This window comes from Leuresthes tenuis, unplaced genomic scaffold (genome assembly GCF_036924035.1).
Source record: "Leuresthes tenuis unplaced genomic scaffold, fLeuTen1.0.hap1 SCAF_1, whole genome shotgun sequence".
Taxonomy (NCBI): Eukaryota; Metazoa; Chordata; class Actinopteri; order Atheriniformes; family Atherinopsidae; genus Leuresthes; species Leuresthes tenuis.
In genome coordinates, this window is record NW_027325355.1 from 29,320,854 (window position 1) to 29,465,032 (window position 144,179).

Here is a 144,179-nt window from a genome sequence, read left to right on the forward strand (position 1 = left end):
GTTTCCCCTGTTTCCCCCTGTGTTTCCCCTGTGTTTCCCCCTGTGTTTCCCCCTGTGTTTCCCCCCGTGTTTCCCCCCGTGTTTCCCCCTGTGTTTCCCCCTGTGTTTCCCCCCTGTGTTTCCCCCCTGTTTCCCCCTGTGTTTCCCCTGTGTTTCCCCTGTGTTTCCCCCCGTGTTTCCCCCCGTGTTTCCCCCCGTGTTTCCCCCTGTGTTTCCCCTGTGTTTCCCCCTGTTTCCCCCTGTTTCCCCTGTGTTTCCCCCTGTTTCCCCTGTGTTTCCCCCTGTGTTTCCCCTGTGTTTCCCCCTGTGTTTCCCCTGTGTTTCCCCCTGTGTTTCCCCCCGTGTTTCCCCCTGTGTTTCCCCCTGTGTTTCCCCCCTGTGTTTCCCCCTGTGTTTCCCCCTGTGTTTCCCCCTGTGTTTCCCCTGTGTTTCCCCCCGTGTTTCCCCCCGTGTTTCCCCCTGTGTTTCCCCCCTGTGTTTCCCCCTGTGTTTCCCCCTGTGTTTCCCCCTGTGTTTCCCCCCGTGTTTCCCCCCGTGTTTCCCCCTGTGTTTCCCCCTGTGTTTCCCCCCTGTGTTTCCCCCCTGTTTCCCCCTGTGTTTCCCCTGTTTCCCCTGTTTCCCCCCGTGTTTCCCCCCGTGTTTCCCCCCGTGTTTCCCCCCGTGTTTCCCCCCGTGTTTCCCCCTGTGTTTCCCCTGTGTTTCCCCCTGTTTCCCCTGTGTTTCCCCCTGTTTCCCCTGTGTTTCCCCCTGTGTTTCCCCTGTGTTTCCCCCTGTGTTTCCCCTGTGTTTCCCCCTGTGTTTCCCCCCGTGTTCCCCCCCGTGTTCCCCCCCGTGTTTCCCCCCTGTGTTTCCCCCTGTGTTTCCCCTGTGTTTCCCCCTGTGTTTCCCCTGTGTTTCCCCCTGTGTTTCCCCCCGTGTTCCCCCCCGTGTTCCCCCCCGTGTTTCCCCCCTGTGTTTCCCCCTGTGTTTCCCCCTGTGTTTCCCCCTGTGTTTCCCCCTGTGTTTCCCCTGTGTTTCCCCCTGTGTTTCCCCCCGTGTTCCCCCCCGTGTTCCCCCCCGTGTTTCCCCCCTGTGTTTCCCCCTGTGTTTCCCCCTGTGTTTCCCCCTGTGTTTCCCCCTGCGTTTCCCCCTGCGTTTCCCCCGCGTTTCCCCCCTGTTTCCCCCTGTGTTTCCCCCTGTGTTTCCCCCTGTGTTTCCCCCCTGTTTCCCCCTGTGTTTCCCCCCCTGTTTCCCCCCGTGTTTCCCCCTGTGTTTCCCCTGTGTTTCCCCTGTGTTTCCCCCCTGTTTCCCCCTGTTTCCCCTGTGTTTCCCCCTGTGTTTCCCCTGTGTTTCCCCTGTTTCCCCCTGTGTTTCCCCTGTGTTTCCCCCTGTGTTTCCCCCCGTGTTTCCCCCTGTGTTTCCCCTGTGTTTCCCCCTGTTCCCCCTGTTTCCCCCTGTGTTTCCCCTGTGTTTCCCCCTGTGTTTCCCCCCGTGTTTCCCCTGTGTTTCCCCCCGTGTTCCCCCCCGTGTTTCCCCCTGTGTTTCCCCCTGTGTTTCCCCCTGTGTTTCCCCTGTGTTTCCCCTTGTGTTTCCCCCTGTGTTTCCCCTGTGTTTCCCCCGCGTTTCCCCCCTGTTTCCCCCTGTGTTTCCCCCTGTGTTTCCCCCTGTGTTTCCCCCTGTGTTTCCCCCTGTGTTTCCCCCTGTGTTTCCCCCCTGTTTCCCCCTGTGTTTCCCCCCCTGTTTCCCCCTGCGTTTCCCCCTGCGTTTCCCCCGCGTTTCCCCCCTGTTTCCCCCCTGTTTCCCCCCTGTGTTTCCCCCTGTGTTTCCCCCTGCGTTTCCCCCCTGTTTCCCCCCTGTTTCCCCCTGTGTTTCCCCCTGCGTTTCCCCCCTGTTTCCCCCCTGTTTCCCCCTGTGTTTCCCCCTGTGTTTCCCCCCGTGTTTCCCCCCTGTGTTTCCCCCTGTGTTTCCCCCTGTGTTTCCCCCTGTGTTTCCCCCCTGTTTCCCCCTGTGTTTCCCCCCCTGTTTCCCCCTGCGTTTCCCCCTGCGTTTCCCCCGCGTTTCCCCCCTGTTTCCCCCCTGTTTCCCCCCTGTGTTTCCCCCTGTGTTTCCCCCTGCGTTTCCCCCCTGTTTCCCCCCTGTTTCCCCCTGTGTTTCCCCCTGCGTTTCCCCCCTGTTTCCCCCCTGTTTCCCCCTGTGTTTCCCCCTGTGTTTCCCCCCGTGTTTCCCCCCTGTGTTCCCCCTGTGTTTCCCCCTGTGTTTCCCCCTGTGTTTCCCCCTGCGTTTCCCCCGCGTTTCCCCCTGTGTTTCCCCCTGTGTTTCCCCCCGTGTTTCCCCCCTGTGTTCCCCCCTGTTTCCCCCCTGTTTCCCCCTGTGTTTCCCCCTGTGTTTCCCCCTGTGTTTCCCCCTGTGTTTCCCCCTGTGTTTCCCCCCGTGTTTCCCCCCTGTGTTTCCCCCCTGTGTTTCCCCCTGTGTTTCCCCCTGTGTTTCCCCCTGTGTTTCCCCCCTGCGTTTCCCCCTGCGTTTCCCCCGCGTTTCCCCCCTGTTTCCCCCCTGTTTCCCCCCTGTGTTTCCCCTGTGTTTCCCCCTGTGTTTCCCCCTGCGTTTCCCCCCTGTTTCCCCCCTGTTTCCCCCTGTGTTTCCCCCCGTGTTTCCCCCTGTGTTTCCCCCTGCGTTTCCCCCTGCGTTTCCCCCCTGTTTCCCCCCTGTTTCCCCCTGTGTTTCCCCCCTGTGTTTCCCCCCTGTGTTTCCCCCCGTGTTTCCCCCCGTGTTTCCCCCCGTGTTTCCCCCCGTGTTTCCCCCTGCGTTTCCCCCTGCGTTTCCCCCGCGTTTCCCCCCTGTTTCCCCCCTGTTTCCCCCCTGTGTTTCCCCCTGCGTTTCCCCCCTGTTTCCCCCCTGTGTTTCCCCCCTGTGTTCCCCCCGTGTTTCCCCCTGTGTTTCCCCCCGTGTTTCCCCCTGTGTTTCCCCCCTGTTTCCCCCTGTGTTTCCCCCCCTGTTTCCCCCTGTGTTTCCCCCCGTGTTTCCCCCCTGTGTTTCCCCCCTGTGTTTCCCCCTGTGTTTCCCCCTGCGTTTCCCCCGCGTTTCCCCCCTGTTTCCCCCCTGTTTCCCCCCTGTGTTTCCCCCTGTGTTTCCCCCTGTGTTTCCCCCTGTGTTTCCCCCTGCGTTTCCCCCCTGTTTCCCCCCTGTTTCCCCCCTGTGTTTCCCCCCTGTGTTCCCCCCGTGTTTCCCCCCGTGTTTCCCCCTGTGTTTCCCCCTGTTTTTCCCCCCCTGTTTCCCCCTGTGTTTCCCCCTGTGTTTCCCCCTGTGTTTCCCCCTGCGTTTCCCCCCTGTTTCCCCCCTGTGTTCCCCCTGTGTTTCCCCCTGTGTTTCCCCCCTGTGTTCCCCCTGTGTTCCCCCTGTGTTCCCCCTGTGTTTCCCCCCCTGTTTCCCCCTGTGTTTCCCCCTGTGTTTCCCCCCTGTGTTCCCCCTGTGTTTCCCCCCTGTGTTCCCCCTGTGTTTCCCCCCCGCGTTTCCCCCTGTGTTTCCCCCTGTGTTTCCCCCCTGTGTTCCCCCTGTGTTTCCCCCCTGTGTTCCCCCTGTGTTTCCCCCCCGCGTTTCCCCCTGTGTTCCCCCTGTGTTTCCCCCCCGCGTTTCCCCCTGCGTTTCCCCCGCGTTTCCCCCCTGTTTCCCCCCTGTTTCCCCCCTGTGTTTCCCCCTGTGTTTCCCCCTGCGTTTCCCCCCTGTTTCCCCCCTGTTTCCCCCCTGTGTTTCCCCCCTGTGTTCCCCCCGTGTTTCCCCCCGTGTTTCCCCCTGTGTTTCCCCCCTGTTTCCCCCTGTGTTTCCCCCCCTGTTTCCCCCCTGTTTCCCCCCTGTGTTCCCCCCGTGTTTCCCCCCGTGTTTCCCCCTGTGTTTCCCCCCTGTTTCCCCCCTGTTTCCCCCCTGTGTTTCCCCCCTGTGTTCCCCCCGTGTTTCCCCCCGTGTTTCCCCCTGTGTTTCCCCCTGTGTTTCCCCCTGCGTTTCCCCCTGCGTTTCCCCCTGCGTTTCCCCCCTGTTTCCCCCCGTGTTTCCCCCCGTGTTTCCCCCCTGTGTTTCCCCCCCTGTTTCCCCCCTGTTTCCCCCCTGTGTTCCCCCCGTGTTTCCCCCCGTGTTTCCCCCTGTGTTCCCCCTGTGTTTCCCCCTGCGTTTCCCCCCTGTTTCCCCCCTGTTTCCCCCCTGTGTTTCCCCCCTGTGTTCCCCCCGTGTTTCCCCCCGTGTTTCCCCCTGTGTTTCCCCCCTGTTTCCCCCTGCGTTTCCCCCCTGTTTCCCCCCTGTTTCCCCCCTGTGTTTCCCCCCTGTGTTCCCCCCGTGTTTCCCCCCGTGTTTCCCCCCGTGTTTCCCCCTGTGTTTCCCCCTGTGTTTCCCCCTGCGTTTCCCCCCGTGTTTCCCCCTGTGTTTCCCCCTGTGTTTCCCCCTGCGTTTCCCCCCTGTTTCCCCCTGTGTTTCCCCCCGTGTTTCCCCCTGTGTTTCCCCCTGCGTTTCCCCCTGTGTTTCCCCCTGCGTTTCCCCCCTGTTTCCCCCCTGTTTCCCCCCTGTGTTCCCCCCGTGTTTCCCCCCGTGTTTCCCCCTGTGTTCCCCCTGTGTTTCCCCCTGCGTTTCCCCCCTGTTTCCCCCCTGTTTCCCCCCTGTGTTTCCCCCCTGTGTTCCCCCCGTGTTTCCCCCCGTGTTTCCCCCTGTGTTTCCCCCCTGTTTCCCCCCTGTTTCCCCCCTGTTTCCCCCCTGTGTTTCCCCCCTGTGTTCCCCCCGTGTTTCCCCCCGTGTTTCCCCCCCGTGTTTCCCCCTGTGTTTCCCCCTGTGTTTCCCCCTGCGTTTCCCCCCTGTTTCCCCCTGTGTTTCCCCCTGCGTTTCCCCCCTGTTTCCCCCCTGTGTTCCCCCTGTGTTTCCCCCTGTGTTTCCCCCCTGTGTTCCCCCTGTGTTTCCCCCTGTGTTTCCCCCTGTGTTTCCCCCCTGTGTTCCCCCTGTGTTTCCCCCCTGTGTTCCCCCTGTGTTTCCCCCCCGCGTTTCCCCCTGCGTTTCCCCCTGTGTTTCCCCCCTGTTTCCCCCCTGTGTTCCCCCTGTGTTTCCCCCCTGTTTCCCCCTGCGTTTCCCCCTGTGTTTCCCCCCCTGTTTCCCCCTGTGTTTCCCCCCTGTGTTCCCCCTGTGTTTCCCCCCTGTGTTCCCCCTGCGTTTCCCCCTGTGTTTCCCCCTGTGTTTCCCCCTGCGTTTCCCCCTGCGTTTCCCCTGTGTTTCCCCCTTGTTTCCCCCTTGTTTCCCCCTGTGTTTCCCCCTGTTTTTCCCCCTGTGTTTCCCCCCTGTGTTCCCCCCGTGTTTCCCCCCCTGTTTCCCCCCCTGTTTCCCCCTGTTTTTCCCCCTGTGTTTCCCCTGTTTTTCCCGCTGTGTCTTTAAACGTCTTCATTTTCCCAAAATGGGAACAAATCCACTGCAATCAGAGACATATTCTTGTAGATAACAGAAAGTCTGTCCCTGAAATATTTTCTGTGAGGAATTTTTCCTGGAATATGCTGCTGCAGGAGGATTTCTTTGTTTGATTTGGCTCTTTTAGGATCAGGTTTGACACATTTTCTTCCTCCTTTAGTCTTCTCACTCATTCCCTTCCCATTATTCCCTGCTGTAGTCTGGAGAATCTCAGCTCATTTACCTTTTTCCCTTTTTTTTGTGCTTTTCCTATCCGAGTTAAAGTGTCCCGCTGCCCTTTACCAAACTTTAATTCACCCAAAACCTTCCCAATCCTTGTAAAGTGACACTGAATAGCTTTTCGTGTCTTTTATGGATGTCAGGACATGGTGGAGACATGGAGGAAAGATGATGAAGAGGGAAAAGAGGAGGAGAACAGAATCGACGACGATGTAGAAGAAGAGAATGACACATCGGCGTCTTCGACAGAGAGAGCAGAAGAGGAAGCTCCTGAAAATGTGCTGAGTTAAATATCTTTGTTCTTTCACTGGTCTGTAAAAGGGAACGTTGTGTTGGCACTAACGTGGAACATGTGGTCTCCCCTGTAGCCAGAAGAGCTGACAGAAGAGTCCGTACCTGATGGAGAGCAGAAAGGTGAGATGAGTTTGAATCAAACACCTCTGAGGCACAGAAACTAGAAACAGTGGCGTCCAAAGACTGGACTAACAGGGAATCCTCCTGTCAGCAGCAGCTGAGCTCAGGGAGCAGTCTGACACCACAGGTGGAGAAAAGGGCGAGGAGGACACTAAACCGGCCAATGGGGAAGCAGACGGCAACTCCACAAGCCAATCAGGCTCCAGCAAGAAGGTACGGCGACTTTTAAAACACCGACGATCCTTTTTTAGATCTATAGATTGTTGCTGTTCTGTGCATTTACACGTCAAGGCTTTTCAGACCTCAGTCAGTTTTCCACAGACACATCATGGCACTAAAAGGTTATTCATCAGCATCAGTATCAGATACCAAACCAACCATGTGGGCGGTGTTTATGTCATCCACACATAGCACCAGTCTGATGAAGATGGGACAAGATTTGTGTTGATTTCCAGAACTGAACACAGTGCTCAGGAGCCATAAATGGGCCCCCTTCAGTGCAGGGAAACAGTATGAGGTTCCAGGTGTCGTTTCCCACGGGCCACGATGACGTCATTAACGAGATCGACTCCTGCTGATGAGCCTTCGGCTGGTTTCTCTGAAACTGAGCCAATAATTCAGACGAGAATTCTGTTTTTAAAGGAGAATTTTGTGGCTTTGAGCTTGAAACATTGTCACCACAAGGGGGCAGAGTTTTATTATTATTTATCTTTCTTTTTGCATCTGAATACATCGGAAAGAAAAGGGGCGTCTTTGCAGGTGATTATCATGAAAAATCAGTTGGTTCCTGGAGTGTTTTCTGGGGTTATCATGAGGTCACACTGAAAGAAAAGAAGAATGTTTTACTGTGAGATTTAGGGGCACTGTGTGCTGGGGGGGGGGGGCTCCTCCTGTCCTGTTAGCTTAACCTTGGATGCTGAAGAAGGCCTCCTATCCTGTTCTGTGAACTCTTACATGATGTGATATTAACATGACCAGTGGGCTTTAAAAGCCTTCACAACAAGGGCCACATACCACAAAATATAAAGATGGGATTTAGATTTTAAAGGAATGAATGAAAAAGCTCAGGTTTGGTCTTCATGAGCAGGAATCAGTCATGAAAATGTCTCCTCAGCTCTCCCTCTTCAGACGACTGTCCTCCTCCAGGTCGAAGCAGACCAGCGACCCCCCGGCGGAGGATGGAGCCGTCCAGGGAGAGCCTGCCTCCCTGGGTGCTGGGAGTCAGCCGCAGGCTGGGTCCAGGGGGCCCCGCTCCGGTGCCTGCAGCGTGCTGTAGTCCCAGGAGCCAAAGGTGGGCTGACTTTGTGGAAAGGTCACAGCTTACTGTGATCCTCTCCGGAGCGCAGAACCAGCGCTGCTCCTCATGTCGGCTGAACTCGCAGCAGATTTACACTAAACAGCTGGACCGCCGTTAGCTTTACAGCGGCGGAGCACCGGGTGAGTCCCTTTCTGAAGGACTCCTCGGCCCGATGGTGGCTCTGAGAAGCTTTTATTTTCCTGTTATCTGTTCACTTTATGCTGAGACGTCACCATCTGCAAGGCCTGGCAGCAGGAAACGCTTTTAGAGATCATATATGAGTGAAAAACAAGCAGTTTGACTTAAATTACAACCATTCCTAGATTATCAGTCATTTATTAACCAGACCTGAGCTGCAGGGCGACTGTTCAAAGGCTCAGAAGAAGTAAAAATGGTGATAAAGTTCTAACATTTAGTATAAAGTCAGTACAGCCGGTGACCAAAAACTGGTAAAAAGCAAAAAGTGTAAATATTCTGATCCACTGACCAATGTTTCAGTGACAAAGTGGACATGATCTGACCCAGTTATACGTTTAATCCACAAAAGCATCATTTAATTAAAAAATGGACAGACTGCTGCATTAAAAGTAGCTGCTCATACTCTCTGTTACAGCTCCACTTTAAGTGTTTCCTTTCAGGAGACCAAGCTCCAGCATTTACTGCAATCAGCTGAAGATCAGCTCAGTTTAATGTTGGAAACCATCCCACATGCTCACCAGTTCAGTTCAGCTTTACTTATATACCACCATATCATTTATATGATGTCCAATCTGAGCCAAATATGATGCCAGTTAGAATAAAGAGAGGAGGAAACAAATATAACCCTCCTTTAAGACACGCTACATTTCATAAAAGCTGCTTCTGACTTTGGCTTCATTCACATGTCCCAGTACTGCTGCATCTAGCTTTTCCAGATCTGTGGATTAAAGACAAAAAGGCAAACGACTCCAGCTGATGAGGTGTGACCTCAAACTGTTTTAATTACACCAGATGGCAGAGATGGCAGGAACCAGTGAGCATCGACGGCTCCAGAGACACCGAAATCAAGCAGATAATCTGTTCAGTTTGGGGTCAAAAAACAGCTAAACTAAAACATGCATCCATGAGCAGAAAGTCGGCTGATGTGGAGGCGGTTTTACAACAAGGAGCGGTTGCATCTTAGATCTTTATATGTAAAGTAATTAAAAGTGAAGAGTGATCCCAAAGCCACAAGTCGGCTTTAACCTGCAAATTCACCACAGAACTTTAGTCATTTTAGCTAAAAATAGACGGATCTGTTAATCATAACTGCATGTGTGAACTGAAGAGAAGATTCTCTGTAAATCATGTGGAATATCCCTTTAAGATGCCTGTTTTTTATCTGTTATCTTGAGTGTGGAGCCAGCAGGGAGCTTTAAATCCACCACGAGCAGCCGAGCTTCCTCCTTCAGCTGGTTTTTACTTTAAATGTTGTTGTTCTGTGTCACGTTTCCCTCTCCAGCAGCTGAGCCTCAGCGTGTGTGTGTGTGTGTGTGTAACTGTGTGGATGGTTATTTATTGTGACCTGGTCCCGGAGCACATTTGCACTTTTAGTTTTATAGTTTTATATCCTGACATGATAAACCCTGTTAAAACTGACATTTTTGTGAGAAAAATAAAGAGTTTTGATATGAACCTGAATGTGAATCAATGTTTTTTTACTCCTCAGAAGAGCATTAAAAGGCAGGATGTCCCTTCTGATGATAACTGCTGCTTTACTATAAAACAATGCTGCTGTTTTCTCTTCATCACTTCAACAAAAGAATAGAAGAAGAAAAAATGATTAACAGCAATTCAAACGTTCCATAAAACTTCAGCAGAATAAAGTTTAAATCCAGGCAGAATAAGGATAATTTCTATGTTCTACAACCCCTTTCCTAAAAAGATTAAGACTATAATTCACTCTGATGCATTTAAAGGCAGCAGGAAAACCTCCCGTTTAACAGAAAACCGTCAGGTTCAGTGTTCAGGAGACGTTCCTTTCATTTTTAACTCTTCCCCTCTCTGTGGACCTGCAGTCTGAGCGGTCAGGAAATGTTCCCCAAACATCTGTTGATCCAATGTTTTTGGATGAAAAAAATATTTTTACCAGGAGCAAATGCCTGGACAACTCAAAGGTGTTTCCGGGATGATGGCTGGACGCTGCTGTCTGCGACCGCCTGCAGGATGTTTCCTGAAAGGTTCCGTGTTCGCTGGTGAAATACTGCATGTTCTGCAAAGGAAACACGCTAAAAACACATACAAAGTAGGAAATGTTTCAGTTTAAATCAGTACATTTTCTTCTTTAAAAAAAAAAAGACGTATAACGGTGTCAAAATGAACCGGAGCAGCCTGTTTCTTCTCCGTTTCCACCCTCAGGTGTGGTTCCACGGGGCGCCCAGCAGGTGGCAGCCGTTAGCCGTTAGCCGTTAGCCGTTAGCCGGCTCCGGTCGCTATTTCCGGGCGTCGTTGGCTCTGTTGACAGCTCACGGGAAGCCCTGACCAGACCCTGTTCGCTCCTCTGAGCAAACAGGTTTTCTGCTTCGACTTTTCTCCCGTAAACGAAGACATTAAACAGCGTGAAGCAGCCGCAGATGCCCGGGATGGAGGAATTTCAGAACGGCAGCGAGGTTCGTCCTGAACCGACTTCCGGTTGGATTCTGCGGTAGATGTTAGCTAGCTGAAAGCTAACCAGCTAAAACCACTGATGCTAAAGCTGGGTTCTCTGTGTCAAGTCTTTGGGCGATGCCACTTGCAGCAGCTCATGTTATTGATGTGCTCAGTGATATTAAACTCTCTGCTATACGTTCAAATTGTTTAAAGGTTCAGATTTTCTGCACATTTTCTGTAGCTGTGGTACAAACATCTGCTTTCCCGGTGTTATGAGGACCTGTTTCCATTTCAGGGCTCATTCAACTCAGAAGAAGCTGACAGCGTCGTCAAAGAGGTACTAATAACAGTGTGTTTCACCTTTACTTTTATATTCACTGAGGTACTATTAACAGTGTGTTTCACCTTTACTTTTATATTCACTGAGGTACTATTAACAGTGTGTTTCACCTTTATTTGTAGCTCTAAGATCGTTAAAATCATCTTATTGAACATTAGTTTGCGTTGTTTGAAAGCTATAAAAGGTTGTTTCCATGCGTTATTTCTTTTTAATGCAGTCATTACAAGGTGTTAAAAGGGTTAAAAGAAAGAAAAAGATTGCTTGTAATGTCATTTCAGGCTGCAGGTTACATCATTATAACTGCCTTCTTTGGCTCATAGTTGGATGCAAAGTAAAATGGATGCTTTTAAGGATTTAAAGTTAGTTTTAGGGACTTTGGAACAGTAAATGAAAGGGTCTGATGTAAAACACGAGCAGACAGCTGCTCTTTGATGGAGATTGTTGTGTGTTTCCTGTGATTCTGTGATTGGCCTGGATGAGCTTTTAAACTGTAGCCTCCTTTAATCGCTGTGTTTTTCACACTGACGCTCAGCTTTGTGCAGGTTTGTATCAGAGCAGCGTTGCTTTTGGTGTCAGTCCCCTGTGGTGAAACCGCTGACTCCCACATGACTGTGTGTGTGTGTGTGTGTGTGTGTGTGTGTCCCAGTGCATTGAAAGTGTGGTCGGCGGTGACGACTACAGCCAGAATCAGGTGAACAAATGGACCGCCAGCATTGTGGAGCGCTGCCTCATGCAGCTGGTCAAACTGGGAAAAGCTTACAAGTACATCGGTGCGTTCGCTGTCCGTCAAAAGAAGCTCAGATTCACATTCATTCACCCTTCACTCTGTTGAGCGTGCGCTTGTGTCTGCACAGTGACGTGCGCTGTGATGCAGAAGACAGGAGCCGGACTGCACACTGCCAACTCCTGCTACTGGGACACCAGCTTGGACGGTGAGTTTCTGTCTGGTGTTACCTTCAGGCCTTCAGGCCTTCACAGACGCAGAGTTTCTCACTTACTGAATACATTTTCCACCCTCCATGACCTGTTTTGCTCCTCGAGGATCAGAAATCCAACAGATTGTCTATCAGGCATCGATGCACTCACCTGTTAATGTGCTGCAGAATCTAAATTATATAGTTATACTATGAGAAAAGCTGCAAGAATAAGAGTTTCTGTGATGGGGGGGGGGGGCTCCTCCTGTCTTTTGGTTCTCATGTAGCAGGCAAAAGTGTTCTGACTGTCTGAACTCGTCTTCCCATAACATTAAATGGTTAGTAATGTCTTTTCCCATAACATTGAACGTCCCTTTCCCATAACATTAAATGGCTAGTAATGTCTTTTCCTATAACATTGAACGTCCTTTTCCCATAACATTAAATGGATAGTAATGTCTTTTCCCATAACATTGAATGTCCCTGAACGTCCCTTTCCCATAACATTAAATGGCTAGTAATGTCTATTCCCATAACATTGAACGTCCCTTTCCCATAACATTAAATGGATAGTAATGTCTTTTCCCATAACATTGAATGTCCCTGAACGTCCCTTTCCCATAACATTAAATGGATAGTAATGTCTTTTCCCATAACATTGAATGTCCCTGAACGTCCCTTTTCCCATAACATTGAATGGATAGTAATGTCTTTTCCCATAACATTGAACGTCCCTTTTCCCATAACATTAAATGGATAGTAATGTCTTTTCCCATAACATTGAATGTCCCTGAACGTCCCTTTCCCATAACATTAAATGGATAGTAATGTCTTTTCCCATAACATTGAATGTCCCTGAACGTCCCTTTTCCCATAACATTGAATGGATAGTAATGTCTTTTCCCATAACATTGAACGTCCCTTTTCCCATAACATTGAATGGATAGTAATGTCTTTTCCCATAACATTGAACGTCCCTTTTCCCATAACATTAAATGGATAGTAATGTCTTTTCCCATAACATTGAATGTCCCTGAACGTCCCTTTCCCATAACATTAAATGGATAGTAATGTCTTTTCCCATAACATTGAATGTCCCTGAACGTCCCTTTTCCCATAACATTAAATGGATAGTAATGTCTTTTCCCATAACATTGAATGTCCCTGAACGTCCCTTTCCCATAACATTAAATGGATAGTAATGTCTTTTCCCATAACATTGAATGTCCCTGAACGTCCCTTTTCCCATAACATTGAATGGATAGTAATGTCTTTTCCCATAACATTGAACGTCCCTTTTCCCATAACATTGAATGGATAGTAATGTCTTTTCCCATAACATTGAACGTCCCTTTTCCCATAACATTAAATGGATAGTAATGTCTTTTCCCATAACATTGAACGTCCCTTTTCCCATAACATTAAATGGATAGTAATGTCTTTTCCCATAACATTGAATGTCCCTGAACGTCCCTTTCCCATAACGTTGTGTGATCAGCAAACATAAACAACATAAATAGCTGGAGCACCATTTTGTTAGCAGACAGCTCTGAGCAGCTTCCTGACAGGTTTTGCCGACTCGTCTCTTTCTTGCAAGAAATAAATGTTTTGTGTTAATCGTCTCCAGCGACTCGGAGCCTAATTTTGAGAGACTGCTCCCAGACACAGTCATCAATGTCTGGACTGATTACTGCAGTTGAGCAGCCTGTTTTCACTTTGGATCAGTTGCTGTTGGACGCCCCCAGACCCAGGAGGTGGAGGCCATGGGACCTTTTCAGCTGTGGCTCCGTATCTTTGGAACAAGCTTCCTTTTCCCATCACAGCAGCTCAGATCCTGAATCATTTTTAAATGTTCTCACTGACTTTTAGTCATATTTCGTCTTTTTTTATTTATTCCACCGAGTTATTTGATGCTTTACTGTTTTATTTTGAACTCATGTTTGTTGCTGTTGTAGAGTTTGTTCATCTGATGTATATTTGTACAGCACTTTGGTCAGCTGTGGCTGCTTTAAAGGTGCTTTAAATGTGCTTTAAATGTTCTTTAAAGGTGCTTTAAATGTGCTTTAAAGGTGCTTTAAAGGTGCTTTAAAGGTGCTTTAAAGGTGCTTTAAAGGTGCTTTAAAGGTGCTTTAAAGGTGCTTTAAATGTGCTTTAAATGTTCTTTAAAGGTGCTTTAAAGGTGCTTTAAATGTGCTTTAAAGGTGCTTTAAAGGTGCTTTAAAGGTGCTTTAAAGGTGCTTTAAAGGTGCTTTAAAGGTGCTTTAAAGGTGCTTTAAAGGTGCTTTAAAGGTGCTTTAAAGGTGCTTTAAAGGTGCTTTAAAGGTGCTTTAAATGTGCTTTAAAGGTGCTTTAAAGGTGCTTTAAAGGTGCTTTAAAGGTGCTTTAAAGGTGCTTTAAATGTTCTTTAAAGGTGCTTTAAATGTGCTTTAAAGGTGCTTTAAAGGTGCTTTAAATGTGCTTTAAAGGTGCTTTAAATGTGCTTTAAAGGTGCTTTAAATGTGCTTTAAAGGTACACATACCTTCACAAACGATCCATCAGCTGTTTCTGTGGGTTTTGAGCCTCCATGCGAGAGGCTTCAGTCAGTAAATGTGATTTCAGTTGGATAAAAGCTGAGTTGCGTCCACTCTGGAGTGCAACAGACTCGCTGAGAAGTGTGTGCTGTCGTCACTGCTGATTGGAGCAGATGGATACCCACAACCCTGAGCCCAGTGATGAAATGAGTCCTCTTCGGCCCGTCGCTCTCACACTGCTTTGTTTGGTCCTCAGGTAGCTGCACTGTGAGGTGGGAGAACCGCACCATGTACTGCGTGGTCAGCGTGTTTGCTGTGGCCATGGCGTAGGAGACGCACGCCACCAGGGGAGCGCAGTGTGCTCCTCTGACCAGCAGGGGGCACCGAGTGCCGCAGAGTCCTCATCCCACGGCTCAGCAGCAGCCTTTATGTGCTTGTAACGCCGTCGTCTTAATGTTGTCGAGCTTCAGCTGCCTCACCTACAGCTGCATGCCACATATGTAATCTGATTACCTTTGTTCAGCACATGTACCGAGTCAGTGAGAGACTTTTTGTATCGGAGCTTCAGGATAATAAACGAGAAGATTTATGAACAAACAGTCTCCTGTTTCCTTTTTGAATCGATGAAGCAGTCTGTGAGCTTTAGGTTTTAATTGGCCATGAATTGTGAGTGAAGACTCGGCTAAATGTGTCGGTCCCTGATGCATCAGTAGCATAAACTCTGTAGAAGGAGCTGCTCAGTTCCATGTTGGACTGAACTTCAGCTTGTGCAGGATCACATGCTTAATGAAAGCGGGCTGAATTAGCATCTCCTGTCCTTCATGTTTAGTCTTTTATTGCATGCTGAGATTTTGCATATTGGAGACGCTGATTGAGCTTCGAGAAGCACAAATAATGCCTGGAATAAGACCCTAATTCAGATGAGATGAAGAGCAGATCTCTGAAAACACAAAACCGTCCTGCCTGTAAGTTCTATTCTGCTGTAGTTTTGTACGTTTGTTACACGAAAATTGGACATTTTCATCCATCTCTGTTGAAGTTACCTTGAAATTACAAAGATGCATTCAGGTCTCATTGAAAATAGGAAAAAAGAGCGTCCTTAACGTGAAGCTCGAGTGGAGAGAAGCAGCTTTTGTCCACAGAACGTCATTGTTGTGTTGTTGGTGAGGAAATGTGCAGTTTCAGAGGAAGAGAAATGAAGGTTGTGGCCAATAAAGAGTTTTAATTTAGCTTTACTTTTTTACAACACATCAGCAGATACAACATGTTTAAAAAAGGGAAAGTGGTCTGAAAAGGAACTGAGAGCTTGAAAAGAAAAGAAACATTTCAGAAAGTTGGATTTTCTAAATGTTCAGAGAAACTTCAGCCTATTTGTGCTTTTATAACAGTGATCTGACAAAAAACTCACAGCTTTCGGCCACATCCCATCAGTCGTCATCAGTGAACAGTGTTGTGCCGGTTGTCAGGGAGACGGGGGCCTCACAGTGGAACCATCTCCATGACAACTGGACAAACGATCAGCTGATGAAGGGATTTGAATCTTTGACCAGCTGATTTCCGTCCTACTGATGAAGTTCTTCTCATGATCTGGAAAAGTTAGAAGAGTTTATATAAAACTGAAAGAAGGAAATGACTCTTTTATTAATTATAATGACTGAACAATCATTTCTGTTTTTTTTTTTATACATGTGCAGAAAGATCTCCAAACTATTCCATCAGTTTAGCACCGGGACATTAATCTGCATTACACCCACTTCAAATTTAAGATGCAGACCTCGTGTCACTTTCAATGTCAGGTGTGTGTGAATGTTTCAGCCCGATTATTTCCAGATGAGTCGGAAATTAAACCTCACTTATCCTGATGAGACTAAAGACCTTGTTTTGATTGGAATCTTTCTGGGAAGATGCTTCTTATTTATTTTTTGTTGCTAGTAACACAATAGAATTATTCGCTCGCGGTTTATCTTCACCATCTGATGTCCACGAGCGCAACAAGCAACCGACATGTTTTAAAAAAAGGGAGAAGTTTTGAAATCGGCTGGTGCAACAGAAAAAGAGAAGAAGTGAAAAACTGGGGTTTTCACCACACTTTTTGAGTAAGAGTATCGGTGGTGAGAAGCTGGGCCGTCCGTGGGGTCAAATGCTGCTTGGACAGTCTTTAGAAATTCTCTTTGTTGAAGATGAACTTGACGTCAGCCTCGGAGTGAGACAGGCACTGCTTCTCCAGAGATTTCCCCAGCTGAGGAGGACCGCACAGGAACACTCCGACTTTGGTCCTGCAGGCACAGAAACACTCATTTACGGCTCATAGCTGCACTGAAGGAGCCATTCAGTGAAGAATCGACTCCCTTATTTCAACGGTGGTCATCTGACCCTCGCTTCGATAACTGCGCTGGTGGAAGAAGCCTTACGCAGAGACTTCATACAACAGTAAAAACACTGAAAATGTAGGTCTGGTATATCAGACATACATAACGGTATCTGGCTGTAATGGTATCGGGCTGTAAAGGTGTCGGGCTGTAAAGGTGTCGGGCTGTAAAGGTATTGGGCTGTAAAGGTATCGGACTGTAAAGGTATCAAGCTGTAAAGGTGACGGGCTGTAAAGGTATCTGGCTGTAAAGGTATCGGGCTGTAAAGTTATCGGGCTGTAGCTATCGGGCTGTAAAGGTATCGGGCTGTAAAGGTATCAGGCTGTAAAGGTATCGGGCTGTAAAGGTATCGGGCTGTAAAGGTATCGGACTGTAAAGGTATCTGGCTGTAAAGGTGACGGGCTGTAAAGGTATCTGGCTGTAAAGGTATCGGGCTGTAAAGTTATCGGGCTGTAGCTATCGGGCTGTAAAGGTATCGGGCTGTAAAGGTATCAAGCTGTAAAGGTATCGGGCTGTAAATGTATCGGGCTGTAAAGGTATCGGGCTGTAAAGTTATCGGGCTGTAAAGGTATCGGGCTGTAAAGTTATCGGGCTGTAACTATCGGGCTGTAAAGGTATCGGGCTGTAAAGTTATCGGGCTGTAAAGTTATCGGGCTGTAAAGGTATCGGGCTGTAAAGGTATCGGGCTGTAAAGTTATCGGGCTGTAAAGGTATCGGGCTGTAAAGGTATCAGGCTGTAAAGGTGTCGGGCTGTAGCTGTAAAGGTATCGGGCTTAAAGGTATCGGGCTGTAAAGTTATCGGGCTGTAAAGGTATCGGGCTGTAACGGTATCGGGCTGTAAAGGTATCTGGCTGTAAAGGTATCTGGCTGTAAAGGTATCTGGCTGTAAAGGTATCGGGCTGTAAAGGTATCGGGCTGTAACGGTATCGGGCTGTAACTATCGGGCTGTAAAGGTATCGGGCTGTAACGGTATCGGGCTGTAACGGTATCGGGCTGTAACTATCGGGCTGTAAAGGTATCGGGCTGTAACGGTATCTGGCTGTAAAGGTATCTGGCTGTAAAGGTATCAAGCTGTAAAGGTGTCGGGCTGTAAAGATATCGGGCTGTAACGGTATCGGGCTGTAACGGTATCGGGCTGTAACGGTATCGGGCTGTAACTATCGGGCTGTAAAGGTATCGGGCTGTAAAGTTATCGGGCTGTAATGGTATCGGGCTGTAAAGGTATCGGGCTGTAAAGGTATCGGGCTGTAAAGGTATCGGGCTGTAATGGTATCGGGCTGTAAAGGTGTCGGGCTGTAAAGGTATCGGGCTGTAAAGGTATCGGGCTGTAAAGGTGTCGGGCTGTAAAGGTATCGGGCTGTAAAGGTGTCGGGCTGTAAAGGTATCGGACTGTAAAGGTATCAAGCTGTAAAGGTATCGGACTGTAAAGGTATCTGGCTGTAAAGGTGTCGGGCTGTAAAGGTATCGGGCTGTAAAGGTGACGGGCTGTAAAGGTATCTGGCTGTAAAGGTATCTGGCTGTAAAGGTGTCGGGCTGTAAAGGTATCGGGCTGTAAAGGTGACGGGCTGTAAAGGTATCTGGCTGTAAAGGTATCGGGCTGTAAAGTTATCGGGCTGTAACTATCGGGCTGTAAAGGTATCGGGCTGTAAAGGTATCAGGCTGTAAAGGTATCGGGCTGTAAATGTATCGGGCTGTAAAGGTATCGGGCTGTAAAGTTATCGGGCTGTAAAGGTATCAGGCTGTAAAGTTATCGGGCTGTAACTATCGGGCTGTAAAGGTATCGGGCTGTAAAGGTATCGGGCTGTAAAGTTATCGGGCTGTAAAGGTATCGGGCTGTAAAGGTATCGGGCTGTAAAGTTATCGGGCTGTAAAGGTATCGGGCTGTAAAGGTATCAGGCTGTAAAGGTGTCGGGCTGTAGCTGTAAAGGTATCGGGCTTAAAGGTATCGGGCTGTAAAGATATCGGGCTGTAAAGTTATCGGGCTGTAAAGGTATCGGGCTGTAGCTGTAAAGGTATCGGGCTGTAAAGTTATCGGGCTGTAAAGATATCGGGCTGTAAAGGTATCGGGCTGTAAAGGTATCGGGCTGTTAAGGTATCGGGCTGTAAAGTTATCGGGCTGTAAAGGTATCGGGCTGTAAAGGTATCGGGCTGTAAAGGTATCGGGCTGTAAAGTTATCGGGCTGTAAAGGTATCGGGCTGTAAAGGTATCGGGCTGTAAAGGTATCGGGCTGTAAAGATATCGGGCTGTAAAGGTATCGGGCTGTAAAGGTATCGGGCTGTAAAGATATCGGACTGTAAAGGTATCGGGCTGTAAAGGTATCGGGCTGTAGCTGTAAAGGTATCGGGCTGTAAAGGTATCGGGCTGTAAAGGTATCGGGCTGTAAAGGTATCGGGCTGTAAAGGTGTCGGGCTGTAAAGGTATCGGGCTGTAAAGGTATCGGGCTGTAAAGGTATCAAGCTGTAAAGGTATCGGGCTGTAAAGGTATCGGGCTGTAAAGGTATCGGGCTGTAAAGGTATCGGGCTGTAAAGGTGTCGGGCTGTAAAGGTGTCGGGCTGTAAAGGTGTCGGGCTGTAAAGTTATCGGGCTGTAAAGGTATCGGGCTGTAGCTGTAAAGGTATCGGGCTGTAAAGTTATCGGGCTGTAAAGATATCGGGCTGTAAAGGTATCGGGCTGTAAAGGTATCGGGCTGTTAAGGTATCGGGCTGTAAAGTTATCGGGCTGTAAAGGTATCGGGCTGTAAAGGTATCGGGCTGTAAAGGTATCGGGCTGTAAAGTTATCGGGCTGTAAAGGTATCGGGCTGTAAAGGTATCGGGCTGTAAAGGTATCGGGCTGTAAAGATATCGGGCTGTAAAGGTATCGGGCTGTAAAGGTATCGGGCTGTAAAGATATCGGACTGTAAAGGTATCGGGCTGTAAAGGTATCGGGCTGTAGCTGTAAAGGTATCGGGCTGTAAAGGTATCGGGCTGTAAAGGTATCGGGCTGTAAAGGTATCGGGCTGTAAAGGTGTCGGGCTGTAAAGGTATCGGGCTGTAAAGGTATCAAGCTGTAAAGGTATCGGGCTGTAAAGGTATCGGGCTGTAAAGGTATCGGGCTGTAAAGGTATCGGGCTGTAAAGGTATCAAGCTGTAAAGGTATCGGGCTGTAAAGGTATCGGGCTGTAAAGGTATCGGGCTGTAAAGGTATCGGGCTGTAAAGGTGTCGGGCTGTAAAGGTGTCGGGCTGTAAAGGTGTCGGGCTGTAAAGGTGTCGGGCTGTAAAGGTATGTTAAATTTTAAGATAAATGTGGCATGTTTTAAGAGTAAATCCAAGTCTGGTTTCTTTTTTCTTCCAGTCCTGACTGACCGACTCCACTCTGCCACAGAGGCCACAGCAGCGCGGATCACCGACTTGTGTTTTTCTGTAGAGCCGTAAAAGTTTAAAACAGAGCTGCCTATGATTTACAAAGCTCTGGCTTTTCCTCTCCTGCCTGAAAGAAGTGTTCACTGGAAGTTCTCCTGCCTCATCGGAGCCGATTCCCAGATCCAAGAATCTTTCATGAGGTTAAAATGTTAGAAATGCTTCAAGTGTGTCATTTTGAACAGTTTTTAGGAGCTTTGAAAGACTTGAAGTAAAGGAAAACCGTCATGATATTTGAGCTTTTGCTCTGATATAATCTGTGGTTTCTGTGTTAGCTTCTCCTGGTTTGTGAAGTTTACTTTGTAAAGGCTGATACTACTTAGAGAATCCTTTCCGCTCTAATAACCTAAGTTGGTGGTTTCATCGTGCTTTCCTGGCCTGCTCTTCCTGGGTTATTGATGAGCTGAAGGCAGAGACTGACCCTGGGTGCGTCGCTGCAATGTTGGTGAACTCGTTATCCCAGTTTGGTTTCCCGTAAAGAGTCTTCTGTTTGAGGCCGGTGATCGGATCGTTCTCTGCTTCGTGGTGGACGCGGAAATGAGCCGCCTGATGGAGGAAGAGACAGAAGAGTTGGATGTTTGTATAAAGTTTAACCACAGATGAGGCATTGGTTGATGTTTTGGCTCATAATATCTGAGCACATGGTCTCATACCTCAGTCTCCTTCCAGCGGGTGAGGTAGATGTTGTAGCTGAGGAAGTCGGCCATGTCCTTCTCTGTCATCTGACGCTCCAGAGTCTGCAGCAGGTCTGCAAACCACTCGAAGGCTTGCGTCTCGGGACACAGCCAGTAGAAGTAGATCTGTAATGGAGACACTTTTAGACTGAAGTTTAGACTCTGTGGGCTAAAGAGAATATTTCCACTTGGACAGTGACTAAAAGAACTTAAAAATGCAGCAGATCCTGCTAAATCTTCAGGTTAACTTTGTCAATCTCTTGAAACTTGTTCTTAACTGCACACTTTTAAAATCAAAGAATGAAGTTTGATGTTAATTCTCCGAAGCTTTCAAATGTTCCTTTGACGAATGAAAACGATACAACAGGAAAAGCTCATAAACAAGCCTTAAGTTGGGATTTCACTGGCAAAGCAGAGCTCTCCCTCACCTTCTTGGTAAACACGTTCTGGTTGTTCTGGATGTGTTTGTACCACACAGACTTGAGGATGGAAGCGAAAGGAGTCACTCCAATTCCTGCCCCCACCAACATGACCACCTCATAACGAAACACGTCCTCGCTGGCGGTCCCAAATGGGCCATCTATGGCCACCCTGAGAACAAGGTAAACCGAGATTTTAAAGCTGTTACTGAGGTATTTCACTGCTTCATGTCATCAGCTTTTAAAAAGGGTTCATTCGTACATTTCTCAGCTTTCTAAATTGTTTAAAAAATACTAGTTCTACCTTAGAAAACATCTGTTCTGCCCCCCCCTCCTCCCAAAAGGCCCATTTCGCCTGATTGGCCAGCTTCTGGAAGCCTGCCGAGGGGCAGCCTCCAGTGCGTGTGAACTGTAGCCTCTTTCACATGTGTTGCCCCTCGTTGGTAACCCTTTGTTCCACCTTTTAAGTCCAACGAATGCAATCAGCTGAGTGATGACAGGACCGTGGTTAGAGTGGCGAGTTCTGCAATGCAGGCTTAACCTGTGAAAGCCTCTGTTGCTGTTTCCCTCGCCGGCACAGTGGCGTAACAGCGGTGGATTGGCTTCCACCCGCTGTTCCGCTTCTTTTCTTTCACATTTGACACGATAAGCAACAGCTCCAAAAGTCATATGTGGACTTTGGCCACGAAATCTAGCACTTGAAATGTTATTTTTCAAAAAAGAACTTCATGTTCAAAGATAATATCTTGTTATTATATGTGCTGGTTCCTCCTAACCCCGAGGAGCGAGAAAAAAATCTAAAACGGCAGCCAAACCAAAGCTTTGATACTCTGGGCTGCATGAAAGATGTGCTGCAACCCTGCAGTTTTTAAAAACAACTTGTTTGTTACTGATAGTTCAAATCGTTTTCTTGCTTTGGCTTCAATCAGTAAAAAAAAGACAATTTTTGCAGCATCTTTTGGAGCATGTTTGAGGATTTGATCAGTGTCTGATCTGCTCAAAGCAGGGAGAAACTGTCCGGGAGGCAGTTTCATCACAGCTGAAGAACAGGCTCTGGTCTTTCATCGTCTGCGTTCAGGAGAAGAAAAGAAGGAACGCTATAATTCAATGTCCTGGCGATCGTGTAATAGCTCTTTTTATGATTCCTACGGTTTCCGTGCCTCCCTGCTTCCTCCTGAAATGAGGGAGAGGTGGCTGACACACAATAACCCTCCGCTGCTCTGAATCAGATCCTGCTGCCAGGTTTTCAAAGAAGCACTAAATCAGTGGGGAGGCACTCAAATCTTTTTTTTATCAACCCCTTTTCTCAGTGTCATACTTGGGCAGTTTCCAGGCCTCCTGGGGTTCAGATTTGTCTCCCACGCAGGCCTCGTACAGCGCCTGAGTCCAGTCCCCAACAATGCGGATGTGGGCGCTGAAGTAGTCCTCCTCAGGAGCAGAAGTCAGGGTGAACGGGTGCCACTCCAGCCTGGAAACAGACGGACACTGGATGGAGACGTACTGCCCCACCTCCATGTGGAAGCCTTTTCTCTTCATCTGCAGCTCCAGGGTCTTGGATGGGTGCATCACCACCTGGGGACCAGGCACAGGGATAGAGGAGTGAAACTGGGGTGCAGATTGGAGTTTTTTTCACCATTTGAGTCAAAAGTGACGAATATAAAAGGCTTGTTTGTTAAAAAAGGCTTCAGTTTACACACCTTGGTGATGACCACTTTTTGATGAGACCGATAGATGCGAACGAGCCTCTCACACAGGTAGAGGATCATGGGGGCCACCACCCACTTCCACGTCTGAGGAGAAACGGCGAATGTTGGAAAGCGCCCAATGAAAATAACACCAGCAGCTTAACAGACGAGATTGGAAGCTCACCATTGGTGGGTTTCCAGCGAACACGGGCACGGCACAGTCCGACTCGTTTTTTCCCCAGTCTGCAAACCTGTCAGCACAGACGTCGGGTTTGTTTGTTTCCAGGCTGGCGGCCGTCTGTCCTCGCACAATACGCCTGCAGGTGGGAGCACAGATCTGCGGTTTCATACTGGCAAAAGCTCTGATTATGTGTGAAACCTTCAAAAATAAGTTAACATCGTGTCAGCTTCATTTTTTTCTTCACATTTAATGTCAAATTATAGATAATCAGCACTAGACTTTCAACAAAGATCTGAAAAAGCTACTTTTGGACATCCTGCTCTTTGAGATAAGACCACATGTAGTCAAATTTAAGCCTTGATCAAAGGTCTCCACTGGATCTTCATCGTAGTTTTCAGAACTATTCGAGGAAGCGCCCTCTCTTTTCTGGCTGCTCTCTGAGAACTTTGGGTCATTGAACCTTGTTTGTTGGCACTTTCCAAGCACAAAGGAAACATCGTATGATTGGGTAACACTTCAGCCTTTAAATGAAGCAAAACTGAGAGTAATGAACAGACAGTGAAGCCCAGGATTTACTGAGCTCATATGGCACATTTTCACTGGCTTTTACATGACTTCAGACTTCCTGTAACCAAGGAAAAAGGTCACCAGGCTATGCTGTCCTTCAGAGACCTCACCTGTCAGCAAGGCCTTTGAATTTAGAGCTGATCAAAGCTGACTCCAGACGGTGTGGTGGTCTGTTTTCTGTGTAAATATACTAACCCACCAGTCTTTGTGGCTCAATTTAAGACCACAACTCTTTGAAGGATGCTCAAAAACTAGGGACAGGCTGAAGGATGGTGGATGGGGGGTGGAGATTAGACCCAAACTCATGCAATAATGACTCTAAATGGAGAGACGGCGAGGTTCAGTCTATGTAAATCCAGCTGGAGTCATGGCTGAGCCAGGGTTAGGTTCCATGTGAAGTGAACTCAGGTGGGACAAGTGTGCAACAAAAAGAGGAAAAGTCAAGCCAAGACTGTTCCTGAGACCAATAAAAGTCCAGGCAGCTCTGGTCCGAAGCCTCAGATGCTCCAGCAGTAAGTGAGCAGGTGTGTAGTTTCACAGAAAGAAGCTGCTTTTGTGCCTGAACTCTTACCCGAAGCCATGGAACACCAGGCCAACGAAGAAGATGACGAACAGATGATGCGTGTACCAGAACACCTCGAAATACGACCTGCGGATGACCTCCATGGATGACGTGATGATGAGGATGAGGGCCAGCGTGATGGCCACGCCTGTCAGGCCGGCGATGGTGGTGAACATGACGATGGTGGGGTTCTGCACCAAAACACAGGCAGTGGAGTTTAGTACCTTTAAGTCTCACATCTTCTCTTCAGAGAGGCCACAGAGGCTCAGTTTGTGGGTTCTGTGTTTAGTTCCTCATGTTTCTCCTTTAATCACACTCTGCTGGCAGTTGGCTAACTTCCCTCATGAACCAAATTAAAGTTTCGTCTCACACTAGTTCCCCTCATTGCTGAAGCTAAGTTTAGGCCGAGACTGCTGGCTGTAAGGTTTGGATCGGTTCTACATCAAGGAGATAGTTTGGATGTTAGAAAGACTTCTGCTGCATTCAAAGGGAGCAGAAGAAATACTCTGTGCAAGCAGTAAAATAAGGAAAAGTGTCAGGTTAACAGGAAGCTTTCAGTCAGATGAGTTCTTCAATAGGAGCACAACCAGCAGCCTTTTATTCAAGGAAAATGAAGGAGAAAGGTGACATTTTGCAGTTGAACCCATTAAACTACAAGTGTTCAGTTAGAAGTTATCCAGTGTTTAGGTTTTGAGTTTGATTGCAGCTAAAGGTTTGAGAGAAGCTGAAACAGCAAGAAAAATACGGTGGTGACCTGACGGTGGGTTAGCATCATGATTGGATTTAAAAAGCATCCCGGAGAGACGATGGGACAGATTGTGAGGGGGAGAAGCTCAACAAATTAAAATGTACAAGATTTTTGGATCTCACGGTCTACATAACCTACATTAAACAATTCAGAGAATCTGAGAAATCTCTGAACACAAGAGACGAGGCTAAAAAACTAATATTAGATGTTGATCCTCAGGCCAAGAACACTTCTGAAAACCACGTAAAGTCCAAGTAAAACTCACCCATGTGAGTTAGCACCGGATGCTGGTGTCTGGGCCTGAGCTCGCTCAAGATGGGCTGAGCTGGAATATGAGGTGACTAAAGGAGGCTGCGTCCTCTGGGCTGAAGAGGCGAGGGACATCAGACCTTTTATTACGTGGCATGGCTGATAGTGTTTTATGGTTTTATGGTTTGTCTTTCTGTCCTATTTTTTTGGAAATGTGGTTGGTGGGAAAAAAACAGTAATTTTTAGATGAAAGCAGCTTTGGTATTTGAAGAATGAGGCACATTGAAACATAAAAAAGATGTCATGAGGAAGTTTTTTGGCTTTAAATTCAGAGTTATGGCTCAAAACGTCAGTTTCACCTTAAAGCTGCTGCTCAGAGTTATTGAATATTAAAGTTCTGCGTGTTTCATGGTCTTATGGCAGAAAAGATCCAATTCCTCTCATTCATGTGCTGCTGCTTTCAAAGAAAGGCATGTGGAAGTTACGTTATAGTCTGCAAAGAAGTTTCTCAAAAGAAAAAAACACTGAATAAAGACAAAAGGGGAAGTATTACTTCACAGTACTTCAGTATTACTTCTCATTGAAGCCACATTTAGCAATAAACAGTTGGGATTTTACAAAGTTTAGCAACACAAGAAGTGTCCAACTGCACATATGACCAAAAATACAAAGACGCAGCGCTTGAACGCACCGTCTCGTTGCTCCTTATGGGGTTCAGGAAGGAGGCGTTGTCCCCGGTGCCGATTACAGACAGAATGAAGGGCAGATGGCTGCTGGTGCGATTCAGCTGTGCGTCCATGAAATACTCAAAGTTGAACAAGTGGGCAACGATGTGCACGGCTGCAGGAGGGAGGGAAAATGAAGGAAGATGGTTAAGAATCTCAACCTGATGGTGTCCATTACATCACGTTTTAACTCACTGGGGACTGATTATATCAATAATGGAGCCATTAACAAACAGAATCTCAGAGCAGAACATAGATGAAGAGAAACGCAGCAACTGGTAAGATTGTGATCCAAGTTTCTTGGAACCAAACAACAAAACCCACAGTCAGGACCGTCAGGAATACGAAGACACAGTTAAAGTCGCTGAAAAAGCTCCTCTGAAGGGACCAGCTGCCATTTGGGTTAAACCCGGGCCACGCGGTTACCATGGAGACAGTTTCCACAACAGACAGTGTTTCGTGGAGAACATTTGGCTTCCCTCGCATGCCGGCTTTTTGTCATGTTCAGGAAGTTCTGCACATCTGTATATAAGTGTCCGTGTTTAACGAGTTCTGAGTGACTTTAAAGTCCAGATGTGATAAACTGGACATGCTTTAAAATTCTGTTTGTTTAAATAAAGGTTGGGCTTCATGAAAGTAAAATGTACTAATACTGGCATTTTTAAATATATGCAAGCCTTAAATAACTTGTTTTAAAAGATTAATTTCTGTTTGTGTGAACAATAAAAGGATTTGTTGTGGTCATTTTCTAAATATCCTTGATATGAGTCACCCTATTTGAGAGAACATCTTTAAATGTTAAGAACATTAAAGGTGATATTTGTAAGAGGAGAAGTAGCCCCAAGGTTCTGTTGATGCCTTTATGCTCCCACTAATCCAGCAACACATCGCTTTATGTGTCCAATCAGAAACTCAAGAATCTCACAGGACAGCCTCACTGACATCAAAAGCTGCAAATCAAGGCAGGGAACAATGCAACAGCCTCATCTCGTCAAAGTTTGGTACCTGTATGGAAGGCGATCATGTAAGCCACCAATTTGTGAAAAGTGATGTTTCGATCGAGTTGTCGAGCCGCCGTCCTGCTGCAGTACTAAATATAAAAAAGGATTCATTCTCAGATCAGCTGTGAGGAACAAAAGCAGCCAACTGGCAAAGTTAGGAAAAGCAGCAGGTGAATTGGGTTCTCTGAGAGCTGCAAAACCCCACGGATACCTGGATGGAGCCTCGGAGGAAGGAGAGCAGGTTGCGGCACACCGGCAGGAGGATGAGCATACAGTTGAAGTTGAGGCAGGCAGCAGGAGCTCTGGCCCAGGACAGAGCGTGCTGTGGGGGTCAAGAAATGTAGTCAGACCTGTTGTTAATACATTTCCTCACTGGTTTCTATAAAATGGAAGCGCAACCATCAGCAGAATTCAACAGAGAGGCAAAGAGGTCAAATATAGCCTGTAGATTAAGATGATTTCAGTCTAATCAGTGAGCAGTTAGATTTATCAGCTACGTGTAAAACACAAAGTGCACTAAACTGCTCTTTTTGTGTGAGAGTGTAACTGTAAAGGTGGCTTTTTATTGTTTATTTCAGGCCAGTTAAAGCTTCTTTAACCGTGTAAATGATCAAACTGTTTGTTTGAATCCGTGTTTTCCCCACAGACGTCTGTGGGTTCTGACCCACTCTTTAAACCTGTGCCTCATCATCTGCAAAGGAAACACATTAACGCTGCCACAAGCTTGTTTGGGATGCTGTTTCTTTACTTTACTTTAAGGCGAATGTAACCCAGACTCTTATCAATTAACTTAGCGCGAGGTTGACATCATCTTTAACCTCGAAGCTAAACCCCGAATCGTCTTTAACCTAAAAGCTAAACCCTGAATCATCTTTAACCTCAAAGCTAAACCCCGAATCGTCTTTAACCTCAAAGCTAAACCCTGAATCGTCTTTAACCTAAAAGCTAAACCCCGAATCGTCTTTAACCTAAAAGCTAAACCCTGAATCGTCTTTAACCTAAAAGCTAAACCCCGAATCGTCTTTAACCTAAAAGCTAAACCCTGAATCGTCTTTAACCTAAAAGCTGAACCCTGAATCATCTTTAACCTAAAAGCTAAACCCTGAATCGTCTTTAACCTCAGAGCTAAACCCTGAATCGTCTTTAACCTCAAAGCTAAACCCTGAATCGTCTTTAACCTCAAAGCTAAACCCTGAATCGTCTTTAACCTAAAAGCTAAACCCTGAATCGTCTTTAACCTCGAAGCTAAACCCTGAATCGTCTTTAACCTAAAAGCTAAACCCCGAATCGTCTTTAACCTAAAAGCTGAACCCTGAATCATCTTTAACCTCGAAGCTAAACCCTGAATCATCTTTAACCTAAAAGCTAAACCCCGAATCGTCTTTAACCTAAAAGCTAAACCCGAATCGTCTTTAACCTAAAAGCTAAACCCTGAATCGTCTTTAACCTAAAAGCTGAACCCTGAATCATCTTTAACCTCGAAGCTAAACCCTGAATCGTCTTTAACCTAAAAGCTAAACCCCGAATCGTCTTTAACCTAAAAGCTAAACCCTGAATCGTCTTTAACCTCGAAGCTAAACCCTGAATCGTCTTTAACCTAAAAGCTAAACCCCGAATCGTCTTTAACCTAAAAGCTAAACCCTGAATCGTCTTTAACCTAAAAGCTAAACCCTGAATCGTCTTTAACCTAAAAGCTAAACCCTGAATCGTCTTTAACCTCGAAGCTAAACCCTGAATCGTCTTTAACCTAAAAGCTAAACCCTGAATCGTCTTTAACCTAAAAGCTAAACCCCGAATCGTCTCCAAACGAGGAGCTCCGGGTTTCCCACTGACTGCAGCAGCAGCTCTGAATACTGTTCCTGTCCTCTCTACACTGAATCTAATCACATCTAAAATAACAAAAAGCAAAGCAGCTGAAACGTTTCACTTCTGCTAAACTGAGGCCAGCTGTGCAGAGCCGGTGCAGCCAGCTGTGGCCGCAGCTTCAACCTTTCACATCAGGCCGACTTGCCCTTGATTTGTGAAAACCTCACAGACACAGGATCTGAGTGGGATGAAGATCTCTGTTTGAAACTAAAAGAATATTTAATAGATTATGATAATCATCTGGATCTGTGACGATAACCCGTTTCATACCAGAATCTGTCTTTACAGTTCAGTTCAGTCGGTTTTCAGGATTATAATTATCATTTAATTATAAAGACACGTAAAATAAACCTTAATGTAGCCGTAGTTAATCATCCTGCAGGTATTCATGCAGCTTTTTAACATCTGGAGTCCCAGAGATAAACAACAGCAGGTGAATTAGTGATAATAATTTTGAAGAAAAGTATTAAATCTCTCATTTAGTTCAGCATAATCAAACTCCCTTAGTTAACAAAGTGCTACGAAACCCTGAAATGCCCTCATACTGGGCTCAGAACTGGTCTCTGCTTTACGGTATTTCACCTAAGACTCAGTAAAAGAGGAAGGAGGTGAAGAAGTGGATGGGCTGCAGCTGTCGACAGATTTGTTCTGTTAATGCGTCGCACTCAGAGCTGATTTTGAGGAAATGAGAAAGTCCACTGTTTCACGTTTCATGTTTTTCTCCTGAGCAAAGATTTCTCCTGCCTGTAGAAACTTAGATGCAGGTTGGACTCACCCCGAGCAGCACCCGGGTGTAAAACCACTTCTCCACCAGGAAGGCCATGTAGAAATGAACAAACAGGAATGCGTTGATTCCCAGCCACACCAGCTGTGGAAAACACCCAAACACAAGCAGGTTAAAGTCTTCTTTGACTCAGGACACAGCGTCAGCTCAGAGTGGACCAATTACATCTTAATGTGAAGTAATTCCTGATCAGGAATGCACCAAAATAGCAGCTAGACAGTGAATATGAGGACCAAACCTAAACCTAAATCAGTGAGTGTTTTCGCCACCTTAAACTTAAGGTTTCTGGTTCCTGGCCCCTCAAAGTGAGCTATCTGCTGAGCGCAGTATGCACAAGTATAACTAAATAAATACATATATAACAGTGGGGAAAAGATGAAATCAGTAAAATAATATTTCTTTTTGAAAACCCTAAAAATGAGCCGGTCATTCAAGACAAAGTGTATAAAAGTGAAACAGACGTAAAGCAGATAAAACCTCAATAATGTCCCAATAAAACAATAAGCAGGGTGTAAAGAAGTGACTGAGAGCCACTGGAAAGCATTTGAGTTAGATCCATAGAATAAAGTTGGATCTTATCAAATAAAAAGAAAACCTTCAGCCACATTTCATTCAGTGATAAAGAAACAAAGCCTTCCTACAAAGAAAAGAGCAGAACTAAAGCAGGAGTTTACTCACTATGACAAAGATGGAGAGCCCCTCGTTGGCAACAAAGTTCCCCATGATGAGAAGTGCGCCTGAAAGCAGAGAGGAGAGCAAAGAGTTCAGGCACAGAGGCAGCACTTATTTTATAACCTTTGTTAGGAGCCGACAAGGAAGTGGTTTTTCATGCTTCATTCAAGGCAGGGTCAATGGTTTCCACCTCGATGATTCAGTAGGTTGTACAAATGTCAAGTTTTAATCAAGATAATCAGACTTCAGAGCTGGTCAGACGTGCTTTAGTGTTTAATCTATGCTCTGGTTTGATGCTTCTTAATCTGTCTTTACTGTGACACAATCTTGTTGTAGTTTGTCTAATTTTACTGATAAAACCACGTTTAACCACAGGTTAAGATTCTGCAACGAAAGTAACGTCAATAAAATCAGTGAAACCTTGAAAATTATCCATATTTAGCTTCTGAATTATTGATGTAAAATTAAGCTGCTTTGAGAAAAGTTTACAAAAACTATTTCAATCCAAAAAAAAACTCTTTAACTTTAAAGTTAATGAGTATCAAAATTTAAATTCAGGATTTATTTGAGTTTTCCATCTGTGGGACAGAAATTTAATGTTGATGTGCTGAAAACTGAAGAATTCCCTAATTAATGAGCACCGAATCTGCTGCTCCCAGTTTGATGGGATCATGCTGGAGTCTGCAGAGCTTCTGTGGAATAACTGAAGTAAATCATTCATCCCGCTGCTCTGAGCTGTGTTTCCTTCAGCTGCAGCAGTGGAGTTTGAACACGACCTTCAGCCGGGCTGCAGCACAGCAGCGTGTGCTTAATGATCACACCTGCCTCAGGGCCTGAAGGCCAAGCAAACGCTCATATGGGTGCAACAAAAGGCCCTCCTGGGATTCTTCCCTCCTAATCTGAGGGATTAGATCTGCTGCTGTGACATCACGGCCCATTTCACCCAATCACAAAGTGAGGAGGGTCGATGGTTTCCACCTCGATGATTCGGTAGGTTGTACAAATCAAGTCTGAAAACTTCTTTTTGAGTCGATAATCAGACTTCAGAGCTGGTGCAAAACATGCTTTAGTGTTTCTATCTATCCATCCATCCATCTATCCAACCATCCATCCATCCATCCATCTATCAATCCATCCATCCATCCATCCATCCATCCATCTATCTATCTATCTATCCATCCATCCATCCATCCATCCATCCATCCATCTATCTATCTATCTATCTATCTATCTATCTATCTATCTATCTATCTATCTATCTATCTATCTATCTATCTATCTATCTATCTATATATCTATCTATCTATCTATCTATCTATCTATCTATCTATCTATCTATCTATCTATCTATCTATCTATCTATCTATCTATCTATCAATCCATCCATCCATCTATCTATCTATCCATCCATCCATCCATCCATCCATCCATCTATCAATCCATCTATCTATCAATCCATCTATCCATCTATCTATCTATCTATCTATCTATCTATCTATCTATCTATCTATCTATCTATCTATCTATCTATCTATCTATCTATCTATCTATCTATCTATCTATCTATCTATCTATCTATCTATCTATCTATCTATCTATCTATCTATCTATCTATCCATCTATCCATCCATCAATCCATCTATCTATCTATCAATCCATCCATCCATCCATCTATCCATCTATCTATCTATCTATCTATCTATCTATCTATCTATCTATCTATCTATCTATCTATCTATCTATCTATCTATCTATCTATCCATCCATCCATCCATCCGTATAACTAAGTAAATACATATATAACAGTGGGGAAAAGATGAAATCAGTAAAATAATCTATATTTAGCACTATACTTTATAGATAGCACTTTGATGCTGTTTTTAAGACTTTTTATTTGTCATTTCTACATATTTTAAGCTTTAATCATGATATTTTACAATGTCAGCAGGCCACATGTTTAGGATTAGGATAAGAGTGGAAGGCAGAGTGTCCCTCTGTCCCACTTCAAAGGACAAAAAGCTGAAAAGAAAGCTCTGGAGAATATTAAAGTTATATAAAAACGACAAACAAATACATGATGTACAGTTCAGCAAGTGTTCCTTATTAATCTGAGAGCCATTTCATGTCAGGACTGGTGCTTTTGATAGAGATCTCTGACATTAAAGGATCTTTTCCCACCACTGTTCAAACCAGTGAAAAGAGCAGCACACGAATGGCTTAAAATCAGAGCTATTTCCAGGCTGCTATTACAACTTTAATGCATATTTCATGCTGATGAGATGGAAACAGCCTCTGTTGAAGTCAGAGGGACTTAAACATGAAGTGAAAGGTGTCTTACTGTGTTCTGAGCGGTGCCGAGCGGCGCTCCTGGAGGTGAGGCCAGGTGACCCCTGAGGAGGAACTGGAGAGTCGATGGTGACATATTTCAGGAGAGGAAGTGGCGCATTTCTAAATGTGACACAAAGCAGAAGGTTTATTGCTACATGCTTCCTGTTTAAAGTCAGATTGCAGAAAGGGAAACACCTGAAAAGCAATGTAACTCTGGTTAAAAAAGAACAAGAATAACAGGAGAATTAAAGCTTAAAGCTTAAGATTAAAGTTCAATCTGAGAATTCAGCGTTCATGAGCCGCGCTAAAGAGCCCCGGTGGTCCCAGAGACCCAACAGGCGGTTTTTAAGGACTTCTGAAGGTGGAGCTCAGGTGGAGGTGGCTAAGGAAGGACTCGAGAGGTATTTTCAGCAGCTTCTGAACCACTTTGGGCTTCAGGATTCACTCGTTCCCTGCTCTGGTTCACATTTCAGGGTATTTCTCTGGTTTTTAGCGGTTTGAGGTGTTCGACTGACTTCAGAGGTTGTTCCATTTGTAAGGGCAGCATTGACTCCTTGAAAGGCTTTGGAAAAGGGTTCGTAGTAGGGACTCTTTAAGGAGTCACACGCTGCCCTTCTTGAACTTCGCCACCTGAAAGGAGCAAATGTTTCATTAAGGTTTTTGTCTCTTTGCACATGGAGATGATTATTGGCGTCCTGAGAAGGTCACAGAGAGGTGGATGCATTGTGAATTTCAAGTTTGACAAAATGCACCTTTGCCTCACGGCCAGAGGGTTCCAGGTTCGATTCCCGGCCGAGGCCTTTCTGTGTAGAGTTTGCATGTCTGTGTGGCTTCTCTCCGGCGTCCTCCCACCGTCCAAAAACATGCAGGTTAGGTCAGCTGGAGACTCTGAGCTGAGCCTAGGAGTGAGAATGAGCCTTTATCAGTGCAGTGCTGATGCTTTTATTCCCCCTCAGCTGTCCATGTGTGGCCCTGTGGTGGACCTGTCCCAGGTGGACCCGCCTCTCACCCACTGACAGCTGGGAAAAGCCCCAGCAGTCACACACCTAAACCTAAAGTTATTACGAGTGTCTAAATATATCGAAAAGGACTATCGAGCTCTCATTGAGGCCAAAAAAACCCATTTCTGATCAAAATCCCTCGACAGCATTCACAGAAGTATTAAAGCAGAAAAATGCAATCATAGTCGTTTCATAAGTTTTTATCTGGCTTTAAGAAGACTGCCAGCACTTCAGAGCCGGTGCTGTGGCTCTGGATTATCGACCATCAGATCACTGCAGATTGTCTCGGGGAATTAACAATGGCGATTACATCACAGTGGCTGGAGATAAGTCTGAAATACCGGGCATGTGTGGGAATTAGAAAAGCCCTCCTTTCCACTGGAAATGAGCGCAGAAGTGGCCACGAGATCAGCAGCTTTTTAACCTGTTTTTCACTGAATTCCTTGTGTTTTTGCACTGGTGCACCTTCCACACACTGCCTTCATGTCCGCATCGTCCCATCTGAAAGATCATTAAACCTCAAAGTGCACGAGCTGAAGCAGAGAAACTGTTCTGATGAGTTACTGCCACCGAGCAGGAAACCGCACATCATCAGGAGACTAAGCAACCGAACAGGGCCTCTGGTTTTATTAAAAGAGGAGCAACCTCTCAGGCGCATCAGTCCCTGAACATTACTGTTTTACTCGCTCTCAGGGTCCACATGGCTGTGGTGTACGCTGGACATCTGGCCCCTGGACGACAGTAAATGAGATTATTAGTGTGTTTTAGTCTCAAATTAAGCCGTAGAAACAGAGAATTATGTCAAGCCCACACTGTGAGTGTGTATGAGAATGATAAAAGGTTAACAGAGTGAGGCAAATTACACAAAAACTGGAGCATTGCATTCTTTAGTGTGCAGCAAGCTGTTTTAGCATTTTATAGCTCGACCGGGGATCCACTGCTCATATCCCAGATTAACGTCCTCACAGCCAGAGCTTCTCTCAACATCCTCAGAAAGGAATGACCGTTTTTTGGTGTGTGAGCTTCTTTTTTATGTTTTCTCTTGGTTTAGGGGCCTCACACACCATCTATGAGGCGGGTTCACCCCGGAGAGGCCGCCAGTCCATCACAGGGCCACACAGAGACAAACGACCACTCACACACGGACGTTTTAGAGACACCAATCAACCCAGCATGCATGCTTCTGGATGGTGGGAGGAAGCCGGAGAGAAGCCACTCATGCACAGGGAGAACATGCAGACTCCACTCAGAAAGATGGGAGAGAAAGAACCAGCCGGGAACCTGGAACCTTCTTGCTGCCATGATCTTGAGATGAAAAACGCCTCACATTCACCCTCCATCAGAGCGATTCTGCTTCCATCCTGTGAAGGCAGCAGCAGCCGCTCTGAGGTGCTCCTCCCTGTGGAACCACTAACATCCACTCCACAGCCAAGTCTGCTGAGAACGCTGCTTACGTGAGCGTGAGGTGAAACTGCGTTTCAGCCCGACTCCAGTTGCTCTCATGACCTCTAGAGGTCATAAAATGTAAAGGAGACACGTCTCAGGGGCTGTTTTTGGGAGGATAATCTGACATAAATGATTCTGATTCCCTTTTGGTTTAATCTTCCATCACAGGGGATGAAACATGGACGGATAGTTCTCCTTCAGTTCATTTCACAGCATGAGAAGGAAGGAAAACTCTGCAAATGTTCAGTCTCTAGAGTTACCGCGGCGACAGATGGTCGATATGTTTTATTTAGACGGGACAAGATTGAAGTTTATTGGAGGAGCAACACTCAGGAGATGTGACAGAATGAGTCCAAAACGACACACTTTTCCTGCCGTGAGCTGAAACTTGCAGTGAATGGTTGGAGGATCTATGTTTGCACTCATCACTCTGTGCGTGTTTATTTCCTGTTCCACCTTTACCTTTTACTTCCCTTCCCTCTGGGTGGAATGAGGACGAGGAGAGCTGGTGCAAAACGTGCTTTAGTACATGTTTGATGCTTGTTAATCTGTCTTTACTGTGACACAATCTTGTTGTAGTTTGTCTAATTTTACTGATAAAACCACGTTTAACCACAGGTTAAGATTCTGCATCGAAAGTAACGTCAATAAAATCAGTGAAACCATGAAAATTATCCATATTTAGCTTCTGAAATATTGATGTAAAATTAAGCTGCTTTGAGAAAAGTTTACAAAAACTATTTCAATCCAAAAAAAAAACCACTTTAACTTTAAAGTTAATGAGTATCAAAATCTAAATTCAGGATTTATTTGAGTTTTCCATCTGTGGGACAGAAATTTAATGTTGATGTGCTGAAAACTGAAGAATTCCCTAATTAATGAGCCCCGAATCTGCTGCTCCCAGTTTGATGGGATCATGCTGGAGTCTGCAGAGCTTCTGTGGAATAACTCTGAAGTAAATCATTCATCCCGCTGCTCTGAGCTGTGTTTCCTTCAGCTGCAGCAGTGGAGTTTGAACACGACCTTCAGCCGGGCTGCAGCACAGCAGCGTGTGCTTAATGATCACACCTGCCTCAGGGCCTGAAGGCCAAGCAAACGCTCATATGGCTGCAACAAAAGGCCCTCCTGGGATTCTTCCCTCCTAATCTGAGGGATTAGATCTGCTGCTGTGACATCACGGCCCATTTCACCCAATCACAAAGTGAGCTGCAGACCTTTCTGCCGCAGCAGGGACTCAAACGCTAACTCTTCTTTGAATGCTTCCATTAAGGCTGCCCCCCCCCCCGAGAGTCCACCACTCTCTGTCGTCAGCCCCCCCGACATCCAAGAGATGCACTCCAACACGTCCAAGAATGACATCACAGCAGCAACACAAAACAAGCGCTGCTCGCTGAAATCCATGAAACACTTTCATCAGGATGTCGCAGCCGTTGATGGAGTTTAAACCGACATGTTAAGCATAACATAAGTTCAGTTTATTACCTAATTCCTCTTATTTAAATCCAACCGGGGAACTTTGCATTATGAGCTGAGAGCAAAGAAAACAGAGCTGAGGGGCAAGTGGAAGAGTTGCTTTAGGCCTCGTGTTGAGCAGCTTTTGCATGAATGGACACCGGTTCATCCTCCGTTGGCAGACAGACAGCAGCTCAGAACATTGATAGCAACACTTCACACATATATTCACATGATCGCGTTACATCATCTCTTCCATGAGCTGCGAAAGGTCAAATATTTGTTGGACGACCTTCGTTTCATTGAGCAGAACATTTATTTCTGCTGTACATCCCAAAGATCCCGAGCAGGGTTAAAGCCTGGTCTCCGTGGTGACGAATCCATGTGTGAAAAGGCTGTTTTATGCCCCCTGAACCACTTTTGGAAGGTTTCAGCCTGATAAACCCTGTCCTGAACAACATCTGTGCCTTCAAAGAAGGAAAAACTGATGGAAAAACCTGGAAATTCTGTATATTGATGTGGTCAGCTGACCTAATTGTTTTGGTTGCTGACCATAATGCTGCCCCCACATGGTCATCCCCACACATGATGCCTGATGTTGTCAGCTGACACATTTTACTCACTGTCAGACACCACCTGCTGACTTTTTTGGGTTATTTTCTGCTGTTTTTGGTCAGCTGTTGTACAATAAATCTGCCTGTTGCTAAACTAAAGATCTAAATGTTATGAATCTGAGTAGAAAGCATGAAGAGGAGATTGTTGACATGAGGTAGACGTTGCTAAAAGAATCCATATAAACTTTGCAGACTGACTCACACTCACGTGCTGCTGGTTTTATTATATTGTATATTATATAATTATAATTATAATTATATTCATTCTTGTCCTCTAACACGTTGAAGAAAAGGCGTCAGAACCACTACATGAATGGATCTATTGCATTTATTGAGTTAAACACTTTGTGTGTGTTGCCCATTTTCCTTGAATCGAGATTTTTCTGAACACTAACGCGAGTTAACATTTCGACATGTAACAAGCGCCTCTTGACCAATGAGAGCTGCGATCGGCTCCAGCCTGAGGGAATCATTAAATCATTTACAGTCCATCAGTTTTTTGCAGGTGAGTTCGGTCTAAATCCTCTCACAGCTCTTTTATGGAAGATAAACCGCATCCACACGAGGGGACTCCTTAGTAATTTAAATACCTATAAATACTCTGTTCGCAGCTTAAAAATCCGTCTGATTTCTGCCTCTAAGGGAAGTTAAAGAACCCATGTGATGGTAATCTGTATTAAATCATCCCCCAGATGATATTTACACGTGCCCCCTTCGGTCTGAAACCACATAATGATATAATTCCTCTCTTTGATGCCCCGCCTCCCTAAAGGCCCAGACTGCTCTGATTGGTTGAAAAAGTTAGACTGGAATGCCGCCCTTCACGTTTTAATTTAAGTGTCCCAAACTAGCCACAAGGCAGGCATTACACAGATATTTTGCACGATGATGTCATTAAGGAAGGGAAGAAACGGCTGGACCACACACGAGGTGTTTCGGGCAGTTCAGCAGCAGTGTTTCTGCTGGCTAAAAGAACTAATTGGTGCGTCCTCTGGGGAGAAGCACAACTGATAGAACACGAGTTCTTTACTGGGTGACTTGTTCTCTTAGGTCTGGTGGTTTCCTACCAGAACAGACACAACCTGTGAGCTTTAGCACGGCTGTTTCTGCTAAACTAAACTAACTGGCTGTGCGTTAATATTCAACAGATGTGATGCTGTTCAAACTGCTTCTATCTTTCCCATTTTCAGCTCAGAATTACGTCTTTTCAGTGCCTTTTTCAGTGTGAGTGGGAGCTTTTACATCCATCTCAGACCTGAGCTGATGTCCAACACAAGTTTACAGAACAACCCTAAGTGCTCTCCTGACACAGTATCTGACATTCCCGTGTTGAGGCTGGTTAGTGGCCATCCCAGCCCCCCCCCCACATCAGTTTGCATTTGGCCGCCTGACTGCCTCTGTCACTGCGTCTCTGGGCCTGGATCTGTTCGATGAATCATTCAGTGGAGGATGCACTCTGGCTAATTTGAGTCATGCCGCTCGGCATTGGGAAGCAGTCATGCTGTTCTCATTGGTTAAACATTGGTGAGAAGACTGTAAAAGAACAGAGCCCTGAACCAAAGTGGCTGGTCCTGAAAATAATCTGATTATTTGTGTCTCTGTGGAGCTCAGATCAGTGAGACTTCCAGCTCTGCCTGAGGTCAGCTTTCTTTAAAACCATGACATCATAGTTCTGCACTGAAGAGGGAACTGGTTCTGACTGTACTGATAGGACAGGTGGTGGTACTTCAACCCTTTACAGCTTAATGCTAAGTAAAGGTGGACAAATCACGTGAGGACAGCGTGGAAATGTTAAAAATTAAAAAAATGTACATGCACCACCACATGTTCTTTAAAAGTGATGATAAGGTTGTTGCAAACCAAAGACCAAATGTGTTGCTTTTCATTTCTGGGAGGACTCTCCTCACTTATTTTAACCATTAAATGGATTCTTTTGACTTCATATCTAGCATAAAAGCGCTATTAAAAAGTTCTTATTTTCATTCGATACCCCAAAATGTTGCTTTTAATTCAGAATTTCCTTTAAATAAATTTGCAGGCTTTTGGTTTGTATATCACCCTGATTTGGGACGTTCCGGTTTTTATTATTACTGGTTTTATTGGCATTAATGGGCTTCCTCCTGTTGCTCCTGAGAGAGCAGGAAGTGTTTCAGTGACGCGATGGGACTGCAGGGCAGGAGCTCCAGCTGGTGTTTGGCGGTGACGCGGGATCAGGTGGAGGAAAAGCTCCTTACTGAGGGAGGGAGGGAGGAGCGCGGACAGAAATAATCAGCTGACAGCGAAGGGCGCTCTTCCTCCGCCGGAGGCACACCAGCCGCAGCAGCAGCTGTATGAGCAGCTCCGACCTCTCCACACGGTCCTCACCCGGATTGGTGGCTGCGTCGACGGGCTCCCGGTGCAGCTTTATGCTTGACGGAGCGCGCAGAGTGCGGCGGGGAAGCGGCAGCATCAGCAGCAGGAGGAGGCTCAAAAAGCGGTTTACAAGAGCTTGAGGTAAAACGGATTCTTGGTATTTAATCTGCTGCTCAGGTGCGCTCCTTCAATGGAAACTTAGACTTGTTGGTTCAGTTGGGAGACAAATGCTGCAAAGTCCAAACTTTGAGCGGATTTGTGCAGGTGGAACAGATGAACTGTTAGATATCTGCTCCGTGGATTCACTGGAGTTGGGATGCATTAATGTTGTTGAGTCTCAGCAGGTTGTTTCAGTCTTGGGCCAATTTCAGTCGCGTTTCTGAAACTTTTACAATTAAATTTACTCCTAAAGAACTAATAGGCTTTTCATAAACTGAAAAAGCACTAAAAGCAGCATTTCCAGGAACAAAGACTCCAGCTGGGCCCTCTTTGTTGATCTATAGAGACGCAGCACCTCTTCTCTCCTTTCTGCCCTTTTTCTCTTGCTGCTGGTCTCCTTTGTGCTAGTTGCTGCTTCGAAGCTGAACCCTCAAACCAAATCAAATCAAAATGAAATCATCATTTTCACGCTGCTGTTCCTGACTTCACCGTCTTCACCCTAAATACTTTATGTTGTTTCTGCAGCTTCACAAACAAACTGTCCAACACATGAACACTATCACTGAAAGCCAGCATGACTTTCCTACGATGGACAGACTTTTTCTGCCTGCAGCTCACAGTGATTTGAATTTACATTGAAATATGAACATTTTATCCCCTTTTATCCTTTATTTTTTTAACTTTCCTTTGCTCTAACTGCACACATGTTTAGTAACGCTGTTTAAAGACAAACTTGACCTGGATGATGATCAGAATATTGAACTTTTAGAGTTCCATCGGTGGTGTTTGCCGCAGTGGTCTTTGATAACTCGCCGCTTCTCAGAGCCGCCATATGCTGAAACAGATAAGAAACTGACAGGACACATGCATCCTGCCACTCCTACAGATAAACGAGACGTTTTCTGTGGCTGCTTTGAACCCTGTGCTGTGAATATGTGGATGCATTCCCTGTATTAGCATTCAGAGGTGAGGGAATGATGAGGAAGCTGAGGATCTGTGTGTAGATTTGTTCAAAAAGCACAAACACATCTTTAATTCATTTTGTGCCGCCTCCTGCAGGGTGTCTAATCATATCGTAGCGTTGCTCGTCTCTCGACTGCTGCTGGACTTTGAAGATGTTTTCCTATCTCTGAGCCACGCACAGCGGCATTTTTAAAGCGGTCAGATGATCATGTTTCTTCTTCTGCTCCACCTCAGACTCCTACACGCAGATCAAAAGATGCCAGAGCAGATACAAACATCATTCTGAGACTTTTAAATGACTAAATAAACTCTGAAACTGAGAAGCCTGACTGAAGCAACCTGTTGTTACAGATTTGATGGAGACGCGACTCGTGTTGGCTGTTTTCCAGATTAGAAGATGTGTATCTGACGCTTTTTTAGCCTTTGTTATGTACATCTTTGTTTTAAAAGAATAACAGAACAAGCCTAACTGTGATAAGCTTTTAAAGAGCCCATATCATCCTCCATTAGAAGTTGATCATCTGATTTTGGGCATCTGCTCGAATAGGTCGACACGAGTTGGAGGTAGCTCTTTATTCTCTGTGAAAGAAAAGATTAGGTTCAGGTGCAGCATCCTCTGTATGGAAATAAACTCCCTGATGTGTGGACTTTGTCTCTTTGCAGATGTTTTTCTTGCAGAGAAAGCATAATACGACCCGTTTGATAGATAGAAAACGGCAAAGAGGCTGAAAACTAACTTAAATGACCTTTTAATTTGGGGTAAAATTAAACTTCAGACCTCCAGACTGGACCATGGCATGACTGTTTTCTATTAGACATTCTTTAAACCTTTCTATTTTAACAGAACAGCTGCTCCGACATGAAGTCCTGTGCAGAACCTGACACTCTATGGCTTCGTAATCATGTCTGAAACAAACCATTTTCATCCGTTTTAGAGAGTTTAATGCATGTGATTTGAACCACGGGCACAAACAGTCTTTTAAAGGTGAATGTATTCCTGCGGGACACCTAAATACTGCCTGTGATTCGTTTCACAGGCGCAGATTTTTATCATTACAAGTAGCAGTCATATAATCACGCTCCATCCGAGCTGTTGAAGTGGAATTAGAGAAATAAGATTTAAAGAGCTGCAGGACAGCCTGTGCAGGTTGGAGTGGGTCAGAAATTCTGACCTGACCCTGAAAAGGATCTGAGGCTTGCACTTGCTTGCTTATACAAGACTGAAATTGTAATTTAATGGATGGAGAGGCAGCAGGGAAACTCCCAGCTGCTTCATGTCTGTTGCACTCAGGGCTGGAATTTAACCATCTGCATTTAGTTCTATAGGCTAATCGTATCATATGACCTTTAACATCAGAGATTCATTATGCAAGTAGCTTGGAGAGAGCTGCAGGCATCTTGTTTGTGCCTCCTCAGGGAAACGTTGCCTGTCTACAAGCAAATATAATCCAATTAACTACACAGGAAAACCAGCACGATGGTGCAGGATGCATGTCGGCCAGCAGGGACAGCGGTCTCCCCTCCTTCTGGTGCCTGAAACGGCTTAAAAAACGGAGAATTTATCGAACTACTGCTGTAGTTAGAGCTTCTATACTGGCTCCCGGAGAAAAAATGTGTTGCTCATCTGCTGCTGATCTTCACGATGCATTTCACGTTTCATTGTTTCAAATGATAAGCGTTCAAAGGAAGGAGGTTACGGATGTAAAGTCAGTCGTTGCAGAAGAACTTACTGAAAAGTCCGATTTAATGACTCGTGGTTAAATTGGAAGCAGGATGTATTTGCCAGAGGAAGGAAACACAGCAGCCATCATACTCTGAGAGAGAGCAAATAGTGCTGTTGTACACGGCAACTGTTGAATTAACAGCAGATTTCCAGGAAGCGCTGTACTCCTTATCAAAGGAGATGGCCGACAAAGGCTTCTGGCAAAAGGACATTGTTTAAGTGATTTGTTTTACAGTGCTGCTGTATGTGATATAATAATACATATAACATATAATTCAGTCAATGTTCACCAAACAAAAACTAAACCCAGAACCCAGGTGTTAAAAACTAAGTGAACCCTTACTGTTTCCACAGGAATTAAGAAGATAAGGAGCAGCCAGGAGCTGCTGATCAAATATAATTGATCATCAGTAGGTGTTAATCGTTAAGGAAAGACATCAGCAACGATCTTAGAGAAGCAGCTGCTGCTGCCCATCAGTCTGGGAAGGGTTATAAGGCCAAACACAAACCAAACACCTCATACCAGCTGTCAAGCACGGTGGTGGAGGGCTGATGATCTGGGCTGGTTCTGCAGCCACAGGACCTGGGCACCTTGCAGTCATTGAGTCCACCATGAACTCCTCTGGATACCAAAGTATTCTAGAGTCAGATGTGAGGCCATCTGTCCCACAGCTAAAGCTGGGCTGAAACTGGCTCATCAACAGGACAAAGATCCCAAACACAGCAGCAGATCTACAGCAGAATGTGTGAAAAAGAAAAGAATCAAGGTGTTGCAATGGTCCCAAACACAGCAGCAGATTCAATTCAAAGTTTTTATTGTCTTATTCACAGTAAAAACATGTTTCCCTGTGCAAAGTTTACTTTTCTGTCTGCAAGAATGCCAGTTAAAGGAGTAAAAAAAGCTATATACAGTAAAAAAATAAAAATAATGAATATATCTACTCTGAACAGTGCAAAAAACAATGTAAACAGGTTATTTTAGTAGCTGTTCTGTAGTCTGAGCCTGGTGGTCCTGCATTTCACACGTTTGTACCTGCGGCCTGAGGGGAGAAGTGTGAACAGTCCCTGCTGGGGGTGGGTGGGATCTCTGATGATGGACTCTGCTGTTGTGGATGCTCTGCAGAGAGGGGGGGGGGGGTCCTGATGATCCTCTCAGCTGTCTTCACCACTCTCTGCAGGCGGTCCATGACAGCGGCGCTCAGTGATGCAGCTGTAGACATTCCTGAGGTTCTCAGCCGCCATGACAAACCTCCTGAGCCGCTGTTGAGCCTTCTTCACCAGCTGATGGGGTTACCTGTCCAGGTGAGGTCCTCCCCCAGGTATTTGAAGGCGCTCGCCCTCTCCACCGCATGCTGATGAGGTCTCCTCTCCTTCCTCATGTCCAGATAGACTGGAGCCTGCTGTCAGAAAGTGCAGCAGCCAGTCACAGAGGGTGGGGTTCAGGCCAGGAGCAGACAGTTCATGTGGGGGACAACAGAATGTGTGGAAAAGAAAAGAATTGCAATGGTCCAGTCAGAGTCCAGGCCTCAACCTGACTGAAATGCTGTGGTGGGACCTTAAAAGAGCTGTAATCAACCTGTCAACCAATATTAGCCTCTGACTCAGGAAAGTCTTCAAGCAGACAGCTGACAGCAGCCGAAATCCCTGCAGATGCTGAAACTTCCTGTTTCTGGAGAGGTTTGTGTTGCTCTGTCAGCCATAACTTCCCAAACAGGAGCAGTGCAGATGCATGATGGGAGGCGGTCACCTGTTAGACTCCTTGACTGTCGTTTAAAGCTCTCTGATCTTAATAACAGAGCAGGGATTTGACCCCTGGATATGATGTAATGATGGTATTTAAAACCTGTGAACTCTGAAAATACAGACTTGAGCTCACATGCCAGTATCGTTTCCTCTGGTTCCTGCACAGGAAACAACAAAAACTACAGGATGTAACACAATTCCAGAAATGCTGGCTGATCCCAGCTGATAGCTGTTAAATTAGCACTCCTATCTAATCGGTCTGAAATGAACTGCTGCCCTGTCACTGTGCTCATTATGCCTGTGTGGCCAACCTGTTCTTGATATGATAAGCATGTGTCTGTCTGTGAATTAGTTACAGAACGTGTTCATGTGGGCTTATATAACGCTGCTGTGCTTACGCCAAACAAAACATGTGACTCCCAGTAGATCGAATGCCCCTGTCTGTTCACATCTGCATTTCCTGTGTGCGCGCTGCACTCTGCGGACACTGAGAGCTAAAGAGCAGGGTACATCCTCCAGATAAGACCTATGGCAGTTGTGTTGTGGCCACAGAGTGTAACTGTGGGTCTGACAGAACCCTCTTGTTGCCATGCGGCCTTTTTTAAACTGCAAAAATCACAGCATTGAATGGAAATGGCCTGAATTGGTTTGAAAAGACACCGGCAGCCACATGTTCAAAAGCCTGAAACTTTATCACCGTCATTGGCTTTTTTTCCCGTGGATTTTCACCTCTCATGTGTGGAAAAAAGCTGTCGTGTTTTCAGCGATTTGAAGATTTCTGAAGTTTTAATGCAAACTCCAAACCAAAAAAAGTGGGATATAACCATTACAGATTTAGAAGAACAAATGCAGCACTGGTGCACGATGTAGAGTGTGCACACACACATGCACGTTCGGCCGGGAGTTAACACCTACATAAATTATTGACGAACCTTGTTTCAATGTGAGTTTGTACCAGTGTGATGTGGAAACTGCACAGGTGCCAGTTTAACCCTTTAATGTCCACACGGAGGGAAAAAGCATGAGAAAAAGTATTGCTTTCATTGTTTTGCTTGATGCAATCATAAGAAGAAGAAGTTTTCTTTTAAAACAAATGGTTGAGATGTCACAGAATGGTAAACCTATCAAACTTTGAAAAACTCATTTTTACCATTACTTGTCGAAACTGATTGGGAGAGACGGCTCAGGCAGGTTTATTTCCACCAATCGTTTCACAGAATACAGTGAAGTCACTGAAACGGACCATTAAATAATAGGTAATAAACCCTTTTCTTCAGGGAAAAAGATCAGACACAAATCTTTATTCAAAGCAAAATAATTTGAGTTTCTTCCATTTTTTCGGATGGTTTATTGGCAGAAATGATTGAAATGATTTATTGTTATTTCTGCCCCTGCACAGCAGACCTTTAAGTCAAAGAAGAGCATCAAACTTTCCCATTTGAGGAGCTTGAATTGACACACTTTGGTATTGTCGTTAATTATTGTTGATGCTAATAATCTGGTTTATCCTTTCAGCCTGAGCATGTCGTGGGTTTGTTTTAGTAAAAGCCGCCGCGGCTGATTAAAATGCATCTGTTCCTAGTTTCAGTCGCTTTTTAAACCAATTCATTCATTATTTTTGTCAGAACGAAACATGGAGGAAAAAAGTCGACCATTTCCGATCTTCAGGTTTTAAACAGCGAGCTCTTCTCAGCAGAACCCCCCCCCCCCTCAGATGTAAGATGACTAAGAGCTGTTTGGTCCAGCTTTGCACACATGAACCGGGACTTTCTGCCTTAGCTGTCAGGATGTCTTTGTAACTCGATGTAACGACCAACTTGTTTCCTGTCGGCTCAGTGGTTCCCTGAGTTGTGCAGTCAGTCCAATAACTCATTATTTCAGCTGAACTTCTCATAAATCCATAAACTTTAGCTTCAAATGTATTGCATTGTGATTAAGAGCCGTTTTCCTGTTTGTGTTTTGGAACTAAATTAGAAAGCTTGTCGTTAAAGGTCATCTTATGGTATTCTGCTGAAGTTGCAGCAGTTCTGTTCTTTGGAAAAGCCTTATCTCATATTGCAAATTGCTTTTTGAATGGCTGCTCTCTCTAGGTGAATATTAATCATCAGTTTGCAGACTCTCTTTTAGGGATAGAAACATTTGGAAGGTCTAAACTTCCTCTCTGCACATCATAAAAACAAGAGAAATGCAATGAAGAAACGGCAAATATTCCCATATGAGGAGTGGGTTTCGTTCACAAAAATGACCTTTTGACAAATCAGGGATGAGAAAATCTAACCTTATTGTGTTCAGTGTGCTGATGGGGTCCTTTTGGTGGCTGGAACTCAGAAATAGATGCAACTTCTCGCCTGTTTGTGACTTTGTTTCATTCTGGAGGCTGAAGGTCGGAGCAGCAGCTCTTTTCACGTTTTTGCACCTCCTTCAGTTTTTAGCGGTTGCAGCTCATGGGACCATTTCCTTTGGTTGTCAGGACCTCACCGCTCGATACATTTTGCTGCAGACCTTAGGGGTCTGAGTCATGGCTGCACTCTGAGCTGATTTCCTGTTTGCTCATGGATGCCACCGTTGGATTCACAGTTTTAAAATAAGCTGACAGCTGAGAGAGGAGGGGGGCAAAGGCACAGGTGGTCTACCTTTATGCCTTCTGCTGGAATGATGCTGTTACAGCCCTCTTCATCCTCACTGGCCTTAAAGGGGCAGTGCAAGTCTTTGGTGTAGGGATGTCTTAAGATCGAGGCCGCTGTCGATCACCGACAGACGGTCCAATCGCCTGAGAGGGCGGGCGCAGTTACGTCAGCTAAAAACCCCCAAAAGAAACTAAAAAAACCCCAAAAGAAACTAAAAACACACCTGGCCTGGCTCGAGAAAGATGACACAGCACACCACTTCTGGAGCAGAGAAAGGTGTTTGGTAAGCAACCAAGAAGATGAAGAACAGAGGAGACAAAGAGAGCCTGCAGAAGCAGTTACAACAGGGTGTAACTAAGAGTTTAAAATTTCTTTAACATCTTATGTGATGGCGACCTGTCCAGGGTGTACCTCGCCTTTCGCCCAATGACTGCTGGGATAGGCTCCAGCCCCCCCCCCGCTACCCGATTAACGGACTGTCGGTATAGAAAATGGAAGGATGGTATTCAATTCATTCAAGTTCGCCTTAAAGACGCCGTTTGAAAAAAAGACGGTCCTCCCTTCGATCTGATGGAAAATCACTGCATCCCGACTTTGGTGGTCGGGCTTCCCTGGCTGCACCTGTAAAGGTGTGCATAAAGCATGCCTTTCTTTCTTCTTGCTGCCTGTGATGAAACAGTCTTTATTCCATGATGCAGCCCTATGAGCCCCGTCATGACGATTATTTAAAGCGTCTTTAATTTGATTAATCTCCCAGGTCCTGCAGCACTGGAACATCAACAGTGATGCATTTAGAGCATCAGTGAAGCTGTGCAGTGGGTCAGTAATAAGAGAATAAAAGCAGTGAACAGATTTAATTTCTGGTTTTATCAATGTCTAGATAGATTTCAACAAAAAACAACGTTGTATTTTGCAGTAAAAGAAAGAGCAAATCTAAAGGTTCAGAAATCCGAGAAAAAGCTTTTCGTGAGTTCTGCATGATTTGGGATTTTGCTATAAAATGAATTCCTTCACTCAAACCAAGTGAAAACTGCTTTTACCTTCATATTTATCAATGTCTAGATAGATTTAAACAAAAAAAACAACGTTGTACTTTGCAGTAAAAGAAAGAGCAAATCTAAAGTTTCAGGAATCCGAGAATATTTGTTGACACTGAAGCTTCATTTTTGCTATAGATTTTAAAAGAAAATATCTGGACAGATTTCAGCGCTGTCATCCAAGTAGATGCACATCTGGCTGCATATCTAAAGCTCATTTAAGACCCTTTTGCGGGAGTTGTATCAGCAAATAGCCAAATCCCAAACTTGGAGTTAAATGTATCTTAATTTGCACCCATCAAAATGCATCAGAAACACTTTACAGCCTTTTTAGTGTCCTGTGCCTCCCTGAAGTGGCATTTATCAGGGTTTAAAAGCTCAATAAAAGGGGCAAACATGAACTAATATCCTTCCAAACGCCCTCATAATGACTGCAATTACTTTCTGTGAACAGGGACTAATCAATGAAGGCAGCAACAGTAACTTCCCTCCCCGGTGGATGAATAACTTGATCAGCTGACGAGGGAAAAAGTGGTACTTAGTGCTATTGGGCGCCGGTCACCATGGCAACAGGTGAAGCATACCTGTGGAGCTGCTGTTCAGTCTGTCATCACATCTCTGATGGTGATGTCTCTCAGCTGTGTTGTTTGGGATGTGAAACGTTGATTCTAATTATTGTTTCTGTGTTCATCAAAGAAGCATCGCTGCACAGAAAGAAATGTATCCGTTTAAGGAAAAGAAACTGGAAAATAAAAGAGTTCTTCCTTCATTTTTAAACCGCAGAAGTGCAAACGGTTTTGAAATCGTGTCTTGAGCTGTGAGAAGCTGTGCATTTAATGGTGGAAAAGAGCCCAAAATGTTGTGGGAGATGACTGGATATGCAGCCAAAAATGGCCGAGTTTAGTTTTCTGAGTTGATGTTTCTCTAGATAACGAACTAACGGGTTAATTTCCAGATTTGATAAATGGTGTTTTGGAGAGCCGTTTGAGGACAGCACAGTTAATGTAATGAGCTTCAGACAACATGGCTTCTCACAGCTCATTTTGAATCTATAACTGGATCATGACATGACACATGGTTGTTGATTACATCAGAGTTTTTTGCCCATCGGGATTAAAATTCCTCCTGTGATTAATCAGAGACGCACTGCCTCGTTAGGTTGAGATGATCTGATTATGTGTTTTGAGGTCAGCAGCGTCAGACTTCTTCGATATGAATTTCATAACTGCTTTGTTGTACGCTGCTGTCTGACACTGACCAACATTAATCATGTTCGCCTCTGCAGCTTCACTCACTCATGACTTGATTCAATACGGTTTTATTTGTACAGCACCAGTGCACAAGAACAAGGCTCCTCAGGGCACGAGCCAGTGTGTTTATATAGTAGATGCTCTGAATTTGAAGCTAAAACCACCAGAAATTAATCTTCATGTGCAGTGTGTTAATGTAGCTGTGGTTTTGGTATAAAAGCATCCAACTAAAATGACTAAAAATACTTAGATTTTTGCATCTTATGCAGGTTATGTGCTGCTTATCTTTACAGATGCAGTACTGTGTAAAAGCATCGAGCCACTCCTAAATGTTGAGGAAAAGCTTTCTGTCATTTCTTTAAGGAGTCTTCAGGAATAGTTCTCCAGGCTTCTTGAAGGACATCCCAAAGCTCTTCTTTGGATGTGGGCTGCCTTTTGTTCCGTTCTCTGTCAGATGATCCCACACTGCTTCAATAATGTTGAGGTCCGGGCTCTGGGGAGGATTCATCCCTCCATAAGACCTGTTGCCACTGATTTTCAGTCCACTTCTTGTGTCATTTGGCACAGCTCAGCCTTTTCTCCCTGTTTCCCTTCCTTAAGAACGGCTTCTTGACAGCCACCCTTCCATGGAGACCATTTCTGATGAGGCTTGGGCCAACAGTAGATGGATCAGCTGAAGGTCCAGATGCATCTCTCAGGTCCTGTCAGGTCACAGCTGGATTTTTTCCTCTTTCTTAAGGACATCACTTTCAGATCCTGTTCATCTGCTGGAGATAGTTTTTTAGGCCTGACACTTCTTCTTTTGTCCTCCACTTGTCCAGTTTCCTCAAATGTTTTAAGGACACACTGCACACCATGCTGAGATATGCCAAGTTTTCAGCTAATAGCTCTTTGGGAATCACCTTGTTGCTGCAGAAATCCTATTTTCTGTCTGTCAAACTGTGTTTTCTTTGCTGTTTTTCATAGATTCAGCTAAAGAAATGGGAACAAATGATGTGTCTTTGTGACAAAGTGCCTAAAGATCCAGTTTAAAATGGCTTCTTTGCTAAGTTGTCTGTTCTGTGTCGACACAACACTGGTTCATCCCTTGAGTTAGGAGCCTTTTTTCTGCCTGAATGCTTCATAGGTCAGAGTTCAGTGGCTGAACAAAGAAAAAACACTGAAAATGCTCAGGAACAAGGACTGAAAATGAGGGAAAAAGCAGAAAATGTCCAAAGAAAAACTCTGAAAGAGCTTCAGAAAGCTGGAGAACTGTTGTTAAAGACCACTTTAAAGGATTAAAAGAAAGTCTGGAGGCCAAATCTAAAGAAAATAGGACTGGATCAATATTTACTGTAAATAACATGTTCAATGTTTATATTCAGCAGATACTCATTTCAGTACATCAGATATCAACTCTATAAGCTCTAAGATCTCCTCCAACCCAAAGCTATCCGCTTTGTTGCACAGTTTATGCAACTTCACGATAATACATTGCATCATGTTCCTCCACTTATCACAGAGGGGGGACTTTGAATTATGTTTGTGATAAAAAGCTTGCATAAACACCCTGAACATACAGCTTTCTAAGGATACACCTTCTTATTTGTGACATCCATCAGGTGTCAGAGCAGTTTCACCACGTGCACTGTGCATTTACAGGACAATAACCCTGAAGATAAACACACTATCAGTGGAATAGAGATCACAAGTGTAATCTGCTGCAGTGCAGCAGTATCTTATCTGAAGTAATTAGCTTTAATGGCACATTAGACGTGTAAAACTACTTCTCTGAAATGGTAAAATGGTCTTTTTCTGGGTACATATCAGCTGCATTAAAGGGCTTTTTGTTTGTCTGTAGCATAAAACTGGACTTTCCTGAATGTATGTCGACCCTCGGGTGACAGAAATGGGCTCATGTGTTCATTCAGAGTCATGTGTGTGAGATTTGTTTCCACTCTCAGGCTGTTATATCATCTCAATGTGCCTGAAAGTTGGCAGAATCATGGAGGCCTGAGGGAAGGGGTTGCACTCATAAACGCAACGCCCCCTCATTTCATAAACCACCCATGTGACTGAAATCAAAGAGTTAGAAACCCGTCCTAAAAAGACAAAAGAAAACCACCGAGATGTTAGAATACCAGAAAGAAAGAGAATATAGATAAAATATCTGGAACCAAGCTTCCACCGAGCTCTGAGTGTTTCTGAGAAGAGAGTTTGAGGAAGAAGTCTGGTGGATTAGATGCCTGGAGCGGAAGTTCTTGACCCAGTGACGTGGTTTAGATGGTGTCAGGCTGCGTGTTCAGCTTCACGAGCGAGTCTTTTGCGGGAGTTGTATCAGCAAATAGCCAAATCCCAAACTTGGAGTTAAATGTATCTTAATTTACACCCATCAAAATGCATCAGAAACACTTTACAGCCTTTTTAGTGTCCTGTGCCTCCCTGAAGTGGCATTTATCAGGGTTTAAAAGCTAAATAAAAGGGGCAAACATGAACTAATATCCTTCCAAATACCCTCATAATGACTGCAATTACTTTCTGTGAACAGGGACTAATCAATGAAGGCAGCAACAGTAACTTCCCTCCCCTGTGGATGAATAACTTGATCAGCTGACGTTTCTTTCTTTTTATTGATAGACGGTGAAATCAAAGAGTTAGAAACCCGTCCTAAAAAGACAAAAGAAAACCACCGAGATGTTAGAATACCAGAAAGAAAGAGAATATAGATAAAATATCTGGAACCAAGCTTCCACCGAGCTCTGAGTGTTTCTGAGAAGAGAGTTTGAGGAAGAAGTCTGGTGGATTAGATGCCTGGAGCGGAAGTTCTTGACCCAGTGACGTGGTTTAGATGGTGTCAGGCTGCGTGTTCAGCTTCACGAGCGAGTCGCTGGACGGTCCTCTCACACGAGGATGTAGCTGCCAGATAAGACCCTGTGAATCCTCTGTGTAATCCTCTCTCCTGTGAGATCAAGGCTGTGATTATTCGCTGTGATTGTTGTCTTAGCTCTGGAGGACGGAGTTGAAATTGTTGTGACTGCTTGGATGTCAGTTTTCTCATCCTTTCCTTCATGAGAGAAGACGGCAAAGCTCCTAATCCTGCCATGTGACTGTTTCCAGTTCACACAGATATATTTGACATAAGACAAATATTTCTCCCTTTGTTTGATATCTGCTGTTGTTGACACTAAAACAGCTGTCAGCAGCTGGTTGAATCCTGCACCTAAAGGTCCTGTAGCCTGCAGCTTTTCCATGTTTTCTGGCTGATCTGCGGTGTTGAAATGATGTATTATCACCTTAAATGTCGTGGGGTTTGGTGGTGTGGGGGACAGGAATGAAGGAGTTAAAGATGAAGACAAAGGCAGGGGAAATAAAAAGCTTAAAGAGAATCATGTTAGGTCAAAGTTATAGACGTCCCATGAACCAGTTCAGCAAACAAATCGGTTAACTATGATTTATTTTTCACACGGGGCACCTGGCCAGTTCTTTCAGAGGAGCATGAGGTGATATAAGCACCTGACGCAAACTTTAAGATGGACTAAACACTCAAAAGAATCACTGAAACTATCCAACTAACTATCAAACTATCCAACCAACTATCAAACTATCCAACTAACTATAAAACTATCCAACTAACTATCAAACTATCTAACTAACTATCAAACTATCCAACTAACTATCAAACTATCCAACTAACTACCCAACTAACTACCCAACTAACTATCCAACTAACTATCCAACTAACTATCCAACTAACTATCAAACTATCCAACTAACTATCTAACTAACTATCAAACTATCCAACTAACTATCAAACTATCCAACTAACTATCCAACTAGCTATCAAACTATCCAACTAGCTATCAAACTATCCAACTAACTATAAAACTATCCAACCAACTATCTAACTAACTATCAAACTATCCAACCAACTATCCAACTAACTATCACACTATCCAACTAACTATCAAACTATCCAACTAACTATCAAACTATCCAACTAACTATCCAACCAACTATCAAACTATCCAACTAACTATCAAACTATCCAACTAACTATCAAACTATCCAACCAACTATCAAACTATCCAACTAACTATCCAACCAACTATCAAACTATCCAACTATCAAACTATCCAACCAACTATCAAACTATCCAACCAACTATCAAACTATCCAACCAACTATCAAACTATCCAACTAACTATCCAACCAACTATCAAACTATCCAACTAACTATCCAACCAACTATCTAACCAACTATCAAACTATCCAACCAACTATCCAACCAACTATCAAACTATCCAACTAACTATCCAACCAACTATCAAACTATCCAACTAACTATCAAACTATCCAACCAACTATCAAACTATCCAACTAACTATCAAACTATCCAACTAACTATCAAACTATCCAACCAACTATCAAACTATCCAACTAACTATCCAACCAACTATCAAACTATCCAACTAACTATCAAACTATCCAACTATCCAACCAACTATCAAACTAACTATCAAACTATCCAACTATCAAACTATCTAACCAACTATCTAACCAACTAACTATCAAACTATCCAACTATCCAACCAACTATCAAACTATCTAACCAACTATCTATCACACTATCAAACTAACCAACTAACTATCTAACTAACTAACTATCCAACAGCAGCACGGCTGATAGGGGTGTTCATTGTTGGGTTTTTCGGCTGCAGATTTCACAGACAAATGGTGAGCTTGGTCTAAGTCGGAGAAACTAAGAGGATGAGCTTTTTTAGCACCTTAAAAGATTTAAAGTGGCTGCAGCTCAGGAAGGAAATTAATTCACACGCTGTGTTTAAAGTTCATTAGCTTCGTAATTCCTAGAAAGGTTAAAGGCTATTTGTAGTTGCTTAGCTGACTCACAACAAGGGGTTTCCTGGTTGGTGAGCAGTCCCTGATGGTTCCTCAGCCAGCAGAAAGTATATTTAAACTCACATTAAGCTTTGAGATGAATTAACACATATATTCTGTACATTTCAAGGATCAAAGATGAGTTCGAAGGGCTCGATTGATCGTTGCTGGAGTCGCATTCTTTTCCTTTGAAAATGGATCAACAGAAATAGTCACGACCTTTGACAGCTCAAGACGAGGTCGAGATGGTGAAGAAAGTCCCACAGTTTGAAAAGAATTGGTGCTTGTTTTTCACCCGAGAGACTTTGATTCTTTATAAACATTGTTCCACTTCCTTATTCTTAAGGGTTTTTCCCACTGCTGCCACTCGGTTTTGTTCAGGCTCCTGAAGCACTGGTTTAGGTTTAGGAAAATGAGTGGCCCGACGTCTCCTAAAGCACGACGATGGAGCTTGAAAGAGCTCCGTTTTTGCTCGTCTTCTGCAGTTCCTCTGGTTTAGATGAACACACGTGTCTATTGTCATTGTTTCACAGTAGAAGAACATGGATGAAACCGTTTTAGGGGTTGTTTTCATCTCTTTTCCTTCTGGAACTCAAACAAACACATTCCTCATTTGGTGGCAGCTCAATCCCTGACATCTGGATCTTTCCTCTTGAAAAAAACACATAAATTAATAAATAAATCTGCAGCATACCATATATATCCAGTAGCTTTATCCTCTAACAGCATATTCTAATGGACATCCATGACCTCCATTATGCTGCATATTCTCAGTGTTCTGTGGCGGAGTGGTTTAGTGGACTAAGCTGATTAGAAAACATGAGCTTTCAGCAGACCTCCTAATGTCTGATTGCTTTCACATAAATGACCATAGAAACCTGCAGATTATCTTTTTTCCAACAGTTTTAACAAGTTCGCCTTATGATATTTTGTTTCATACGTGTCTTCCTTGTTTTATCGTAGCGTGTAGCTTTATGTGCCGCAGCGCTGTGGCACCGGTTTGTGCCTTTCGTGGATTAGCGTACAATGAGGTCACAGAGCAACCTGCTTAGTTGATTAACCAAATGTTTGGAAACCCTAGAAAGAACATAAAAATGTCATTAAGGTATTAGAGGTTTAAACTCCTGGATGAAAAAACATTTTTGAGCTAAGACGTCTAAGAAGGTTATGCAACCACCTGGTGGCATGTTTTCATGTGTGAATCAGCTTTTTTTGTTCTGTTAATTACCACAAAGGCCACACATCAACAGTCATCGGCCCCCTCCACCTCCACCTATGAAACCACTGACAACGGCCCCCCGAACAGCTTCTGGTAGGTTTTAAGGTGGAATGTTTTCCATTGTGGGACAAAGTGATAAATCTGGTAAAAAGAATACTTCAACATATCAAATCTGATGGGAATTGCTCTGTAATGACATTTTGTGCCGTGATGATTGATTCCAGCACAGTGTCACCGGCTTTATGGAACATTGCTGTCATGTTTGGGAGTTTTGCTTCCTCCCTTTAGTCCTACAGACTCTGTTATTCTCCACCTGATGCCCTGTATTTCTTCTCCTCGGTTGTCTTTAGCCGGATTGCTGTGCTCCCTGTGTGCTTTTGGGCCTTCTTGGCTCCATCTCCTCCACTTGCCCATCCTCTCTCTGCTTACTGCTCTGTCTGCCTTCACTTTACTGCTTTGGCCCGGATCAAACTTTGGGTTTTTGGATTGCCTCCCGTGTCTGGGGTCTTCTCAGGGAAACCGTCTCATTTTAGGAATCAAAACACGAAATGAATAATAACTTTCCTGTTTGTCTTAAAGTGGATAATCACATCAACACAATCTGTTTTTAGGGTATTTGGATTTTTATCGGCTTCCATCATAATTTAGCCGAGCATCATGTGCACTGACATAAAAAATGTCAGATTACAGAAACAATGAAGATGCAGTTTTAACATTTTAGGGAAATCTGTTGATGCAGCAGTGCCGCTCACAGCTGATCAGGGTGGGAGGAAGTGGTGGGCTTCATCCCTTGTGATGCGTAGCACGACTGGGGGAGATGATTCGCCATCACTGCTGCTCAGTTTTGGGACTCAAACAGCTCCAGGGCCATCACACTGCTGCCCTGTAAAATCTTAATGTCCCATGTCTCTCAAGCTTCTATTCTTGGATGTTATCGCACTGGAGCTACTCTTTCCCACACTGAGTTAATCCCTGCAGGGTTTCCTCAGCTTTTCCTTGTTTTTGTTTGTCCACAGGTTGGCGGACGGTCGCAGGATGTTGTGGCTGCTGCTCTGTCTGCTTCCTCTGGTGGGCAGCAGTCGGATCATCGCCCAGGAAGTCAGTCAAAAGTCAAGAAACAGCCATGGTGAGCTCAAAACTTTGAATGTTATGGTTCTGTTTGAGTTACTTTTGTGCTCTTGTTATCCAGTCAAGAAGAATATGTCTGCAGTTGAAAGTTTAGTAACAGCACATTAAGTAAAATTAGTACTTGTGTCACCAAAGATTTGTCTTTATTTGCTTTTTAGCTGAATCCCGTGTGGTAAATATATGTAATAAATGTCTTCATCAGTCAGTCGTGTTGCCAGCTTGGTCACATCCACAGTTAATAAGTGGGAAAAGGATTCATGTACTGACACAGATTCAGTTAATAATCCTCCACATGACGTGTTGAACGTGAACAGAACTGAATCATTTCAGCTCTTAGTCCATTTTTTAAATCAAATAAAAACATAGAATGTTTTTTCTGATGAACTTCATGCAGCTGAAGTTTGAATTTAGCTTTATATTGAAGTCTTTCAGTCTGTGCAAGCAGCAAACGCAGCTTTTTGTGCCAAACAGTTCAAGAACACATGATGGGAAAGCCATGAAAGCACAGGGAATAACACTGTACATGCTGGGAAACTGTCAGTGATTTATTGATATTATTTAGTTTTATATCAGTTTTCATTCCAACAACATCATGAAAATCAGTTTATTTTTTATATACCAACGGCTCAAGTGTCAAAAGTTTGATTAATAAGACTTTTAGGCTGTAATTGGCTTGTAAAATGTGTGTCAACAGAAAATCAAGGATTCCTGCATACAGCTAATTGATGCAAAGAGAACGAATCTCCTCCAGCCTGTAGATTCTTCTGTCTCCAGGGAAACTGTGAGAGCAGTTAATTATAATTAATCTTATTCATTAATTTCATAATTACTTACATCTATTATCCACAGCAGAGGCCCTGCTGACAGATGATTTAGGCGCTGTGCAGATGGTCCTGATTAAAGCTCGACTGCAGCATTTCTCATCAGACCAAAGTCAGTGGGCTGGTTGACACTGAAATGACAGACTTATCAGCCTCTTGCCTTCAATCATTCCCCGGATGTGTCTGCAGGGTTTTGAAATTAGGAGTCAGCTCGACTGGACTTGGTCATTTCTTTACTTCAGCAGCTGTTTTCTGAGCACGACAGAGGCACAAAGCAGGAGTTACGGTAATGAAATGCTCCTGATAAACATGGCAGCATCACATGACTTCTGTTTTCTGCCTTTTCATGAGTTTTCACTTCATACTGATACATCCAGTCTTACATCCCAGAGATCCAAAGGGGAGACTGTTGAAGCTGGATCTGGTGTCAGATTTAAGCTAAAAGCAGATGTCGGTGGCATCGCTTGTGACATCCTGGATGACGACGTCACCTTCGTGCGACTCTCTGTTGTCACTGGGAGACATTTTGGGAAACATTTTCTGCAAATTTACTTACAAAAAACTTAATTAGATTTAATCCTGGAAACAAATAAATCAGCTTATTTTGTGGGAACTGTTCTGTCACAGAGCTGTTCCACCGGTGCCAGGCTCAGGCTTCATCAGTGTCTTTGTTAGATTGAATTTCCTCTCACGTTGTGCAAAATCAAGCTTCAGCTCAGCTAAAACTTGACTGAAGTTTGTTGGCTTCTCAGTTGTGCCAAATAGCACAAAAGTTTCGGTTTTTACAGCATCTTGTCAGTGCCAACAGTTCATTCCTGCAGATTTCTGGCTTGGAAGGATAATTGAATTTTCTCTCTGTCAAACTCACTGGCAGTATTTGGGTTTCAAAAGGTTGAACCATTAACTTATTACGACAACAAGTCCTGAAACAACCCAGAGGACTGTCCTGTAACATAGCAACCCTGCAGGGGGCAGGAGAAACACCCGTCTTACATCTGAATTGACCTTAAAGGTCGGACCCTGGAATATAACGCACATATTTTACTATATATTTCTAGAACACAAATGTGGCTGATGCTGGTTTACTTTTTGTTTTATTTGGCTGAAATCTGAAGAAGGAGCCATCGTGACATCACACCCCCTGTCTGGGCACTAGGATGGAGCTTGAGAGTTCTTCTTCTTCTACTTTCATAAAGAGCAGGGCGGAGTCTTTCTGTGGCGGAGACGTTTCGGACAGGATCAGGGATATCATCTCAGTTTATTTTGTGCTGCTTTAAAGCAAACTGTTCCAGTGTCTGAGAAGCTCTCACTGGTCCATCTATTTATCGATCCACTTATTCAAAACATATTCATTTGCACAGAGATGAAAACAAAGACCCATTTGTGTTATTGGATTATGCGTCCGGTGTCCAAACAAGCAGATTTTCAGGAATGAAACTGAATGCCTTCTGGCAGAAAGCCTGACAGTTTATATAAGAAATATGAGACCTGACCTCCATCCTCTTACATCATGCCCACCTGGTGTCTTAATGCCATTAAATCCCAACTTAATTTGCTGTTAAAGATAAACTTGGTTTTTCATGGCTGCCCCAGAAAACCCGAGTCGTTGTGTCCAATCTGATTTGCTGCAGGTGTGAATTCGTATAGATTTATTGGTTCCCGGCAGGCCTTCTCTCCTGCTTTATTTCTTGGAAGTTGTTGTTGTTGATGAAGTCCCTGTAGTGCGGCTCGCTGAGCTTCTTACAGTGAACACAGGGCCTTTGTTTCCCCGCTGCAGGCCAAGCACAACTCTCTGCATTCTCTGATGGATTACTGCTTGCCTCCTGATGAGATCAGCGAAGGGCACATGATTTTCTCGCTACTTTGATGTCGTCTCAGGGCTCTTGCTTTTACATGATGGCGAGGACGTTGAGTTTTGTGCGACACAACTATTTCAGAGTATGATGAGATGACGAAGTGACAAATCACACCTGAGAAACAACCTTTCCATGTGGCCGAAGGCTCCAGAACTAAACAGGGTCTTTAATCCAGTTCTATGAAATTTACCAGGATGCAACCAGATGAACCTAAAGACAAATGAGCCTTGAAAGAATTGGGAGGACCAAAATGTCTCCGAGTTGAACTGAATAAGGCAGTAAATCCTATTTTTTTGGCAGCTTTGCGGTGTCATAAATAAGCATCTTTTGACCTGACGAACAGAATATTGGAGGAACAGGAAACCTCATGATTTACATAAACGGACGACACATTTAAAACGTCAGACGGGATGTTAAAGGATCAACCAGAGTCCAAACTTATGAGTTTGAGCTGATCAAGATCCCCAAAAAGCAGTGAAATGTCTCTTTTCTGCCATAACAACCGAATTCGAAGCGAACTTCGTCATCAGGTCGAATGGCCAAAATCTGTGGTGTCACTTTAACGCTGTTAAAGCTGTTTTATAAGACATTATGGGCAGATGTTGAGTGGTGGAAACCTTATTTCACATGGTCTCTGGTGATGTTTAGCATCTCTTTCCCTCTCAAGCTGCAAGCCGAGCAGTGAAGGCAGTCGGACCTCCTGCTGCTCTCTGATCAGTTTTCCTGCACTGATCTAAATCGCAGTCATGGGACCAACAGTCCATCAGACCGGGATGGATTCAATAACTCATCCTGTGTGCGTTTGAAGTAGAAACTGATGAAATTAGGAGGTGGATTTTGTGGAAGTGAAGCAGAGGCGAAATGACAGCTGAATGATTGATTCGTTATTTCCCCCTGTGGTTTCCCATCTGGAGGGCCTCCTCATGCCTTCTCCACCATCCTGTCCATCACCATCTTCTCATTAAATGCTTTTCTGTTTGTAATTGGAGCCAAAGATTCGATTTCCCTTCCAGCAAAATTACAACTCGCTTCTTCAGCCAACTTGATGTGAATTTTAGCTGGATTTAAAACACAGTCTGCTTATCGTGGTGCGATCTTTGAGATCTTTCTCTGCGATCAGACGACTAAAACACAGAAAAGCTGCTGTCGTCTCTGTAAAAGCTTTCGTGGGGAGTTTGGCTTGCAGTTGGGTGAAATAATTCAACATGAAAGTGATCTGGGAACTGATCTATTTGCAGTTATAGGATGTTCACTCGTATTTATCAGAAATTTGGATCAATAGCTTCGTCCTCAGGCAGAAATGGTATTTTCAAATGTCACAGTGTTTATCAGATAGATTCCTGTGTGGAATGACAGTCTGGCACCAATGAAAACATCAGCACTGTCACATGCATGTTTTACGGTGGGAGGAAGCCGGAGAGAAGCCTTGAACACGAGGAGAACATGCAACACAGAAAGAACCAGCTGGGATTAGAACCTGGAGCCGTGAGGTGCTGACCACCGAGTTTATATACATTTGCATGTATTATACACAGGTTTTAAATACATTTCTTACTTGTTATGCTGTGTTTTAAGAGGATGTGGTGGGCGGGGATGTTATATCTGTGTTTCTACTGCTCTTTGTGCTGAAAATACAGTGAGATTCAACACTGGTGGAGCGTAATGAGGCTGTAATGAAACACTGAGCCCACTCTCCACTTCTGTGGGTTTCATTTTAAATGGAATAAACAGCCATTTTTAACGTCTTTTAGAGTACATTAAGTGTCCTGTAAAGAAACGCATGTTGAGCTCAAGAGCTAAAGCTCAAAGTAAATCCACAGATTAAGATAATTTAAAATCTCCCAGACACAGAGTTATGTTATAATCCACTTCTTAAGGTTTTAGGTGAAAATTCCAGCTCACCTGAAGTCACCCTGCACAGCTTGTACTGTACTCTCATAATTACAGTCTTTAAAATGTATGAAAACTGAGCTGAATTGCCCTAAATGTCCTGATGACATTCATTTCACTCACGGTTATACTTTGGTAGCCGTGCAAAGAAAAGAAAGCGCACCTTGTGTCACCTCTAAGGTTCTACGTATCAGCATGTAATTTAAAAAAAGAAAGGTTCTAATATGTGGTGATTTCAACCTCAGATGCTCAATCTACGATTCGCTGCTCAGATCCCATTTTTATCGGCCTGTCCACATTACTCTGTTTAATGTGGCCAAAAGCAGATTTCAGTGCGAAGGATTCGCCGACCCACATGTGCAAAAAAAATCCCGTTTTACTGGAAAAGACAAAGCACGGGGGGGCAGGTAACCCTGCTGAAGCCACAGCACAAAGACGATGTAGTGGATGAGGGAGTAAATCAGGTGAGGGGTGGGAGGGGCAGGTCATGTGACTTTCTGTTGTGTGTGAGGGTCAGCATCTTTAAACCTAACTACGGTGGTCCTGAAGAGTGAGATTGAAGGTCTCTTTGGTCTAATGTCAGAGTTTGGGAGTGTCTCTTTTAAACTTGTTCAATTACGATGCCAACTTTAGGTGAACAAAGCTGTTTATGTCCTGAGCTCCAGCTTAAACTGCCTGAAGAAAACAGTCTCCTGTCATCTATTCTGCTATTACTGACAGAATCAGACTGATGCAGTCGAGTCAGTGTTAGACATTTATCAAATGTCAGCTGCCAAATTTAAGCATAATGCAGTGAAGTCTTTTTTCAGGACCAAATCTTTTAAATTGTTCATTGATATGACAAAACATCACCCCAATAATGATTTAAAAACTGCAAGATATGCGTCACGGTACCATGGGAGCCAGGCATTAGCTGCTGAATCAGAATGTGCCATAAATGCTTTTATATTTTGGAACCAGCACAGATGAAATTAGTCTATGAATGGAGAATATTCAGTCAGCAGGATATGATTGACCTCTATGTGGCGTGGGGTTGAGATGGGATCTCACAGCTAAATGCACTTGTTGTGCATGAAGGTAAAAGTTGAAGTTCTTTGTGCAGCTGTGATTACAAACAGCAGAAATAGATGTATTTCCTGCCCTCTCTCGTCTAAACTGCAGTAAGATCAGGCAATCAGTATATTTTGAGTGGAACAACTGTCAAATGATGCTTAAAACGAGCACAAAGAAAACCTGGTTAGCAAAGAAAGAGCAGAACTACTGGTTTTGTCTGAGTGGAGGTTAAGGATTTGTAGAGCCAGGTAACAAAGACTTGAATCTAATTTTATCATACAACCCTTTGGTTGGTGAAATGCGTCATTTAAATGGAAAAAAAAAGAACAAAGTCTCACAAAACACTTGAGGAAAACCAGAAAAACCCTATGAATAATCGTATTTTGTGAACAGAAATGGCGTGTGAATATGTCTGAACACTGTCTGGACTTTGTTGGGCTTTTTTTTAATTTATTTATTTACATGAGCAGAGGAGGTGGTTACCGTGACAACGAGGCCTCACATCTACTACTGCCGCTCGCCCAACATGGAGGACTTCACCTGCTGGTGGCACCCGCTGGACAACCTGACGGACGGCGAGGAGGTCACCTACATCCTCACATACTCCAAAGAGTACGTGCAGCTCACATGAACACAGTGTGTCACGTCTGAAAGTCCATAACTGCAGCGTTTCCCCTGGAGTACTTCCACAAGTGTTGTGCTTCGACCTGCTCTCTGGATTATTCAAATAAAATGATACAAACTGAGTTGAAGCTTGAGCTCAGCGGTGCAAAATCAATATTTCAGTGAGGTTTTTGTTGCAAAAAGAGAACAAAAGCGAAGGAAAAACTCGCCCATCAGCACACATTCATGAGCAACACATCAGCTCGGGGCCTTCCAGCTTGAACTCTGGTGTTGGGCTTCAGCATGAAGCTTTTAAGACGTCGATATCTGAGAGCAGCTCTGAAATCCTGAACGCTGTCGCACATGGCCTCAGACGGATGCCAGCTGGCCCGTGTGGCTCCCACACAACGCACAAAATGCTCCCAGTAATCAGGACAAATTGGATTGTACCTTTGCCCCCATATGGCATCCGCGCTCACAGCCACATTGATTGTTACTGTTGCCCTGCAGCCGTGTTTTTGTGAAAACAAATGTAAATCTGGGATTATCTGTTCAACAATGACTCAAGCAGCTGGGAAAACATGAACCGTTTGAAAAGAGCTCGCTTCAAGGTGATTTCTGACAATTTTAGGATAAGCATTTTCAATTTAGGCTTTTTCCAAGCTGAATTAGTTCATATAAATGGGTTTAGCTTCTGGCTGCCATTCAGGAAGATTTTACAACATTACACTAGAAATAAAAGCATAAGCTGACACTGACCGGCTGGCTTTTAATAGCTTCTAGTATTTCTAAGCCAGTGAGAAGGATTTTTATTTAGACTGTATTTAGAGACAAACTACGCTACAACCACACAGTCTGAATTATACAGACTAATTAGACGCGATGCAGTTCACTGAGTGAGATTAATGTTGCTTTCTGATACATTAAACCTAATTTCATTCAGCTTTGTTTAGTCTTTTATGTATTTAAAGGGGCGGCGTGTGTTTATCTGTGTGAGTCAGATAGAAATAGGTCAAAGTTACAATCCTTAAAAGAAACATTCATTTATTAATTAACTTCATTATTAACTTATTAATATTGGATTTGCAAATCATTGCTTTTGATCTAACTTTTGGATTTAAGTTATCTACCAAAGGAAACTGCAGGCTCAAACTAATGGCTCATAAAAGACTTGAGAAGAGGCATTTTAACTGAATTTGGTGCGTTGTAACAATATGATTTCTGATTATTTTAGAAATTCGGTGCATGAAATAATCTAATATTTTTTAGATTATTTAGTTGCCGTTTCTACGGGTTATTCTGAGTTTATCTGAGCAGCAACCAGAAATGCAACAAACACCCACAGCTTGTCCTCTTTTTTTAAAAAAGCACGGATGAGCCGCCCTCCGGTTGGTTTCGAGCCTCTGTGCAGGACGGCTGTGGAGCATCTTCTACACTGGCTGCATGCTTCGACTCATTGTCCCACATGAAAGTGTGAATGGTGTGTAAACATTTGGAAAGCAAGTGGTGAGATCTTTTCTTTGGTGTTTGCAGTAAGGGGCCCAAACACGAGTGTCCAGACTATGTGACGGACGGCCCCAACAGCTGCCACTTCGACAGCAGTCACACGTCTATTTGGGAGATCTACTGCATGAATGTGACGGCGGTCACCGCCCACGGGAACTACACCTCCCAGGTGCACTGCCTGGATGTAGCAGAAATAGGTAAGGAGCCTGACTCTAAACCATCTGATTTCTTTTTTTGTGCTTTTTAAGATTCTGTTGCGGATCTCGAACGAAGGAGATCAGCCAGGGGGAGAGTTCCTCCTCTCTTCTGTTCTCCTGTTTGTAAGTTTTCGGATGTTCTGACCAACGTTCACCACAGTAAAAGAGTGGAGGGGAGCAGGTGTGAGGGAGTATCCTCATGCTCTGCTGCCAGCAGACCTTCAGAGACCTGCAGGCAGAGCAGCAGGTGTCTCCAAACGCACTTGAGCAGAAAATAATAAGGTAAAACACCTTCAAGACTCTGCTTCCCGTGAATAGATGAGGTTGCATGAGTTCACGGATTATTCAGTTTGGATTCCAACCTGGAGTGAAAAGATAGATAAATTCCCCTCCCCAGCCTAAATCAGCCCGTCTCTCCTCCTCACATGGATCAAAGGAAGCATCTCGTATGTCTGGAAGTCTGAAAATAAAAACCTGAAGTACGTGAGAAATCAGTGGGAGTTTCATAGGTGTGAAAAGAGTTTTATCAAAAGCAGCTGTGTTCACTTTAAAGGGCTTATTAGGCCCATGAATCAGTGTTTCCTTTGTTTTGGGGCACATGCACTGATATAATGGTAAAGAACAGACTGATGTGGACCTGGAACATTACGACTGGCACGATTCGACGGTACTCTTCTTCACCATCAATCAAAATCAGGACATTTCTAGTTGGATATAACAACAAATTGTTCTTAACAAATAAAAAAGAGGTGAACTTTTTACTTTAAAGCTGAATAAATCTCACACACTGCTGCAACAACAAGTTGAGACCATTTCTTTTCCTCAGTGAAGCAAAGTGAGTGCTCAGACTGTGAAGGTTGCATTGACTTTTCAGAGCTGGCAGCGACCACACATTTCAGCGGCCCGTGTGCAGCCTGGTCAGCTGAGGTGGAGGTGATGTGGCCCCCGTGTTATGCATGCAGAAGAATCGGCTACTGCCAGCATCTGTCCAGAGGCTCCTTTGTTTCAGTGGCACAGCAGGCACTTTACAGTCGAGTTGCTAAGCAGAGGAACCACCAGCGAGACCTCACTGAGGAGATCTATAACCCCACGTATGTGTTGTATTCAGTGTGAGGCCTCAGGGCTCGAGCTGATTTTCTCCAGCTTGAAGAAACACTGAAAATGCTCAGGAACAAGGACTGAAGAAGCAGAAAATGTCGAAAGAGATACAGCTAAAGAAATGGGAACAAATGATGTGTCTTTGTGACAAAGAGCCTAAAGATCCAGTTTAAAATGGCTTCTTTGCTAAGTTGTCTGTTCTGTGTCGACACAACACTGGTTCATCCCTTGAGTTAGGAGCCTTTTTCCTGCCTGAATGGTTCAAAGGTCAGAGTTAAGTGGCTGAACAAAGAAAAAACACTGAAAATGTTCAGGTACAAGGACTGAAGAAGCAGAAAATGTCCAAAGAAAAACTCTGAAAGACCTTCAGAAAGCTGGAGAACTGTTGATCAGGACACTTTAAAGATTACAATAACATCTGGCTGCTTGGAAGGAATAGTTTTTCAGGCCTGACACTTCTTCTTTTGTCCAGTTTCCTCAAATGTTTTAAGGACACACTGCACACCATGCTGAGATATGCCAAGCACAGGCGTGCACGTCGCCATGCAAACACTGAAAACAGATGGAATAAATCACTGGACAGTTTTATTGTGGAAGACCCCGTAAATTTCAGTTTGCAAAGGAAAAAAAATGAGTTCCTGATTTAATCAGAAGCTTGTTTGCATTCTCATTGACTTCATGAGCAGCCGCTTCAGTATGATGGTCCTTCTCTGAGTGATCGTTTTTAAAGCCTATTTGACAGATGAATACATACACCGGAAAGCCCCTAAATCCTTCTTTTTTTGTAGAAATAGAACGAGTCCTCTGCCAGCACCTAATCTCATTTATTTAGGACTTGATGTCTGTTATTATCCAGAAGCTTCAGAACTGGACTGGCTCAGTCCACCAGAGGCGTGTGTGTGATTTATCGCTGTAAATATGTGTAAAGCACCCTAACCCTAACCCTCAGATGTCAGAGCAGCTCAGGGACGTCGCTGCTACCCCGACGGAGCAGGTGAAAGGTCACCAACTTCATAATGTTGGAGCAAATGCACTTAAATGTCACTGAGGCGGCATTCAGCTGCAGGATGAGTAAAGACAACTTATCGGTCCATTCTTCAGTCATAGGATGTTCCACCATCCTGACCTGTAGATACACATCAAAGGTAAGATTTAGGTTTTGCCCTCAAAGTACAGCTCAGGTGGGTGTAAACGTCCGACTCACTGGCTCTTTTGAGAACTGCTGAAACAACTTTAACAGGTGCAGGAGTGAGGCTAAATGTTCCTCATGCTGACAAAGACATGCAGCTCAGGTTTGTCTTGCACCAAAAACAAAAGGATTGCAGCTTGAAATGAAAGCTTGGTTTAGTCTATTAGAAAATGTACATCTAATACAGTTCATTGTCATTCAAAGTCAACTCTAAAGCTGAGAATGTGTGTAATGCGGCTGCTGCAGTCGTTGGGTGTTTCTCCTGTTTTGCAGCATAAATTGCCGTATAGAATAAAAGCATCGGTGACCTTTTCTAGGTCTGCAGGGGAGAGAAATGACCTGATCCTGGTTGGCGAGGTGGTGTCTCACAGCTGTGAGTTACACCAGCAGAGATGAAACATCTAAATGAGAATAAAACATCTAAATGAGAATTCTGGATATAACAAAATGTCCAATAAGACAAACCCAAAAACACAGGGACCAGGCAAAGATGAACAAAAAACTGAGGCACAACAACAAAAGCCTGAATAAATCCAGAAAACAGAAGAGGAAGAGTCGCAGGACTGTGTGAAAAAGATGCAACATATCAGGTGTTCCCTCAGAAATGATAGAAAGGTGGATCGAAATGCTCACCAATACCTCACCTATCTGACCATCAGACGGCTCCTGGGGTCCAGAGTGGCCAGCTTTACCAACACAAAGATGTTGGCTTGGAATAAAGGTACATAAAGCCGGTAACTTCTGAGTGAATGACTGCTTTAGAACTGCTCCATCCAACCATCCAGCCTGTCCCAGCCGGCCACCAGTCCATCGCCACTGGTTTTTATTCTAGTTTTAATGACCACAGTCAGTCTTTTAGGTTTCTTTGACTTTGCTGTGGAGACATGAGGCTGTTTCCTTGGGGCAGTAGGTACCAGTCCAAACGTTCCTGTACATAGCTTTTCTTTGTCTGAATTGATTCACATTGATCAAATTCCCTGAACATAACTCTTTGCGGCTGCACCAAAGAGGACTTATTCCGATCTTGTGACTGAGCGATTAGTTGCAGTGCAGAAAGCGTTTGATCAGAAGTGTGAAGCGTGTCGTGCATTTCGTGTCTTTAAAGGCTGAAGGAGCATCCGCTAACTTTTTACAACTTTTTTTGTGTGTAACAGTTGAGACCGAGGCTCCGGTCAACCTGACCTACAAGCTGACGGATGTCGGGGGGGATGAGATGGGCCACAATGCGCTGCTGTCCTGGGAGTACCCGGTGCCCAAGGACCTGCAGTATGGCTGGATCACGCTGGAGTACGAGCTGCAGTACAGACGAGTTTCTGAGCCCGACAACTGGAAGGTACAGAGATCATCACACCCTGCTGCGTGTGTTACTGCCTCCGGGTGACACACAGGGCCTTGTCTGATGTTTCAGGCTCCCTGTTAAAGTGATAAAAACTGTCTTCACACACGAGCTTTTACTGGATATTTACCTTTCATATTAAAAAGAAAAAACAGAGCGTGGGAACCAGCCTAAATGTGTGCTCAAAAGCCAAAAAAACTTCCAAATTTTTATGTTTGCATGATTTTCCAGCAGTGAAAAAACATCATAATGCAGGAATCAGACTGACCGATAACACAGGGGGGACTGGATAGCATAGAGGTATAACTGCTACCTTTCATGTGGGAGACCTGGGTTCAGATGAAAGGTACTACCTCCAGTAGGGGTCCTTGGGCAAGACCCCCTTACCCTTACCCCACCTACTTGTAAGTTGCTTTGGATAAAAGCGTCTAAATGCATAAACATAAACAGCAACGATCCACCCTGAGGCGCCATTAGGCTTCTGTTAGGGACTCGTTATGAGGAAGCATGAATAGATCATTTCCAGGCTGCTCATTTACAGTCGGAACATGCAGATCGACACTGATGATTTGTACAGGTCTTTAATGTTTGACACAAACAAACTGCTGAGCTTTTGCAGCTACAGTCTATCTTCTCCAGAAGAGGAGGCTGAAATGCATTCATGGGATACTGATGAGGTGAATCTGTGGTGTGGGGTTTCCTGTAGGTGCACTCGTTTTTCCAACCAGTCAGTTTGATCAGTCTCAGCTTTCGTGTTAGAACATATCGGGCCTTATTTTGTGGGTTCTTGGTGTTTGATTTAAGAAAAATGTATTTTGTGTTTTAGAGAACATCCAACATGTCTGATGGCCTTATTGTAATTTGTAAATTTGCAGTTGGATTGAAGCATATAATGTTTAATTTGGTTGTTTCTGCACCACAGAACGCCTTTAATCAGGGCTGGAGTGGGACAGATTCTCAGCCTGGGAGGTTCGTCTGAGACCAGCCTTTTTCTTTTCAGTGTGGAAGAAGTTAGATGTATTCAATGGCAGTTCAATTCTCCCTATCCTGGAGTTTTTATTGGCTTTTCACTTCAGTTTAAAGAACGTTTTGTTGCTGTATCTGTCTGCAGCTTTTTCTCGGTACACATCAGCATGACAGAAAGTTCTCCTGAGCCTGTGAGTTATTGATTAAGCAGCTTTAACCTTTTATTTATCATTAGAAATATATTAAAGTTGCAGTGCTGCATAATAAATCCACACGTGTCTTTATCTTTCTCTGATTAACACAATAGACCACTTTGAATCTATAATGTTAATAAGTCTCTGAGCCTATCTGTGTGTTTTTCTCCTAAAATGATTCCCATAAATTGTTTAAACTAACAATCAAGCAGCCAGACTCCTCAGGACTCACTTTGGAGCCTCGGTCACCTCTCAACACCTTTCATTTCTTACGTCTGAGTGGGCAGAAAAGATGAAACCTTTTGGCATTTTTCACCAAATTATTGGTTATTCTCGGACTATGGCGTAACCACGCATTCTTTGTGGGGGTCGTGTCCCCCCCAATATTGAGAAAATACCAACCTGCCCCCCCCCAATATACAGAAGAAAATATGTAAAATGCATGTTCTCCTTTTATGAACCCTGTCAAGGGATCGGTCTCTTGTTAAGTCTTATTTATTTTCAGTTTATTTCCGTGTGTTACCATGGGAACGTAACGGCTGCGCCGCGGTCAATGAGCGTGACCCACCGGGCGCGCCACCGGGCGCGCCGCCGTCTCAGCAGCGGCTCTCCTTATCTTTACGTTGGACTTCTACTTTTGACGGAGCCGCTGCTCAACAGAGCAGATTGTACCAGAACAGGAAATCCAACACAGAATCAACAAAATAAACTTCCGCCCCCTTTCAAAATAAAACAACTTAAAACAAAAATAACATTAGACTATTAGACTTTTCATTGTTAAAGCACATTTTGAGACATTGACACACTAGAAATGAACCTGGACTTAAAAGTCCTCGGCACATTTTTTGTTAAAGGAAAAGTCTGTAATTTGTTACATCATTAGTTGTCCTTATTAAAATATTTCCATAAACATGCTTTGGGTATTTGGTCGTTTTCCATTGGAAGCTGTCCTATTTGCTACAGAACTACTGGAAGAGCATAATTGTAATTGGTAGGTGTGTTTAAGGTCAGTAAACAGTAAGCAACTAACCAAAACAAAGTGGGGGGGCAGTCACTGTCTGAGAGAAATTACACTATTCCTTTAGATGTGAACTTACATGGTCAATGTAGTCCTCTAAACTATGTTCTAAATGTCCAATTTTTCATATATAAATAAAGAATTGTAGACAATGCACTTAACAATTTTGTTTTTCTTGGACCCCCCCAATGTCTAAACCATGGTTACGCCCTTGTTCTCGGAGATATTCATTAGTTTGTGGGACAGAGGATGCTCCAGATGAAGAAATACATAAAGAAAGCAGCTGTGCTGCCAGAGGAGATCCGTGAATGCGGTGTGATCAGTGACACCAGGACTGTCTGTGTGAAGTAAATGTGAGAGATGAGGCTGATGATGCACCAAGAAAAGAAGTCGCTCATCAGTAGTGTGTTTGTTTTCAGGTGAAGCATCCTCTGCGGGAGCCTCATGTCGAGCTGCTCGGCCTGCGCATCGGCGACTACGTGGTGCGAGTTCGCTGCCGCTCACACAACTACGGCCTGTGGAGCAAATGGAGCTCCACTCTGCTGATGAGCATCCCCTCCAGGCCGCCCATAGGTAGAGTCAGTTTCCATGACAACAGTGATGCTGATTTGGAAGCTTAAATTTCTTAGCTTAGAAACCAAGTTTTTACACGTCTTCTGCTTATGTGACTTAATATTTTGTTGAAGGTGATGTTAAAATAAGTATTTCTTGATTTAAAAGTCACTTTGTAACAAAAAAATACAAATAAATCAAAAGCCCAGTGAGAGGTGAGGTTTAAGAGTAAATTAAAATGGATTTGTTAGAAAAGCAACAGCACAACCTCAGGTAGAGCAGCTAAGCTACTCCCTTTTATGTGTGTTAAATTGTCTCACATCAGTGCTGGTGGCAGAATAAATGCATGAGAGACGCAGCTTCTCCTGTTCAACGGCAGCTGAAGGGAGGGAGAATGACTGAATGTGTCTCACCTACGCAGGTAAAGTCCTGGTGCTGATTCTGGTGGTGGGAGTTGGTATCGTGGCTCTGCTGGCCGTCACCTTTGGCATCATTCCACACAGCAAGAGGTGAGGAAACAAACGATCTTGCTCCTTAGCTGGTTTTTTCGCCTCATCTTTATCGGACAGAGTAGACGAAACGTTTCAACGGTGCAGCTGAAAAGATGCTAACCGTCATTTGAACTGTTTTTACAGCTAACAATTACGCTGTCTTGTTGTTTTTTGAATGTTCAGGTTGAAAGAAAAAGATCAGCATCACTGTTGAAATGAGTGAAAAGTCATGTCTGAAAACTGGATGCAGCAGTTGGGTGAAGCAAACCTTTAAAGACCGTTTGGAGCTAAAAAATGAGCTCAGCGCCAGTTCAGGCAGGTTAAGCTCCGCCCAGTACATCGGCTGATTGACTCGCTGTTTGTGCTCTTTGAGAATAAAAGACTGGTCACATTTGAAAAGAGTTCCTGCCATCTCCCATCTTCTGTATCTCATTGACAACCCCAACTCCAGAAAAGTTGGGACACTGTAAAATGTAAATAAGAACAGAAAGCAATGGTTTGCAAATATTGAAAATGAAGCCTTTTACTGAAAAATATCAGGACCAGGATTCCTGGTTCTTCTTTGTTGTATGTGAAGTGTTTTCTGATGGTGAAACATCTGGACTGCAGGCAGGTCAGTGCAGCAGCTGGACTCTGCCTCAACGAAGCCGTGCTGCTGGAACAGATGCAGGATGTGGTTTAACTTTGTCCTGCTGAAATGTGCAAGGCCTTCTCTGAAGAAGGGAGCAGATGTTGCTCTAAAACCTGCTTATACTTTCCTTTCCAGATGTGCAGGTTCCAACGTCACTAATGCCCCCGAATATTTATTCATACATTGAGGAACGTTATTCTGAAATTGCTCCATAACTTAAAGACACATTAATTGCTGAAAAATAGAACATTTTCTATGTTCTACCGTGAATAAAATATTGTTTTTTGAGATTTGCAAATCATTAGATTCTGTTTTTATTTGCATTTTACAGCATTTCAGCTGTATTGGAGTGCGTTTGTGTAAATAAATCCACTGGGTTTGCTTCTGGTTTGCGACCGCTGCTCGTTTAATCGCTGCCATGTGGAACTTTGGACCACTTTTCTATAGCCTGCTTCAGTGTAGGGAACACTGGAACATCATTTATGAAAGGAAGGGGACTAATTCTGTCTTGCATTTCCTTGAAAACACAACTTTAAAGTGACGCTTGATTATTTACGAGCATTCACACTAATTGTGATTTGCAGGGATAATATATGTGTGCAGCCTGTAGCAACATGTAGCAGCCTATGTACACATGGGGCCTTTGCTGCTGCTCTTTCTGCCTCTGGCACCCTGCTTTTGCACATGAAAGAGCAGCAAGCTCCCAGACCAGAAACTGCTATGAGTTGATACAACAGAGGGTCATTTTCCTTCATTCAAATGAAAGATTAATTCAACATTCACGTGTCTTATTATTGGCTCTTTATTCACAATCTGATATGCATACTGACACATTTCATAGATTTCTTTTCAACTGAGCTGCTCTGTTTTCGCTTGCATGAAGCTCCATCGCAACAGAATGAATCTCTCAGACCTGCTTTTCTATTCCCACTGATCCACAGTGAAAGGCAGCATTATGGTCCAGAGCTCTGTGGTAGACTGTAGAACCTGAATAACAGAGTTCTGCAGTAAAGCCACTGCCTCACTGCTCTCCTGCAGTGTGTTGCTGACATCTGTAACATGTAAGAAAAAGGAGGAGCATTGCCCCGATGCTCTGAGGGAAATATCGAGTGCAGCGTTCAGGGTCACACAGAGGAGCTACATCACGGTGGAAACTGTGTGGGTGTCTTTGTGTTGTTTGTCTCGTGAAGGGCCTCTTCAAACTTCTTTGTTTTACGTTTTCACCTTCAGAATAAAAGAGTACTTCCTGCCTCCCATTCCGAAGCCGCGGATCATCGGCATCGACCCACTGCTTCTGAAGGTAACGTGTGTGAATGCACGGCTGCTCTCAGGCTCGTGTTTTAAGCTTTTTCTTCTGTGCATGTATCTTTGTTTCCATCCTCCTCTCGTTGTCTCTTTTCGCTCTGCTCTCTTCATCCTTTTTCTTACCTTCCATCTCTCTTCAAACCCCCACCTTGCTTCTTCTGCAGCTTCCTCTCTGGACCCCACGTTTCTCCCTATTTCTCACCAGCCTGGTTTCCATTCACTAGCAAAGCTAACAAAAGCCTCAAAAAAAGGAAGTGAATCAGATACGTTTCCACGGACTGGTTGGTTTCCAGTGGGCTGCAGAGTGTTGCCAGCGGTTGGCGATATAGTTGCATTGTTCAGAGTTGTATTTCAGTAGAAGAAGTAGTTATCCTAACGACAAACGAATCTCAAGAAGAAACTAAACTAAACAAACACGAGAGGAAAATGGAAACAATCCTTGTTCAGGAATTGCTTTAATCTCTGAGAATGTTTGGGATTCTACATCCTATCGTGTGAGTTCAGACTTTTAGCTCAAACCAAAAACAGCTGGTGAGTGACATCATTTCAGACATGAGTATCTTTCCTTTCCCTTCCTCCTGTGCATCCAGTGTGCATCCAGCAGTGTATCAGCTTTTCATTTTTACAAACATCGTCTCTTTCCCTGTTTCCAGTTTTTGACTCGTGTCTTTCTCCCTTCTGTCTTACTCCCCACTTCCACCCTCAGAAGGGGAATTTGGAGGAAATCAACCGTCACTTCAGTAACTTCCACAGCTACAGACCTCCGAGCTACTCAGAGGAAGTCTGGGACCAGGTGAGCGCAGATGACCTCTATCTCACTCCACCAAAGGACTGCAGCGTCGCGGCCGACCTCACAGATGGGGAAAGGGGCACCTTAAAGGTTCCCAGTGACCTGACGCCCATCGCCGCCCAGCATCAGCTCCCGATCCAAAGGCCGACTCCATACTTCCAGAGCATGTCGCCCTACTGCACCTCGTCTCCCGGGGTCTTCACCCCGCTGGTGGACGCGCCCTCCTCCTGGCTGAGGCCAGAGATCGTGTCGGTGCCGGGGACGGATTACAGCATGATGGAACATCCCGGCCTCCCCAACACCGTGTTCGCTCCTGACTCTTTCGCCACCACCCACTCGCCGCAGGACTTCTACACCTGCGTGCACCTCATGAATGAAAGCGGCGAGGTGCATCTGGTGCCCTGCTTGCCGCCGGCATACTGCCAGGAGTTCCCGCCCTTCCCAGGTGTCGGTTCAGACGCAGCGGAGGAGGAGAAAAAGAAGCTTGCTGAGTACCAGGCGAGAAAGAGGATGATGAATGGGCTGAAAGATGGCGGTGAGTCCCAAAGGGGCGAAGCAGCCGTCCCTCTGCTGCCTGTTGATAACACGGGCTGAAAGACAGAAAAGGGCTGAAACATGGAGTCTGTTGCCAGGTGCATCCGAGACTCTGCTCCCCTTCTGTTCCTCGACTGCTTGACTGTGAAATATTAATTTGATCTGCAGGACGTCGACTTTTCTTTAGCTGTCAAAGATCTGACTTTGTTTTGGAAAGTAGTCGTCAAACATGTTTTATTGGACATGTTTCACACTTTTACTGATGCTGATTTGTGTGTAGACCACCACCATGTTTTTCTTTTCTTTTCTTCTTTCTCTGGACCTCAACTTGTCCCCCCCCCCCCCCTTTATATGGGTAATGAAGTCCATGAAACGTAAAGAATGTGCAGAGTTGCTTCCCGCAGCTTTTAATGTGGACGTCTCCACAAAGATTCTCATTCAGGGTTGTAAAGCAAGTCCATCTCAGGAAAAAGAAGAGTGCAATGGCAGTTAATACAGAACATTCAGGTCATCTTCAGTCGGGGTGAATTAAATTCAGACCCTACTTTGCTATTACATTCATTATTTGCTTCTTTTGTTTCTAAGCTCAGACAACTATAAACGAGATAAAACCCGTTTTTATCACCCACTACGCTCTTTTTGTCTGGATACACGTGTATTTCTTTGTGATCCGTGGGCTGGGACCGACATGATTCTGCATGTCCAACAAGGCTCAAATCCTGCTTATTTATTCCAAAAACACCAGGGAGCAACACAAAGTAAGTTCAGTCCCTCAGGAAGCCTCAAGCTTCTACGGCAGAATATTTGTGTTTCTGTTTAGTTTTTAGTCTTGTTTTTTCATCATATTTCAGTGTATATCTGCTCATTTTCCAGAGGATAAACGGAGTATTATTCCAGTGCAGGGCAAAGCTAGCTGCCTCTCAGACCGTAACGCAGGAAGTACAATATATTTTTTTATCGTTGTATTCTTGTGTAACAAGTTTAACACAATTACAAAAAGTATTTTGCATACTTTGGAAACGACCAATCTCAGGTAATGTTTTGTCTTTTTCTGGAAGGAAGACACCAATTTTGATCTGATTTTGAACTGATGAGCTCAAACAAAAACCAGCAAATACAGTTTTTACGTTTTGTTTTGGAGTTTGAGGAGTTGGAGAAGATGAATTCACAGGAAATTGTACAAAGTAATCAACAGAGACTCGATCTGTATTTCTGCTACTGGCTGCTCTTTGGTGCTGAGGCAGCGTTAGACGGATCGGATCAAGTTACGCCCTTTGCTGCCTCCAAAAGTAGAATCATGTCCACATTTGTACATGTAATTGCATCACAGCTTCAGAGATGATATGATTTAGCAGGATCTCAACATGCTTCAGATCCTGTTTTTGTTCATCTTCCACACACTAAACTTGATTTGTCCCCTGTGTGCGTCACCAAATAGTGCCAAAAATGTGTCCACGCACCAAAGAAGAGCCACTAGTGGGTGGGTTTGATATAAAACTGTAAGCACACGCGGGTCCTAAACGTAAACCTTAAATGTTTGTGTCATCTGACGAGCTGTGGAGCTGCAGCGTGTGAACTGCGTATTAAACTGGTGTGAAGGGGATCCCGGTGCTTATCCAGGAGCCCAAGGAGCCATTGTACAGACCCTCCTTCCCTCTGACATTTGGAACTCATCCAGCTGAGATGCTTTTTCTCGCTGATGTTGCAGTTAAACGTTGTTTTGTCGTCTTTGTGCCTGTCTGTGCCTTTTCTCTCAGAGCAGGGTTTCAAAGCTTGTTCTTCTGTCGTGTCCTCAGCAGCCAACGGAGACGCAGCTCGTTTCTTCTGAGCGCCTGGGTTTATCTGCCCAAACTATCTGAGAGGAAAGAAAAGAAAATGTGAGTCAATGCTCAAGAGTGAACTGTTGAATTGTTAAAATTACTATTTCTTTTATGTTCAATGGCCATATTTTGTGCCAATAAATGCAAAAAGTAGTGACTTCAAAAGCTCTGAAAACAAAAAGTTTGGAGGTGTCAGTCTTGTTTGACAGGTTGAAATAAACCAACATTAACCTAAACTAAACCTTAAATTAAAGTATTTCAGTCCACACATGTGGTTAAAATGAGAACATACGCTGTCAGAAGGCTGAATGTTCTGGTATCTGGAAAACGAAGCTAGTATCAAACACATTTGCTATTAAAATGTTCCAGTAATGATGCAAGGATGGTTTTTTTGTGTATTTAAGGTTTATTGTTTTCTCTTTACCTGTCGGTCTCTCCTCAGCTTGGCTTTACCTGTATGTTTTCACTGAAGACTTGTCATTTGCTTAAAGCACTTTCCCATGATGGTAAATAAAGTCTATTCGTACACATCTTGTCATGTTTTTGTTTCTCACACACACACATATTCAGATTACACTGACATTAATATGAAAAACTAGAAATAAAAACTTCATGACAACTGGAAGGGATCTGAATCTCAGCTTCACTGCACTGATCTAAGTCTCCAGCCAGAAACCGTGACCTCATGTGTGACCGTGTGACTTAAATTAGCTGCAGTCTTGGCCTATAAATAGTGCTGCTGATTGTCAGCAGACTGCAGATAAACACACTTTGAGCTGTTGTTCCCATCAGAGGGAGAAAATCAGATCGGACTCCTGAAACAATTCATCATTTGATTAATTATAGAAAGTGAAACTCTGCTGCTTTCAGCTGCTGATCCCAGAATTTCCTGCTTTTTAGTTCACAGATAATAAACCGTACATATTTTGACCTGTGGACACATCAGTGACACATTTTAGTGAAACTTCACCAAAAGTTTCACCAAAGTCACTCTGGGTGTTTCAGTTCACCAAAAAACAAACTGGAAAGACCAAATAAAGGGAGAGATTACTAAAGTAAAGACCTAAAGTCAAAAGGAAGGAAGGAAATAACAAAGGAAGGGGAAAAGAGAGGATTAAGAAAAGAGGGGGAAGTAAAGCCTAATTAGATAAAGGAATGATGAAAAAGAATATACAGAGGAAGAGAGAAATGTGGGTGTATAGTTAAAGGACAGAAGGGAGGGAAGAATGAAGGTAAAGGAAAACAATAAAATAAGAAGGAAAGTGGGAATAAAAACATGGAAAAAAGTGGAATGTGAGCAAGAAAATGAAGGAAGAATGAAAGAAGCACAAAAACTATGGAAAGAAGAAACAAAGACAGGAAGAATGAAGGAGAAGGAATGAATAAGACAGAAAAAGAAAGGATGAATAAAAGAAATGACAAACAAACAAATAGAAGGAAGAGAAAAACGAATAAAAGAAGGAGGGAAATCTGAGGCTAAGAGAAGAAGAAGATCATTTATGATGAAAGAGAACAGGAGACGTGTCTGATGAAGTCGTCCTGGATGTAAAGTGAAAAATAACTGAAGGAAAACTCGAGTAAAAGTACTGGAGTACCTGGAGCTCTGGTGTCGGGTGTCAGGGTGCCCACGGGCCGTGTGGGGGGGGAGGGGGAGGACCGGGTCTAACTTCAGGAGAGGGTCTCAGTGCGGCCGCCCTCGGCTTCAGAGGAGCACACTTCAGCCTCAGGTGGGAGAAAACCACAGGGACACACAGACAGGTAGGACACATGGCTTCTTCACAGCCTGTTTGACTGCTTCAGAAAGTTTTCCCACTGATCTGAGAGCTGCTGCTCAGTCGGTTACAGCTCAGCGCTGCGAGGTCTCTGCTGCTGCGAGGCCTGCAGGCCGGCCAGCTGTCCTCGCCTTAAAAATAGACCTGCTGGAGGGCCTCGCTCACACTCAACACTACCCTGAAGCTTGGCTTCGGTTTGTTAGACTGCACTGAGAATAGTTTCTGGTTTAACGTCGACACAGACCATATGGGAGCTTCGGATGAAAAAGACATCTTCATCTCTTTAGTGTGTTAAGGGTGACGAAGAAGAGGCAGGTCACAGGTCCAGGAAATTAGGGTTTCAAGATTAGGCTCATTTTTAATTACTTACTAAATGTTTGGGGCGTTATAATAGAATCAAAAAGGTCAAAAACAGGGTGTAAATATTCAATTTAACTGTGCTGAACCACAGCAAATCGCAGTATAATTCAGACTCTGCGTTAGGATTTAGATTTTTATTTTAAATTCAGCTCTTTACACATTCAAGGTAATGTTTTCAAAGTGGCCAAACAATAAGCTTTAACCACGCTAACCGTGCTGCGAGTGAATATGACGTTCATTCAGGTCCTGGAAACCCAGAACAAAAGGTTTAGTTGTTCCACAAATAGAAAAAAAGCCTTTTCTCAAGTCATGTGTGTTGAAAGAATCTCTACTTTCTATAAGTGGTGATAATCCAGTTCAGAGTTGTGTTTTCTGATGTGGATCTGACCTGAAGGGATGTTTTTTTTGCATTTTCCTCGAGACTTTCCTCCCTAAAACATAGCCCTGACTCACTTGATTGTGCAGCTAATAACGACACATGATTAAGAACATGAGACCTCCAACAGTCATGTGAGCAACTGCATGTAAAGTGTCAAAATGGAGTCTTTTAAAGAGACAGAAGCATAGCACAAAGAATGCATTTCAGTGTTAATCGTGATGGGGTTTATGTTGAATGCTTCTATGTCAGTGTTCCCATCTGAGTGTAACTCAGAAAAAATGCGTCACAGTGGAGACAAACCTGTGCTCCAGCGTTGGGAAAGGTTGAAATTTAACATAATTCGTGCATCATCCTCCTTAAGATGTTCTTAAACTTCCTGAAGGAAACACTTTGAAGCAAACTGGGTTGTTTTTAGGGGAATTAACAAAGCAGCTAGTTCTAGTTATTGTTCCCTTAACAGGCTAAAATTCAGAAAGTTTACTTTGTCTCATCAGTGGAAAGAAAAAACACGTCGGAAGTTTTAGAAATGAACTCGACGGTTTAGTCAAAAGGTGTATTTATTTTCTAGGCCTCTTTCGGATCCTGGTTGTCATGGCGTCAGCCAATGAGAGTGTGGAGCGCGAGGATCAGAAGGTTCCTGACGGAGACGAGGAGGAGAGGGATGTCAGAGGAGTCCAGTCTCATTACCTGCGCTGTCCCTCCCCCAGGTAGCTCTGAGCACTCCAGATTCCTCTTTATTGCTGGTGGTTTTAGGAGTAAAACGCTGAATAGCTCTGACATGTTGTCTGGATGTGGCTTCATAGGTTTCCTGTAGTAACTGGTTTATTTTATGTGTAAAATCAAACGGAGCAGTTCGAAGGTGGATGAAGATTTAAATCTGCTCCAAACATGACTTCGTCTGAATATTGAATAATACTTATTTGGAATTAATTCACAGAAACAAATGCACTGAAGTTAGATGACAAGTGTGTCTTCAAGCTTTGATTTTCCTGTCCCTGCTGCAGTAGTTGATTTGACTTTTTGATGTTTATTTATTTATTTTTGAGTCTCTCAGAGTCAGAGACACTGGATCATACTTAAGGACCATTAAATTAGGAAGAATGTTTTGTGTCGCTTTGTTATTCCCTTTAGAATTAAGTTAAATCTGACCTTCTTCGTTTTTAGTTTAAAGTATAGCTACAGAAACTCAGGCAGTAGGAGAGACGCCTGCATTATGAGGATGTGAAGTCTTGATCAAGTTGTTTCTTTATATTTTCCTTCCAAGCAGCCAGATGTTATTGTAATCTTTAAAGTGTCCTGATCAACAGTTCTCCAGCTTTCTGAAGGTCTTTCAGAGTTTTTCTTTGGACATTTTCTGCTTCTTCAGTCCTTGTACCTGAGCATTTTCAGTGTTTTTTCTTTGTTCAGCCACTTAACTCTGAGCTATGAAGCATTCAGGCAGAAAAAAGGCTCCTAACTCAAGGGATGAACCAGTGTTGTGTCGACACAGAACAGACAACTTAGCAAAGAAGCCATTTTAAACTGGATCTTTAGGCTCTTTGTCACAAAGACACATCATTTGTTCCCATTTCTTTAGCTGCATCTATGAAAAACAGCAAAGAAAACACAGTTTGACAGACAGAAAATAGGATTTCTGCAGCAACAAGGTGATTCCCAAAGAGCTATTAGCTGAAAACTTGGCATATCTCAGCATGGTGTGCAGTGTGTCCTTAAAACATTTGAGGAAACTGGACAAGTGGAGGACAAAAGAAGAAGAGTCAGGCCTAAAAAACTATCTACAGCAGATGAACAGGATCTGAAAGTGATGTCCTTAAGAAAGAGGAAAAAATCCAGCTGTGACCTGACAGGACCTGAGAGATGCATCTGGACCTTCAGCTGATCCATCTACTGTTGGCCCAAGCCTCATCAGAAATGGTCTCCATGGAAGGGTGGCTGTCAAGAAGCCGTTCTTAAGGAAGGGAAACAGGGAGAAAAGGCTGAGCTGTGCCAAATGACACAAGAAGTGGACTGAAAATCAGTGGCAACAGGTCTTATGGAGGGATGAATCCTCCCCAGAGCCCGGACCTCAACATTATTGAAGCAGTGTGGGATCATCTGACAGAGAACGGAACAAAAGGCAGCCCACATCCAAAGAAGAGCTTTGGGATGTCCTTCAAGAAGCCTGGAGAACTATTCCTGAAGACTCCTTAAAGAAATGACAGAAAGCTTGTCTCAGAGGGTTCAGGCTGTGCTGGAGGATAAAGGAGCTCAGACCAGATATTCACTTTAAAGCTGCTGAGAACTGAGAAAAAACTCTGTTTCTGCCTCAGATTCTGGATTTATATTTATATTTCCATATGTTTACATCACTCAACCTGTTTTCTTGGCAATAAGTAAAGAAATGAGAAGCTTTTTGGTGCAGTTTTCAACACTAATCATCAGTCAGGAGCTTGTTTATGAACAAATGTGTTTCAAATAGAAAAACAAGAGTAGAAAGGAGATGTTTTCTGATCTAAACTGAAAAAGTTATAGAGAAGGGAGTAAAACCTCAACCCAGATTCGTATGAGATCTGCAGCTCATGTCACAGTTCAATTAAATTCGTTCATCACACAATGCTGATGAAAGGCCAGATGTTGTCACGCTGACTGTCTCTTCTTCCATCGTCTGTCTCTAAGTTTCTCCATGACATCAGAGTCCAGGTTTTCCATGATCTCTGGATCTGACGCTGCCAGCATCTTCATGGAGCCTATCCACCTCTCCTCAGCCATCGCTGCCAAGAAGATCATCAACGAGGGTGAGAGAGCAGTTGGGCTTCAGATCAGTTTCCAGCTGTTTTTCTGATGATTTCTTATCAGGCAGCTGCTCATTTGCTCTGAGGTTCATTTTTTATTAACACTTTTCTGAGGTATTGACAAAAAAGATTTGATCATGAATGATTTTATTAGTGTAAAATCTTGAGTTCTCTGCAACTTTTATGAAATCATCAAAAGGCTTCTTTAATTCTGCTTCAGGGAAAGAAAGTCTTTAAAGGTCAGGTTTTAACATACTTTACCACCAAGGAGAAACCAAGTCATTCCCACCACGACTTAAACAAACACAAAATACTTGGTTAGGATGAGGAAAACACACCCTTCAGCAGCTCTACATTTTCTTTTTTCCCATTTTCCCATCAATCCTGACGTTTGTATTTGAAACACTTTTCATTTCGGAGGGTGAAAAACTGATAAAACATACAACTGGCAAAGTAGAAGTTAGATGGTGTAGCTAAAGCTTTAGAGCTTCAGAGGGCCCTTGTGTGAACTTTAAAATGGAGATCTGAGGAAATTTGACCACTGGCCTTCGTGCATTCAACAAACAAAGACCTGAGCAGAGACCCAGGATATCAGGGGATACTTCCTGTATTTCATAATGTGATCAGTTAAAGTCTCCGTGGAATGACGTTCAGTGGTTTTGTTTCTGCACGGCTTGTCCTGCGGTATGCCTCACCTGTGCACCAACACCTGGCCAAATAATGGCAAACATTACAAAGGTATTATTTATAGGGTTCGACAGTCATAGAAAAGGCTGTTTTATAAAAAGGTTGAAGACCGGTTCTGCACTTGATCGGATATTCCTCCTCCTCGCTGATATATTCAAACAACAGGGGGAATGCATGTGAGAGTGCACGTGAGAGTGCACGTGTTAGAGTGCAAGGGTTGAGCCCGAGGAAAGGCAACAAAGACAGCTGACTAAATGATGGACTGTTTGATCAGAAGAAGTCAGGTTTTCTTTTCGCAAAATTCTGAAACATAAAGAGAACCAAATGGATTTGGTGCATAAAGCAAATTAGGGTTAAAACTGTGCTTCATATATGTTCAGATTAGGTTTAATGTTGATGTTTTGATGGGTGGTTAAATCCCACTCCTAATCTGCTTTTGTAATCCTGATCTTTTATCAGTGTTACAGATTGAGTGCATTGATGATGAAAGGAGCTGCGTTCAAGTGGCAAAAAGTTCAAAACGTCTTTAACCTTTTCTAAACTGTGCTCAAATACGCTTTATAATCGATTTAATGCAATAGTTTATCTACGTTTACAGCTTTTTATCATAAAAGTTTAAATGAAACTAAAGATATTACACATTACAAACCTGTCCGTGGAAAACTGCGATGTTGATGTGGGACTTTGACCTTAATTTGTCTGATAAATTTCCTTTTTGAAGTAGGTATCCAGACTTAAATGCTTTCAGGCTTTACTTTGGGAAATCTTCTTGCATAGAAATGAAATACACATAAATAGGAGGAAATCTGATGTATGGCCAGCTGTTAATGTCTGTTCTCCCTGCTCAGGCTTCAGCAGCCGACCAATCAGAGCAGAAGATGTGGAATTAAATGATAAAACGGTTTCATCTGCGACTTCAACCAGCAACAATATGATGGTTAGGATCATGATGAAGCTCTAAGTCTTAAAAATGAGTCTTAATGAAGTTAAACAATGTCTAAATCTGAAAGTATCTGATTGAGATACATTTGAGCGAAACCTTTAATCAGAGCAGCCGTCTTTATTCCACATGTGGGTCATATACAGATGTGTGCTGTCTGATTATTCACCAGCCTCAAACATATCTGAACTTTGTCTGTTGAAATCAGACTAAACTCTGGGGCCCATTTCTCATTCTGGAAGCTATAAGGGATTATTACTGATTTAAACTTGATTTATCATCTGGCTTTGTTCATATTTTGAGATTTTCAGATCAGCCTATGCCTCTTTAATAAGAAACCTGCTTCTTAAGGACTCTTTCCTCCTCATTAAAATGCAGTGGATGGGATAATTAAGTCTCATTTGGTCAAATACTCTTGAGTTGCTGCCAATCCACGTTCCATTCTCTCAGCTCGTTACCACTTGGACAGAGACGCTTCTCGTTGGAGGTGCAGACTGATTGAGTAGATTAGCTTCAATGACACATCAGCTCCCGTGTCAGGCTTTGGTGTCAGCTTAATGGACGATGCATGTTTCATCTGCAGGGAAGCGGACAGTCACTGATGAACGCAGCTGGTTTCTGCAGGGATGGAATTCTTCATTTAAAGCTTGGAGGTTTCACAGTGTTCAGAAACAACAAAAGCATGTGTGGCTGTCTGTATGTGTTCTTCAGAGTGGTTTTATTCCCACTGGGAGCTAAAAATGTACCGTGAGAAGTCTGTTAAGCTGCATGCATTAATCCAGCTGCACCAGGGCAGCATTATTTTAAACGTAATGAAAACTTTGGGCTGTTCATTATTAATATGAGTGCTGCACATAAAGGGCAAAACATGATAAAGAAAAAGCTCAGGAGGGATGAATTGTTTGCAGAGAGCTGCAGAGATGTGGGTTGGTGGATTTTATTCCCAGTGGGCTTTACAGACAGCAGAAAGTGTCGCTGAAAATAACAAGCCACTACAACATCTCCCATCAGTAGGGTTAAACTAACCTGTCCCACCACGGTCTAAACCCAGCTCATGTTCCCTGTTAGTGGGTGAACAAGCCAACACTTGGTGAGTTCGGCTTCACAACGACACGAAGAGCCTCCAAAGAGGCCAAGAAAATATACCAAAACCAAATTCTACCCTTTGTTCATGATCGTTACGACCCTATTCCTTCTTCCTCAGAGCTGCCACCTCGAGGCGTACGCACTGAGTCCATCCCAGAGTCTATGATGGAAACTGCCGAGCAGCTGATGGTGGAGGACCTGTACAACCGTGTACGGGACATGATTGACGACCGCAGCCCCTACAACACCCCCTGCGTGCTGGACATCCAGAGAGCCATGGTGCAGGACCGTCTGGAAGCTCCAGTTAACCCCGTGGATGAGGTGTGGCCCAATATCTTCATAGCTGAGAAGTGAGTCGCCAGACAGTTTAGCAAAAGGCCAACTATGAATTGCATCTGAATGAGCAGATTTCATGTGTTTCTAATCATTTTTTCAAAGACTTAACTGGGTAATGTTTTCTAAAGCTGTCCATCACTTTACTAAAACCCATTTTTAGATGGGTTTGGTTCATTAAATGGATCTCTTCAAAAGATTAAGTTCTGCAGCAGCCTGCTAGTGATGCACTGACCTGAATCAGGTGTGTTGAAGCAGGGAAACGTCTAAAAGCTGCAGGACCGGATGTCGGTTTCCCTGTTCTTGATACATCTGCCAGCTGTGCAACCTCTCAGCCTCTTCACAGTCTATCGCTTGGGTCCACTCTTCCACATTTCCATGACAAACTTAGTGCGTTCTGGAGCTTTTAACCCTAACACGGGACCTTGCTGTTTAAACCTTACTCCATCTGGGAAGATCCAGAACTTCTTATCTGTGTTGAACTTCACATTAAAAACAGTTCTTGAAGTCCAGCTTCTTCTGGAGCTTTCAGTCGCACTTCGTCTTCATCAGTGAAAGTAGTAACTTTAGCTTTTTGTTGCTAAATTCAAGGTCTCAAAATGTTCAGAAAACTACGTTTAAATATCTCGTCTTTTGAGAAACTGGGCCAACTCTGGTTAGCACCGTCACCTCCAGGCTCGATCCCTGCCAGGGGCCTTTCTCTGTTTGCATGTTCTCCCCGTGTATGCGTGGGTTCTCTCCGGGTTCTCCGGCTTCCTCCCAGCATCCAAAAACATGCATGTCAGGTTAATTGGTGACTCCAAATTGTCCGTAGGAGTGAGTGTGAGCGTGCATTTGTCTCGTTTGTCTCTATGTGGCCCTGTGATGGCGACCTGTCCAGGGTGTACCCCGCCTTTTGCCCGATGACTGCTGGGATAGGCTCCAGCCCCCCCCGCTACCCGATTAACGGACTGTCGGTATAGAAAATGGAAGGATGGATGGGCCAACTCTGCCAGCTGATGGAGACTGGCTTGAAAGCTCCAGAACAAAACTTACACTCAGCTGTAAGTCAATAAGCTTGAAAACAGAAAGACAACATGTTGTTTTTCTCTCTCAGGTCTGTTGCAGTCAACAAGGCCCGTCTGAAGAGAATGGGCATCACGCACATCCTGAACACTGCTCACGGCACAGGAGTCTACACCAACCAGTCCTTCTACAACGGCATCCAGTACAAGGGCATCGAGGTAGATGATTTCCCTGATGCTGACATCTCGCCGCACTTCCGACCCACTGCCGAATTCCTGGACGAGGCGTTGCTCACGCACAAAGGTGAGAGATGGTTTTGTTAGTCTTAGTTTTGTTTGACTTTATTGAACTGCATTTTTCTCCAATTCAACAATAAGATTATCTGTTCTCAGCTCCAACTGAGAAGAGAACAATACAAAAAACTTGCACATGGTTAATTATATATGTAAAACTAAAGAGAAATCTAAAAGGATGAATAAAGTTAGTGAATAAACAGCACAGATGTTTTTGGGTCTGTGGTTGGTTCCATTCTCAGAGTGTCCCTGGGCAGCAGCCATAACCGATGGATTAAAAGATCCCAAACACCTGATACTCTTTAATGTTCCCACAAAGTAGGGCTGTGTTCCTGGAAGAAGATGATAGTCTCTGTGGCTCATTCACAAAGTATTGCCTGAAGGCAGTCAGCAGCACACACTTAATATCTCACCCAGTTGCTGCAGGCTGCTCTCTTTCTTCCACTCATAGGCAGTGAAGTCACACAATCTGCATCACTTTTTAGGAGTTCACTGTCTTGATAAACCCAGTGTGGCACAGGTTGTAATTTGTGTTCTCTTGGCTTGCAGGGAAGGTGCTTGTGGTTTCCATGATGGGCATCAGTCGCTCTGCTGTCCTGGTGGCGGCCTACCTGATGATCTTCCAGAACATGACCATTATGGAGGCCCTGACCTCCATAAGAAAAAAACGTGCCATCAACCCCAACGAAGGCTTCCTGAAGCAACTGCGAGAGCTCAATGAGACTCTGCTGGAGGAACGTGACGATGACGACGAGACGCTCAGCCAGTGCTCTGTGATCGACGCTCGCAGCCGGGCCCGGATCTTCGGCGAAGGAGGAGACGAAGATGATGATGATGAGGACACAGATAAAGAGGAAGAACAAAGCATGATGGAAGTGAAAGCTCACTCCATTATGATGGAGGAGGAAGAGGATGGTGAGAGTGTGATGAGCAGCGTTGCCTCTTCTGCAGCTGCTGCAGCGCTCAAAAGTGGACTGAAGGGAGCGCAGAATGGGATGGACAGCCAGGCTTTAACTGGTGGTGAAGAGCAGCTGGTTCCTCCTGAGCACAACGGCGGGGAGGATAGGGAAGATGATGATGGTCTCGACAGCATGATCCGCGAGTGGCAGCGCAGAAATGAAATATACCAGAGTGATGACTGGTGGGAGGCCCAGCTCAACAGTGAGGAGGAGGATGGGGAATCTCTTGCAGGGGGTCGTCCAAAAAAGACAAAAGAAATTACAGATGCTGATGTGGAGAGCGTCACCAGTGAGGATGTACGAGCTGTAAAAGAGCGGTTAAAGCGTCGCATCAGGCGCCCTCCCTCCGACGCGATGTCCACCTCCAGCTGCTCAAGCTATTCCGATCTTTGGAAACAGCGGCTGAAGGAAATCGAGGAACAAGCTGCTGCTCGCTACCGCAAAAAAGAGGATGATGAAGGCAGTGAGAGCACTGCTACAGAAGGCGAAGGAGGAAAGCAAAAGATTGATGATGAAGTTCAGAGCATCCTCTCTGACACAACTTCCATGTACAATTTTTGCCAGAAGAACAAGGACAAGATGACACCTTTGGAGCGCTGGCGCATAAAGAGAATCCAGTTCGGTTGGAACAAGAAAGATCGCGAGGATGGAGAGAAAAGTTCTGTCGGTGACGGAGAGAAAGGTGATGGCGAGGGAGAAGCCAAGACCCCATCCTTCCAAGATGTGAACCTCACAGCGTACCAGTCGTGGAAGCTAAGGCAACAAAAGCGTCTTGGTGAGGATAACACAGACGAGATTCTGGAGTTGAGCCGGGGGGAGGACTCTGCTACAGTCAAAAGGAGGCAAAGACGTGAGGAGATTCTGGAGCGTTCCAAGAAAACTTTAGAGGAAAGTCAGTCCATGTGTGGCTGGGAGACAGAGAGCTGTGTTAGCGGTGGTACGATACCTCTCTCTGCCTTCTGGGCTGGAGCCGGCGTAGCAGGCCCACCAAGTGTGGCTAACGATGACAACATGTCCATGCTCAGTGGCAGATCGTCTGTCATATCCTCTGTTTCAAAAGCTCGCAGTACGAGATCTGTCCAGTCCGCGGTTCCACCGAACCCCATGATGCCGGTTCCTCCCATCCTTCCAGTTCCAGCGGTGCAAGGTCCTGGAGGCGAACCAATGGTCAATCTGGCCAGTATCCAAAACTGGATCGCCAATGTTGTCTCTGAAACAATCAAACAGAAGCAGAGTGAAATGAGCCTGCCTCCTCCATCACGTGCTGGGTCTGAACTAAGCTTTGGTGGTGCCTCAAGTGTGCTTGCAGGTCGTGGTGTGGATGATGACAAAGCATCCCTGCTAAGTGGTGCTTCCTACTCCAGTGCTCTGTCCAAAGGACGTGGTGGAGCAGCATCTGCCCTCTCTGGGTCGAGTAGCATCTCAGGTCTCAGTGGTCGAGGCTCGGCCCTGGGTTCTGACCTTGGCTCCACTCTGGGCTCCAAGAAAAACAAAATCACCACCACGAGTGTCCCTCTCTTCAGTCTCTTCCAGGATCAGGTCAACCTGGGCAAACTGGATGCCATGGACAAGGAGATCAAGACTGAGATGAGAGAGAAGATGGCCACATATGAAAAGAAGAAGATCCTGGAAGACAACAAGCGAAGTACTCTCTACAAGAAAAAGAAACCGAAGGAGGATGAAGATGAGGAGGAGGAAAGGAAGAAGAGGGAGGAGGAGTTTCTTGAAGGGACAAAGAAAAAGGAGAAACCGAAGAGGAGTTATGGCCTCTCCGGGTGCCTGAATCTCAACCCAGCACTGGAGAAAAACAAGAACACCAGTATCGATGACTGGCTGGAAAGTGTCAGGCCCCCCCCGAGAAAATCCTCTTCTGGTCCAGAAGCTGATCCATCAGAAGATCCATATGACGATCTTGATGCTTCTGCTTCTGAATTCGACTTCTCAAGTCGCAGGGCTTCCTACACCGCAGAAGAAGATGATGAGGAAACATACGGTGTTACCTCCAGACACCAGTCAAGACTGCATGAAGATCTGTCGAGGGAAGACACGGAGTATTCCTACAACGGGTTCTCGCAGTCCCGCGGCTACAGCCGTGCAGGAAGGTCATCTGCAACTTATGAGGAGAGCGATGAGGGAACAGAGAGCTATGGCGACTTCACCCAGAGAAAGTTCCCTCATCGTTCACGGCATGAAAACAGCGAGACAGAAGGGAGGAGGAGCAGGCGAGAGGACACCAACGAAGAAGAGGGGGACGACATTGCTACTTTCATTGCCCAAACCAGGCAGAGGGTCAGGGCTCGGGCTGCTGCGGAGACTCTAGATGACGAGGTGCTCACTGCATGGAGGGCTCAGCAGGAAGCAAAGGCTCAGAGTCGAAGTGAATCTTAGAAAGTATTCTAGCTCTTTTGTGCTTCTCAAAAAGGTTCAAACATGACATGTTATCTGAGGTGATTGAAGGAATTCTTTATGCACTATTTTTCATTTGAAAAACACTGGAATTTACATCCAAAGGGAGACTTTACCTTCTTATCATGTATCGAAACGGTACAACATTGAGTACCGGAGCGTGTTTTCAATAATGATTAGAAATAAAAGTAGTTTTACACTCGTTTGTGGTTTTGTGTGCACCTTTGTTGAACGTAAAACTGCTCCTAAAGCACATCGAGTGTGTATTTTCTTCGAAAAGTGCAAGAAAAAAAGAACATTTTCTCCAATTTGTGCTGCTGCATCAATCTATAAACAGTGGTGATAGGTCCTCAATTCAGTTCAATCACACTTTATTAATCCCTGAAGGGGAATTATGTTGCTGCATAAATCATTGTTATATACAAGTTTTATATATAATAATAGGTGGATAACAAACTCTAATTCAAAAAAATGTAACAAGCTGACAAACAAAGTATCCCCACTCATGCCAACCAGCATCACCAACTAAATCACACCGCCGAGGTCAGCAAAGGCGTAAAACAACACTGCATCAACAGAGAGGACAACAATATTTTAATTCCATACACAGCTGAGAACAATGAAAACACTGGGAATGAAACACCTCAACACAAGCTGAGTGGTGTCAGTTCAGTGCAGTTCCCAGACCTTTATAACCGGGGACAATGCACAGCACATGGCAGCCAGATCCTCCACCTCTCACATTCAGCACTCCACCAGCACCTTAAGGATAAGGGACCTTTCCTGGTCACAGACAAATGATGGAAGAGCCACAGGTGACTATAACATGTAGGTAAAGAAAACAGGCAGCGACAACCCTCAGAATTACGTCAAGATACTTCCAATTTTATTCATTTAATGTGTAAAAAGTCGGATGTGGCCTTGAACTCTGCACATATGACTGTATTTCCCATGCTACACTGCCACCCGATGGACTTTGTAGGGAAGTGATCATTCATTGCATTAGCTGCAGTGAGAGTCAGAGGGTCCACATGCTGAGATGAACTGGATTACAGCTACAGTTGGGTTCTGCTCCTTATCTGAGGGTAACTATCCTTGGATATATGGCGGTGAATGAATGGAATCACTGGCACAAAGCATGTCATACCCCGGTACCATAGGTGGCGCTGTCCCCATTTCAGCTATTGCTAATAGAGCCACTTCCTGTTGACGTCTTCACCGCCAACAACAACAAACTCAGGCATTCAGAAAGATGGAGAACGCAGAGCGAGATGAAGCTGCGTCCCTCTCCATCTGTGATGAGCTGGTTATGGAACAGACGATGCACAACGGAGCATTCTCCATCGCGTTGTTTCTTTCTTTCTGACGGCAACAACAGGAATATCGTCTCCTTCCACTTCCGGGTGACGATCCAGGAAAAAATCTGGAGCATGCGCAGAACGCATCTCGGGTCTTAATTCGATCCGATTTCTTGTCAGATTAAGCTTGTTAAATGAACTGAATAACTCAATCTAATGCTACCCACACACCAGAAGACTTTGAAAAGAGTTTTTAGTCCCAGACCAGCCTCAGACTAAAGATTTTACAAACACTGAATCTTGTAGGGTCACTATTTACAAGACTACAACTAGATTTTTTTAGATGTTTTACAAAAATGGAGGAGAAGCAGCTTTTAGCTGCAGCTGCTCTGGTCTGTGCAGTGGTTTATAGTGAAAAACCCCACAAAAAGAAGAGAAAACGCCACAGAATGTCGCTCGTTCTTCTACGTCCGCCGACATGTTTGTTATCGACTGTCTGCTTTCCTGTTTCTGATGCTGTCAGAGCTCATCTATTGGCTGTTGATTGTGTTACGTCACTGCAACCTGCGATAATATTAAACATTTTGATATGAGCCCAAGACTGGGGAAGGACTGGTATGAAACGCGGTCGCAGACTGCAGATTAACACCTTAAACTTAATGATCGAGACTCCAGTCAGACTCCTAAACTATACTATTTTATTGCATCCAAAGAAATCGTATTAAACTGAGCTCTTCAGTTAATTCTCATGCATAAGTTGAATCCATGTAAAGCTCAGAAAAAGAACAGCAACCCGTTAAAAGTGGTTCTGTGGTTCTGTGTTTCTCTGCGGAAGCCATGATGGGCTCCGGGGGCTCTGCCGCCTCCACTCTGTGAAACTCCAGGAAGTACAAGCATCGGCCCATTTTAGCTTCATTAACCAGATAAAACGGGTCGCAGGTTTCAGCTGAAAATTAGTCCAAAACAGGTCCGTCGGGGCCGGAATGTATCCATGGAAATCTATCGATGCATTTTCTGTACCTGCTTGAGCCAAAGCAGGACAGGGGGCGGAGCCTATCCCAGCTGCCATCAGGTGAGAGGCAGGGTACACCTGGACCCGTTCATGAACAGTTTTCATCCTGAATCAGCATCCAACTGGCAGCTGTAATCAGTGTGAAGAAGAAGAAGAAGAAGAGACAGAGGAGCATTGCTTTCACGCAGGAAACATGATGAAGAGAGACGGACATTAATTAACTATTTATTAATATTATTATTAATGCATTTATTTCAGACAATTTATTGTGTGTATTTATTACAGGGTGCGATTTGTGAAAAAACAGAGGGGGGGGGGGGGGTCATTTTGAGAAAAATGATCACACAACAGTGTGCAAACTGTTGTGTAGATAAACCTCACACTTAGGCGGTAGGCGGTAGGCCTGTTTTGAACCTGAACTTAACCACTGCATCTGCAGAAATATTTTCTCAAAATATTGTTTTTAAATTTGTCAAATAAAAATAAAATTGTAATTCTTTCCCGATATCAGTTCAGCAGAAAACATGAAATACCACAATGTGCTGCCAAGATGTTTGTTTTTCTTTTTTAATGGTTAATCGGGTAGATTATAGGTCAGACTATGAAAACAGTATATATTCTTTGTTGTGGTCCAGTAAAATATGACGATATGCTGCTCTGGATTATTCTAATTTTATCTCTATTTGATTAAGCTTTTGTTTTGGCGCGGATGACGCAAACAGGAAGTTGGACTTGTGAAACGGAAGAAAATCCGGTTGGTTTTCAAAATAAAACTACTTTCAAAATGAACGCGGACCCTTTGTATTTTGGTTGTTAATAATTAATGTGAAATTAATGGTGAAAATTCAGGGGGGATAAATCACCGGCAAATCACACCCTGTATATATATTCTGAGTTTCCCAACGTTTTATACACATGTATCATATTATTAAATCTGCTAACCCTACACACACACACACACACACACACACACACACACACACACACACACACACGCACACACGTGTGCCGCCTTAATCAGAAATAGATATACATGTTCAATCAATCAATCAATGTTATATATTGTTGTATATTGCATATATATATATATATACATATATGTATATATATATATATATATATATATATATATGAACATAAATATAGAAATATCTATATCTATATTTCTTATTAAGGCGGTGTCAGCCCTCCACAGTGATGAAAAAGATTCAGTGTTGATGTTTTCTTGGTCCACTGCTGCCATCTAGAGGAGTTGTGCCTCACACAAAGCTAAAGCTCAGTCCAGAAGTGAAAGTTAAAACAGCGGAAATTACTGAACCTCCGTGCAAGTACGTGCGCGAAGCTCTCTCTGTGATGTCTTTGAACTCAGGACCACACAGGTAAGGCTAAAGAGCAGATTGTCAGTTTTAGATGTTTACATATTAACACCTTTTCAGATGAGGAACACAACAGCTGTTGCACAGTAAAACTCTAGATTGGAAGGGGTTACATACTCTGTCTTTTCATTGATAGTAAAGTAAACCGGGTGCACGTACAGTGAATTTGGTCAATCCAGAGTTATACGGTGCCGTCACTTTTCGGTAGGGCTTCTCCTGCCGAAAAGTGACGGCACCGTATAAGTCTTTATTGCAAGGAGCGCTAAAGAGCTTTACATGTGAGGAGAAGAATCTTAAATTCTATTCTGAATTTAGCAGGGAGCCAATGAAGAGAAGCTAAAACTGGAGAAACATGATCTCTGCTGTTAGATCTCATCAGAACTCTGGCTGCAGCATTTTGGATCAGCTGGAGGCTTTTCAGAGAATATGTGGGACAGACCAATAATAAAGAATTACAGTAGTCCAATCCAGAAGTAAGAAATGCATGAACTAGTAAAAGTATCTGAAGTGAACTTGTTTAATTTTTCTTTGTATTGATCATCTAGATGAAGTGTAATTACTAGTTCGGCTGAACTGGATATTTGATATATTTAGTAGATGTATGTTTTCACAACTCTACTTTGCAAAACGGAAGAAGCTGCTAACCCAAAACCGCATTTCTACAATAACAGTTAGAATATCTAACATAAATCGACATCTTTACATTTTTTAAACATCAGTCATATAGATGAAGTGTAATTACTAATTCGGCTGCAGTAGATATTTGATATATTCAGTAGATATATGTTTTTAAAACCCGACTTTGCAAACTGAAAGAACTACAAAGATGGCGCTAATTTGTATCAGATACAATACACGGCACAAGGGAATTGTATTTTCTTTTTAGAAGGTCGTATTTCTTATAATGTGGAGTGTACAATGAGAGGTGCAGCACAGCGTTAATATTTTATTTTGAAAGTCTTACAGGAAGTGTGAGTCATTTGTAATATCTCCAGCTTTACCTTTTCTGTAGATACCATCTGTGGCCGCTAGAGGGCAGAAACGCCCTGCTCACAGTATAAAGACTGAATCTGTGGACTGCAGCTGGTTGCCTTCATCATATGAACAAAATGACTTTATAACAAACAGATTTCACTCCATTTCAGACACAACGGGACAACAATGCTTTCAGTAAAACATCCAGACTGACAAAGTACAACAATATTTACGAGGAGTTTCATCCTCAAAGGTTTTTAAAAGTTACTGTGCAGGTTTGAAACTGGTCCTACTTTCCATCGATCCATCTTCACTGAGTAATGATAAGAAATGTAAGCTGTGGTAAAACTCCAGCATTCATAATCTGAACTAAATATGACAGTGTTGTTAAAATATTAATATAACTGCTCTCTTCCATCATAAAACCTTATTTTATAAAGATTTCCCACGTTTCAATGTTCATCCTGACTGAAGGTGTAGTTACAGCTTATGGCCACAGGAGGGCAGCATAGAGACAGATGCAAAGTGTCTGTCAAGTTATCAGAGACGCAATTAGATATAACTTCCGGTGAGGACTAAAAAATAAAAGCCTCCCAAATAATTAATTGTCAGACAAACAAGCAAACAGTCCCAAAGGACCAGATACACTTTTTACTATTTCATTTGTTAGTTTCATTTTTATATTAGTAAACTTCTCCAGTGGATCAGTCTAACTGCTGGAACAGAATATTTTACCATAATACTCTACATTTCTATTTATGGAGGTAAATTTCATCCTTTATTTATGTGAACAATAATGTACTTTTCTGAAGAAATGTGCTATTTTTTGTATTTAAAAATATTCCCTATTTACATAAACTGAGTCATGATTTTCCAACAAAAAAAATATTACTTTTAGAAATAAACAGCAGTTAACAGCTGCTTTTCTTCTTTTTCCCTCATTGTGTCTTCCTGTGACAGTCAGCTGGTGGTTTTACTTCAGCTGTTTTACTCTGTATTTATTGTTGTGTGTATTTAATCTCAGTTTTCACATCACTGCAGAGAAAGTTTTATCACAGAGTGTTTATGAGACCAGCTCCAGTGGGTGAACTTATACATCAACCTATGAATCAATAACTACTGGAAGGGGCTGTTTTCAGTTGTTGTTCCAGACTTTTGTGATGGTATCCATCTTTAATAACCTGTAACCACTGATTGTTCTTATAGAACAGAGGCAGAAGGAATCCTGTAGATTACAGACCTGTTGGTCACACATTTGGACTCAGCAGAGCACTGAACAGCAGTCAGAGAACAGGTTTTAACTGGATAATAGACTTTTCTTCGCCCTTTTCCCCTCAGGTGTGTGGGAATAAGGTGGGCGTTACTAACCTCGGTCTAAAGCAGGATCGGTCATCTCAGGGAAACCGTGTCAACCAATCAGCTCTCAGTAAATCCTCAGGAAAGCAGCTGGCTCCGCCCTGCTGAGATAATGGCTTCCTGTCAGGAGGCTGCAGGTGAGGTCAGAGCTCAGAGTAACGGTCAGTGATGACTCTCTACTGTCTGCAGGGTTGTAGATGCTGTGGCTGACAGAAGGACCATGTTAGCTGCTCACGCACTCAGAGCTCCACCCTTTGCTGTTCAGCTCTGTATATGAGTGAGGGACAGCCGCTGTTACCCTTTAACCTGCGTTCAGTGGCGAGCAGAAGAGGCCGCTCAGCTGTCCTGCTCACCGCCACGTACTGTGTGTCACATCCACATCCAACGCTTCCATGTTTGATTGTATTCAGGTGATTGAGCAGCATATCAGTCACGGTGTGTATTTCTCCATCACCTGTACATAGATGTTCATCTGTAAATGCTGTCCATGTGCTATAAAAAGCAGCTGGACATACCTCTGTATCCCACAGTATTTATGCTGCTGCACTCACTGCTTATTGCACTTCTGCTCAGATGCTAAACTGCACTTTGTTGCTCTGTACATGTGTGAGGACAAAAAGGTTGAATCTAATGTAAGCTGGAGTGTGGTCAGAGTGAGCAGCCACATCCCAGAAATATTCAGTCAGATGTGAGCAGATCAGCAGCTGAGAACAGGACTGAAGCTGAACTTCACATCAGTTTGGAAATTTACTGAAAGTAGTTTAATGAGGGGACGGTGCTGAGAGCTTCTTCCTCTCATCCTGTTCTCATCCCAGCAGCTGCAGGTGAAACTCCACACTGACAGACAGGAAGTGGAAGATTCCAGTCACATTTACAGAGGAGGGATCCAGATTGTACCAAGAAAGCCAGCTTCAAGGTGGATTATTACCACCAAGTGGACTGGAGTGTGGGACATGAGCCGAGGCAGGAAAAGGAAAACTAGATTCAAGATTCATGTCTTCTAATTTCACTCTTTATGAGAATATGTTTAATTGTTATACGCCTTGTGTGTTTGTACTTACTTTAAATAAAGAAGAACAAAAAAAGCATGTCTTCTAAATGTTAACTCCAAGTAAAAACAAAACAACCAACATCAATCATGTGAACTGGGAATATTTTATATACAAAAAATGGTAAATTTCTTAAGAAAAGTACGTTATTATACATAAATATAAGATCCAAACTATTTACAGTTATTTGGGAAGCTTTTATTTTATGTCCTTACCGGAAGTGATATCTAATTACGTCACTGCTGACTTGACAGACAGTTTGCATCTCTCTATGCTGCCCTCTTGTGGCCATAAGCTGTAACTACACCTTCAGTCAGGATGAACTTTGAAATGTGGGAAATCTTTATAAAAGGAGGTTTTATAATGAAAGAGAGCAGTTATATTAATATTTTAACAACACTGTCATATTTAGTTCAGATTATGAATGCTGGAGTTTTACCACAGCTTACATTTCTTATCATTACTCAGTGAAGATGGATCGATGGAAAGTAGGACCAGTTTCAAACCGGCACAGTAACTGTTAAAAGCCTTTAAGGATGAAACTCCTCGTAAATATTGTTGTACTTTGTCAGTCTGAATGTTTTACTGAAAGCATTGTTGTCCCGTTGTGTCTGAAATGGAGTGAAATCTGTTTGTTATAAAGTCATTTTGTTCATATGATGAAGGCAACCAGCTGCAGTCCACAGATTCAGTCTTTATACTGTGAGCAGGGCGTTTCTGCCCTCTAGCGGCCACAGATGGTATCTACAGAAAAGGTAAAGATAGAGATATTACAAATGACTGCACTTCCTGTAAGACTTTCAGAATAAAATCATATTAACGCTGTGCTGCACTTAACAGACGTAAAATAAAGCTGTTTGATCTGATAACAGCGGAGAATTGTTTTACGGACTAGTGACTGAATGTAAATAAATTGGTGGCCTCTTTGTGTGAAAGGCGCAGTTTTTTCCTTCAAGTGTAAACCAAGCTACAGTTAGCGCTAGCTAGTTAACGGCAGTCAGCATCTTTGTTTTCTCTGCTTCTATTCAGCTGAAATGATGAGTCCAAAATGAGTGAATGTGGTGCTAAATCGTGGCTACTTCACGTGACAGTAAATTTAAACAGAACAGACTTTATATTTCTCGCTGTACCGTGGTTCTGGTAATCTAACTTCCGGTTAAATCAGAAAGCACTGATTAATGTAGCTGTGCAGTTTAACCGCTAGAGGGCAGTAATAAACGGCCATTTTATTTTCCTGCACTTTTTCATGGAAGATATGAATGAATAAATACACACAATAACGTCTGTGTAATACAAACACGATGCATGATGAAACTCTGGACTGTAACACGTGTTTAGGTAGAATTAAGACTCTTCTCCGGGTTATGGAGGGACTTATAATAAATGTTAATGGTTATTTTGGTTTTCCTCCATTTTCTTTCAGCTCTCCTGCATTTTTTTCATTTGTTTGATTCTCTCATTTCTCCACTTTGGTTTAGTTTTATCTTTTACTGATTTAGTTTTAAATGGAGCTGCAGCATCAATTGTCTGACTTCAGTTTGCTGTTAAAATCAACAACAAAATCACACGATGCAGGTAAAAATCAACTTTAACTTGCATAAGTCACCAGTTATTAAAATGTTGTTATATTTGGAGCGTATCGATGTTAAAAAGTCAGAAAACTTGAGTAAAACAGGAAGGAGGCTTGGGTGGTCTGAGACAAACAAATGATGCTCAGAAGAAGAATTAAAAGGAACCATCTTTGTTAAAACTGAGCTTCGAGCAATCGATGCAGTTCCACAGCCTTTTTTTGCCACCTTGACAGAAAATAAAGAATTACATGATATCTGTTCCACATGATGAAATAAAGTTTGAAACATAACAGCTGGAAGCTTCGGGGATCTGCCTCTTTATGAATGAGTCCATCAGCAGCTGTCCATGAACACGGAGGAACATTTCTTCTCATCAGCAGCAGACCAAAGTGTTTCTGGTGTAAACTGGTCGTACAGAAAAGGCCTCTGAGATCCAGGTGTGTTTCTGCCACAGAGTCACTCAGCTGTAAACTAAACTGAACTAAAACTCATCGTTCTGATCATTTCTTACAGTTAAAGTGGTTTTAACGTGTTTTTTCCTGAGTGTTCAGTTGCTGCATCGTTACCCTGAGGCGACATTCAGAATAAATACAGAGAACTCTTCACCTCCTCTTCATCATCAGATACTTTAGCAGAGGAAAGGCAGAGTCCTGATGACTGAGAGCCCTCCTGGAACTCTGTCAAAGCACCAAGAATGAAAGAAAGAGTGAAATGCTCTCAGAAAGAAGGCTGCTTGTTTGCTTCAGCAGCTCAGGCTGTCAGCAGAAGGCTTTAAGTCTGAAAGGGATTTTCTGAAGGCTGCAGTGAGCTCAAGAAGCAGCTCAGATGGTGCCAGCTGTTAGAGATCAGTTTGGGAAGGCAGAGGGACCGAGTTCAAGTCTTTACCAGGTTCCATTTTGAAGGACAAAACTCCAAAAAAGAGACAAAAGCTTCAAGAAAAACCAAACTTCTGTCAGGAAGAACAACTCCAGCTGTTAGAGATCAGCTGGGGAAGGCAGAGGGACCGAGTTCAAGTCTTTACCAGGTTCCACTCAAACATGTCTTCAACTTCTAAACCAACAACTCAAAGAGATAAAAGCTTCTGGCCGGAGGAAGGAGCAGAGTGGAAGATTTGCTCAGGCTGCTGCATGAAGGTTTCTGGTTTGGAGGACGCTGGTTCGATGCCCACAGTCAAAGCAACATCTGCTTATTGTATTAGATTATTCTAATGAGTCTAAAGGAGTTTTTCTGAGACAGAAACTGACTGATTCCAGACCTCTGAAGTGTGGCGGAGTAGCTCAGGATGATGGGTCGCTGCCTGGGGTTGGACTCTTCACGGGTTCAGTTCCCTCAGATGCTCTGTGGGCTGCCAGCCTTCATTCTTTAAGGAATATAATCATCATTTCTGTCAGGGACCAACAACCAAAGTCAGCTTTGTGTGAGACCCTTAAAGGGCAGATAGCTCAGGCTGATAAAACACTGAGCTGCTGTTTGGGAGAGTTGGGATCAAAGCCCACAGCTGCAAAGGCTCCAGCTGTGGCTGCTGTCAGGTGGACACTTTAAACTTTAATGACTTTTACAGTCCAACACCTGGAGGAAGATTTAAAAGCGCTCCGAGAACTTCTCCAGATGCCCAGAGGGCTTGGTGGCATCATGGTAGATGTCAGAGACAGAGAGCTGTAGCTGGAGAAGACCTGGTTTGAGTCCAGGAGCTGTCAGAGAAGAAGAGGAGAGAGGAAGAGGAGTGGATAGAGAGAGGAGGGAGGAGAGAGAGCTAAGAGAGAGGAAGAGGAGTGGAGAGAGAAAGGTTAGACAGTTAAGAGGGAGTCTGAGATAGACTTGGATGGGGGGAAGACAGAGTTAAAGGGGGAGATAGAGATGGGAGGAGTGGTTAGAGAGAGGGGTGGGAAGAAGATAGAGATGGGTGGAGGCAGGAGGAAGAAGATGCTGGAGAAGAAGACAGAGAGTGGGGCCAGTTGGCCCCCAGAGAGTCCCAGAGGTAAAAGTAGGGGGTTATGATGAGATTTTACAGTTTGTTTTAATTGTTTTACAGTTATATTACAGTTATATTGGACTCTTTTACATAATCATAGTATATTTACATTAGTTATAGCTGTATAGTATATAGCAGTTACATAACTGTAAAATCTCATCATAACCCCCTACTCTTACCTCTGGGACTCTCTGGGGGCCACCTGGCCCCACTCTCTGTCTTCTTCTCTTCTTCACCGGCATCTTCTTCCTCCACCCATCTCTATCTTCTTCTCCCCCTCTCTCTAACCACTCCTCTTCCTCTTCCTCAACTCTCTCTCTGACAGCTCCTGGACTCAAACCAGGTCTATCTCAGCCTCTCTATCTTCTTCTCCCACCCTCTCTCTATCTATCTATCCACTCCTCTTCCTCTCTCTTAGCTCTCTCTCCTCCCTCCTCTCTCTATCCACTCCTCTTCCTCTCCTCTCTCCTCTTCTTCTCTGACAGCTCCTGGACTCAAACCAGGTCTCCTCCAGCTACAGCTCTCTGTCTCTGACATCTACCATGATGCCACCAAGCCCTCTGGGCATCTGGAGAAGTTCTCGGAGCGCTTTTAAATCTTCCTCCAGGTGTTGGACTGTAAAAGTCATTAAAGTTTAAAGTGTCCACCTGACAGCAGTCACAGCTGGAGCCTTTGCAGCTGTGGGCTTTGATCCCAACTCTCCCAAACAGCAGCTCAGTGTTTTATCAGCCTGAGCTATCTGCCCTTTAAGGGTCTCACACAAAGCTGACTTTGGTTGTTGGTCCCTGACAGAAATGATGATTATATTCCTTAAAGAATGAAGGCTGGCAGCCCACAGAGCATCTGAGGGAACTGAACCCGTGAAGAGTCCAACCCCAGGCAGCGTCCCATCATCCTGAGCTACTCTCTCGGAGTGTTTCCACGTCTCAGAGGCTCAAAGCTTTCACCCAACAGCCTGAGCTGTTCAGCTACTCGCTGAAAGGTTGAATCCTAAAGTTTCTCTTTTTATTTTGGCTTCAAAAAGCCCAGCCGACTCTGAGCTGAACAACCTGCCTCCTTCTATAAAAGCCATCCCCAGGAGTTGAACCCCCCCCTCTGCTTCCAGAAGCTGCTCCGTATGCACCTGAGCCTCCAAACCACAGCTTCAGCCTCCTTTCTGAGCTGCTTCCATCCTTCTGTTCGGATGCTGAACTGCAGAGTTTATTCCTTTAAGAGCTTTGATCCCTCGTCTTCACAAACTAAAAGCTGCTCAGTTTGAGCCATTAAACCAGAGACTTTGCACCTTAAAGCTTTTCACTCTTTACTTTGGCCTCTAAAACCTGAAGACATTTAAATTCTTTAAGCAGCTCACAGGACTTGAACCTATGAGCTCCGAGTCCCAAAGCAGTTTATTGAGCCTCTGAGTTACGGCTCTGCTGGTTTGAGCGGCTTTTCTTGGCACTTTGTACCTGAGACTGATGACCACAGTGTTTTAATGTTTCCTGGGAAGCAGCTTTGCTCATCAACTGTCTTTGGTTTGTTCAGCTGTGTTGGGTTGGGACTGTTCTGTCTCATGCTCTGTATCCAGATAAAGACCTGAGAGTCCAGTCTCCAGAGAGGATCCTCTGAGATCAGACAGCCTGCAAACGGACAAATCACTCATTCTGAACAGAAAACCCTTTTCTGGCGACTGAAGATAGTTCTTTATTCCTCTGGCTGGATGTTTGGGCCGGTTGTCCTGCTGCAGAATGAATGTGGGACCGATCAGAGCCCAAATAAAATGGCCGTTTATTACTGCCCTCTAGCGGTTAAACTGCACAGCTACATTAATCAGTGCTTTCTGATTTAACCGGAAGTTAGATTACCAGAACCACGGTACAGCGAGAAATATAAAGTCTGTTCTGTTTAAATTTACTGTCACATGAAGTAGCCACGATTTAGCTCCACATTCACTCATTTTGGACTCATCATTTCAGCTGAATAGAAGCAGAGAAAACAAAGATGCTAACTGCCGTTAACTAGCTAGCGCTAACTGTAGCTTGGTTTACACTTAAAGGAAAAAACTGCGCCTTTCACACAAAGAGGCCACCAATTTATTTACATTCAGTCACTAGTCCGTAAAACAATTCTCTGCTGTTATCAGATCAAATAGCTTCATGTTACGTCTGTTAAGCGCAGCACAGCGTTAATATAATTTTATTCTGAAAGTCTTACAGGAAGTGTCAGTTATTTGTAATATCTCGAGCTTTACCTTTTCTGTAGATACCATCTGTGGCCGCTAGAGGGCAGAAACGCCCTGCTCACAGTATAAAGACTGAATCTGTGGACTGCAGCTGGTTGCCTTCATCATATGAACAAAATGACTTTATAACAAACAGATTTCACTCCGTTTCAGACACAACGGGACAACAATGCTTTCAGTAAAACATCCAGACTGACAAAGTACAACAATCTTTACGAGGAGTTTCATCCTCAAAGGCTTTTAAAAGTTACTGTGCAGGTTTGAAACTGGTCCCACTTTCCATCGATCCATCTTCACTGAGTAATGATAAGAAATGTAAGCTGTGGTAAAACTCCAGCATTCATAATCTTAACTAAATATGACAGTGTTGTTAAAATATTAATATAACTGCTCTCTTCCATCATAAAACCTTATTTTATAAAGATTTCCCACGTTTCAATGTTCATCCTGACTGAAGATGTAGTTACAGATTATGGCCACAGGAGGGCAGCATAGAGACAGATGCAAACTGTCTTTCAAGTCAGCAGTGACGCAATTAGATATCACTTCCGGTAAGGACATAGAAAATAAAAGCTTCCCAAATAATTCATTGTCAGATAAACAAGCAAACACTCCCAAAGTATCAGATACACTTTTTACTATTTCGGTTTGTTGGTTTCATTTTTATATTAGTAAACTTCTCCAGTGGATCAGTCTAACTGCTGGAACAGAAAATATTACCATATTACAGAAAAGGCCTCTGAGATCCAGGTGTGTTTCCGCCACAGAGTCACTCAGCTGTAAACTAAACTGAACTAAAACTCATCGTTCTGATCATTTCTTACAGTTAAAGTGGTTTTAACGTGTTTTTTCCTGAGTGTTCAGTTGCTGCATCGTTACCCTGAGGCGACATTCAGAATAAATACAGAGAACTCTTCACCTCCTCTTCATCATCCTTCCTTCATCATCCGAGTCCTTATGACTGAGAGCCCTCTTGTAACTTTGTCAGTTATTTGGATCAGTTTTCTCTCTGAGTTGAACTCTGAATGGCAGCTTCCATCTTTAAAGGACTGGAAGAGGAAGAAGTTTCCAAGGAATCATTCAGAAGAGTTTCAACCAGAAAGTGACTGAATCCATGAATCTGAAAAGGTGTTTCTGAGTGAAAGAGACAGACATGTACAGACTGAACTATCTGTTCAACAGTGATTCCCTGACAGGAGGAAACTCTTTGTGCTCAACACAGAGACAACCAGGAACCAGAGGACCTGAACCCAAACCCAGGAAGCAGAGGTTCTTCAGTGAATGTGGTGTTGAAGGTGTGGAGGTGGATCAGTGTGTCAGAGGAGACTCTGTAGAAGGACAGAGTGCCAGCAGGACGGTCCACATACACTGCTGCTCTGTGAGAGAAGGAGGAGGAGGAGGAGGAGATGTCTGTTTGTCTGTAATTGTGCCAGACAGAGTAACGTCCATCACAGAAGCTCAGACTCCAGGACTGATCGTTCCGTCCAAACACACAGTCTCTGTCTCCTCCTTTCCTGCAGATTCTTCTGTAACTCACTGATATATAAACTCTTCCTCTCCACTCGACCTCCCAGAAACAGCGACCAGTCAGAACATTTCTACACAGCAGCTGAGGACAGCCAAATCTGCCTGGATGATCAGGATATGACTGAACCTCCTCCACACATGTCACCTTCCTGTTGTTGTAAGACAGTTTCAGTTTCCTGCTCACTGTGTTTGTGTCGATGGTGAGTCGACAGGAATCTGATGGAGAGAACAAACACAATCCAGCTGCAGTTATTGATCTATCATCTGTTCACTTTGATCAGTGAGGGATGTGACAGTGAAGATGGCTGGATGTCATGAATCAGATGAAGAACACACTTACACTTCCTCAGACCTGGTGTCAGCCATCGTTCTCCAGCAGGCTCCACCCTGAAAGGAGGAAAAGAACTGCTAGATTTTTCAGGACTCCACAACTAGTATCTAGAATGAGCCAGTCACATTCCAGCTTATGCTGGAGGAGTTGTGGAGCACATCCTGCCAATCAGAGCCATTTATTCTGGTTCTGTCCCAAACTAAAGACACTCTGGGGAGAGGTCTTTGATGCTCTTAAAGAGCTTTTCCAGCAGGATATACCTCGGGATCCTGCTGTGGCTCTATTAGGAGTGATGCCTAAAGGACTGAATGGGGGGGCAGAGAAACATCTTTTAAATATATTACTTACAGCAGCACTGAAGTGTGCAACTGTTAGATGGTTGAAACCGCAGCCACAGCCACGTAACCCGGGAGTCCGGCTTTATAGAAAAGAGGAGGGGGATGAGTAAAGTATTTTCTGTTCTATTAAACATACAAAACATACGCACAGCTCCGCAGGAAGAGGTTCTAACCCGGGACAGGAAGTGGGTGGAACTGATGGCGCTAGAAGTGATTTGATTGGTTTTGAGGTGTCTGATATTTACCACCTGTGCAAAGTTGTTTTGGGAAGTGATAAGAAGTCTGAGAACTAGCAGCTGTGTCGGGGAGTCTCGAGCTAAATCAGGACACTGAGAATAACAGACTCCCCAGTTAGTTTGTCCAGAAGAGGCTCAATAGATACGACCATCCGGGCTTCGTGGCTGCTGATGGGAACATGCAACATCTTCAAGGTCACCAAGAAGCGGCAGATTCTACTTAGTGAGAGAAGCACCCACAGTAAGGCAGATTTTAGGGAGTTTTACCTGAGTTTGTGTGGATCCTTCAGTGCGGCCCTCAGCAGCTTCACTCCTGAGGCTCCTGGATGGTTGTAGCTCAGGTCCAGCTCTCTCAGATGGGAGGGGTTGGAGGTCACAGCTTCAGCCAGAGAAGCACAGCCTTCCTCTGTGATCAGACATCCTGACAGGCTGCAGGCACACAGAACAACACTCATGGCAGATGGTACACACTATGCAGTCCATGCTCAGCATGGGTATATGTTGCCATTATAAGTGACAGTTCTGCAGATCAGCCTCTAAAGACTGAAACAATGACACTGAGGAATGGAGCGAGAGTCAAGCTGGGTGTGAATTACGGATTTTGACTCATCTACCAACTTTGGCTGGCTGTTAGATTATTACAGCATCCTAGCTGTGGTGCAAATGAAACCAAAGAAAAATCCCACGAGGGAGCTCCCTAATCCATAAAACCCACAGAGAACCCCTTCAACTGGCTGCTCTGAATGTGTCTGTTGGCTTTCAGCTCCAACAGATCATGAGTATGATTTGACAAAAGACAACAAAAAGATCCTCTTGACAGGTTTTCCGTCGTCTTACAGCCGGTTGGAAACCTGACGAGAGACGGGAATCAATCCTGACCTGAGTGCTTCCAGTCTGCAGTTTGGATTCTTCAGTCCAGCAGACACCTGCTTCACTCCTGAATCCTGCAGGTTGTTGTTACTCAGGTCCAGTTCTGTCAGCCTGGAGGACGGGGAGCTGAGAGCTGAGGACAGAGCTGAGGACAGAGCTGCACATCCTTCATCTGAGAGGTTACAGACACTCAGCCTGAAGAGACAATTACAGAGAAAAAGAACCGCTGCCATCAGAATTAATCACCTCTAATGCTGAATGTGGACTGAAAGGCAGCTTATAGGGAACAGCAGCTTTATAAGCCTGTGATCAGCTTTTAATGCTCTTTTTATTGCTTTTTCAGTTTTTGTAATTAACTTTGTAAATGATTCCATTCAGCATCTCACACACATTTTCCATCTATATGAATCATACAAATACTTACTCCAAATAATACTCCAGGGATCATAAACTTAAATAGATTAAAATTCACAATTATGATGTAGAGATTGTTTTTACATGTCATTACAGCTGAACATATAGCTTCCATCCACAAACCAATTACAGTAATATATAAATAAATGTTCCAGCCACAGTTCATGTGTGTGCTGTGCACACTCGGTCAGAGTGACACAGATCTGGAGACATTTTACTTTGTGGCTTTTAAAACAGATCTGAAGATGTTTTCAGGTTCTTGCATCACAGAGACTGTATGAAGCTGAACCAGCAGAGAAACCTGACCTGAGAGCTTCCAGGTTACAGTGTGGACTCTGCAGTCCATCAGACAGCTGCTTCACTCCTGAGTCGTAGATCCTCAGGTCCAGTTCTGTCAGGCTGGAGGACGGGGAGCTGAGAGCTGAGGACAGAGCTGCACATCCTTTATCTGAGAGGATAATGCTGCTCAGTCTGAGGAGGGAATAATGAGATAAATCTGTGACTTTCTCTCCTATAAAACCAGCAGCAGTATATTCATACACATCCCTCTATCTCTGCACTTACACAGCTTTGTTGGAGGCTTTGACCACTGGCAGCAGCCTCAGAAGAGCCTCCTCTGAAGCAGAGTATTTATTCAGGTCAAACACATCCAGATGTTCTCCTGATGACAGTAAGATGAAGGCCAGAGCTGACCACTGAGCAGGAGACAGATAACGTGTGGAGAGACGTCCTGAACTCAGGGCCTGTTGGATCTCCTCCACCAGAGAACGATCATTCAGTTCATTCAGACAGTGGAACAGATTGATGCTTCTCTCTGCAGACAGATCCTCACTGATCTTCTCCTTGATGTAATTGACCGTTTCCTGATTGGCCTGTGAGCTACTTCCTGCCTGTGAGCTACTTCCTGCCTGTGAGCTACTTCCTGCCTGTGAGCTACTTCCTGCCTGTGAGCTACTTCCTGCCTGTGAGCTACTTCCTGTCTGTGTCAGCAGGCCTCGTAGGAGACTCTGATTGGTCTGCAGGGAAAGACCCAGGAGGAAGCGGAGGAACAGGTCCAGGTGTCCATTTGGACTCTGTAAGGCCTTGTTCACAGCACTCTGGTAGAATAGAGTCTCTTTCAGTGTTTCAGACTCCTGAGACGTTGATTCTTCTCCCATCAGGTTGACTCCAGAGCTGATGAAGGTCAGATGGACATGAAGAGCAGCCAGAAACTCCTGAACACTCAGATGGATGAAGCAGAACACCTTCTCCTGGTACAGCCCTCTCTCCTCTTTAAAGATCTGTGTGAACACTCCTGAGTACACTGAGGCTGCTGAGATATCGATGCCACACTCTGTCAGGTCTGATTCATAGAAGATCAGGTTTCCTTTCTGCAGCTGCTCAAAAGCCAGTTTTCCCAGAGACTCAATCATCTTCCTGCTCTCTGGACTCCAGTGTGGATCTGTCTCAGCTCCTCCATCATACTTGACCTTCTTCACTTTGGCCTGAACCACCAGGAAGTGGATGTACATCTCAGTCAGGGTCTTGGGCAGCTCTCCTCCCTCTCTGGTTTTCAACACATCCTCCAGAACTGTAGCAGTGATCCAGCAGAAGACTGGGATGTGGCACATGATGTGGAGGCTTCCTGATGTCTGGATGTGGGAGATGATCCTGCTGGCCTGCTCCGAATCTCTGAATCTCTTCCTGAAGTACTCCTCCTTCTGTGGGTCAGTGAACCCTCTGACCTCTGTCACCATGCCAACACAGCCAGGAGGGATCTGATTGGCTGCTGCAGGCCGTGTGGTTATCCAGAGGCGAGCCGAGGGAAGCAGGTTCCCCCTGATGAGGTTTGTCAGCAGCACATCCACTGAGGTGGACTCTGTAGCATCAGTCAGGGGCTCCTTGCTGTGGAAGTCCAGAGGAAGTCGACACTCATCCAGACCGTCAAAGATGAACACAACCTGGAACTCTTCAAACCTGCAGATTCCTGCTGCTTTGGTTTCAATAAAGAAGTGATGAACAAGTTCCACCAAGCTGAACTTTTTCTCTTTCAGCACATTCAGCTCTCTGAAAGTGAATGGAAACAGGAGCTGGATGTCCTGGTTGGCTTTGCCTTCAGCCCAGTCCAGAGTGAACTTCTGAGTTAAGACTGTTTTCCCAATGCCAGCCACTCCCTTTGTCATCACTGCTCTGATTGGTTCCTCTCTTCCAGGTGGGAGTTTAAAGATGTCTTCTTGTCTGATGGATGTTTCTGCTCTGCCTGCTTTCCTGGATGCTGCTTCAATCTGTCTGACCTCATGTTCATCATTGACCTCTCCAGTCCCCCCCTCTGTGATGTAGAGCTCTGTGTAGATCTGATTCAGAAGGGTTGGGTTTCCTGCTTTAGGAATCCCCTCAAACACACACTGGAACTTCTTCTTCAGAGCAGATTTAACTTTACGTCCACAAACTGCAGCAGAAAGTTCTGAATGAAGACAAGAAATAACATCAGTAAACAGACATTTCCGCCCTGTAAAGAATGAGTATTTGAACATGTGTTGTTCTGTGAGCTGAGACATCAGTAAATGTGTCATTTATCCAGCAGGTTAAATCTTTAGAGACATCCTCTTACTGCTCTGCAGACGCTCAGCCAGCTCCTCCTGCTTCATTCTCCTCAGGAAGTGAACTGTGATCTTCACTAATGCCTCTCTGCTGCTCCTCTGCTCTTCATCCTCACCCTCCCTCTGACTCTCTAAGCATTCTGGGTAATCTGGACTCAGGACCTTCTGGATCTTCTTCAGCTCCTCCTTCACAAAAGTGAGCATGTTGTCCTCCAGCAGCTGGAACAGAACACTATATGAATGAGCCAATCAGGCTGAAATCATGGAGCCAAACATCAGATTCATGTTGGACACACTGACAATCCGCTGGTCTGCAAAGTGCAGCCTGGAGATGACTGTGAACAGAATAGATGGAAAAGTAGCTGCTGTACATGTACAGACCATAAATATGGAGTCCAGCTGTGTCTGATGCTGCTGGGCAGACTGACCTCTGGGAACCTCTGAGCTCTGCTGGTCCACTCTGTGGAGGAATGATGAAGAATGAGCTCACATTGTGTCTGTCCACACAGAGACAAACACAAGGTAAAGGTCCATGAAGGGATGTGTGGATGTGAACAGTGAATGCAGCCATAAAGCAGCTGATTAACTCTGAAGCTGCACATCAGCAGCATCTGTGTCCCAGAAGATAAGAGCTCAGTGTGTCTCTAACAGTGGGAGGAAGCTGATGTCAGACCGGTCTGTGTTGGTCTGTTTTAAAGTTAATATAAGATTTTAAAATCAGGCATCGACTCGTCGCTCCTCATGGACACACAGCTGGGTTCAGGTTCAGGTTCAGGTCTCTGAAAGCTGCTGATAGGAAAAAAACATTTAAATTTGTTTCATTTAAATTTACATGTTCAGTAAAATTCAGTTTGGATTAAAAAGTAAAAATGTGACATTTATGGTTATAAAATATTAAAGTGTGATATTGAATCAAAGATTAATATCAGACTTGATGCACAGAATTACATCAATGACTGACATACAGATAAAATGATGCATCTGAAATAAATCAGCTGACAAACTCACTGTTTCTCTGATGAAACCAGCTGGTTTACATTCTTTTTTACTCCAGAGATTATTCTCTGCCGTTTAAAACTCTCTCACTCCACTGAAATAAAACCTGCATCCCCGCGTTCCTCGAACCCTTCTGGTTCTTACGGTCCTCAGATTATTTTCCTCGCTCTCACAGTTTTCTCACAGGAGGTCATAGTATCCATTCAGCCATTTCTGCTGGTTCTGCTGGGAGGGAGCTGGTGAAGCTGCAGCTGCTCACACACGATGACATCACTGCGATGACATCACTGCCGTGGCATCACTGCCATGGCATCACTGCGATGACATCACTGCCATGACATCACTATGATGACATCACTGCCGTGACATCACTGCCACATCACTGCGATGACATCACTGCCATGACATCACTGCCATGACATCTCTCTTCTGCTGCAGCCATTTCAACTATGACTCACTTGACTTTTCACCTTCTTTATAGAATATTTTGCTAATTAAGAATCCAGAAAATGCTTTTCTAGTACAAATCAGCAGCTACATTTTCACATATTTCTGCATCGTTTCTCTTCTTCTGCTAAATTTTCACTGTTGGTTTTGCATTTCCCTTCTTTTCTTCTTCTTCTCTTGTTTTTAACCCTTTTACTGCTGAGACTTCTGCATCTTTTCAAACCTTTAACCAGTTCTTACCTACTTGGGCATCTTCAGGCGTCCTCATTACTTCAACTTATTCCAGCCCATTGTCTCTTTCCTCCAGTTTTCTGCCTTCATCCAGCTCCAGCTCCTTTCAGAAATACCTTTCAACTCTTTAATCAAGTCTTCACTTCTTCCAACAGCTTGGAATCATTCCGCTGTTTTCTTTTAACATTCAAAGTCCTTCAACCATTCAGTTCCTTCAGATGTTTTTTACTAAAGTTGAACTGTTTTCTGCTGCTTTGGCATCTTCAGGCGTCTTCATAACTTCCATCTTGAAGTAAAATGTGAGCCCATTTCCTTCCAGTCCATTGTTCAGATCAGCTGCTTTGCATTAAACCAGTTTTCTTTCTTCTCTGTTTCCCATTTAACATCAGTGTTCTGGTGATCCATTTAACCTTTGACCTTTCTCATGAGAACTGTTCATCTCTGTGGTGAAATAGTCTTCTAACTCTCAGAATGACTCAGCAACATTTCAAGACTTTTACCTTTAAATCCTTTTGTTGTTTTTAACCCTTCAGCTTTTCTTTGCTGACACTTCTGCCTTTTCCAATCAGCTTCAAATCGTTTAATTTCTTTTTCAACTTCAAATTCCTTCAACCAAAGCCTTAGCAACAGTTTTACTGCTAAAATGTTCACTATTTTAGCTTTTTTAGCATGGTCAGCTAACCCCATGCAGCTCATAAGCATTCTCACTGCTGTTTGGCAGGAACAGTTCTAAATAAATCTGTCTGTCCTCCTCCATCCAGCAACACCTGCCACCTGAGTGGAAGTTCCTGCCGACACTGTTAGAGCCAAAGCCCAAAGGTGCCACCTGCTGGACCAGCTGCTGTCCTGCAGACACTCAGAAACACCTCCTCCAGCAGCCGTTCTTTCCTCTTTGACTGCTGTGTTTGTGGGAAACCTCCAACACACACCGCTTCACATATGAACATAGAAATGGATGTGAAACAGAGCTGAGCTCACATTAAACACATGCTGGAATAAAAGCTGTTCAGACCGACTCTGCTACATTTTACTCTGTGACAACATTTACACTCAGCTCACCTCTGAGAGGACGGATGTTGGTCTGATTTGAAGTCAATAGGAAGATCCTTTGAGTTGTCGCTCTTAAAGGACACACAGCTGGGTCCAGGTTCTGGTCTCTGGTGGATCCTGATGGGAAAACAAAGCTTTTAAGCCTGCATGCATGATATACTTAATTACCTTTAAATCAAATAACTGATGTTAACTTACTCTGCTTTTGAGGCTTGTAATTTGGGTTCAGGTCCAGGTTCTGGTTCAGGTTCTGGTCCAGGCTGGTTCCTGTGAATAAAGGTGGTTTGGTGAGGTGAGCTCTGACATGGAGAAGAGTCGTGGACAGTTAGAGACGGTGGTCTCACCTCTTAGAGGATGGATGTTGGTCTGATTTGAAAGTTATCTCAAGACCCTTTGACTGGTCGCTCTTAAAGGACACACAGCTGGGTTCTGGTCCTGGTTCAGGCTCATTTTCAGGTCCAGGTCCAGGTTCTGGTTCAGGTCCAGGCTGGTTCCTGTGAATAAAGGTGGTTTGGTGATGTGAGCTCTGACGTGGAGAAGAGTCGTGGACAGTTAGAGACGGTGGTCTCACCTCTGAGCTTTGCTCCGGCTCTCATGTTCCCCACACAGAGTGGTTTTAGTGTCCTCACACTGATCCATGCTGCTGGATTCACATCAGCTCACACACTTCCTGCCTTCAGCTGCAGAGGAAACAGTCAAAGAGTAAAAAATCTCTTCAATAATTTGTCCAACTAAATCACAACTTTTTTGATTTGGGAATTTTTAAAAGGAATTTTAATCTACTTTTCCTCATGAATTAATAATTACATTCTCAAAACTCACATTTTCTTCAGTAACTTCTGTCACCGTCAGACATTTGTTCATCATTAGAATGTTTTACAAGTAAACGCATCATTTGATTAACTTGTCAAAACCAGCACTGAAGTGAAGTTAGAATGCAGCTGCAGGCTGTGATAATGATGTTAATAAAGAGCAAACTACTGCAACACAAATAAAACTAGAAGACTTTCATTTGGATGCTACTGCAGCATAAACCTCTTTTCAACTTGTCCGTTTGCAAACCCGATTTATGGGAAAGTCGGGAAGCTTTCTGAAGCTTTCTGTTCAGTAAAGGTTCGTACTGAACAGGCAGAAATATTCAGGAAACATCCTCACTCTGAGGCTCCTGAGCGCAGCTGTGTCCAATCATAAAACATAAAAAGATAAAACAGCTGAAGTCCCACCCAGAAACAGACAGATCAGTGATGTGTGAACATCTGTCCTGCCACAGCTTTGACTGTGGCTCACTTCAACAGGTGGAAGCTTTGAACAAACCCCTCCGTGTCTGAGGGAGTCTGCGCTGACATCCATGTTATCTTATTGTGAAAGGGGACACAGGACGCAGCAGGAAGCTGCTGTGTCTGACTGTAACAGAGGAGCTGATGCTTTAATTCTATGAAGATCAGTTCTTCATGTAGAAAACAAACATCATCAGCTGATCATCGTGTTGTTTGATTCCAGTTGATCAATAATCTGATGATCATGTAGATTTGTCTTAAAACTCAAAAGTGATCAAAGTTTGTTCTGAAATAAGAAGTGAACGTGTTCCCCGAACATTACCGAGCAGAAACAAACAGGAAAGTTACTGAAGACAAAGTTCAAGCTTACAGTTGTTCCAACAGTCCAAAGTGTTGAGGAAGAAGACTCTCCACTCAACGTGTGACACGGGCTGACAGGAATGAGTCAGAGCTCCACCTGACGGAGGCAGCACAGGTAGAACCTGTCCTACCAGCGGAGTCAAGTCCCTGAACAACAGCCTCTGATCTGAAGGTGCTGCTTCCCTCTGGTCTCCTTTTCCATTTATTCTAGCGTTGTCTTTGATTCAGCCTCTAAATTCCACTCTGCCAGGGGACACCTGAACGCCTCTCTGCCTCCTTCGGACTGCTCTTTGCATCAGACTCACTCAGAGTGCATCTCATTAAAGCTTCAGCTGCTAACTTGAATCAAAGCGACTTCTTGTGATGCTTCCTAAAACTGTCCCTGGGCCCAGTACGACACGAGACTTGTAATCTGTGACAAAGAGCAGCTCCGCTGGTCCCACCCACTGCGATGTGCAAGAATTTACCGAGACAAAGCAACCAATCAGAGCCAGAGCAGCGTCTCACGGCGTGCCTGACATCTGTCAATCACTGCTCACACACAGGCTGCGACCCGCCCCTCCCTCCGCCCACGCTGCCGGCTGTCAGAGCAGCTCTGTGAGCGGCGGCTGGAGGCCAGAGAAAGCTGTGACGCTTTTGGTGTGAACGCCCGGGGCTGAGCTGATAGAAACACTTTATATTCTGTTGGCTTCAACAACAGTTTTAATCAACATCACCCTGTCTGAGCAGCCACGACAACAGATCTGAGCGTGTGCAAACAGCTGCTGCCGGCAGACAGATGAAGACAGAACAACTGGCTGCTGCTGGCAGCTGTTTGTCTGAAAACTTCCTCCATTTGTCTCCAGCTGCTTCTGAACAAACTCAAAGGCAGCAAACAGGTGAGATGAGTCTGTAACTCTGCAGAGAGTCACAAGCTGAGCCGAAGTCTCCATATTCACACATTTAAAAACAAATCTCCAGCCCACAAACTAACATCTGAACACATCTCATCGTGTTTTCACACTTTCTGCCTTCTTCATACTCTGACTGGGATTCAGTTCCACTCCTCTGTTTCCTCCTTCCTGAACTGAGTGCTGTAACAGAGCTGTTTCCCTGCAGGGTCAATAAAGTTTCTGCAGTCATTCTGATCAGCTGCTTCCTGCTGAAGCAGCAACACTTTGACAGACAAAGAAGCTGAAACATGAGAGACTCACAGCAGTGTTCCTCACAGATGGAGGAGTTGGGTGGTAGGAGCTGCAGAGCGCTGACAGACGGAGGACTTCATCCGAGCTGAGCTGGAAACACTGACGGACTCACACTCGGCCCTCCTTTAAGAAGACTCGTCTCTGTTCCACCTGACCTGTAAAACCTGAAGGTTCAGTTCTCTGGAAGCTTTAGTTTCCTGATGGAGGAAAGATAAAACAGCTGAAGTCCCACCCAGAAACAGACAGATCAGTGATGTGTGAACATCTGTCCTGCAGCAGTCCTGCCACAGCTTTGACTGTGGCTCACTTCAACAGGTGGAAGCTTTGAACAAACCCCTCCGTGTCTGATGGAGTCTGTGCGACTCCCACCTGAACAATGAGGCTTCAGACATCGTTGCAGGTAAACCGCTGCTGTCAGCTGGAATGTTGTCAGATTTCTGTCACCACCAGAGCCGGATTAAATGAACGGACGACACCAGGCAGTATTTTTTGGTCCCTCCATCGATGTCATTTATGAACTGAAATCTGAAACTTACCAAAGTTACTGAGAAAAGTTAATTCACTTTCTTTGGTTACAAGTTGGTTGTTTGAAAGCCAAAATAAGTCATGTGTCGTCTATCAGACTATTTCTGATTTTCATTGTTTATACGTTATTACACGGCTCGATTAAATGCTATTAAATTCTCCTTCTCTTATCCATTGGTAAGGCAGTAGTACCAGGAAATAACCACTAGGTGGCAGTAAACTCTGTAAACAGAGCAAATAAGATGCTGTAAGCAGTTGCATTTAGCATAAAATCTAAATCAGATGTGCTGATTAAATTGAATAGTTAAATAAGAAGTCAAATATACAAAGACCAATAAAATCTGCAGTCAGAAAGTGTGTTGTAGTGGTAAAGATGTTTATTTTCATGGCCGAGCATCACCTCTCTTCCATTTTCTGGCCTTCAGCACTCAGCAGCTCAGCTCCTGCTCTGGACTGCTCAGCAGTTCTCTCCACTGGTCGGGATGCTTCTCTGCAACGTGCGCTTTACTCGACTGAAAGCACATTTAATCACAGGAACATCGTAGAAAAACAAGCAGCTGGAACACCTGGTTAAATAACAGAAGCGGTTATTAATGTGAAAGAAATAAAAGTGAAACTTGGCTGAGTAGGAAAAGACCAACAAGAGATCACTGCTGTGTTATATTAAAAAAGTAAAAGATATAATTTATTTCAATATGAATTCATCATCTTCTTCTCTTTTCTACACAATAATAACACAACAGTAAAAGTAGGCTATACAATCACAATATATCACAAATAAACTAAATCAACTTCTCTGACAGTCCAGGTTCAGTTCAGACTGTAACGTCTGACCAGCTGAACTGAAGAATTAATAATATTAATAATAATTAATTAAAATGTTAAAGAATGAGGGGGTGATGATGAGGAGGGTCACACACAAGCTCCTGGCCTTGGAAAAACAAGCCAGGAAAATAATCAGTATAAATCTAAAACACACCTTCAAAATTATGCTATGTTATCATTAGATTATAATATAATTTATATTATTAATATAGAGTAAAAAAAAAAAAAAAACACACCTATCTATAATTGCAAACCGGATCAGCTGATAGTCAGCTGATCCCAGCCACCTGCAGCAATGCTAACGCTGTTAGCTGTTAACATTTAAGATTAGCTGTTGGTAGTGTGGCAAGGAGAATATGTATACGGACACAGGGTCAGAAGCGGCAGAAGCGGGCAGGAGCGGGAGGGAGCAGGCGGGAGCGAGCGGGACCGGGAGGGAGCGGGACCGGGAGGGAGCTGGCGGGAGCGGGAGGGAGCGAGCGGGAGGGAGCGAGCGGGACCGGGAGGGAGCGGGAGGGAGCGAGCGGGAACAAGCGGGACCTGGCAGGAGCGGGAGGGAGCGGGCGGGAGCGAGCGGGACGTGGCAGGAGCGGGTAGGGAGCGGGCGGGAGAGGGCGGGAGAGGGCGGGAGCGGGAGCGAGCGGGACCGGGCAGGAGCGGGAGGGAGCGGGCAGTATGAACTTTGCCGCGGGCAGGAGCGGGAGGGAGCGGGCGGGGATGGGCAGAAGCGGGCGGGAGCGGGCTGGTGAAGGTTGGTGAAACCAACATTAACAGAGATCAGAAGATGTTCAAGCAGGTAAACCATTTACAGCGGGAGCGGGCGGGACCGGGCAGGAGCGGGAGGGAGCGGGCGGGGATGGGAAGGAGCGGGAAGGAGAAGGTGGTGTGAACTTTGCCGCGGGAGGGAGCGGGCGGGAGCGAGCGATATGAACGCTATCTTTAACTTATCCAGACTGTTGCTTGTTTTAATAATTTTAATTTAATTTTATGATTTCATCTTTCTTTTACAGTTTTAAATAAATAAAAGGCGTAAAATTCATAAAATAAATGAATAACCCCCGATGGTTGTCTTCTAAATTGGATAAGACGGGTTAGGGGTTAGGGTTAGGACGTAGGACATGTTTTGTAATTATACCACAACCAGCAATTGTACATGAAATGTGCTACACAAATACATTTGACTTTAAGTTTAGCTCATGGAAAATGGGAGCAAAAAGAAAACTTGCGTTCGTATTTTTGTTCATTGTATGTAAATGTGGTCCTGAGAATTGTTAAAAGTTGTAAATTTGCATCCGTGGGTCTTATAGGGTTAGGTCAGAGAATAGAGGTGTGAATGTGAGACAATGTGGCTCAACAAGTGTTAGGTTGGTGAAACCAACATTAAGAGAGAGCAGAAGATGGACCAGAGACAGAACATTATCGTGGACCAGAAACACAACATTATCGTGGACCAGAAACGGAACATTACCGTGAAACAGAAACACAACATTATCGTGGACCAGAGACGGAACATTACCGTGGACCAGAGACAGAACATTACCGTGAAACCGAAACAGAACATTATCGTGGACCAGAGACGGAACATTACCGTGAAACCAAACATTATCGTCGACCAGAAATTGAACTTTATCGTGGACCAGAGACAGAACATTACCGTGGACCAGAAATGGAACATTACCGTGAAACCGAACATTATCGTGGACCAGAGACGGAACAATACCGTTAAACCGAACATTATCGTCGACCAGAAATCGAACATTATCGTGGACCAGAGACAGAACATTACTGTGGACCAGAGACGGAAAATTACCGTGGACCAGAACATTACCGTGGACCAGAACATTACCGTGAAACCGAACATTATCGTGAAACCGAACATTACCGTCGACCAGAGACCGAACATTACCGGGAAACCGAACATTACCGTCGACCAGAGACCGAACATTACCGTGAAACCCAACATTACCGTGAAACCGAAACCGAAAATTACCATGGACCAGAGACAGAACATTACCGTGAAACCGAAACGGAACATTATCGTGAACCAGAAACGGAACGTTACCGTGAAACAGAAACACAACATTATCGTGGACCAGAAACGGAACATTACCGTGAAACAGAAACAGAACATTAGCGTGGACCAGAGACAGAACATTACCGTGGACCAGAGAAAGAACATTACCGTGAAACAGAACATTATCATGGACCAGAAACGGAACATTACCATGAAACAGAAACACAACATTATCGTGGACCAGATACAGAACATTACGTGAAACAGAACATTACTGTGGACCAGAACATTACCGTGGACCAGAACATTACCGTGAAACCGAACATTATCGTGAAACCGAACATTATCGTGAACCAGAGACCGAACATTACCGTGAAACCGAACATTACCGTGGACCAGAACATTATCATGGACCAGAAACGGAACATTACCGTGAAACAGAAACACAACATTATCGTGGACCAGAGACGGAACATTACTGTGGACCAGAGACAGAACATTACATTGGACAAGATACAGAACATTACGTGAAACAGAACATTACTGTGGACCAGAACATTACCGTGGACCAGAACATTACCGTGAAACCGAACATTATCGTGAAACCGAACATTATCGTGGACCAGAGACCGAACATTACCGTGAAACCGAACATTACCGTGGACCAGAGACCGAACATTACCGTGAAACAGAAACACAACATTATCGTGGACCAGAAACGGAACATTAACGTGAAACAGAAACGGAACATTACCGTGAAACAGAAACAGAACATTAGCGTGGACCAGAGACAGAACATTACCGTGAAACTAAACATTACCGTGGACCAGAGACAGAAAATTACCGTGGACCAGAGATCGAAAATTACGTGAAACAGAACATTACTGTGGACCAGAAACAGAACATTAGCGTGGACCAGAGACAGAACATTACCGTGAACCTAAACATTACCGTGGACCAGAGACAGAACATTACCGTGGACCAGAGACAGAACATTACAGTGAAACAGAACATTACCGTGGACAAGAGACCGAACATTACCGTGGACCAGAGACAGAACATTACCGTGGACCAGAGATCGAAAATTACGTGAAACAGAACATTACTGTGAAACAGAACATTAGCTAGAAACAGAACATTACTGTGGACCAGAAACAGAACATTAGCGTGGACCACAGACAGAACATTACCGTGAAACTAAACATTACCGTGGACCAGAGACAGAACATTACGTTGGACAAGAGACAGAACATTACCGTGAAACAAAACATTATCATGGACCAGAAACGGAACATTACCGTGAAACAGAAACACAACATTATCGTGGACCAGAGATGGAACATTACTGTGGACCAGAGACAGAACATTGCCGCGGACCAGAGACAGAACATTACCGTGGACCGGAGATCGAAAATTACGTGAAACAGAACATTACTGTGGACCAGAAACAGAACATTAGTGTGGACCAGAGACAGAACATTACCGTGAAACTAAACATTACCGTGGACCAGAGACAGAACATTACTTTGAAACGGAACACTACCGTTAAACCGAAACGGAACATTACCCTGAAACAGAAAAAGAACATTATCGTGGACCAGAGACGGAACATTACCGTGAAACCGAACATTATCGTGGACCAGAGATCGAACATTATCGTGGACCAGAGACAGAACATTACCGTGGACCAGAAATGGAACATTACCGTGAAACCGAACATTACCATGGACCAGATACGGAACATTACTGTGGACCAGAGACGGAACATTACCGTGGACCAGAACATTACCGTGGTCCAGAACATTACCGTGAAACCGAAGATTATCGTGAAACCGAACTTTATCGTTGACCAGAGACGGAACATTATCGTGAAACCGAACATTATCGTCGACCAGAAATCGAACATTATCGTGGACCAGAGACAGAACATTACCGTGGACCAGAAATGGAACATTACCGTGAAACAGAACATTATCGTTGACCAGAGACGGAACATTATCGTGAAACCGAACATTATCGTCGACCAGAAATCGAACATTATCGTGGACCAGAGACAGAACATTACCGTGGACCAGAAATGGAATATTACCGTGAAACCGAACATTACCATGGACCAGATACGGAACATTACCGTGGACCAGAACATTACCGTGGACCAGAACATTACCGTGAAACCGAACATTATCGTGAAACCGAACATTATCGCGGACCAGAGACCGAACATTACCGTGAAAACGAACATTACCGTGGACCAGAGACCGAACATTACCGTGAAACCCAACATTACCGTGAAACCGAAACAGAACATTACCGTGGACCAGAGACAGAACATTACCGTGAAACCGAAACAGAACATTATCGTGGACCAGAAACGGAACATTACCGTGAAACAGAAACACAACATTATCGTGGACCAGAGATCGAACATTACCGTGAAACAGAAACAGAACATTAGCGTGGACCAGAGACAGAACATTAAAGTGAAACGGAAACAGAACATTACCGTGAAACAGAAACACAACATTATCTTGGACCAGAAACGGAACATTATCATGGACCAGAGACAGAATATTATCGTGGACCAAAGACGGAACATTATCGTGGACCAGAGACTGAACATTACCGTGAATCCGAACATTATCGTGGACCAGACACAGAACCTTACCGTGGACCAGAGACAGAACATTACCGTGAAACCGAAACAGAACATTATCGTGGACCAGAAACGGAACATTACCGTGAAACCGAAACAGAACATTATCGTGGACCAGAGACGGAACATTACCGTGAAACCGAACATTATCGTGGACCAGAGATCGAACATTACCATGGACCAGAGACAGAACATTACCGTGGACCAGAGAGAGAACATTTCCGTGGACCAGAGACAGAACATTACCGTGGACCAGAGACAGAACATTACCGTGGACCAGAGACCGAACTTTACCTTGAAACCGAACATTACCGTGGACCAGAGACAGAACATTACCGTGGACCAGAAATGGAACATTACCGTGAAACCGAACATTACCATGGACCAGATACGGAACATTACTGTGGACCAGAGACGGAACATTACTGTGGACCAGAACATTACCGTGAAACTGAAACAGAACATTATCGTGGACCAGAAACGGAACATTATCATGGACCAGAGACAGAACATTACCGTGAAACCGAAACAGAACATTATCGTGGACCAGAAACGGAACATTACCGTGAAACAGAAACACAAAATTATCGTGGACCAGAAACGGAACATTACCGTGAAACAGAAACAGAACATTATCGTGGACCAAAGACGGAACATTATCGTGGACCAGAGACAGAACATTACCGTGAAACCGAACATTATCGTGGACCAGACACAGAACATTACCGTGGACCAGAGACAGAACATTACCGTGAAACCGAACATTATCGTGGACCAGAAACGGAACATTACCGTGATAAAGAAACAGAACATTATCGTGGACCAGAGACGGAACATTACCGTGAAACCGAACATTATCGTGGACCAGAGATCGAACATTACCGTGGACCAGAGACAGAACATTACCGTGGACCAGAGACAGAACATTACTGTGGACCAGAGACTGAACTTTACCTTGAAACCGAACATTACCGTGGACCAGAGACAGAACATTACCGTGAAACAGAACATTATCATGGACCAGAAATGGAACATTACCGTGAAACAGAAACACAACATTATCGTGGACCAGAGACGGAACATTACCGTGGACCAGAGACGGAATATTACCGTGAAACCGAAACAGAACATTATCGTGGACCAGAAACTGAATATTACAGTGAAACCGAAACAGAACATTATCGTGGACCAGAGACGGAACATTACCGTGAAACCGAACATTATCGTGGACCAGAGATCGAACATTACCGTGGACCAGAGACAGAACATTACCGTGGACCAGAGACAGAACATTACCGTGGACCAGAGACAGAACATTACCGTGGACCAGAGACAGAGCATTACCGTGGACCAGAGACAGAACATTACCGTGGACCAGAGACAGAACATTACTGTGGACCAGAGACCGAACTTTACCTTGAAACCGAACATTACCGTGGACCAGAGACAGAACATTACCATGGACCAGAGAAAGAACATTACCGTGAAACAGAACATTATCATGGACCAGAAACGGAACATTACCGTGAAACAGAAAAAGAACATTATCGTGGACCAGACACAGAACATTACCGTGAAACCGAAACAGAACATTATCGTGGACCAGAAACGGAACATTATCGTGGACCAGAGACAAAACATTATCGTGGACCAGTGACAGAACATTACCGTGGACCAGAGACAGAACATTACCGTGGACCAGAGACAGAACATTACCGTGGACCAGAGACAGAACATTACTGTGGACCAGAGACAGAACATTACCGTGAAACCGAAACAGAACATTATCGTGGACATGAAACCGAACATTACCGTGGACCAGAGACAGAACATTACCGTGAAACAGAACATTATCATGGACCAGAAATGGAACATTACCGTGAAACAGAAACACAACATTATCGTGGACCAGAGACGGAACATTACCGTGGACCAGAGACGGAATATTACCGTGAAACCGAAACAGAACATTATCGTGGACCAGAAACTGAATATTACAGTGAAACCGAAACAGAACATTATCGTGGACCAGAGACGGAACATTACCGTGAAACCGAACATTATCGTGGACCAGAGATCGAACATTACCGTGGACCAGAGACAGAACATTACCGTGGACCAGAGACAGAACATTACCGTGGACCAGAGACAGAACATTACCGTGGACCAGAGACAGAACATTACCGTGGACCAGAGACAGAACATTACCGTGGACCAGAGACAGAACATTACTGTGGACCAGAGACCGAACTTTACCTTGAAACCGAACATTACCGTGGACCAGAGACAGAACATTACCATGGACCAGAGAAAGAACATTACCGTGAAACAGAACATTATCATGGACCAGAAACGGAACATTACCGTGAAACAGAAACAGAACATTATCGTGGACCAGACACAGAACATTACCGTGAAACCGAAACAGAACATTATCGTGGACCAGAAACGGAACATTATCGTGGACCAGAGACAAAACATTATCGTGGACCAGTGACAGAACATTACCGTGGACCAGAGACAGAACATTACCGTGGACCAGAGACAGAACATTACCGTGGACCAGAGACAGAACATTACTGTGGACCAGAGACAGAACATTACCGTGAAACCGAAACAGAACATTATCGTGGACATGAAACGGAACATTACCGTGAAACAGAAACACAACATTATCGTGGACCAGAGACGGAACATTACCGTGAAACCGAACATTATCGTGGACCAGAGATCGAACATTATCGTGGACCAGAGACAGAACATTACCGTGGACCAGAAATGGAACATTACCGTGAAACCGAACATTATCGTGGACCAGAGACGGAACATTACCGTGAAACCGAACATTATCGTGGACCAGAGACGGAACATTACCGTGAAACCGAATATTATCGTCGACCAGAAATCGAACATTATCGTGGACCAGAGACAGAACATTACCGTGAAACCGAAACAGAACATTATCGTGGACCAGAAACGGAACATTACCGTGAAACCGAAACAGAACATTATCGTGGACCAGAGACGGAACATTACCGTGAAACCGAACATTGTCGTGGACCAGAGATCGAACATTACCGTGGACCAGAGACAGAACATTACCGTGGACCAGAGAGAGAACATTTCCGTGGACCAGAGACAGAACATTACCGTGGACCAGAGACCGAACTTTACCTTGAAACCGAACATTACCGTGGACCAGAGACAGAATATTACCATGGACCAGAGACAGAACATTACCATGAAACAGAAGATTATCATGGACCAGAAACGGAACATTACCGTGAAACAGAAACAAAACATTATCGTGGACCAGAGACAGAACATTACCATGAAACCTAAACAGAACATTATCGTGGACCAGAAACGGAACATTATCGTGAAACCGAACATTATCGTGGACCAGAGACGGAACATTACCGTGAAACAGAAACAAAACATTACCGTGGATTAGAGACAGAACATTACCGTGAAACGGAAACAGAACATTACCGTGAAACTGAAACAGAACATTATCGTGGACCAGAAACGGAACATTATCATGGACCAGAGACAGAACATTACAGTGAAACCGAAACAGAACATTATCGTGGACCAGAAATAGAACATTAGCGTGGACCAGAAATGGAACATTACCGTGAAACAGAAACACAACATTATCGTGGACCAGAGACGGAACATTACCGTGGACCAGAGACGGAATATTACCGTGAAACCGAAACAGAACATTATCGTGGACCAGAAACTGAATATTACCGTGAAACCGAAACAGAACATTATCGTGGACCAGAGACGGAACATTACCGTGAAACCGAACATTATCGTGGACCAGAGATCGAACATTACCGTGGACCAGAGACAGAACATTACCGTGGACCAGAGACAGAACATTACCGTGGACCAGAGACAGAACATTACCGTGGACCAGAGACAGAACATTACTGTGGACCAGAGACCGAACTTTACCTTGAAACCGAACATTACCGTGGACCAGAGACAGAACATTACCATGGACCAGAGAAAGAACATTACCGTGAAACAGAACATTATCATGGACCAGAAACGGAACATTACAGTGAAACAGAAACAGAACATTATCGTGGACCAGACACAGAACATTACCGTGAAACCGAAACAGAACATTATCGTGGACCAGAAACGGAACATTATCGTGGACCAGAGACAAAACATTATCGTGGACCAGTGACAGAACATTACCGTGGACCAGAGACAGAACATTACCGTGGACCAGAGACAGAACATTACCGTGGACCAGAGACAGAACATTACCGTGGACCAGAGACAGAACATTACCGTGAAACCGAAACAGAACATTATCGTGGACATGAAACGGAACATTACCGTGAAACAGAAACACAACATTATCGTGGACCAGAGACGGAACATTACCGTGAAACCGAACATTATCGTGGACCAGAGATCGAACATTATCGTGGACCAGAGACAGAACATTACCGTGGACCAGAAATGGAACATTACCGTGAAACCGAACATTATCGTGGACCAGAGACGGAACATTACCGTGAAACCGAATATTATCGTCGACCAGAAATCGAACATTATCGTGGACCAGAGACAGAACATTACCGTGAAACCGAAACAGAACATTATCGTGGACCAGAAACGGAACATTACCGTGAAACCGAAACAGAACATTATCGTGGACCAGAGACGGAACATTACCGTGAAACCGAACATTGTCGTGGACCAGAAATCGAACATTATCGTGGACCAGAGACAGAACATTACCGTGGACCAGAGAGACAACATTTCCGTGGACCAGAGACAGAACATTACCGTGGACCAGAGACAGAACATTACCGTGGACCAGAGACCGAACTTTACCTTGCAACCGAACATTACCGTGGACCAGAGACAGAATATTACCATGGACCAGAGACAGAACATTACCATGAAACAGAAGATTATCATGGACCAGAAACGGAACATTACCGTGAAACAGAAACAAAACATTATCGTGGACCAGAGACAGAACATTACCATGAAACCTAAACAGAACATTATCGTGGACCAGAAACGGAACATTATCGTGAAACCGAACATTATCGTGGACCAGAGACGGAACATTACCGTGAAACAGAAACAAAACATTACCGTGGATTAGAGACAGAACATTACCGTGAAACGGAAACAGAACATTACCGTGAAACTGAAACAGAACATTATCGTGGACCAGAAACGGAACATTATCATGGACCAGAGACAGAACATTACAGTGAAACCGAAACAGAACATTATCGTGGACCAGAAACAGAACATTAGCGTGGACAGAGACAGAACATTACCGTGAAACTAAACATTACCGTGGACCAAAGACATAACATTACCGTGGACCAGAGACAGAACATTACAGTGAAACAGAACATTACCATGGACAAGAGACCGAACATTAACGTGGACCAGAGATCGAAAATTACGTGAAACAGAACATTACTGTGAAACAGAACATTACTGTGAACCAGAGACAGAACATTACCGTGAAACAGAACATTACCGTGGACCAGAGACAGAACATTACTTTGAAACGGAACATTACCGTTAAACCGAAACGGAACATTACCCTGAAACAGAAAAAGAACATTATCGTGGACCAGAGACGGAACATTACCGTGAAACCGAACATTATCGTGGACCAGAGATCGAACATTACCGTGGACCAGAGACAGAACATTACCGTGACCAGAGACAGAACATTACCGTGGACCAGAGACAGAACATTACCGTGGACCAGAGACCGAACTTTACCTTGAAACCGAACATTACCGTGGACCAGAGACAGAACATTACCGTGGACCAGAAATGGAACATTACCGTGAAACCGAACATTACCATGGACCAGATACGGAACATTACTGTGGACCAGAGACGGAACATTACCGTGGACCAGAACATTACCGTGAAACTGAAACAGAACATTATCGTGGACCAGAGACGGAACATTATCATGGACCAGAGACAGAACATTACCGTGAAACCGAAACAGAACATTATCGTGGACCAGAAACGGAACATTACCGTGAAACAGAAACACAAAATTATCGTGGACCAGAAACGGAACATTACCGTGAAACAGAAACAGAACATTATCGTGGACCAAAGACGGAACATTATCGTGGACCAGAGACAGAACATTACCGTGAAACCGAACATTATCGTGGACCAGACACAGAACATTACCGTGGACCAGAGACAGAACATTACCGTGAAACCGAACATTATCGTGGACCAGAAACGGAACATTACCGTGATAAAGAAACAGAACATTATCGTGGACCAGAGACGGAACATTACCGTGAAACCGAACATTATCGTGGACCAGAGATCGAACATTACCGTGGACCAGAGATCGAACATTACCGTGGACCAGAGACAGAACATTACCGTGGACCAGAGACAGAACATTACTGTGGACCAGAGACTGAACTTTACCTTGAAACCGAACATTACCGTGGACCAGAGACAGAACATTACCATGGACCAGAGACAGAACATTACCGTGAAACAGAACATTATCATGGACCAGAAATGGAACATTACCGTGAAACAGAAACACAACATTATCGTGGACCAGAGACGGAACATTACCGTGGACCAGAGACGGAATATTACCGTGAAACCGAAACAGAACATTATCGTGGACCAGAAACTGAATATTACCGTGAAACCGAAACAGAACATTATCGTGGACCAGAGACGGAACATTACCGTGAAACCGAACATTATCGTGGACCAGAGATCGAACATTACCGTGGACCAGAGACAGAACATTACCGTGGACCAGAGACAGAACATTACCGTGGACCAGAGACAGAACATTACCGTGGACCAGAGACAGAACATTACCGTGGACCAGAGACAGAACATTACCGTGGACCAGAGACAGAACATTACCGTGGACCAGAGACAGAACATTACTGTGGACCAGAGACCGAACTTTACCTTGAAACCGAACATTACCGTGGACCAGAGACAGAACATTACCATGGACCAGAGAAAGAACATTACCGTGAAACAGAACATTATCATGGACCAGAAACGGAACATTACCGTGAAACAGAAACAGAACATTATCGTGGACCAGACACAGAACATTACCGTGAAACCGAAACAGAACATTATCGTGGACCAGAAACGGAACATTATCGTGGACCAGAGACAAAACATTATCGTGGACCAGTGACAGAACATTACCGTGGACCAGAGACAGAACATTACCGTGGACCAGAGACAGAACATTACCGTGGACCAGAGACCGAACTTTACCTTGAAACCGAACATTACCGTGGACCAGAGACAGAACATTACCATGGACCAGAGAAAGAACATTACCGTGAAACAGAACATTATCATGGACCAGAAACGGAACATTACCGTGAAACAGAAACAGAACATTATCGTGGACCAGAAACGGAACATTATCGTGGACCAGAGACAAAACATTATCGTGGACCAGAGACAGAACATTACCGTGGACCAGAGACAGAACATTACCGTGGACCAGAGACAGAACATTACTGTGGACCAGAGACAGAACATTACCGTGAAACCGAAACAGAACATTATCGTGGACATGAAACGGAACATTACCGTGAAACAGAAACACAACGTTATCGTGGACCAGAGACGGAACATTACCGTGAAACCGAACATTATCGTGGACCAGAGATCGAACATTATCGTGGACCAGAGACAGAACATTACCGTGGACCAGAAATGGAACATTACCGTGAAACCGAACATTATCGTGGACCAGAGACGGAACATTACCGTGAAACCGAATATTATCGTCGACCAGAAATCGAACATTATCGTGGACCAGAGACAGAACATTACCGTGAAACCGAAACAGAACATTATCGTGGACCAGAAATGGAACATTACCGTGAAACCGAAACAGAACATTATCGTGGACCAGAGACGGAACATTACCGTGAAACCGAACATTGTCGTGGACCAGAGATCGAACATTACCGTGGACCAGAGACAGAACATTACCGTGGACCAGAGAGAGAACATTTCCGTGGACCAGAGACAGAACATTACCGTGGACCAGAGACAGAACATTACCGTGGACCAGAGACCGAACTTTACCTTGAAACCGAACATTACCGTGGACGAGAGACAGAATATTACCATGGACCAGAGAAAGAACATTACCATGAAACAGAAGATTATCATGGACCAGAAACGGAACATTACCGTGAAACAGAAACAAAACATTATCGTGGACCAGAGACAGAACATTACCATGAAACCTAAACAGAACATTATCGTGGACCAGAAACGGAACATTATCGTGAAACCGAACATTATCGTGGACCAGAGACGGAACATTACCGTGAAACAGAAACAAAACATTACCGTGGATTAGAGACAGAACATTACCGTGAAACGGAAACAGAACATTACCGTGAAACTGAAACAGAACATTATCGTGGACCAGAAACGGAACATTATCATGGACCAGAGACAGAACATTACAGTGAAACCGAAACAGAACATTATCGTGGACCAGAAATAGAACATTAGCGTGGACCAGAAATGGAACATTACCGTGAAACAGAAACACAACATTATCGTGGACCAGAGACGGAACATTACCGTGGACCAGAGACGGAATATTACCGTGAAACCGAAACAGAACATTATCGTGGACCAGAAACTGAATATTACCGTGAAACCGAAACAGAACATTATCGTGGACCAGAGACGGAACATTACCGTGAAACCGAACATTATCGTGGACCAGAGATCGAACATTACCGTGGACCAGAGACAGAACATTACCGTGGACCAGAGACAGAACATTACCGTGGACCAGAGACAGAACATTACCGTGGACCAGAGACAGAACATTACTGTGGACCAGAGACCGAACTTTTCCTTGAAACCGAACATTACCGTGGACAAGAGACAGAACATTACCATGGACCAGAGAAAGAACATTACCGTGAAACAGAACATTATCATGGACCAGAAACGGAACATTACCGTGAAACAGAAACAGAACATTATCCTGGACCAGACACAGAACATTACCGTGAAACCGAAACAGAACATTATCGTGGACCAGAAACGGAACATTATCGTGGACCAGAGACAAAACATTATCGTGGACCAGTGACAGAACATTACCGTGGACCAGAGACAGAACATTACCGTGGACCAGAGACAGAACATTACCGTGGACCAGAGACAGAACATTACCGTGGAACAGAGACAGAACATTACCGTGAAACCGAAACAGAACATTATCGTGGACATGAAACGGAACATTACCGTGAAACAGAAACAAAACATTATCGTGGACCAGAGACGGAACATTACCGTGAAACCGAACATTATCGTGGACCAGAGATCGAACATTATCGTGGACCAGAGACAGAACATTACCGTGGACCAGAAATGGAACATTACCGTGAAACCGAACATTATCGTGGACCAGAGACGGAACATTACCGTGAAACCGAATATTATCGTCGACCAGAAATCGAACATTATCGTGGACCAGAGACAGAACATTACCGTGAAACCGAAACAGAACATTATCGTGGACCAGAAACGGAACATTACCGTGAAACCGAAACAGAACATTATCGTGGACCAGAGACAGAACATTACCGTGAAACCGAACATTGTCGTGGACCAGAAATCGAACATTATCGTGGACCAGAGACAGAACATTACCGTGGACCAGAGAGAGAACATTTCCGTGGACCAGAGACAGAACATTACCGTGGACCAGAGACAGAACATTACCGTGGACCAGAGACCGAACTTTACCTTGCAACCGAACATTACCGTGGACCAGAGACAGAATATTACCATGGACCAGAGACAGAACATTACCATGAAACAGAAGATTATCATGGACCAGAAACGGAACATTACCGTGAAACAGAAACAAAACATTATCGTGGACCAGAGACAGAACATTACCATGAAACCTAAACAGAACATTATCGTGGACCAGAAACGGAACATTATCGTGAAACCGAACATTATCGTGGACCAGAGACGGAACATTACCGTGAAACAGAAACAAAACATTACCGTGGATTAGAGACAGAACATTACCGTGAAACGGAAACAGAACATTACCGTGAAACTGAAACAGAACATTATCGTGGACCAGAAACGGAACATTATCATGGACCAGAGACAGAACATTACAGTGAAACCGAAACAGAACATTATCGTGGACCAGAAACAGAACATTAGCGTGGACAGAGACAGAACATTACCGTGAAACTAAACATTACCGTGGACCAAAGACATAACATTACTGTGGACCAGAGACAGAACATTACAGTGAAACAGAACATTACCATGGACAAGAGACCGAACATTAACGTGGACCAGAGATCGAAAATTACGTGAAACAGAACATTACTGTGAAACAGAACATTACTGTGAACCAGAGACAGAACATTACCGTGAAACAGAACATTACCGTGGACCAGAGACAGAACATTACTTTGAAACGGAACATTACCGTTAAACCGAAACGGAACATTACCCTGAAACAGAAAAAGAACATTATCGTGGACCAGAGACGGAACATTACCGTGAAACCGAACATTATCGTGGACCAGAGATCGAACATTACCGTGGACCAGAGACAGAACATTACCGTGACCAGAGACAGAACATTACCGTGGACCAGAGACAGAACATTACCGTGGACCAGAGACAGAACATTACCGTGGACCAGAGACAGAACATTACTGTGGACCAGAGACCGAACTTTACCTTGAAACCGAACATTACCGTGGACCAGAGACAGAACATTACCATGGACCAGAGAAAGAACATTACCGTGAAACAGAACATTATCATGGACCAGAAACGGAACATTACCGTGAAACAGAAACAGAACATTATCGTGGACCAGACACAGAACATTACCGTGAAACCGAAACAGAACATTATCGTGGACCAGAAACGGAACATTACCGTGGACCAGAGAAAGAACATTACCTTGAAACCAAAACAGAACATTATCGTGGACCAGAAACGGAACATTATCGTGGACCAGAGACAAAACATTATCGTGGACCAGAGACAGAACATTACCATGGACCAGAGACAGAACATTACCGTGGACCAGAGACAGAACATTACCGTGGACCAGAGACAGAACATTACCGTGGACCAAAGACAGAACATTACCGTGAAACCGAAACAGAACATTGTCGTGGACATGAAACGGAACATTACCGTGAAACAGAAACACAACATTATCGTGGACCAGAGACGGAACATTACCGTGAAACCGAACATTATCGTGGACCAGAGATCGAACATTATCGTGGACCAGAGACAGAACATTACCGTGAAACCGAACATTACCGTGGACTAGAGATCGAAAATTACGTGAAACAGAACATTACTGTGAAACAGAACATTAGCGAGAAACAGAACATTACTGTGGACCAGAAACAGAACATTAGCGTGGACCACAGACAGAACATTACCGTGAAACTAAACATTACCGTGGACCAGAGACAGAACATTACGTTGGACAAGAGACAGAACATTACCGTGAAACAAAACATTATCATGGACCAGAAACGGAACATTACCGTGAAACAGAAACACAACATTATCGTGGACCAGAGACGGAACATTACTGTGGACCAGAGACAGAACATTGCCGCGGACCAGAGACAGAACATTACCGTGGACCGGAGATCGAAAATTACGTGAAACAGAACATTACTGTGGACCAGAAACAGAACATTAGTGTGGACCAGAGACAGAACATTACCGTGAAACTAAACATTACCGTGGACCAGAGACAGAACATTACTTTGAAACGGAACACTACCGTTAAACCGAAACGGAACATTACCCTGAAACAGAAAAAGAACATTATCGTGGACCAGAGACGGAACATTACCGTGAAACCGAACATTATCGTGGACCAGAGATCGAACATTATCGTGGACCAGAGACAGAACATTACCGTGGACCAGAAATGGAACATTACCGTGAAACCGAACATTACCATGGACCAGATACGGAACATTACTGTGGACCAGAGACGGAACATTACCGTGGACCAGAACATTACCGTGGTCCAGAACATTACCGTGAAACCGAAGATTATCGTGAAACCGAACTTTATCGTTGACCAGAGACGGAACATTATCGTGAAACCGAACATTATCGTCGACCAGAAATCGAACATTATCGTGGACCAGAGACAGAACATTACCGTGGACCAGAAATGGAACATTACCGTGAAACCGAACATTATCGTTGACCAGAGACGGAACATTATCGTGAAACCGAACATTATCGTCGACCAGATATCGAACATTATCGTGGACCAGAGACAGAACATTACCGTGGACCAGAAATGGAATATTACCGTGAAACCGAACATTACCATGGACCAGATACGGAACATTACCGTGGACAAGAACATTACCGTGGACCAGAACATTACCGTGAAACCGAACATTATCGTGAAACCGAACATTATCGTGGACCAGAGACCGAACATTACCGTGAAAACGAACATTACCGTGGACCAGAGACCGAACATTACCGTGAAACCCAACATTACCGTGAAACCGAAACAGAACATTACCGTGGACCAGAGACAGAACATTACCGTGAAACCGAAACAGAACATTATCGTGGACCAGAAACGGAACATTACCGTGAAACAGAAACACAACATTATCGTGGACCAGAGATCGAACATTACCGTGAAACAGAAACAGAACATTAGCGTGGACCAGAGACAGAACATTACCGTGGACCAGAGACAGAAAATTACCGTGAAACAGAAACACATCATTACCGTGGACCAGAGACAGAACATTAAAGTGAAACGGAAACAGAACATTACCGTGAAACAGAAACACAACATTATCTTGGACCAGAAACGGAACATTATCATGGACCAGAGACAGAACATTATCGTGGACCAAAGACGGAACATTATCGTGGACCAGAGACGGAACATTACCGTGAATCCGAACATTATCGTGGACCAGACACAAAACATTACCGTGGACCAGAGACAGAACATTACCGTGAAACCGAAACAGAACATTATCGTGGACCAGAAACGGAACATTACCGTGAAACCGAAACAGAACATTATCGTGGACCAGAGACGGAACATTACCGTAAAACCGAACATTATCGTGGACCAGAGATCGAACATTACCATGGACCAGAGACAGAACATTACCGTGGACCAGAGAGAGAACATTTCCGTGGACCAGAGACAGAACATTACCGTGGACCAGAGACAGAACATTACCGTGGACCAGAGACAGAACATTACCGTGGACCAGAGACCGAACTTTACCTTGAAACCGAACATTACCGTGGACCAGAGACAGAACATTACCGTGGACCAGAAATGGAACATTACCGTGAAACCGAACATTACCATGGACCAGATACGGAAGATTATTGTGGACCAGAGACGGAACATTACCGTGGACCAGAACATTACCGTGAAACTGAAACAGAACATTATCGTGGACCAGAAACGGAACATTATCATGGACCAGAGACAGAACATTACCGTGAAACCGAAACAGAACATTATCGTGGACCAGAAACGGAACATTACCGTGAAACAGAATCACAAAATTATCGTGGACCAGAAACGGAACATTACCGTGAAACAGAAACAGAACATTATCGTGGACCAAAGACGGAACATTATCGTGGACCAGAGACAGAACATTACCGTGAAACCGAACATTATCGTGGACCAGACACAGAACATTACCGTGGACCAGAGACAGAACATTACCGTGAAACCGAACATTATCGTGGACCAGAAACGGAACATTACCGTGAAACAGAAACACTAAATTATTTTGGACCAGAAACGGAACATTACCGTGATAAAGAAACAGAACATTATCGTGGACCAGAGACGGAACATTACCGTGAAACCGAACATTATCGTGGACCAGAGATCGAACATTACCGTGGACCAGAGACAGAACATTACCGTGGACCAGAGACAGAACATTACTGTGGACCAGAGACTGAACTTTACCGTGAAACAGAACATTATCATGGACCAGAAATGGAACATTACCGTGAAACAGAAACACAACATTATCGTGGACCAGAGACGGAACATTACCGTGGACCAGAGACGTAATATTACCGTGAAACCGAAACAGAACATTATCGTGGACCAGAAACTGAATATTACCGTGAAACCGAAACAGAACATTATCGTGGACCAGAGACGGAACATTACCGTGAAACCGAACATTATCGTGGACCAGAGATCGAACATTACCGTGGACCAGAGACAGAACATTACCGTGGACCAGAGACAGAACATTACCGTGGACCAGAGACAGAACATTACCGTGGACCAGAGACAGAACATTACTGTGGACCAGAGACCGAACTTTACCTTGAAACCGAACATTACCGTGGACCAGAGACAGAACATTACCATGGACCAGAGAAAGAACATTACCGTGAAACAGAACATTATCATGGACCAGAAACGGAACATTACCGTGAAACAGAAACAGAACATTATCGTGGACCAGAAACTGAATATTACCGTGAAACCGAAACAGAACATTATCGTGGACCAGAGACGGAACATTACCGTGAAACCGAACATTATCGTGGACCAGAGATCGAACATTACCGTGGACCAGAGACAGAACATTACCGTGGACCAGAGACAGAACATTACCGTGGACCAGAGACAGAACATTACCGTGGACCAGAGACAGAACATTACTGTGGACCAGAGACCGAACTTTACCTTGAAACCGAACATTACCGTGGACCAGAGACAGAACATTACCATGGACCAGAGAAAGAACATTACCGTGAAACAGAACATTATCATGGACCAGAAACGGAACATTACAGTGAAACTGAAACAGAACATTATCGTGGACCAGAAACGGAACATTATCATGGACCAGAGACAGAACATTACCGTGAAACCGAAACAGAACATTATCGTGGACCAGAAACGGAACATTACCGTGAAACAGAATCACAAAATTATCGTGGACCAGAAACGGAACATTACCGTGAAACAGAAACAGAACATTATCGTGGACCAAAGACGGAACATTATCGTGGACCAGAGACAGAACATTACCGTGAAACCGAACATTATCGTGGACCAGACACAGAACATTACCGTGGACCAGAGACAGAACATTACCGTGAAACCGAACATTATCGTGGACCAGAAACGGAACATTACCGTGAAACAGAAACACTAAATTATTTTGGACCAGAAACGGAACATTACCGTGATAAAGAAACAGAACATTATCGTGGACCAGAGACGGAACATTACCGTGAAACCGAACATTATCGTGGACCAGAGATCGAACATTACCGTGGACCAGAGACAGAACATTACCGTGGACCAGAGACAGAACATTACTGTGGACCAGAGACTGAACTTTACCGTGAAACAGAACATTATCATGGACCAGAAATGGAACATTACCGTGAAACAGAAACACAACATTATCGTGGACCAGAGACGGAACATTACCGTGGACCAGAGACGTAATATTACCGTGAAACCGAAACAGAACATTATCGTGGACCAGAAACTGAATATTACCGTGAAACCGAAACAGAACATTATCGTGGACCAGAGACGGAACATTACCGTGAAACCGAACATTATCGTGGACCAGAGATCGAACATTACCGTGGACCAGAGACAGAACATTACCGTGGACCAGAGACAGAACATTACCGTGGACCAGAGACAGAACATTACCGTGGACCAGAGACAGAACATTACTGTGGACCAGAGACCGAACTTTACCTTGAAACCGAACATTACCGTGGACCAGAGACAGAACATTACCATGGACCAGAGAAAGAACATTACCGTGAAACAGAACATTATCATGGACCAGAAACGGAACATTACCGTGAAACAGAAACAGAACATTATCGTGGACCAGACACAGAACATTACCGTGAAACCGAAACAGAACATTATCGTGGACCAGAAACGGAACATTATCGTGGACCAGAGACAAAACATTATCGTGGACCAGTGACAGAACATTACCGTGGACCAGAGACAGAACATTACCGTGGACCAGAGACAGAACATTACCGTGGACCAGAGACAGAACATTACCGTGGACCAGAGACAGAACATTACCGTGAAACCGAAACAGAACATTATCGTGGACATGAAACGGAACATTACCGTGAAACAGAAACACAACATTATCGTGGACCAGAGACGGAACATTACCGTGGACCAGAAATGGAACATTAATGTGAAACCGAACATTATCGTGGACCAGAGACGGAACATTACCGTGAAACCGAATATTATCGTCGACCAGAAATCGAATATTATCGTGGACCAGAGACAGAACATTACCGTGAAACCGAAACAGAACATTATCGTGGACCAGAAACGGAACATTACCGTGAAACCGAAACAGAACATTATCGTGGACCAGAGACGGAACATTACCGTGAAACCGAACATTGTCGTGGACCAGAGATCGAACATTACCGTGGACCAGAGACAGAACATTACCGTGGACCAGAGAGAGAACATTACCGTGGACCAGAGACAGAACATTACCGTGGACCAGAGACCGAACTTTACCTTGAAACCGAACATTACCGTGGACCAGAGACAGAACATTACCGTGGACCAGAAATGGAACATTACCGTGAAACCGAACATTACCATGGACCAGATACGGAACATTACTGTGGACCAGAGACGGAACATTACTGTGGACCAGAACATTACCGTGAAACTGAAACAGAACATTATCGTGGACCAGAAACGGAACATTATCATGGACCAGAGACAGAACATTACCGTGAAACCGAAACAGAACATTATCGTGGACCAGAAACGGAACATTACCGTGAAACAGAAACACAAAATTATCGTGGACCAGAAACGGAACATTACCGTGAAACAGAAACAGAACATTATCGTGGACCAAAGACGGAACATTATCGTGGACCAGAGACAGAACATTACCGTGAAACCGAACATTATCGTGGACCAGACACAGAACATTACCGTGGACCAGAGACAGAACATTACCGTGAAACCGAACATTATCGTGGACCAGAAACGGAACATTACCGTGATAAAGAAACAGAACATTATCGTGGACCAGAGACGGAACATTACCGTGAAACCGAACATTATCGTGGACCAGAGATCGAACATTACCGTGGACCAGAGACAGAACATTACCGTGGACCAGAGACAGAACATTACTGTGGACCAGAGACTGAACTTTACCTTGAAACCGAACATTACCGTGGACCAGAGACAGAACATTACCGTGAAACAGAACATTATCATGGACCAGAAATGGAACATTACCGTGAAACAGAAACACAACATTATCGTGGACCAGAGACGGAACATTACCGTGGACCAGAGACGGAATATTACCGTGAAACCGAAACAGAACATTATCGTGGACCAGAAACTGAATATTACAGTGAAACCGAAACAGAACATTATCGTGGACCAGAGACGGAACATTACCGTGAAACCGAACATTATCGTGGACCAGAGATCGAACATTACCGTGGACCAGAGACAGAACATTACCGTGGACCAGAGACAGAACATTACCGTGGACCAGAGACAGAACATTACCGTGGACCAGAGACAGAACATTACCGTGGACCAGAGACAGAACATTACCGTGGACCAGAGACAGAACATTACTGTGGACCAGAGACCGAACTTTACCTTGAAACCGAACATTACCGTGGACCAGAGACAGAACATTACCATGGACCAGAGAAAGAACATTACCGTGAAACAGAACATTATCATGGACCAGAAACGGAACATTACAGTGAAACTGAAACAGAACATTATCGTGGACCAGAAACGGAACATTATCATGGACCAGAGACAGAACATTACCGTGAAACCGAAACAGAACATTATCGTGGACCAGAAACGGAACATTATCGTGGACCAGAGACAAAACATTATCGTGGACCAGTGACAGAACATTACCGTGGACCAGAGACAGAACATTACCGTGGACCAGAGACAGAACATTACCGTGGACCAGAGACAGAACATTACCGTGGACCAGAGACAGAACATTACCGTGAAACCGAAACAGAACATTATCGTGGACATGAAACGGAACATTACCGTGAAACAGAAACACAACATTATCGTGGACCAGAGACGGAACATTACCGTGAAACCGAACATTATCGTGGACCAGAGATCGAACATTATCGTGGACCAGAGACAGAACATTACCGTGGACCAGAAATGGAACATTACCGTGAAACCGAACATTATCGTGGACCAGAGACGGAACATTACCGTGAAACCGAATATTATCGTCGACCAGAAATCGAACATTATCGTGGACCAGAGACAGAACATTACCGTGAAACCGAAACAGAACATTATCGTGGACCAGAAACGGAACATTACCGTGAAACCGAAACAGAACATTATCGTGGACCAGAGACGGAACATTACCGTGAAACCGAACATTGTCGTGGACCAGAAATCGAACATTATCGTGGACCAGAGACAGAACATTACCGTGGACCAGAGAGACAACATTTCCGTGGACCAGAGACAGAACATTACCGTGGACCAGAGACAGAACATTACCGTGGACCAGAGACCGAACTTTACCTTGCAACCGAACATTACCGTGGACCAGAGACAGAATATTACCATGGACCAGAGACAGAACATTACCATGAAACAGAAGATTATCATGGACCAGAAACGGAACATTACCGTGAAACAGAAACAAAACATTATCGTGGACCAGAGACAGAACATTACCATGAAACCTAAACAGAACATTATCGTGGACCAGAAACGGAACATTATCGTGAAACCGAACATTATCGTGGACCAGAGACGGAACATTACCGTGAAACAGAAACAAAACATTACCGTGGATTAGAGACAGAACATTACCGTGAAACGGAAACAGAACATTACCGTGAAACTGAAACAGAACATTATCGTGGACCAGAAACGGAACATTATCATGGACCAGAGACAGAACATTACAGTGAAACCGAAACAGAACATTATCGTGGACCAGAAACAGAACATTAGCGTGGACAGAGACAGAACATTACCGTGAAACTAAACATTACCGTGGACCAAAGACATAACATTACCGTGGACCAGAGACAGAACATTACAGTGAAACAGAACATTACCATGGACAAGAGACCGAACATTAACGTGGACCAGAGATCGAAAATTACGTGAAACAGAACATTACTGTGAAACAGAACATTACTGTGAACCAGAGACAGAACATTACCGTGAAACAGAACATTACCGTGGACCAGAGACAGAACATTACTTTGAAACGGAACATTACCGTTAAACCGAAACGGAACATTACCCTGAAACAGAAAAAGAACATTATCGTGGACCAGAGACGGAACATTACCGTGAAACCGAACATTATCGTGGACCAGAGATCGAACATTACCGTGGACCAGAGACAGAACATTACCGTGACCAGAGACAGAACATTACCGTGGACCAGAGACAGAACATTACCGTGGACCAGAGACCGAACTTTACCTTGAAACCGAACATTACCGTGGACCAGAGACAGAACATTACCGTGGACCAGAAATGGAACATTACCGTGAAACCGAACATTACCATGGACCAGATACGGAACATTACTGTGGACCAGAGACGGAACATTACCGTGGACCAGAACATTACCGTGAAACTGAAACAGAACATTATCGTGGACCAGAGACGGAACATTATCATGGACCAGAGACAGAACATTACCGTGAAACCGAAACAGAACATTATCGTGGACCAGAAACGGAACATTACCGTGAAACAGAAACACAAAATTATCGTGGACCAGAAACGGAACATTACCGTGAAACAGAAACAGAACATTACCGTGGACCAGAGACAGAACATTACCGTGAAACCGAACATTATCGTGGACCAGAAACGGAACATTACCGTGATAAAGAAACAGAACATTATCGTGGACCAGAGACGGAACATTACCGTGAAACCGAACATTATCGTGGACCAGAGATCGAACATTACCGTGGACCAGAGACAGAACATTACCGTGGACCAGAGACAGAACATTACTGTGGACCAGAGACTGAACTTTACCTTGAAACCGAACATTACCGTGGACCAGAGACAGAACATTACCATGGACCAGAGACAGAACATTACCGTGAAACAGAACATTATCATGGACCAGAAATGGAACATTACCGTGAAACAGAAACACAACATTATCGTGGACCAGAGACGGAACATTACCGTGGACCAGAGACGGAATATTACCGTGAAACCGAAACAGAACATTATCGTGGACCAGAAACTGAATATTACCGTGAAACCGAAACAGAACATTATCGTGGACCAGAGACGGAACATTACCGTGAAACCGAACATTATCGTGGACCAGAGATCGAACATTACCGTGGACCAGAGACAGAACATTACCGTGGACCAGAGACAGAACATTACCGTGGACCAGAGACAGAACATTACCGTGGACCAGAGACAGAACATTACCGTGGACCAGAGACAGAACATTACCGTGGACCAGAGACAGAACATTACCGTGGACCAGAGACAGAACATTACTGTGGACCAGAGACCGAACTTTACCTTGAAACCGAACATTACCGTGGACCAGAGACAGAACATTACCATGGACCAGAGAAAGAACATTACCGTGAAACAGAACATTATCATGGACCAGAAACGGAACATTACCGTGAAACAGAAACAGAACATTATCGTGGACCAGACACAGAACATTACCGTGAAACCGAAACAGAACATTATCGTGGACCAGAAACGGAACATTATCGTGGACCAGAGACAAAACATTATCGTGGACCAGTGACAGAACATTACCGTGGACCAGAGACAGAACATTACCGTGGACCAGAGACAGAACATTACCGTGGACCAGAGACCGAACTTTACCTTGAAACCGAACATTACCGTGGACCAGAGACAGAACATTACCATGGACCAGAGAAAGAACATTACCGTGAAACAGAACATTATCATGGACCAGAAACGGAACATTACCGTGAAACAGAAACAGAACATTATCGTGGACCAGACACAGAACATTACCGTGAAACCGAAACAGAACATTATCGTGGACCAGAAACGGAACATTATCGTGGACCAGAGACAAAACATTATCGTGGACCAGAGACAGAACATTACCGTGGACCAGAGGCAGAACATTACCGTGGACCAGAGACAGAACATTTCTGTGGACCAGAGACAGAACATTACCGTGAAACCGAAACAGAACATTATCGTGGACATGAAACGGAACATTACCGTGAAACAGAAACACAACATTATCGTGGACCAGAGACGGAACATTACCGTGAAACCGAACATTATCGTGGACCAGAGATCGAACATTATCGTGGACCAGAGACAGAACATTACCGTGGACCAGAAATGGAACATTACCGTGAAACCGAACATTATCGTGGACCAGAGACGGAACATTACCGTGAAACCGAATATTATCGTCGACCAGAAATCGAACATTATCGTGGACCAGAGACAGAACATTACCGTGAAACCGAAACAGAACATTATCGTGGACCAGAAATGGAACATTACCGTGAAACCGAAACAGAACATTATCGTGGACCAGAGACGGAACATTACCGTGAAACCGAACATTGTCGTGGACCAGAGATCGAACATTACCGTGGACCAGAGACAGAACATTACCGTGGACCAGAGAGAGAACATTTCCGTGGACCAGAGACAGAACATTACCGTGGACCAGAGACAGAACATTACCGTGGACCAGAGACCGAACTTTACCTTGAAACCGAACATTACCGTGGACGAGAGACAGAATATTACCATGGACCAGAGAAAGAACATTACCATGAAACAGAAGATTATCATGGACCAGAAACGGAACATTACCGTGAAACAGAAACAAAACATTATCGTGGACCAGAGACAGAACATTACCATGAAACCTAAACAGAACATTATCGTGGACCAGAAACGGAACATTATCGTGAAACCGAACATTATCGTGGACCAGAGACGGAACATTACCGTGAAACAGAAACAAAACATTACCGTGGATTAGAGACAGAACATTACCGTGAAACGGAAACAGAACATTACCGTGAAACTGAAACAGAACATTATCGTGGACCAGAAACGGAACATTATCATGGACCAGAGACAGAACATTACAGTGAAACCGAAACAGAACATTATCGTGGACCAGAAATAGAACATTAGCGTGGACCAGAAATGGAACATTACCGTGAAACAGAAACACAACATTATCGTGGACCAGAGACGGAACATTACCGTGGACCAGAGACGGAATATTACCGTGAAACCGAAACAGAACATTATCGTGGACCAGAAACTGAATATTACCGTGAAACCGAAACAGAACATTATCGTGGACCAGAGACGGAACATTACCGTGAAACCGAACATTATCGTGGACCAGAGATCGAACATTACCGTGGACCAGAGACAGAACATTACCGTGGACCAGAGACAGAACATTACCGTGGACCAGAGACAGAACATTACCGTGGACCAGAGACAGAACATTACTGTGGACCAGAGACCGAACTTTTCCTTGAAACCGAACATTACCGTGGACAAGAGACAGAACATTACCATGGACCAGAGAAAGAACATTACTGTGAAACAGAACATTATCATGGACCAGAAACGGAACATTACCGTGAAACAGAAACAGAACATTATCGTGGACCAGACACAGAACATTACCGTGAAACCGAAACAGAACATTATCGTGGACCAGAAACGGAACATTATCGTGGACCAGAGACAAAACATTATCGTGGACCAGTGACAGAACATTACCGTGGACCAGAGACAGAACATTACCGTGGACCAGAGACAGAACATTACCGTGGACCAGAGACAGAACATTACCGTGGAACAGAGACAGAACATTACCGTGAAACCGAAACAGAACATTATCGTGGACATGAAACGGAACATTACCGTGAAACAGAAACAAAACATTATCGTGGACCAGAGACGGAACATTACCGTGAAACCGAACATTATCGTGGACCAGAGATCGAACATTATCGTGGACCAGAGACAGAACATTACCGTGGACCAGAAATGGAACATTACCGTGAAACCGAACATTATCGTGGACCAGAGACGGAACATTACCGTGAAACCGAATATTATCGTCGACCAGAAATCGAACATTATCGTGGACCAGAGACAGAACATTACCGTGAAACCGAAACAGAACATTATCGTGGACCAGAAACGGAACATTACCGTGAAACCGAAACAGAACATTATCGTGGACCAGAGACGGAACATTACCGTGAAACCGAATATTGTCGTGGACCAGAAATCGAACATTATCGTGGACCAGAGACAGAACATTACCGTGGACCAGAGAGAGAACATTTCCGTGGACCAGAGACAGAACATTACCGTGGACCAGAGACAGAACATTACCGTGGACCAGAGACCGAACTTTACCTTGCAACCGAACATTACCGTGGACCAGAGACAGAATATTACCATGGACCAGAGACAGAACATTACCATGAAACAGAAGATTATCATGGACCAGAAACGGAACATTACCGTGAAACAGAAACAAAACATTATCGTGGACCAGAGACAGAACATTACCATGAAACCTAAACAGAACATTATCGTGGACCAGAAACGGAACATTATCGTGAAACCGAACATTATCGTGGACCAGAGACGGAACATTACCGTGAAACAGAAACAAAACATTACCGTGGATTAGAGACAGAACATTACCGTGAAACGGAAACAGAACATTACCGTGAAACTGAAACAGAACATTATCGTGGACCAGAAACGGAACATTATCATGGACCAGAGACAGAACATTACAGTGAAACCGAAACAGAACATTATCGTGGACCAGAAACAGAACATTAGCGTGGACAGAGACAGAACATTACCGTGAAACTAAACATTACCGTGGACCAAAGACATAACATTACTGTGGACCAGAGACAGAACATTACAGTGAAACAGAACATTACCATGGACAAGAGACCGAACATTAACGTGGACCAGAGATCGAAAATTACGTGAAACAGAACATTACTGTGAAACAGAACATTACTGTGAACCAGAGACAGAACATTACCGTGAAACAGAACATTACCGTGGACCAGAGACAGAACATTACTTTGAAACGGAACATTACCGTTAAACCGAAACGGAACATTACCCTGAAACAGAAAAAGAACATTATCGTGGACCAGAGACGGAACATTACCGTGAAACCGAACATTATCGTGGACCAGAGATCGAACATTACCGTGGACCAGAGACAGAACATTACCGTGACCAGAGACAGAACATTACCGTGGACCAGAGACAGAACATTACCGTGGACCAGAGACAGAACATTACCGTGGACCAGAGACAGAACATTACTGTGGACCAGAGACCGAACTTTACCTTGAAACCGAACATTACCGTGGACCAGAGACAGAACATTACCGTGGACCAGAGACAGAACATTACCGTGGACCAGAGACAGAACATTACCGTGGACCAGAGACAGAACATTACTGTGGACCAGAGACCGAACTTTACCTTGAAACCGAACATTACCGTGGACCAGAGACAGAACATTACCATGGACCAGAGAAAGAACATTACCGTGAAACAGAACATTATCATGGACCAGAAACGGAACATTACCGTGAAACAGAAACAGAACATTATCGTGGACCAGACACAGAACATTACCGTGAAACCGAAACAGAACATTATCGTGGACCAGAAACGGAACATTATCGTGGACCAGAGACAAAACATTATCGTGGACCAGTGACAGAACATTACCGTGGACCAGAGACAGAACATTACCGTGGACCAGAGACAGAACATTACCGTGGACCAGAGACCGAACTTTACCTTGAAACCGAACATTACCGTGGACCAGAGACAGAACATTACCATGGACCAGAGAAAGAACATTACCGTGAAACAGAACATTATCATGG

General features: G+C 44.2%; 5 protein-coding genes across 7 annotated transcripts; 3 read left to right on the plus strand and 2 right to left on the minus strand.

Moving 5' to 3' along the window:
* The first annotated feature begins 9,806 nt into the window (after positions 1-9,806).
* On the plus strand, positions 9,807-14,305 carry LOC140283418 (dynein light chain Tctex-type 1-like). The gene is made up of 5 exons (XM_072378006.1): positions 9,807-9,963; positions 10,239-10,280; positions 10,930-11,053; positions 11,138-11,215; positions 13,965-14,305. The coding sequence occupies exons 1-5, from the start codon at positions 9,928-9,930 to the stop codon at positions 14,036-14,038; spliced, it is 354 nt and encodes a 117-aa protein (XP_072234107.1). The 5' UTR covers positions 9,807-9,927; the 3' UTR covers positions 14,039-14,305.
* Positions 14,306-15,863: 1,558 nt separating this feature from the next.
* On the minus strand, positions 15,864-29,683 carry cybb (cytochrome b-245, beta polypeptide (chronic granulomatous disease)). Its single transcript, XM_072378196.1, has 13 exons — positions 29,616-29,683; positions 28,929-29,021; positions 26,499-26,609; positions 26,292-26,376; positions 25,253-25,401; positions 23,574-23,755; positions 22,439-22,571; positions 22,267-22,359; positions 21,888-22,141; positions 20,579-20,741; positions 20,130-20,276; positions 19,898-20,022; positions 15,864-15,984 (listed from the first exon to the last, which is right to left on the minus strand). Exons 1-13 carry the CDS (start codon positions 29,658-29,660, stop codon positions 15,867-15,869), a joined length of 1,698 nt encoding a protein of 565 aa, XP_072234297.1. The 5' UTR covers positions 29,661-29,683; the 3' UTR covers positions 15,864-15,866.
* A 9,043-nt stretch (positions 29,684-38,726) lies between these two features.
* Positions 38,727-74,253, plus strand: LOC140284397 (growth hormone receptor-like). The gene is made up of 9 exons (XM_072378299.1): positions 38,727-38,943; positions 55,415-55,524; positions 61,617-61,758; positions 63,283-63,452; positions 66,894-67,072; positions 69,673-69,826; positions 70,227-70,314; positions 72,158-72,227; positions 72,939-74,253. Exons 2-9 carry the CDS (start codon positions 55,434-55,436, stop codon positions 73,614-73,616), a joined length of 1,572 nt encoding a protein of 523 aa, XP_072234400.1. The 5' UTR covers positions 38,727-38,943; positions 55,415-55,433; the 3' UTR covers positions 73,617-74,253.
* Positions 74,254-77,057: 2,804 nt separating this feature from the next.
* On the plus strand, positions 77,058-88,349 carry dusp27 (dual specificity phosphatase 27). The gene is made up of 6 exons (XM_072378008.1): positions 77,058-77,103; positions 78,456-78,594; positions 80,543-80,661; positions 83,490-83,721; positions 84,801-85,012; positions 85,552-88,349. The coding sequence occupies exons 2-6, from the start codon at positions 78,479-78,481 to the stop codon at positions 88,347-88,349; spliced, it is 3,477 nt and encodes a 1,158-aa protein (XP_072234109.1). The 5' UTR covers positions 77,058-77,103; positions 78,456-78,478.
* Positions 88,350-102,230: 13,881 nt separating this feature from the next.
* Positions 102,231-110,877, minus strand: LOC140285014 (NLR family CARD domain-containing protein 3-like). 3 transcript variants are annotated; one of them, XM_072379090.1, is made up of 11 exons: positions 110,788-110,877; positions 110,446-110,483; positions 110,226-110,307; positions 107,874-107,952; positions 107,504-107,711; positions 105,478-107,356; positions 105,220-105,384; positions 104,509-104,694; positions 103,897-104,058; positions 103,065-103,111; positions 102,231-102,940 (listed from the first exon to the last, which is right to left on the minus strand). In XM_072379090.1, exons 1-11 carry the CDS (start codon positions 110,853-110,855, stop codon positions 102,411-102,413), a joined length of 3,444 nt encoding a protein of 1,147 aa, XP_072235191.1. In that variant the 5' UTR covers positions 110,856-110,877; the 3' UTR covers positions 102,231-102,410. The 3 variants fall into 3 exon arrangements, with proteins under 3 accessions (XP_072235191.1, XP_072235208.1, XP_072235210.1); XM_072379107.1 differs by lacking the exon at positions 110,446-110,483 and having other exon boundaries at positions 110,226-110,333; XM_072379109.1 differs by lacking the exon at positions 105,220-105,384.
* Positions 110,878-144,179: the final 33,302 nt, after the last annotated feature.

Coding starts and splice junctions, on each gene's coding strand:
- LOC140285014 (XM_072379090.1), bottom strand. CDS start 110,855: ATGGATCAGTGTGAGGACACTAAAACCACTCTGTGTGGGGAACATGAG. Junction 107,357..107,503: donor GGCTGAGCGTCTGCAGAGCA/GTAAGAGGATGT, acceptor GTCTTCATTCAG/AACTTTCTGCTGCAGTTTGT. Junction 102,941..103,064: donor GACACCAGGTCTGAGGAAGT/GTAAGTGTGTTC, acceptor TCTCTCCATCAG/ATTCCTGTCGACTCACCATC.
- dusp27 (XM_072378008.1), top strand. CDS start 78,479: ATGGCGTCAGCCAATGAGAGTGTGGAGCGCGAGGATCAGAAGGTTCCT. Junction 78,595..80,542: donor CTGCGCTGTCCCTCCCCCAG/GTAGCTCTGAGC, acceptor TCTGTCTCTAAG/TTTCTCCATGACATCAGAGT. Junction 83,722..84,800: donor AATATCTTCATAGCTGAGAA/GTGAGTCGCCAG, acceptor TTTCTCTCTCAG/GTCTGTTGCAGTCAACAAGG.
- LOC140283418 (XM_072378006.1), top strand. CDS start 9,928: ATGCCCGGGATGGAGGAATTTCAGAACGGCAGCGAG. Junction 9,964..10,238: donor AATTTCAGAACGGCAGCGAG/GTTCGTCCTGAA, acceptor TTTCCATTTCAG/GGCTCATTCAACTCAGAAGA. Junction 11,054..11,137: donor AAAAGCTTACAAGTACATCG/GTGCGTTCGCTG, acceptor GTGTCTGCACAG/TGACGTGCGCTGTGATGCAG.
- cybb (XM_072378196.1), bottom strand. CDS start 29,660: ATGGGGAACTTTGTTGCCAACGAGGGGCTCTCCATCTTTGTCATA. Junction 22,572..23,573: donor CTGGTGTTCCATGGCTTCGG/GTAAGAGTTCAG, acceptor TCCCACCTGCAG/GCGTATTGTGCGAGGACAGA. Junction 20,277..20,578: donor AGAACGTGTTTACCAAGAAG/GTGAGGGAGAGC, acceptor TCTCCATTACAG/ATCTACTTCTACTGGCTGTG.
- LOC140284397 (XM_072378299.1), top strand. CDS start 55,434: ATGTTGTGGCTGCTGCTCTGTCTGCTTCCTCTGGTGGGCAGCAGTCGG. Junction 61,759..63,282: donor ATCCTCACATACTCCAAAGA/GTACGTGCAGCT, acceptor TGGTGTTTGCAG/TAAGGGGCCCAAACACGAGT. Junction 70,315..72,157: donor ATCATTCCACACAGCAAGAG/GTGAGGAAACAA, acceptor TTTCACCTTCAG/AATAAAAGAGTACTTCCTGC.